At 60.5% G+C, this 133,540-nt stretch overlaps 11 protein-coding genes across 13 annotated transcripts; 7 read left to right on the top strand and 4 right to left on the bottom strand.

Moving 5' to 3' along the window:
- The first annotated feature begins 28,504 nt into the window (after window positions 1–28,504).
- Window positions 28,505–34,344, top strand: LOC311530180 (uncharacterized protein). Its single transcript, XM_084646653.1, has 2 exons — window positions 28,505–28,595; window positions 30,978–34,344. The coding sequence occupies exon 2, from the start codon at window positions 31,217–31,219 to the stop codon at window positions 32,549–32,551; it is 1,335 nt and encodes a 444-aa protein (XP_084502779.1). The 5' UTR covers window positions 28,505–28,595; window positions 30,978–31,216; the 3' UTR covers window positions 32,552–34,344.
- A 5,601-nt stretch (window positions 34,345–39,945) lies between these two features.
- On the bottom strand, window positions 39,946–42,240 carry LOC311530781 (sperm acrosome membrane-associated protein 4-like). Its single transcript, XM_084647676.1, has 3 exons — window positions 42,077–42,240; window positions 40,466–40,579; window positions 39,946–40,362 (listed from the first exon to the last, which is right to left on the bottom strand). Exons 1-3 carry the CDS (start codon window positions 42,126–42,128, stop codon window positions 40,154–40,156), a joined length of 375 nt encoding a protein of 124 aa, XP_084503802.1. The 5' UTR covers window positions 42,129–42,240; the 3' UTR covers window positions 39,946–40,153.
- Window positions 42,241–52,100: 9,860 nt separating this feature from the next.
- LY6G6C (lymphocyte antigen 6 family member G6C) lies at window positions 52,101–56,986 on the top strand. Its single transcript, XM_084646759.1, has 3 exons — window positions 52,101–52,261; window positions 54,402–54,518; window positions 55,568–56,986. The coding sequence occupies exons 1-3, from the start codon at window positions 52,210–52,212 to the stop codon at window positions 55,774–55,776; spliced, it is 378 nt and encodes a 125-aa protein (XP_084502885.1). The 5' UTR covers window positions 52,101–52,209; the 3' UTR covers window positions 55,777–56,986.
- A 17,683-nt stretch (window positions 56,987–74,669) lies between these two features.
- LOC311530963 (sperm acrosome membrane-associated protein 4-like) lies at window positions 74,670–78,299 on the top strand. The gene is made up of 3 exons (XM_084648030.1): window positions 74,670–74,819; window positions 76,823–76,936; window positions 77,040–78,299. Exons 1-3 carry the CDS (start codon window positions 74,768–74,770, stop codon window positions 77,246–77,248), a joined length of 375 nt encoding a protein of 124 aa, XP_084504156.1. The 5' UTR covers window positions 74,670–74,767; the 3' UTR covers window positions 77,249–78,299.
- Window positions 78,300–79,937: 1,638 nt separating this feature from the next.
- Window positions 79,938–85,555, bottom strand: LY6G6F (lymphocyte antigen 6 family member G6F). The gene is made up of 8 exons (XM_084648295.1): window positions 85,503–85,555; window positions 83,631–83,811; window positions 82,374–82,673; window positions 81,944–82,219; window positions 81,502–81,655; window positions 81,244–81,281; window positions 80,986–81,045; window positions 79,938–80,213 (listed from the first exon to the last, which is right to left on the bottom strand). The coding sequence occupies exons 1-8, from the start codon at window positions 85,515–85,517 to the stop codon at window positions 80,185–80,187; spliced, it is 1,053 nt and encodes a 350-aa protein (XP_084504421.1). The 5' UTR covers window positions 85,518–85,555; the 3' UTR covers window positions 79,938–80,184.
- Window positions 85,109–96,584, top strand: ABHD16A (abhydrolase domain containing 16A, phospholipase). Of its 2 annotated transcripts, XM_084648291.1 has the most exons (20): window positions 85,109–85,256; window positions 86,806–86,862; window positions 87,290–87,356; window positions 87,884–87,970; window positions 88,121–88,206; window positions 88,787–88,860; window positions 89,018–89,122; window positions 89,803–89,917; window positions 90,382–90,483; window positions 91,259–91,322; window positions 92,043–92,092; window positions 92,231–92,354; window positions 92,525–92,629; window positions 94,177–94,240; window positions 94,823–94,879; window positions 95,123–95,185; window positions 95,275–95,351; window positions 95,524–95,622; window positions 95,924–95,970; window positions 96,292–96,584. In XM_084648291.1, the coding sequence occupies exons 1-20, from the start codon at window positions 85,134–85,136 to the stop codon at window positions 96,373–96,375; spliced, it is 1,650 nt and encodes a 549-aa protein (XP_084504417.1). In that variant the 5' UTR covers window positions 85,109–85,133; the 3' UTR covers window positions 96,376–96,584. The 2 variants fall into 2 exon arrangements, with proteins under 2 accessions (XP_084504417.1, XP_084504418.1); XM_084648292.1 differs by lacking the exon at window positions 87,290–87,356 and having other exon boundaries at window positions 85,208–85,256.
- Window positions 96,585–96,725: 141 nt separating this feature from the next.
- MPIG6B (megakaryocyte and platelet inhibitory receptor G6b) lies at window positions 96,726–100,852 on the top strand. Of its 2 annotated transcripts, XM_084648294.1 has the most exons (7): window positions 96,726–97,697; window positions 98,294–98,611; window positions 98,751–99,032; window positions 99,111–99,216; window positions 99,460–99,497; window positions 100,249–100,343; window positions 100,572–100,852. In XM_084648294.1, the coding sequence occupies exons 1-7, from the start codon at window positions 97,643–97,645 to the stop codon at window positions 100,671–100,673; spliced, it is 996 nt and encodes a 331-aa protein (XP_084504420.1). In that variant the 5' UTR covers window positions 96,726–97,642; the 3' UTR covers window positions 100,674–100,852. The 2 variants fall into 2 exon arrangements, with proteins under 2 accessions (XP_084504420.1, XP_084504419.1); XM_084648293.1 differs by having other exon boundaries at window positions 98,751–99,216.
- Window positions 100,853–101,549: 697 nt separating this feature from the next.
- LOC311530191 (uncharacterized protein) lies at window positions 101,550–104,208 on the top strand. Its single transcript, XM_084646669.1, has 5 exons — window positions 101,550–101,637; window positions 101,965–102,318; window positions 102,567–102,902; window positions 103,244–103,376; window positions 104,101–104,208. Exons 2-5 carry the CDS (start codon window positions 102,114–102,116, stop codon window positions 104,129–104,131), a joined length of 705 nt encoding a protein of 234 aa, XP_084502795.1. The 5' UTR covers window positions 101,550–101,637; window positions 101,965–102,113; the 3' UTR covers window positions 104,132–104,208.
- A 164-nt stretch (window positions 104,209–104,372) lies between these two features.
- Window positions 104,373–110,615, bottom strand: LOC311530126 (uncharacterized protein). The gene is made up of 8 exons (XM_084646511.1): window positions 110,553–110,615; window positions 109,583–109,727; window positions 108,057–108,410; window positions 107,473–107,808; window positions 106,696–106,816; window positions 106,219–106,265; window positions 105,251–105,291; window positions 104,373–104,804 (listed from the first exon to the last, which is right to left on the bottom strand). The coding sequence occupies exons 2-8, from the start codon at window positions 109,647–109,649 to the stop codon at window positions 104,694–104,696; spliced, it is 1,077 nt and encodes a 358-aa protein (XP_084502637.1). The 5' UTR covers window positions 109,650–109,727; window positions 110,553–110,615; the 3' UTR covers window positions 104,373–104,693.
- Window positions 110,616–110,718: 103 nt separating this feature from the next.
- LOC311530720 (TNF receptor-associated factor 1-like) lies at window positions 110,719–118,420 on the top strand. Its single transcript, XM_084647549.1, has 8 exons — window positions 110,719–110,777; window positions 112,906–113,122; window positions 114,332–114,401; window positions 114,719–114,790; window positions 115,025–115,297; window positions 115,890–116,067; window positions 116,986–117,134; window positions 117,217–118,420. The coding sequence occupies exons 2-8, from the start codon at window positions 112,926–112,928 to the stop codon at window positions 117,433–117,435; spliced, it is 1,158 nt and encodes a 385-aa protein (XP_084503675.1). The 5' UTR covers window positions 110,719–110,777; window positions 112,906–112,925; the 3' UTR covers window positions 117,436–118,420.
- Window positions 118,421–118,562: 142 nt separating this feature from the next.
- Window positions 118,563–129,988, bottom strand: DDAH2 (DDAH family member 2, ADMA-independent). Its single transcript, XM_084647550.1, has 7 exons — window positions 129,754–129,988; window positions 124,534–125,901; window positions 121,805–121,904; window positions 121,343–121,416; window positions 121,064–121,183; window positions 120,612–120,755; window positions 118,563–119,789 (listed from the first exon to the last, which is right to left on the bottom strand). The coding sequence occupies exons 2-7, from the start codon at window positions 124,831–124,833 to the stop codon at window positions 119,673–119,675; spliced, it is 855 nt and encodes a 284-aa protein (XP_084503676.1). The 5' UTR covers window positions 124,834–125,901; window positions 129,754–129,988; the 3' UTR covers window positions 118,563–119,672.
- Between the last annotated feature and the right edge of the window lie 3,552 nt (window positions 129,989–133,540).

Below are 133,540 nucleotides of genomic sequence, written 5' to 3'. Positions count from 1 at the left end.
GGCTAGGCAGTAGCAGGGGGCTGCAGGTTGGGAGGGAGGGGCACTGGCAGAGTTTGGGGGGGAGCCCAAGGTTGGAGGGGGTCGGGGGTCAGACGCGGGGGAGGGACCCTCCCGGACTCATGGCTGCTCCTGTGTCCAGCGGGCTCCAAGCGGGGGGATCGGGGTCTCTGCGAGATGATTCTCCCGGAGCAGGGAGTGAACCCGGCACCCTGAGTCCATCCTGTTTCCTCCTCGCGAGGATACCTGGCACCTAGCCCTGGAACCTGCCCAGCTCTAACCACAGGTATTGGGCTGCCCCGTCCCACCCCGGGGTGTCCAGGCAAAGGCTCCCTTCCCTGGCCACATGCAGGACATTAACCCAGGATGGAAGCTGACCCTCAGCAGAACCCAAGCTCTGGACTCGTGTTACAGTGGGGGGATCTGCGCCCCAGAGGCAGCCGCATTTGCTCAGGGAGCCCCTGGAGAGGGCAGGGAGTGCCCTAGCGCAACCCAACAGGGATGCTGAGCCGGACGGGCCGGGAGCCAGGGCTCAGAGACCTTTCTGGAGAGGCCGTGTGGCTGGGGAGCTCCAGGTGCGCTGAGTCAATGCAACGAACCTGGGGGCCCGAGACAAGGGGAGAGGCTGGAGCCATTGTGATGCTTGTAAAGACTCACGGACTCTTTTTCAGGGGACAAGGCAACACGCCGTGTTTATTTAAAATGCTACACAAGTATTAAAATCAGTGTGTGCGTATATTTTACACACACACACACCAAAAAGGGTCTGCAGCTGGGGTTGTAGGTACCGGTCTGTATCGTTGCTCAAGTCAGCCCAACTTCAATCTAACTGGAGAACACTTCAATCTCTCTGGTCACTCGATTTCTGACCTAAAAGTGGCAAATCTTCAACAAAAAAACTTCAAAAACAGACTCCAACGAGAGACTGCTGAATTGGAATTAATTGGCAAACTGGATGCAATTAACTTAGGCTTGAAAAGAGACTGGGAGTGGATGGGTCATTACACAAAGTAAAACTATTTCCCCATGTTTATTCCCCCCCACTGTTCCTCAGATGTTCTTGTCAACTGCTGGAAATGGCCCATCTTGATTATCACGACAAAAGGTTCCTCCTCTGGCCCCCGCTCTCCTGCTGGTAACAGCTCACCTTAAGTGATCACTCAGGTTACAGTGTGTAAGGCAACACCCATTGTTTCATGTTCTCTGTGTATATAAATCTCCCCACTGTATTTTCCACTGAATGCATCCGACGAAGTGAGCTGTCGCTCACGAAAGCTGATGCTCAAATAAATTGGTTAGTCTCTAAGTGCCACAAGTCCTCCCATTCTTCTACCCAGCAATTAGCGGAAACGGCACAGGGGCTGTTAAACAATTTTCTAACGAACACGCTTGTAACAGAACATCATAGAACCATAGAACCAGAAGGAACCTTGAGAGGTCATCAAGTCCGGTCCCCTGCACTCATGGCAGGACCAAGCACCAGCTAGACCATCCCTGACAGGCGTTTGTCCAACCTGTCCTTAAAGATCTCCTATGATGGGGATTCCACAACCTCCCTAAGCAATTTATTCCAGTGCTTCACCACCCTGACAGTTAGGAAGTTTTTCCTAATGTCCAACCTCAACCTCCCTTGCTGCAGTTTGAGCCCATTGCTTCTTCTCCTATCATCAGAGGTTAAAGAGAACAATGTTTCTCCTTCCTCCTTGTAACAACTTTTCGGGTACTTGAAGACTCTTATCATGTCCCCTCTCCGTCTTCTCTTCTGCAGTTCTTTCAATCTTTCCTCAGACCTCATGTTTTCTAGACCTTTAATCATTTTTCTTGCTCTTCGCTGGACTTTCTCCAATTTGTCCACATCCTTCCTGAAATGTGGCGCCCGGAATGGACACAATACTCCAGCTGAGGCCTAATCAGCGCGGAGTAGAGCGGGAGAATTACCTCTCACATCTTGCTGATAACACTGCTGCTAATACAGCCCAGAATGACCTTTGCTTTTTTTTCAACAGCGTTACACGGTTGACTCATATTTAGTTTGTGGCCCACTATGACCCCCAGATCCCTTTCCTTTTCTGGTGGGACCCAGCTGAGAGGGCCAATTCAGGACAAGTTAAAGCAGGGCAGTTACCGCCCAAGGCTGGGGTTTCTGTGCACACCAAACCAGCCAGACAGAGAGGACTTCTGTCTCACCCCACTGGCTAACCATAAGTCACACGACCAATTCCCTTAGACACCCCAGTTTCCCAGTATCACCACCGTGCCACTTGTTATGGGGATGAACGGTTCTGAAAACCAACACCCCAGTAACAGAAAAAAGGTTCCCTCGATCCCAAAGGACCAAGCCCCAGACCCAGGTCAATATACAGATCAGATCTTACCCACAAATCGCGCTGTGGCCCATCCTTTAGAATCTAAAATCATAAAAGGGAAAAGATACAGGTGGGAGCTAGAATTGGTGAAATGGAATCAATGACACACAGTCATGGCAGAGTTCTTGGTTCAGGCTTGTGGCAGTGATGGAATAAACGGCAGGTTCAAATCAAGTCTCTGGAGAACATCCCCAGCTGGGAGGGGTCATCAGTCCTTGGCTCAGAGCTTCCGCTTGTAGCAAAGTCCCTCCAGAGGTATGAAGCAGGATTGAAGACCAGATGGAGATGAGGCATCAGCCTTTTACAGTCTTTTCCAGGTGTAAGAACCCCTCTTTGTTCTTACTCTGGAAAATTAGAGCAAAATGGAGCTTGGAGTCACATGGGCAAGTTTATAAAACAAATTACTACTAACTGAATAAATCCAAAACCGCTAAATAGATCAAGGCAACTTTGTCCAGGCTTGGGTTCTTTGGCTAACACCCTCTCTGCCCCCTCTGCTGCAGAACAGGATCATGGCCCCCCAGGACACCCCTGGCCCATTGACCATCACTCCAGCTGGCTACAGAACCTCTCCCCTGGCAGCCTTCACCACCGGGGGCCCACGTTCAGGGTGTGGTGGGGCGAGTTGCCATTGAGGAACCGCGCGGTGCGGGCCCACAGCCCCGACGCCTGGATTCGGTAGTGGACACGGCCGTCCCGGTCGTCGTAGACGTTGATCTGGTTCCCCCCAGCTCCTGCGGAGAAGCTCAGCGCCCGCCCGGCGCAGTCCACCACCATCCTGGCATCGTCCTGGACGCAGAGCGGCTCCTCGGTGAATTTCTGCACGGCGAAGTCCAGGCAGCCTCTGAGCTCCTCGGTCAGCACCCCCCAGGCCTGGAGCCGGCGCCGCACCCTCAGCAGCGCGTCCACGCTCAGCGGCTCCGGGCGCACGGCCAGCCTGGCCAGGTACAGCTCAGCCGTCCGCACCTCCACGCTGTACCGGACACGGTGGTGGAGGAGATAGACCGAGATCTTGCAGTCCCCCTGGCCGGAGAGGAACTCCAGCACCCGCCCCGCACACTGGACACTCAGCCAGGCGTTGGCCTGGACCGCCGGCGGCTCCTTGCTGAACTCCTCAACGGCCCGCTCGAGACACTCCCGGAGCTCGTAGCTCGCCTCGTCCAGGCCCTGCAGCCGGTCCCGGTGCCTCAGGAGGTTGGCGATGGTTAGAGGCTCCTGGAAGGACAGCAGGGCGGCAACGTGGAACAAGGCATCCCGGAGGAGGCTGAGGACACCCTGGGGGAGGCTTGGCGGACGGACCATCAGAGCCGTGGGGTCCCCGGCACTCAGGGGGGAAAGGCCCAGCATCTCCTGTTGCAGCCCACGAGCGAGGATACAGAGGATGATGAAGACCAGCATCACGGCCAAGGCCACCCCGAGACACATTCGCAACAGGTGGCCCAGCTGCCTCCTGGCCCAGTCCAGGAGCAACCAGTGGAGCCAGTTAATGGCCCAGCGGTGGCTGATGGTCCTCCAGTGAGCCATGGACTTCCAGTGCCCGAGCACGGCCGGCTGCGGGAGGGGTCAGCGCAACTCAGTGTCTGGGTGACCAGCTCAGTGCAGCCCGGCTGCGGCCTGGTCCCTAAGGAACGGGAAGGAGACTGAATCAGTTTGGGTGCCCCTCACTCCCGACCCACAGCCCCCTGCCAGCCCAGCCCTGGGATCCCCCCCAGCTCTGCCGGTGCCCCTCACTCCCGACCCACAGCCCCCTGCCAGCCCAGCCCTGGGACCCCCCCCAGCTCTGCCGGTGCCCCTCACTCCCGACCCACAGCCCCCTGCCAGCCCAGCCCTGGGCTCCCCATAGCCCTGCCGGTGCCCCTCACTCCCGACCCACAGCCCCCTGCCAGCCCAGCCCTGGGACCCCCACAGCCCTGCCGGTGCCCCTCACTCCCGACCCGCAGCCCCCTGCCAGCCCAGCCCTGGGCTCCCCATAGCCCTGCGTGGGCTGCAGCTCGGGAGTGAGAGGCACCAGCAGATGTGGGTGGGGGGCTGTCAGGGATATTCGTACCCCAGCACTTCCCGTCTCTCCTGTTCTCTCAGCACAGCGTGGTTCTCTGGCTCTGGCTGTGCCACAGAATAAATGAAAATTCCCCCCCCCCCCCCCACCACTTCTCCTCTGAGTTTCGGTTTCCTTTCTTCCCCTGGAGCTGAGGCCGGGGCTGGCAGGAGACAGCTGGTTCCCTGGTCTGTCCATCCTCTCCCCCTCATGATCTGTGTCTCCCCCACCTCGTCCCCTGCCCAGGGGGCCCCTGCCCCCCCCCATTGTTCCCCAGCGGGGGTGGGGGACGTGTCCCAGACTCCCAGCTCCATCTGGCTCTCCTGGGATTTGCCGTTCACAGGAGATTTGGCTTTTCTCCTAATCCGGTTTTGCTCTGATCTGGAAAATTCCCCCTGCTGGCTTTCAGATTCCCCACAAACCGCAGCCCCCCAAAAGTTTGAGAGCCACAGGCCCTGAAATGCAAGGATCAGCGCCCGGCTGATGGGGGTGAAAGCAGGGTCTGCATGAGCTCTCCCCAGGCAGGGAGCTGGGGCGGGGGGAAAGCGTCAGGCCCAGGCAGTGTTTCCTGTAGCTGAACACACCTTCTGTGCCCAGGTATCCAGCAGACGGAGCTGATCCACTTCGGTTGCTGTTGGCTTACAAGCGACACTCACGACTACCGTGGCTCTCCACAAACCGCTCTCAGTATAACTTGGGATAGGTGATGTGCCAAAATATTTGCATGCTAATCTCTTGACTGCACCGTTCAATGTATTAACCTTACTTTGGGATACTGCAGATTATACAGACCACGCGTTTGACGACTTTTATACCAAAATTTTGGATCGTTGTAAGCATTATGCCCCAGATGTAGAAAGACTCTTTCCTTGCCCTGTGTATTAGATCATTTTAATGGTAGCTTACATTGAAAATGTACATTTGAATGCCGGGGCAGGGAAATGATATTGTCCTTTCTGTCCGAGTGTCGGGGAGAAGAGCTGTTCTTGGCCTGAGGGCCTCACCCTAGACTGGCCTGGACTTGCTGGGTGCCAGACACCCCTGGAGCGGAAGAAGGGGTGGGGGCAGGTGTCCCTGCTGGGAGGTGCGGACACGGCCTGAGAGCCCCCGATGTGGTTTAACCTGCCCCCTCCCCACGGGTCAGAGGCCAAGCTCAGGAAGGCTCCATTGGGAGTCTTTTGTTCAGTGCTCCCGGGAGCTGAAATCACGGGCGGCGGGACGGCGTTAGTGCCCCCTGACAGGTTCCCCCACTAACAGCTGAAAGTAACTGAAAGTCGGGTGGACCCTCAAGAGATCGACCTGCAGGGTCACAGTAGAGAAGCAGGCGGCGAGCGGCTGGCGGGATGGACAGTGGGGCGGCGAGCGGCTGGCGGGATGCACAGTGGGGCGGCGAGCGGCTGGCGGGATGGACGGTGGGGCGGCGAGCGGCTGGCAGGATGGACGGTGGGGCAGCGAGGGGCTGGCGGGGTGGCCAGTGGGGCGGCGAGCGGCTGGCAGGATGGACGGTGGGGCGGCGAGGGGCTGGCGGGATGGACAGTGGGGCGGCGAGCGGCTGGCGGGATGGACAGTGGGGCGGCGAGGGGATGGCGGGATGGACGGTGGGGCGACGAGGGCCTGGCGGGATGGACAGTGGGGCGGCGAGGGCCTGGCGGGATGGACGGTGGGGCGACGAGGGGATGGCGGGATGGACGGTGGGGCGACGAGGGGATGGCGGGATGGACGGTGGGGCGGCGAGCGGCTGGCGGGATGGACAGTGGGGCGGCGAGGAGCTGGCGGGGTGGCCAGTGGGGCGGCGAGGGGCTGGCGGGGTGGCCAGTGGGGCGGCGAGCAGCTGGCGGGATGGACAGTGGGGCGGCGAGCAGCTGGCGGTGTGGACAGTGGGGCGGCGAGGAGCTGGCGGGGTGGCCAGTGGGGCGGCGAGGGCCTGGCGGGGTGGCCAGTGGGGCGGTGAGGGCCTGGCAGGATGGACAGTGGGGCGGCGAGGGGCTGGCGGGATGGACGGTGGGGCAGCGAGCGGCTGGCTGGATGGACGGTGGGGCGGCGAGGGGCTGGTGGGGTGGCCAGTGGGGCGGCGAGGGGCTGGTGGGGTGGCCAGTGGGGCGGCGAGGGGCTGGCGGGGTGGACAGTGGGGCGGCGAGCGGCTGGCGGGATGGACAGTGGGGCGGCGAGGAGCTGGCGGGGTGGCCAGTGGGGCGGCGAGGGCCTGGCGGGGTGGCCAGTGGGGCGGCGAGGGCCTGGCGGGATGGACAGTGGGGCGGCGAGGGGCTGGCGGGATGGACGGTGGGGCGGTGAGGGGCTGGCGGGATGGACGGTGGGGCGGCGAGCGGCTGGCTGGATGGACGGTGGGGCGGCGAGGGGCTGGTGGGGTGGCCAGTGGGGCGGCGAGGGGCTGGTGGGGTGGCCAGTGGGGCGGCGAGGGCCTGGCGGGATGGACAGTGGGGCGGTGAGGGGCTGGCGGGATGGACAGTGGGATGAGCAAGGTGCCGTCTCTCCCCGCCCCAGCCTCGTGGGAGGGGAACGTGCCCCGACGCCCCCCTGGACTTCGGGGCCTCGCTGGCTGTGTGTGGGGTGCGGCGGAGGGAGGAGAGCGGGGCGCGGGAAAGGAGCTTTGGGCTGAGCTTGAGGCGAAGACGCTGCCCCACACACGCTGCGGTGGGGTTTGGAGCGACCCAAGGGGGATCTGGGCGACTTCTCTGCTTTCCCTCAAAGTTTCTTTCCTCCTTTCCCAAGCTCCTGCGCTCGGGCTCTGAGAGAGGAAGAGGGGAAGCGGCTGGCAGAGCGGGCGACCCCGCACGGACCCCCGCACATATCCCGCCCGCAGGGAAGGAGCTCGCTCTTTCTGAACCTCTGAGGGCAGAGCTGGGACCTCACCCAGGCCCCTCCCGGAGGCCCCGAAGTCATCGAGACTCCCTGGTTTCTGTCGCCCGCCCGGGGCAGGGGAGGAGAAAAGGGCTTGAAGACCCCTGGAGCGATTCTGGGGTGAGAACGGCCAGGACGGAGCCTGGAAGAGCAACTGCGCTTCACATTGGTACCTGGCCTCAATCCAGATTAGGTGTCAGGTGTAGCCAAGTGCTAATACAATCCAGGAGTCCTGGCTCCCGGCCCCCTACCCCCCCCTGCTCTAACCCACCAGACCTCACTCCCCTTCCAGAGCCAGAATAGAACCCAGGAGTCCTGGCTCCCGGCCCCCTACCCTCCCTGCTCTAACCCACCAGACCCCACTCCCCTTCCAGAGCCAGAATAAAACCCAGGAGTCCTGGCTCCTGGCCCCCTACCCTCCCTGCTCTAACCCACCAGACCCCACTCCCCTTCCAGAGCCAGAATAGAACCCAGGAGTCCTGGCTCCCGGCCCCCTACCCCCCCCCCGCTCTAACCCACCAGACCCCACTCCCCTTCCAGAGCCAGAATAGAACCCAGGAGTCCTGGCTCCCGGCCCCCTACCCCCCCCCCCGCTCTAACCCACCAGACCCCACTCCCCTTCCAGAGCCAGAATAGAACCCAGGAGTCCTGGCTCCCGGTCCTCTACCCGCCCTGCTCTAACCCACCAGACCCCACTCCCCTTCCAGAGCCAGAATAGAACCCAGGAGTCCTGGCTCCCGGTCCTCTACCCGCCCTGCTCTAACCCACCAGACCCCACTACCCTTCCAAAGCTGGGTTAGAATTTAGGCCTCCTAGGGATGGAGATCGGGACCATATTCGGATCTCAGTGACTCTGGTGTAAATCCAGAAGCCGGTGGAATTGCTCCAGTGTAACTCCGGGAGAAATCAGGCCCAGCGTTTCATTTTCCCACCGGCTCCATCCCCGCAGCGAGGCGGAGTCCTGCCCACACTCATCTCCCCTGTGCCTCAAAGGGAGATCTCAGAGCCCCTGACCGGTTTCCGCTCCCCCTTTCAGAGCCAGTGAGTTTGTCACCGTGTCTCCATCCAGCCCCGGCCCCCCTCGGCACCTGGGAGCAGCCCGAGGGACCGACGACGGATTCCCGGGCCTTGATTTCCACCCGCCCGGAGGTGCCGAGTGGGGAGAACGTCGCCAAGGGACGGGAGCGGGTGGCGGCCCTGGGTGGCCTTTTTCGCCCCGTGGAGGAGGGCCTGGACCCCGCGCTGCTGGCGTTCAGGCGGGAGGCTGGCTGCCTGCGGGAGAACGCCCGGCTGGCGATCCGCGGCGAGGAGCAGCAGCTGACGTTCCTCTCGGGCCAGGGTGGGAGCACCCTCCAGGTCCCCTACGTCCGGGGGGCACTCTGCTATTGAGCGCGGCTTCCCCCGCAGAGGGGCCGCTCAGCAGGATGTTGGCGCTGAGCCTGGCGAACCTGGACAAAGTGATGGCTTCGGGCCCTGGCCGCGGGACTTCGGGCTCTGGTCCTGGGTCCCGTCTCCTGGCCGCGGGGCTTCGGGCTCCAGCTCCCTGCTGCCTCTCCCGACTCCCCCACCCCATCACCCCTGGCCCCAACTGCCTCCCGCAGACCTCCATCCACCCCCCTGTCGCCCCGACCCCGCTGCCTCCCCGCCCACCTCCCCATCCAGGGTTTAATTTGTCCCCGGGACTTGCTGGGGCTGAACTGTGAGAAGCATCTTTGTATGTTTGTTAATGTCACTTTTCACAGCAGGGGACTAACTAGCTGGCAATAAATAAATGACAATGATTTGGCCGTGCGTAGGGACACATTTCTTTCTTTGCCCTAAAGCTAATTAAGTATTTTAGGATAAATTGTCCTACTGGCCACCAGCCAGAGTTGGTGGCCGCACTCGGAGGCCACCAAAAAATGTGTCGTGAGAAGCCCTGCTCTGGAGTTACAGCAAGATCACAGAGAGCAGAGTTCATCCCTGACCCCAGGGACATTTCAGGAACTGGCTTTTCTTCTCCTCTCTCCTCTCAGTAAAACCTCAAGATAGAAAATCGTATTTTGTAAGCTGTTTACAAATGTCTGCATCGTTCGGAAACTAAAAGGGCACGTCGTGTGTTTTGGGTGCAGCTGAATCTTTTCCGCCGTCTGTGTGTGCCGAGAAGAGGGGGAAAGCACAGAGCGTGTCTCATCTCTTCGGATCCTCCCCGGCTGGGTGAGTAGGCGAGTTTTCTTGCTTTCTCGGTCTTCCTCTTTCCTTCTCGATTCTGCTTCCAACTGACAGGAAGTGCATTTCCCGGTGGAAGAGGCATATACATCTTGCAAAAATTAGGGTCATTGATGATTCCCTCCTTCAAATGTCAGTGGAATAAGGCTCAAATCAAAGGGCCAAATCCTCAGAGATACCAACTGCTGTCTTGGTCGATGTCAGGGATCCAATCGGTAACCCCCAGAGTGAGGCGGGTGTACCCCGAGAGCTTGAAGGACAGAACCATCTTCTACAGCAGGGAGCTGAAGTTAACTCGTGTTCTCTTGAAAGAGACAAGGTAGGTAAGAGAATATCTTTTATTGGACCCACTGCTGTGTGGGAGAGAGACGAGCACTTTCGAGCCACACAGAGCTCTTCTCCGGGTCTGGAGACGGTAACCAGAGCGTCTGGACTTATTACAAAGCTGGTTAAGCTCCCCTGTTGTTGCCTTTGATCACGGGCGGTGGGTATCACAGGCCAGGGCAGGCGTAAGCCTCCCCTAACCCAGGCCGTCGCCCCACCCACACTCCCCATCTCCCTCGAAGCCTGCGGGGGCTCAGCTTGGGCCAGCAGCCTAGAGCTTGGGGCTCAGATGGTCAGCGACTTAGGCTGGCCAGTGGCCCAGGGTGGCCCCAGGGTCGGGCTGGTGCTTGGGGCCATCCAGTGGCCCCAGGGGTCGGGGCGGTTTGTCCAGGGCTCCTCCGGCCATGAGGGTGGGGCCTTCGGGCTCTGGCAGGTGAGAGGTGGCGGGGGCGGGGGGCGGTGTTACACAGAGATGGATGCCCTTGTACCTGGAGAGCAGACGGGGCGTGAGCCGATTTTCCACACGTAGTTGGCATGCGTGTGACTCTCCTGACCGCCACGAATTCTGTTTTCCCCAGTGGTCTCTTTGGCCTGAAATAAATGTGCGTTGCATTCCAGCGCTTGCGAAAGACCCAGCACCCAACGGCCTCGCTGCTGGGTTCACATCCCCTTCCCTCGGTTGCTGAAGAAGCAAAGAGCACGTCCGCACTGAGCTGGTGTGACGAAGTGGGAATGTTCTTAATGGTTTCTCTGAATGCTGTGTGGGTGCCTCAGTTTCCCCTAGGCATTTCTTAAGCATCTAGGTGCGGAGATCAGGGGATGTGATTGTGCAGAGCCTTAAAGAGGGCCAGTCGATGCTGTCGCTCAGAGACTCGCCTACGCCCTGTCTCCTACCAACTGATGGCCTGGGCCCTTTCCCTGCAAAGATGCCAGCTGAAGGGGTTGGAGAACAAAGAGATCAGGTGGCCTCCTGGCCCGGGAAAGAGACAAAGGCCAGAGGAGGAACCTGGAGAGTCAGTTTGGAGCTGGCTGGGGACGTGGGGGGAGGCGCAGATATAGTCTGGCCTCCCTGCCCCCCGTTTGGAGCTGGTTGGGGACGTGGGGCGGGGGGCCACAGACATAGTCTGGCCTCCCTGCCCCCTGTTTGGAGCTGGCTGGGGATATGGAGGGAGGCCTAGGCCCAGGTGGGGTGCTGGGCTCCCTGCCCCCCAAGTTCGACCTGACTGAGGGGTCCTGTTTCCTGTACCTACAAGCTTGGTTTTCGACCATGTTCCTGTCGTCTAATAAACCTTCTGTTTTACTGGCTGGCTGAGAGTCACGGTGAATCGCAGGACGTGGGGGTGCCGGACTCCGTGACAGCTTGCAATCCCCGAACAACCCCCGCTCAGCTCAACTGGTGGGTTCTTGTGTCATGTAAGCGGCCATGGGATACGCGGGAAGGTCCTCTCCTGGGTCAGTGACTGGTTCAAAGACAAGAATCAAAGGATAGGAATGAATGGTCAGTTCTCAGGATGGAGAGAGATAGACCATATATTCCCGCAGGGCATTCGTAATGATCGTGCTTTACTTGCCCCAGCTGGTGTCCCCCAATTTTGGGTACTTTGTTTCCTACCGCCTTGTGTTCGTGACACTCGCACAAAGCCTGTGCAAATTAGGTATCAGCTCTCAGGAGCAGGTGGAGGATCCTGATCTGGTGAGAACTCATATTTACCCCTGAATAACGATGATGTAAGATGTGAGGCAAGGGGAGACTCAGCCTCCTTAAGGACAAGAGAAATATCATTTCTATTCTTTTTAGTTAAGTTGCAATTACGTATGGTTAAAGATCTTGGTCTGTATCCCCCCTGCGCTATTTGAATCCTCGACTTCCACCCCATAGCGCTGCTGGGGCCCCTCAATCCTGAACTGCAGCCCTCCTGCTATCCCAGCTCTGGGCTCCCCTCCCAGTTCTGCCAGGGCCAACTCCGTTCTTATTAACACCCTCACCCTCTGGCTGCATTTCTGAGCTGTCGTGAGCAGAGACGATTTACCCACCCCCAGAGCACATAATCTAAGTCTGTCTCCTGCAACGCTGGGTTCTTCAGTAAACTCTGAAGTGGCAGGAATTCAAATTCAACCCGTTCTCTTAGAAGTCGCTTTGCAAGTCCTGCAACGTCGCTCGGCTGTAATTAAATTGTTCCATGACGGGTTGATTTTGTTTTTGTTTCCAGGCCCAGCTGCAGCAAGGCGGGATCCCCTCGTTTAGCTAGCCAGAGTCTGAGTCAATTAAGACGGGGCCAACATGGGTTCTCAGTTGGGCAAGACCCATCAGCTGAGCGCCGGTAGCCTGCGGGAGGCGAAAAGGGAAATGGAGTCCAGCGGCATATGAACGAATCGCTGAATGAGATCTTCCAGTGCACGGAGGAGCATTTCGCCAAGGAGCCCGATTGCGTGAAGAACAACGCCAAGATGACGCTCCACTGGAACGGGAAATCGCGGGTGTTCGTGTCCGGCGGAGGGGGTCTGCGAAATTAACGTCTCGTATAAACAGGGCTCTGGGAAACCCAGCTATAGTGTCAGCTCGCATAGCTTGAATATCTTTCTAGGGAGGATATCAGCTGGCCTGAGGGTCCTGAGCCTCGCAAACCTGGAAGGAGCCCGGAGGAGCCTGGACTCCTGGGAGGAGACACCCAAGAGCCTGAAAACCTGTTTTGACTGCACCATCCAGGGCTTCCAGAAGGAGCCCACGTGCGTGCAGGAGAACGCGAAGCTGGTGATCCGGACCAACAGGAGAAATCTGCCGTTCGTCTCCGGGAAGGGCGAATGTGAGATCAACATCTCCTACAGCGACGGGAAACCGGTCTACACCGTCAACGAGCCCACAGGGGAGGTTTATTTGGCGCGGCTCGGCACCCGCCCCGCGCCTCTGAGCGTACCCAGCGTAGTGAGGGCTCGGAATAAGTTGGAGTCCTTTGGGGTGATGACGTAGGAGCTGAGGGGCTGCTTTCAATATGCTCTGGAAGCGTTGGAGTAGACACCTAAGTGTGTTCAGGAGAATGCGCTGATGTTGCTCGACACCACTGGAGGCAGGCTGAAGTTCAAGTCTGGGAAAGGGGAGATTACAATCACCGTCTTCTCCATGGACGGGGAATTCACGCATGACGTCAAAATGCCCAAAACCAACCGCCCGCCAAGAAAGTGAGGAAGAAAAGAAAACAAAATCGGAACTTGCCAAGAGGCTTCGACCTTCAGAATGAGATTCAACTTGAGAGCATCTTAACTGGATCCCAGTGTCACCAACTTTCTCCATTCCATCGCCATATTTAATGTTATGCTCAAAGCCTCCAGCTTCCGGAGTTAAGTGATTTCCTGAGAATCTCAGCTTTCATTTTTTTTAAAAATGGGGGTTGTGTGGAAAAGCCAGAAAAGTGACACCTAACATTGCAAAACCAGGGCAGTAAGTGAACAGGATGAAACGTGTTATTGTTGTTTAAAATCTCACCATTTTTAAGCCAATCTCATGCTTTCGGGGTCCTCATTCATGATTTTTGATCACTTGGGCTTGGCAAGACTGGGACTAAAGGAGAAATCCACACTTTTCCAAGGATTTCTTCACATCCTCCAACTCTATGTGTAGAGATGGTTGAAATTTTTTTAAAGAGAAACTCTTTTTTTTTGACAAAAAATAGCCTATTTCTGCCCTCCAAAAAATATTTTTTTCACAGACTCCAAAAGATTTTTTCCCAAACTTTTAATTTTTTCAGAAATTTTCAAGAAATTAATTGTACATTAATTTAAACACACACACACACACCCACTCTTTCAGTTTTCATTTTCCATTTGTTTTTGGTCACCAGAGTGTGATGCAGTGCAGAACGAAAGTATGATCTCTACATCTAAAATAGGACAGGTCTCAAATTAGATCCATTATTCGGGTTGGGCTAAAATTTTCATTGAAACCTTTTCCCTATAGGAAATTGGATTTTTGTCAAAAAGAAAATTTTGAAAAACATCCACTTTGCTCGAACATTTTCGATTTTTTTCAGAAAACTGAAAGTTTGTGTCGTTTCGGATCACACATTTTTGGCACTTTTTGGCTGGACATTTTTGGCCATTTTCAGTTCAAAAATTTTCAACTGTTTTAAGCAAAATAAACCCCAAACAACCCTCCTCTTCCCCCGCCCCGCCGCCTTCCAAATAATAAAGAACCCAGCTCAGCTAGTAAAGGACCTTTACGTGGTCTAACCACTAGGGGAGGACAGAGAGCCACACTCGAAATGTGTGCTAAAACCGTCTCCTTTTTTTGTGTTCAATCCTCTTTGTTTTCAGTTGTCAAACTGAGGTGGGGGGAGCGAGGCAGGAGGTTTGGTTTTGTTTTTTGATCACCTCTGTCTGAAAACCAAAAATGAATTTTGAGACTGACACATTTTCAGTTGTGATCGTGAGCTAAACATTTTTCAGCTAGGAAAGAGAGGCGTGTTATTCACATATGTCAAACTAACCCAAGTTAATTAACCCATGTTACGAGCCTTCACTATGGAGAAGGGTGTTTTTACACCCGGGTAGCAATCTCGTTGTAAAATCCTAGTGAAGTCGAAGGACGATAGCTTTTACCTCGCTGTAACGAGTTTGGGTCAACCAAACCTCCCCACCTCGTGGATGGAGTTAGTGATGCATAGAAGGGTGGAGCTGGTTGGACAGATGGACAGCGCTGCGACTGGATGTTTTACTAATTGATTACTGAGCATATTCTTCAAGAGCTGCGTTAAGATTATTTTAACATCCCACATTAATTAGTCAAAGACAGCTTTTAGGGTGCTTATTAATGACTCATGTTAAGAAAACACAATTAAGCCATGATAAAATCTTAGAGATAATTGCTTGCAACTAATGGCACGATTACATCTATTTACACCGATTGAGCTTTGAAATGGATTAGCTGCTGACTAGCGTAAAGCCGTGCTTGGTGTTCGCAGAGGGCTGAGAGGAAATGAAAAATATGTGGTTGATTTTGAAAACATGATCTTATCTAGGTGCCTATGCAACCTCACCACTGTTTATCTGGCTTTGAAACAGTAACTGATGGTGGCAGAATTTTCACAATGAAGGTGTCCTACGAATACGATACCGACCTTTTTTCCCATCAGATTGTTACTTTTAAAACTATTCTGCACTTATAACAACTTGCTTAATAAAAACGGCTATAATTCTCTACAGATCAGAGCTTTCGTGACTTTCACTTCTTAAGCGCGTGGGTAGGGAGTGGGTTGCCCTCCTGGTATCCCAGATTTTGAAGATTCATGGTTAAAATTTGGCAATCAAAGAAAGAAAATAAATCAGGGGCAAGCCCTTTCTTGCTTTTTGTTAATGGCAAAAAAATGCAAGGGCTTTGTGACGAGGTGTATTAGGCTCAGAGGTCCTACCGCACCCCATGCCAGGAAAAGAGCAGGAGAATTGAGTCCTCCAGGCCGCCTAGAGCCGCTGCCGGGAAGCAGCCAATCAGAGAGAGGCTGCAGGGAGCAGCCAATCAGAATCCAGCAGGCTTACATAAAAGGAGCTGCTGGCGAGGGCAGTTTCAGTTGCTGGCCGGAGCCAGAGGAGCAAGGAGGGTGCCCCTGGCTGGCTGCAGGACTTCAGCCCCGAGCTAAGGGTGAAGGTGCTGGGGCCACGGGGAAGTGGCCCAGGGAACAGGAGCAGCAGCAGCAAGAGTTAAAAGGGACCCAGCGGGTGGTGGCGGTTTGTAGGGTCCCAAAGTTGGGACCTGGGTCACCCCTGTACCAGCCGCTGGATGAGAAGGGGAGTTTAAATGAGCCCGGAGAGGGAGCCGAAGACCCGGAAGAGGATCAGCTTAGGTTGGACATGGGCACCCCAAAATAGGGCCGAACTGAAGCAGTGGCTCGGTGGGAGAGCTGGGGTCAGCCGAGGTTTGCCAGGGAGGAAGCCCCGGGGGGGCGCTGATCCACCCCAGAGCAGGGATCCTTCAGGAGCCAGCCCCGCCGGGGGCTGAGGACAAAGCTCAGAGGCCGGGCTAGAGATGCTGATGGAGGTTACGGTGGTAGGAGGCGGTCACAAGAAGCGAGTGGCTCCCACCGCGGGCTTCCTGTCTCCTTCCTCTGCTCCGCTCCCTTTTTAATGGGTCCCTGCCCAGGGTCCCCTCAGCTTCTGAGAGGGGATGTGCACGGGCAGGTGTGTGCGTGTGTGTGTGCTAAACACCCCAGTTAACAACTGATCACGGCGCCACGGCGACCGGGCCTCTGAGCGACCCGGCGCCACGGCGACCGGGCCTCTGAGCGACCCGGCGCCACGGCGACCGGGCCGCTGAGCGACCCGGCGCCACGGCGACCTGGCCAAGGAGGAACCGGGTCTGCGAGACCCTAGGAAAGCGAGGGGCAGGGCCGAGCAGCTCGTTATCATTATTGTTTTACAGAAAACGAGGAGCTGAAAATTCTCACCCGGGCCCAGATGGAGACAGCACGAATCTCTCCTATTTGGGGCCTTATTCGGGTCTGGCTGGAAGCTTGGCCAACGTGGGGGACAGAGGAGCCTGGTTGGGGTGGGGAGAGAAGTTTGGCTGGAGTGGGGGTGGGGTAAGAGGTCTGGCTGGGTGGGGGGGCATTGGCCAGAATTGGGGGGAGGGTCTGGGCTGGGGGGGGGGCGGCTGGAGTGGGGGGATGGGAGCTTGTCAGCAGTGGGGGGGGCAAGGGACCCAGATTGTGGGGGGTTTGCCCAGAGTGGGAAAGACCAGGTGACCAGCTTGGGGGAGCTTGGCTGGAGGTGGGTACCTAAGAGGGCGAGATCTGTGGGGCGGGGAGTGGGGGAAGTTATGTCGGGGTCACTGTTGCAAGGCAGATTCACAATTAGCCCCTCCACACCCAGACGTGGCTGGAATCGGGGGCGGTCATTTGGGGTCCTTGTAGCCAGAGTCAGAGTCCACTGAGGGTGAGTCGTAGGGCGGCTGCTTTGCAAAAGGCCACATGCCCTGGGCTGGGTCGGGAGAAACCGAGTCACGGGAGCAGAAAGCAGGCAGGGTTTCCCCCAGGCTCTGTAGCATTTTTGCAGCAGGTTAGTCCGAGCGTTAGCCCTCTGCCAGGAAATCCCTGGCAGTGTTCGTTACAGAAGGGAGAAATTGGGAGGGAAAATTCATTTCTCTTATTTTCATTTTATGCTTTGAATGTTGTGCGATAGCAAACTGTGTTAGTGAAATCGTCTGAACTGGTTTGAGCCACCAACTCGTCCCTTCGTTCGGGGCGATGATGGGGAAAGAGTCGTCAAGGTTTCGCTGGTCTCCGGTTTGTAGTTTTCTTGAAACAAGGCCTTCTGAATCTATCTACTTAAACTGCGCCATGGGTTAATTAATTGGCTGACCAGAGAACTGATTTCAGCAGAGGGTGCGGAAGCATCTGTCTGGATTCCAGGTGGAAATTTCTACAAGCAAGAGGAGGGAAGATCTTGTTTCCTTGCTTTGGACGCAGCCGAGTGTATAGAGTGTAGAGATTCAGGTAAACTCCACCGAAGATTCTGGGAACTCTTGAGTTTCTTCTCGCTGTGTTTCTGTGGGGACTGACCTGTCTAGATTCAATTTGTTTTCTTTATTTATGTTCCTGTCGGACGGTGAAGATAATGTAGATGGCTTATACAGTGTCCATGTTATGTTGTGGAAATGAAGTTATTATGATGTTTCTTCATCATTACGAGACTTTATAAAGTGGGTACTTAAAAGTAAAAAGTTTGATTCCTTCCTTTCTTTCTTTGTCTGGATTTGTGCGATCCTTGCTGAAAACCCTCAGTGACTGAATTCTGGGTTTCCACAGGGGTCTGCACTTCCATTTGGAATTTTTTAGGGGTCTGCAAATGAAAAAAAGCTTGAAACCCCACCGATCTAGCCCACCCAAAGGTCACAAAATCTAGTGAGCGATTTGTGCTGACAGCAGCAGAGGGCGCCAGAGACCTTCCTCCTCCGGCACCAGCAGGGGGGCGCGCCGTGGGCCTTGTTTTAGTGGAAATCCAGGCTTTTCCGGTTCTCCGATTTCCACCAGAATCAACAGGGTTCTGCTCCTCCAGGCCCAGAACGTTCCCTGGGATTTGGGAACGGATCGGAGGCGGTTTTCCAAAGTTATCATGTTGCAGACAGAGAGAGAAAGGCCATCCGGTTGGTCAGGGCTTCCCTTGGCCAGCTGCCCTGTGATAACCACTAGACCCCTCTCCCCTCCCAGAGCTGGGGATAGAACCCAGGAGTCCGGGCTCCCAGCGCCCTGAGATAACAGGGAAGGCTGCCCCATTAAGGCCAGCCAGCCCCGTTCACTAACCAGACACAGCTGAGAAGGGGACAGGCGCTCCCCGTAAAATACCGCCAGAAAGCGGGGGTCTCATTGTTACAGTCGGCTGGTTTCTCTCAGGCTGTGGGGCGGGAGTTTGACTGGGCCCAGAGACATTGCGTCACGCTTATTCCATTAATTGGGGGAGCGGGGTTGGTTCCTTCCTCGCTTGGATTGACAGCTCCTACCAAACTGGGATTCCCAAACCCCACCAGCACTTAGCGAGAACTCGCTGGCTCTGCGTCAGAGACCAGCAACATCCCAGCGAATCAACGGCTGCATTTTTAAGCAGTTTGCCGATCTCCTTTGGCCTCTGCAAACAGTGGAGAAGCGGGATGAATTGCCGAAGAACGTAAGACGGCTCGTGACTCAGTATTCAGGCTATTGGGATCAGTAGGCAAGATTATGTCTTTCGATTCATTAACCCTTTCCCTTTGTAAAGCCTATAATCTCCTCGTTAGTACAATCAGCAATTCATCAGAAGACGAGTAGCAAAAAAATCCACCCCACTTTCCGTTATTGGAGCAGTAGGCATTGTCCTGTCTTTGTCTAAGTTTGTTAACGCTTTATAGAAATCTCTCCATCTCCATGCATGCCTGCCTATCTATCCATCCGCTCCCATCTATACCCATCTATCCATCCCCAAACCTTCGCATCCAATTTGTCTATTCTGGAATCACTTAGAAGGGGGATGCTTTCTGGAATAAGAGTGCCCTGGTCCAGTTTGAAAACTGGAAAAGCTAAACAGAAACAAGACTTACTCCAGAATAAATATCCGCCCTTACAGTGTTATTCTGGAGTAGTCATTCCACTTTAAATTTACACGCTATGTTGGTCTGGAATAATTTTCATGGCGGAAAGAGACAGCCTCAGCTAGTCTCTTGTATCCAGCTATTCCCACGTTCTTCCATTTCTAGGGACCAGAACCCACTTCTACACAGTTTGAGGGAGGTTGATAGTCCCACACTACCACCAGGAGCCCATATGATGGCACAGCTAGAGAGTGATAAGAGTAGGTCCTGCAGGAAGTACCGCCCACAAGGCCCAGAGTGACAGCATCCTGTAGCCCTCTGATTGGCCAAGGGCCCCTACTTAACCGCAGGGGTTAGCCCAGGAAGTTGTTTGAGCAACCACATGGCTCATGGCCTGCTGGACTTTGCCTCATCTCCCAATTTTTGGTCTCTAACTCTAGCCTGACTTGACCCTAATTCTTCCCCCTGGATTCTAACCTGGTAGCCGGCCTCACCCTGACTCTTGTTTCTGGGACCTGGCCTTGCAATTCTTCCAGCTCTGCCCTGGTGACTCCCGTCCCTGGTGGGGAGACTCAGCCCAGCTGTGTCCACTAGGCCAGACCGCCTACGCCCTGGTCACTTACACCATCCTTATATGTTCTCATGTTTCTATGCTCAGCTCTGTCTGTCACTCTCTCTTTGTATCTTTATATATCTAACTTTCTGTATCTCTTAATTTATCCCTCTCTCCGTATGTATCTAATCTTTCACTCTCTTTTCATATCTGTCTATCACAGTGTCTCCACACCAATCTTTCTGATCACTGTTGTTCTCTTCCTGTCTGTCTATATCAGGCTTTTGTTATCTCTCATTTATTGCACCCTCTATATTATTCATTTATGCTTCTTCGTGTCTTCATACCTACATGTCACATTCTCTTCATATCGATCTATATTCTCATCTCTGTAGCATCAGTCCGTCCTTTTCACTTACTCTCTTTCGGGTTTCGCTATTCTGCCCAGTATAAGTTTGTTTTGTTTCTTTTAAGTGAAGTGTTTTTTTCTTTTAATTGTACCTGCAAAGTAGCTGGAACAGCACGAAAAAGCAAATGGAACATGCGTGCGGAGCCGTGGATTGCCCGGAAACGAGGTATGGACCAAAATCACCATATGTCGCTTGGTCAGTACATAGTTACCATGCTCAGAATGGAGGAGTGTGTGTTGGATTTTGATGTACGACTGGCCATTGCTTCTATGGCAATGAATTTTGTCGTGTACCAGCATCAAATGACTAGCTCTTGGGAATAATGTGTATATGGTTTTGTGATATGCATTTGGAGCCTGTTGGAACGCTTCCTGAAATCAAGAGACATCTTGGCATTTGCTTCACTAGGTCAGGTTTTCCAAACCTTCTATCACTTTTATTGCTCTCCTCTGGACTCTGTCCAATTTATCCACACCTTTCTTAAAGTGCGGCGCCCAGACCTGGACACGGGACTCCAGGTGAGACCTCATCAGTGCCAAGCAGGGCAGTTACCTCCCATGTCTTACATTGGACACTCCTGCTAAGACACCCCAAAATATTAGCCTTGTCTTGCACCTACATCACATTATTGGTTCGTATTCAATGTGTGAGCCACTATAACCCCCTTTTCCGAAATACTTTCCCACTAGCCAGTTATTCCCTGTTTTCTGTTTGTGCTGGATTCTGTTCATTCCATTTCTAAGGATTGAGCCGCTAGTGGTCTCGTTCCCATGGCTCTCTCAGCTACTGTAAGAGCTAGAAGCTTACTTTGTACTTTGAAGGGAAGCTGAAATTCTCAGGTAGACAATGAATGGCAGGCGGCCTTAAGGAAAGGTACATACATTGTGAGAGATGCAATTAAATGACAAGAGTTGGCAATAATGAATAGAGGACCCTGTGTTTGTCAGGAGTTTTCTAAAGTTAAGTGGTTTTTAACGACGTTGCCTAGTCTTCTGATAGATTGTCATTGGGCAAATGAAGACCGGGATTGTAACGAGAGCTATGGTCACCATATTCCTGGCTACCCAGGCCCACCATCCCGGCACTTTGACCACGTACTGAATGAGCCCCATGTTGTCGGGATACACATTGATTTCATTCTCCCCGTTTCCAGAGAGAAAGACCGTCCTCTTTCCCACGGTGCTGATCACCAGCCGGGCATTGTTCTGCAGGTACACTGACTCCTTGGGGAATTTCTCCAAGGCGAGTTCAAAGCATCGTCTCAGCACCTCAGTCATCTTCCCTCCGGCCTCCAGCCGATTCTGCACCTTTAGCAGGTTCTCAACGCTCAGCCGTTCCGGGTGGGAGCGCAGCCGGGATAGATACACCTCCATGGTTGGCTCTTTCATGTCATACCGGGGCTCCCCATTGCGGTAATACACGTAGATCTCATGTTTCCCGTCTCCGGATTCAAATTCCAACATTATTCCTCTGCACTGGATCAACATCTTGGCGTTGTCCTGGATGCTTGGGGTTTCCCTCATGAATTCCTGCAGGGCGAGGTCCAGGCAGGCTCTCAGGTCATCAGTCATTTTCCCCCGGGCTTCCAGTCTGCCCTGTACTCTCAGCAGGTCAGCAACACTTAATGGTTCTGGTTCTCCAGCTTCATAATTCACTGTCATGTGGGGAAAGAAAAATACCGCGAGTCCTATCACTACAGGCAGCAGTAACAACACCAGTGTCTGATGTGTTTGGCTCAACAGCAATCTCAAGACCCCCTTGACCACGTCCTTCAAGCCCCTGGTGAAGGACAAGAGTATCGGCCAAATCTGAGTTCGGATGCAGGGCGCCAGGATGCTCCATGTTCCCCACAGGAAGTCAAAGATCAGCCTCACGCAGCTCCTCAGCCCCAAGTTCATTCTGGTTTCCTCTGGTTCCCGGTTCCTGGACCTCGCAGCCAAGCTCATGCTCTGTTGCAATTCCTTAGGTCGGGACCTGAAGACACCGCAAGGGACAATGGTCTCAGTTTGAGGGCCATGAGGTTGGTGAATGTCACGGAAATTGGACCTGGTGAGTTAAGCGTGATTCTTAATCGTGGGTGCTTGCTAGAAGGTGGGGCTCTTCCATATAGGGAATCCCCACAACATATGGGCACAGCTGTGTGTGGGGGGAGCCCAGGGCTGGGCGAGCTGGGGGCTGTGGGTCAGGTGTGAGGGACACAGGCACAGCTGTGTGTGGGACTATCCAGGATTCGAGTCCCTGGCTGGCTGGCTAAGCACGGGATGATCCTTCCTCGTTCGTAACCACAGCCTTCCATGCCTCCTCTGCGCCGACCAAAGTCGCCTCGGTAGCTCATGGCACCCACCAACTTCACCCCAGCGGTTCTCATGGCCACCGCACGTCCCCAGCTGCAGATGTTCCCAGTGCCCAAATCCCCCTCACCTCAGCCCGCCTGAGCCTCCCACCTGTAATTCCAGCTCCTGGAGCCGCCTGCTGGGTGTGCATGAGGGATGGTCTGTCTCCTCGGTCTCAGCTAGACGCAGGGTCCCAGCAAAGGGGCCGTGTCCCTCCATCCCCAGCTGCCCTCCTGTCCTGGGACTGGTGTTTCCAGCTGGATCATAAGGGAAGATGGTTCTGAGAAGGGCCCTGAATTTAGACACCGCCTCCCCGTCCTCCCCAGCTCCCCTGTGCTCTCCCCATCTCATGCCTCCTCTACGGTGACCGACTCGCCACCTAGTCCAAAGTCCTTTGCTTCTCCCACCCCCACGAGTTACTCAACAGGCCTCTCACTTGGACTCTGACTTCTGAGGGCCTTCAAAGAGCTATCCCAGGGCCTGCACTCAACGGGAGGCCGCACCGGGCCCGAGGTCCATGGCCAACGTAGGGTTGTCAACCCTCCAGGATTGTCCTGGAGTCTCCAGGAATTAAAAATATATCTTTTATGAAGGATTGTGTCATGTGATGAACCCTCCAGGAACACGTCCAACCAAAACTGGCCACCTAGACCCAACAGGAAGCTGGAATGGGCCCGGGGCCCAAACCCAACGTAGGGTTGCCAGTTTTGGTTGGACGTATTCCTGGAGGTTTCATCACGTGACACAATCTTTCATTAAAGATTAATTTTCAATTCCTAGAGACTCTAGGACAATCTGGAGGGTTGGCAACCCTTCGGGCATCCAGAACGGGCCTGGGGCCCAACAGGCGGCCGGAACAGGCGTGGGGTCTTAATTTAACTCTTCCTATAGCTGGTACAGCCCTTGAACCAGACTGTTACCACCTGCACAACTCCTGAAACTAAGGGTAAGGTTCACGGAGAAGCGAAGACATTTGCCTGCAGCAGGAACTCCCCGCTCCTGGTCCCTCCCTCCCAGCTGAGGCCTGTTCATGTTGACAATGCGGGAAGAGGGGCAGAAACGTGTTAAACTTTCAGAGCTGTCTTGAGAGGCGACGCTGAACGTGGCTCTTCCCCGAGGCCCCCTGAGCGGTGGGACAGGACGGCGAAGGGACTTTGTATTCCCGGCTCCCCCAGGCTCAGAGTGCAAGGGGTAATTCAGGCCACACAACGAGCTAGCCTGTTCCCGAGGGCACCCGAGGGTGAAGGGACATGGGGACCACGGCAGAGCTGAGCTGGGATGGCAGGGACAGACACAATGAGGAAAGGAAGAGGCATGTGACCTACCTGCCAGGTTTGGGGAAGCGTCCGGGGGAGTTGTCCCAGCTTCCGTCCCCTGCCTCTCAACAACCGATGCTTTCACTTTCTTTCCAAATGTCAAGCTCTCAGACCCTTATTTTTAGCTCTGAATAACACAGGCGCTGACTCCGGTTACTGTAATCGGAGCTGGGGGTTCCCCGAGCCAAACAGGCTGGAAGCCCGGCTCAAAGCTACCGGGGGGAGGGAGGTGGGACATGAGAGGGAGTGTGTGTTGGGTCTTTAACACACACACGGACAGCCAAATACTCAAACACCACACAGACCAACTTGCCTGCAGGCAGCAGACAGATCAACACAGGCCGCTCACTCACAAAACCAACACAAATCAACCCCCCCCCCGCCCCATGCAGCCTACACAAAATGTCAACACAGACACAATGAAAACATATACAAAGTGCACCCAGATGACACATCTATACAACAGAGACACAGATCAACACACACACACGGATCAGCTATGCAACATACACCTAACCATCCGCAGATAACAAAATACACACTGCAGAGACACACTCAGAACGCACGTGACTCAACACACACTCCCACAAACCCACTTCTCTGCTTTCATTTAAAACACTTCATCTCTGGCCTTTGTGGTGACAATGAAAAATTCAAACTTGTATCACTGAGGCTGTGACATCTGTCTGAATCTGCAGGCAGCCTTCAGTAACAGCTCTGAAGGCTGTGAGCTACTCCGACTCACTTCAGGAGGTTGTTAACTCTGGAACCTAATGGTGACTATTTATATGGTTTGATGGTTAACTATTTTGCTGTTGGTCCAAGCAGTCAAGAAGAAAAGGGGATTAGCCTATTCTAAAATCCGCGCAATCTTTTGTGAGAGGGTGGAGCTTGGGTGGTGGGCGGAGTTGAAATTGTGGGCGGAGTTCTGTTATCGTTGGGGACAATTACAGCGATATCCAGTGGCTGGGTGGCTTTCATGAAGCAAAATACTATTTATTCAGGACAAGAGCATTGCAGAGAAAACTGATCTTAAAACAATGAACAGCTTCTTTGGGTGCCTAACTTACCAGGACATAGAATGATAGTTTAGGATTGGAAGAGACCTCGGGTCCTCCCATAACACCTAGTTCTGGGAGTCAATGTCTCACGCCTATCAGTTCTCCATCAGCTCTTTCTCTCCCTGTCATTTTTAGATCAGTTTTCACGTCCTCTGTCATCTTAAACTTTTTAAACCAGGTCACGCCAGCCTGAAATTTTTCCCCCAAAGGGGTGAAACTTCAAAACTCTTGTTCTCTGCGTTGCTTTGGCATTCAGATCCCTCTGCCGAAGCTTGCAGGAAGCCTAGAGCCATGAATACAGCCAGTAACAAACCCGGCAAGATACACCGAACAGTTTATAAAGCTAACACGACAGTCTTTGAATGCTCCCTGATTCCATAGCTTCTGTCACAGCTCCGTAAAATAGCTTCTGAAGATTCAATAGCCCTTCAATGATCCAGCAACTGGAAAACAATTCAACCAGAATTCCTACATTTTACACATTTAATTATCTCTTCATTTATCAGCTCTCCACTTGTGTAGCTGTGTCTTCACACCTGGCTTGGATGTATGCTGACGTCGCACTCCATATGCTTTATGAAAATCTGCTTATGAATACGGATATGACAGAACTGGAATATGCTTTATGTGAAAGGTCTCATGTGAGGTATCATTGGGAAAGTTGTAATCTACTGAATTGTGGTTTTCCCATTTGTACGTGTGTATCATTCCTGTATTAGAAGTTAGGAATAGGAAGGATACATCTCAGGGCCATTAATGGTGCTTTAGGAACTTGATGGCTCCCACTGGGCTGCAAATGGTTTTGTTTACTTGCAAGCCTTCCTGCGTACCTGTGGGTCAGCCCATAAATAATGGAGACTGGGGTCTTACAGAGACATGGGACCATGTCACCTGATCCTGGAATCCATCTTGAAGCTGGTATTTTTCCACAGGGAGGTGGGACATCAAACAAAGGTTTCCCGCCTTAGGGAAATTCTATATAAGGCAGGGGAAGCAAACAAAGAGGGTTTTCAGCTGGCTTAAGAGATGGACTCCCCACCCCAAAAGAGATACCTGAAAGCACCTGGAAACAAAAGGATGGTAACTACAGGGGTGGGAGAGGACAGGCTTGAGCCAGGTCAGAAAATGCAACTGACCTGAGAAAGAGTTTACCTGAAATAACATCGAGGGTGAGAAGTTATCATTTGTAACCAGTTTCTTCGTGTATTAAACTTAGCCTTGTATGTTTGTTTTATTTTGCTGAGTAACTTACTTTGTTCTGTCTGTTATCTCTTATGACCACTTAAATCCTACCTTTTATACCTAATACAATCACTTTTGCTTATTAATAAACCCAGTGTAAGTAACTGTTACTTGGGGAGCAAACAGTTTGTGCATCTCTCTCTTTCTTTGATAAAGAGGGCGACCAACATGAACTTGTACCATACAAAATTTTATACAGTGTAAGGCCGATTTTTCTGGGGTTTAGACCCCCTTGGGGCTGGGTATCTGAGTGCTGGAGATAGGTAACTTGCTAAGCTGTTTTCAATTAAGGTCTGTAGCTTTGGGGGCATGGCCCGGGCCTTCAGTCTGTGTTGTAGCGGGCTAGCGTGTCTGGCTCAGCAAAACAGGGTACTGGGGGCCTAGACTAGCAGGGAAAACAGGATCAGTGGTAATTTCAGCACATCAGGTGACAGTCCCAAGGGGATCTCTGTGACCAAACCCGTCACAGGTATATATCACATTTTCTGGAAGAGCTAAATTATACTGGAATAATTATGCCAGAGCAGCGATGTTGGTTCGTTTCTCCCATAGAGACAAGCCCTACGTCAAGGGAACGGCGGTTTTGGCTTCTGGGTAGCCAGGAAGGTGTTTGTTTTGTTACTGGCTGGGTGACTCTAATTGTTAGAATAAACCAGTTTGGGGGATCCTCTCCCCATTCTTTGCCATTTGCCCTGCTTGCGCACTCTCGGAGTGGCCCCCCGGGACCCCAGTCACAGGGTCACATTTCCAAGGTAAGGCTCAGAAGCCAGAAAGTGAATTAACAAAACCCAACATAGATTTCACTGGGGGTGAAATGGTGATTTTTAAACTGCTCGTTTGTGTGTCTGACAAGAGACACTCTGTATAACCCCCCTGGCTGGTTGTTTCGAATGGTCTCATTACCTGCATGGCTTTTGTTCTCTTAGGGCAGCGGTCTCCATCCTTTTCGCACCCGTTTCAGCAGCTCGGTCGTCTTTTCCCCGGCCTGCAGTCGGTTCTGTACCCTCAGCAGGTTCTCCACCTGGAGCCGTTCCAGGTGGGAGCGCAGCCGGGCCAGATACACCTCCATGGTTGGCTCTTCCATGTTGTACTGCGGCACCCCGTTGCTGTAATACACGTAGATCTCGTTTCCCCATCTCCAGATTTAAATTCCAACATCGTTCCTTTGCACTGGATCAATATCTGGGCGTTGTCCTGTATGCCCGAGGGCTCTTCCTTGAACCCCTGCAGGGCGAGGTCCACGTATGTTCTCAGCTTGTTGGTCATTTCCCCCAGGCTTGCAGTCTGCCCTGAACTCTCAGGAGGTGGGCGACACTCAACAGGTCAGGGAGGTCTGCTTTGCTTTTCGCTATCCTGTTGGGAAAGAAAACTCACGTCCTGCAAAACCCCGGGCAAGGCCGAGAAGTTCTGTTGAAGCCCAGAGTCCTTTTGGAGGCAGAATGCCCGGGCGTTCCAGATTTCCCGGAGCGGGAGGGCAAGGCTGAGCCCTACAAACGGCCAAAGTTCTTCCAACTTTTCTCAGGAGCCCGGATCCCGGGTCCTAGACCTTGGGGCTTAGCTCAGACTCTCTGGCTGTTTGTGTTTCAGCAGCTGAAGAGGACACGAGGTAAAGTGTTCTTAGTTCGGGGGCGTTAAGGCTGTCGACTATCACGGGTGATATCTGCGTTGATCCTAGATTGGGGGGAGACAGGGGGAGGAAAGGAAGAGATCTCACCTTCCTACGAGGGGTCACTGAGATCAGAATCCGGCTCGGATCAGATGCCAGACTAAGAATCTGGCCCTGAGCTCGTCATCAAAGATGGATACAAAAATCCCGTCCCACTGATCCTGCTTTGCTCTCCAATGATCAAATAGTGACAGAAAATCTCCTCACGGATCCGCCCCATTTCCCCTCTCACTAGTGTTTGACCTAAGATCCCCTCCATTTCGGAGGGAAGTCGCTGCCCTGAGTCACAGCCCCAGAGGCTGAGGAAGTTAATCTATCCAGTGATCAACTCTCTCTCCTCCTACTCTATGGCTGGGTCATGGTGGGACATAGCCCAGCCCCTTGTGAAGTGACCCAGCCTCAGTTTACCCTGCCCCAGCTGTCAAACATCAGCCCCGCCCAACACCCATGGAAATTTCTGGCTCCACCCTCTACTCCCTTCCCTATTAAAGGGATACTGTCCCAGCCTCCCTGCTGCCCAGGGGAAAGGCAGGCTGGGAGATGGCCATGGGGGTGGGGGGGTCATCACTTTCTAGTGCACAGACCACTGGACCGAGCCTCCGGTGACCAGGCTTCCCCTTCCTGCCGCCGCCTTGTGGGGTGAGTCACCTCTCCTGCCTCAGTTTCCCCCCTGTAAACTGGAGATAATGGTCCTGACCCTCCTTTGTGATGCGCTCTGAGATCTACAGATGAAAAGTGCTAGCTAAGATTATTAGTCAGCAGGTCCTCCGCTGTGACAGCTGGAGCCCTTCCCCTCCCTTCCCCCCGGCCCTGGGGTGGACAATGGGGAGCGAGTGACCACGCCAGGCTGTCCCCTGTTGTGCACCTGGGAGGTAATTTGACTCATAAAGTGGCGGCCTGGCGAACACCCATCCCCCACGTCCTGGGCGAACACACCTATTGCTCCCCTGCCTTCGGGACCGGCCTGATTCTCGATTCTCAGTGAAGACGTTGTGTGACGTCGCAGCCTTCCGGCCCGAGTGTTTTCACTTTTCTCTGGCTTCTTGGCATGTTTGCTGTGAGCCCAACGGAAAGCGAAAGAGGAAATTGTCCCATCCGGGGTGTGTCTGAATCCTTCAGGCCACTGCACGCGGGAGGAGACAGAAGAAGCAGGGGAGTTTCGCTGCCATCTGCCCCCCAGTAAGTAGCACTGATGTTTCTTGCGTTTTTCTCTCTCCTGGCCTTTGCTCTGATTCCCTGCAAAGCCCCAGGGCTGGCGCAGGTGTCAAACCCACAAAGGGCCCTTCCCATGATCTCGTCTGCACAGCTCAGGGCTGGAAACTCTCCCCCCCCCGTGATCTCTGCCTGCAGCCCGCACATTAGGATGATCTTTTAGACAGGCTGGAGCTTAGTAAACACACTTGTATGTCTGGGAGCAGAGACTGAGCCCGAGCTGGGGCCCGTTTTGCTGCTAGGAGGTGGCAAGTCGCCAAATTTTGCGTCTCAGACGTGGCAACCGCCAGGGTGTGGAGGAAGCAAGCCCTGGCCCTTAAAGACAGGCATGCAACGCTCTGTGTGTGTGTGTAAGTGTAACAGGTCTCGAGTAGCAGCCGTGTTAGTCCGTCTTCGCAACAAGAACAGGAGGACGTGTGGCACCTTAGAGACGAACCAATTTATCTGAGCATCAGCTTTCGTGAGCTGCAGCTCACGTCATGGGATGCAGTCCTGTGAAGTGAGCTGTAGCTCACGAGAGCTGATGCTCAGATAAATTTGTTCGTCTCTAAGCTGCCACAAGTCCTCCTGTTCTTTTTGTAAGTGTAACAGTCACACATCCCCTCTCTAAGCTGTGTCAACCAGCTGTGGCTTCTGTGATTTCCTGGCTGGGGCTCCCCGGCCTGGCCCTCACACACGGCTCTGCGCCGGACGCTCCGTGCCCTGCCTCCCCCAGCCAAAGCCTTGGGCTTGCACCACCCCCGGCAGCTACGTCGCTGAACTTTCCTGGGGTGGACGGGGCAGGGCTGGATTGTTGGTCCCTGGATCCTGCCTCTCCTTCATCCTCTGGGCTGCGAATTGCAACCCCTAATTCCCCCCACAGAGGGTTTGATCGCCCTCTCTCAGGCCCTGATCTGCCCAATGGATCTGTGTCACGTTTGCTGAGTCCGTCGTATTTTCGAGAAGTTTTCTGACCTTTCACAGCTGACATCTATGGCTGTCTGCCGGGCAGTCACCGTGCTTTCACGGACGGGGCGTAGCGCAATTTCTGAAATGCCTAGAACAGAGCCCTGAAGAAATGAGAGGGAAAAGCTCCGAGACGGGAAGTGATGCACGACACTGGGCTAGTTCTGAATTATCCAGAGGGGTTTATCTCCCCCGCTTCTCGTGTCCTCTCCAATGCTTCAACAAAAAGAGTGGGAGCCATCACCACCTTCATTTCCCTGGGCACAAGCATTGGATGAGAATACCGCGGGATGTACGTGTTTAAGGACCTAGCCCCCCAGTTCAATTTTATATCTAGGTACCCCCTTCCCTCACCCCCCCAGGGAAAGGGTTCTGTAGTGGATGATGTCCATACAGATGGACCTTTTCCCATAGTTAATTCATTGCAATCGGTCCTACACAAAGATCTGATGTTACTGGGAGGCCATGTTTGTTCCAATCTTTACTTCAAAGCAGTTTTACAAAGAAACACGAGCTGTAGCTCACGAAAGCTTAGGCTCAAATAAATTGGTTAGTCTCTAAGGTGCCACAAGTCCTCCTGTTCTTTTTGCTAGTAACGAGGTAGACTTTAACACTTACCGTGCGTTGTGCTAAGTGAATTCTTCACTTCGCAAGGGGGTTTAGCGGAGAATCCCTCCCCGTCGCTGTCTCTAGCAATGGCTTCCCCCCGAAATATCAACTAACAAGCAGAAAGGGGCAAACTCTGCTCTCCTTAGCACTGTTGCAAATCTGGAGTAACTGCCTGGGGTTCGACCATGATTCTGAATTTGGAGCTGTCTAAATGAGAACAGACTGTGGCCCCTCTTGTTTCATTTTTAGTTTTGATCTCCGGGCTCCAAGATTTTCAATAACATATTTGAAATTCTCCTAAATTTGGAACGACCGTCAATCAGGTGTGCACGGGAAATGTAAAAATACAGAAACTTCTGCTCAGTTGCGGGGTCCCAGGAACCAGTCTTTCAGTTAGGGTGTAATGAAACATGGATCGTGTGCATCAGCCAAATTGTTGCCAGACCACAAGATTGGAAGCAGTTCCCTGCAGGGTAGTGGTGGGCTTTTGCTGTTTTTCAGGTCGACTCGTGTCTGTAACCTAGCCCCTGGTATCACAGTGAGAGTTGCCCCCCACACACACACACAAAAACAATGTAAACGGTGCTCACCCTCCTACCCCCCACCCCCCCACTCCCAGCAGGACTGTGTAAATTGGAGTCAATGGGTCCCAATCCCAGCTGGGGTCACTTGGCGTCGCTCTGACAGCAGAGCGGTGTTGAGTTCCTCCTGCTGGGGATCTGGCTGTATCGATCTGAGTAGCTCGTTGTCCCTTCCTGTCGAGCCCCCGCTGAGATGATCTCCTTCATCTTCCAGGTCGCAGGAGGAGCGGGCGCTGGGCGAAGCAGGAATTTGCCAGGCACGCGGCTCGTGCATTTCCCCATGCCTTAGATCATCACCGGAGAGCCAGCGTTAGGGACATCGGGTGAAGCCCAGCGGGCAGCTCAGCGTCATTGCGGCTGGAGAACCCGAATCCCTCTGGAACGTGTCCCATGAGCTGAGGCAACGCACTGCCAGGACCCGAGGGGTCTGGAAAGGCCGGGTGTGAGATCACAATGGGCTACACCAACGGGAAACCCCACAACCATGTTCAAGAGTTCACTGGGGACATGGATCTGGCCAGGTTATGCTCCCATCCCCAGCCGCTTAGCATGGAGACCCTGCAGAGTGTGCGGGATACTCTGGAGAGTCAGGGAGTGCTGGACGAGGACCTGAGAGCCGGCTTTGAGCGGGCCTGGAAGCAGTTCCCCCGGGAGCCCCCGTGTGTGCAGAACAACGCCCGGATGGTCATCCAGGGCGACGACACTGAGCTGACGTTCCTCTCTGGGAAGGGCAAGTGTAAGATCAGGATCTCTGACTACGGGGCCTGCTATGAGGTGAAAGAGCCAACGGCCCAGGTGTACCTGGCCAGGTTACGCTCCCGTCCACAGAAGCTGAGCACCAAGTCCCTGCGGGATGTGCGGGATGCGCTGGAGAAGTGGGAGTTGCTGGACGAGGACCTGAGAGCCGGCTTTGAGCGGGCCCTGGAGGAGTTCCCCCGGGAGCCCCGGTGTGTGCAGCACAATGCCCGGATGGTCATCCAGAGCGACGAGACTGAGCTGGTGTTTGTGTCGGGCCAGGGGGAATGTGAGATCGCTGTGTCCGAAGGCGACAGGGAGCCCTGCTACGGGGTGAAGGAGCCCACAGTGGCGGTGTATCGGGAGAGGTTACGCACTCGCCCGCAAAGGCTGAGTGTGGGGAACCTGGAGAGAATCCGGGGCAGGCTGGAGTCCTGGGAGGTGACGACCAAGGAGCTGAGACGCTGCTTCGATCTGGTGCTGCGGGAATTCCCCAAGGAGCCCGAGTGTGTCCGGGACAACCCCAGGATGTGCGTCGCCTGGGAGGAGACAAAGCTGCGGCTGATCTCCGAAGATGGGGACTGCGAGGTCTCCGTGACCTGCTGTGACGGGAAACCCAGCTACAAGGTGAAGGTGAAGAGCTGGGCGATGTATCGGGAGAGGATGCGTCTCTCTGAACAGCCACACAGCACTGAGAACCTGGAGGGTGTGCGGCGGGAGGTGAGGGGTCTGGCGGGGACTCCCGAGAAGGTCAAGGAGGCCTTGAATGTGGCCGTTCGGGATTTCTCTGCTGAGCCGGGCTGCCTGCAGAAGAACGCCCAGCTCGTCATTGAGTGCGATGGGGGCGAGATGGTCTTTGTCTCTGGGAAAGGGGAGAATAAAGTGAACGTGTGCCTCATCGACGGGAAGGTCAGTTACAGCGTCAGCGCCACCATGTGGGTGACTGTCATTAAGAAGTGCCAGAAACTACTCCGCGAGCTCCCTGAAACTTTCCTGAAGTTCATCTTCCAAGTCTTAGGCCAACTCCTACCAAAGCTGGTAGTAGGGTTGTGAGGTGACTGACCTATACCCCACTCCCCTGCCAGAGCCAGGGAGAACCCAGGAGTCCTGGCTTCCAGCCCCCCCTGCTCTAACCCACCAGACCCCACTCCCCTCCTAGAGCTGGGGAGAGAACCCAGGAGTCCTGGCTCCCAGATTCCCTGTGACCAGGGTAGAGGGATCCTGGGACAGCGCACACCAAACATACATAGCATATAGGGTATAGAAACACAGCTCAATTGAAGCTGGAATTTGAATTCCTACAGGAATAGATTTACATATTATAAGGCCAGAATGAACCACCATTATCATCATCTTCTGTCTAATATCGGCCCTAGGACGTCCCTGAATTAATTCCTCTTTGGACTAGGGCAAGATCTCTTCGATCAACTTCCCAGCCCTGATTTTAAAATGGTCAGAGATGGAGGTGGCTAGAAACTGGAATATATAAATGAATTTCCTTTGCCTTAGCTAAGTGTATCCCTGTACCTTTAAACTGCTGTCGGTCAGCTAAGTCAGGAAGCTCTTAGGAAATCCACATATCTGTATATTTCTTTCTCTAACTTCATAAGGTGCTAAAAAACTCACCAAAGATCAGCTGTCTGTGAGTGTGTCGACATGGGGAAATGGACCAGCATCGTTAGAGGGGAATAATTAGCAACGCCAGCATGATTCCCCATGTGGCCACTCTGTACCCCTTGACTGTGTGTAAAGCGGAGAAATTCTATAGAGCTATAATTCTCCTTTCAATTTCCCCCTGTAGAGAAGCTGTTTGACCCTAAATCTAAATACCTATTTTCCTGTGGAGATCGATTTGTTTCTAGCCTGTAGGGCTATTTAACCTTTATTGTATTCAGCTATAACGCAAGGAAACTACAGGCCTGCCTCCTGTAAGACATTAGCTTAAGCAAGTTAGCAGAAGTCTAGTTAAGTAGGGCAGGACTGCGACCTTTCGCATAGAGAGAGGGCCTGATGGTTCCCTCTCAGTTTCAGGAACTAGCTAATGAGTTGGTGACACGGGGCCAGAAAGGGTTAAGTGACTAGCAGGCTAAATGACCCAAATTCTACCTTGAAAGACATATGAGAAAAGTACGTACATGATCATTAGGGCTATTCCTTATAAATAGCTAACGAAGCCAGGTTAGATAGACGAGAGCTTTGAAATGTAGACTTATACTATTAGAGAACTGGAAGAAGATAGTGATTCTATTGGTCTGTGTTTCCCGATATCTTGTTAGAGATTAACAATGTAACCAGACAGTTCCTGTCTTACTATAGTCTGTTGATTCCGGGATCAAAAGGGGATATTAACGTTTAGATGGAACTTGGGTGCAATGTCATTATTGTCTCTATTTCTCTTTGAAGCCTGTAGTAAACTGTGAATGGCTGAATGGAGGATTACCTTACGCTGGTGAATGCAATCACCTTTGTATACGTAGGCAATAGGAGGTTTTCCTGCAAAGCCACACCGTAGATTACCAAGGAATAGCTGCTGTCAGGAGGCTGTCAGAGATCTACAAAAGAACTCTCGGGCCCCCGCCCTGTGATCTCAGATCTGATTAAACTTGGTCAGGGAGAGCTGGAGTCGCAAGGCTGAGGTGTCCAGCCCCAGTCTGGATCACCCTGCTGGTTCTCGTGGAAGAACTTGAACAAACTCTGTATATGGACTGCCTAGTTGGACTATAACCCGATGAGCTGATTCTGGGGAGAACTTTTTTGCAACTCATCAGCCAAAATTCCTACTATGAACCTGCCCTAAGAACGCACCATATATCATACAGTCATATCTATATCTATAATGACCTTTTAACCACAATATGTTCTCTCTTTTCTTTTCTTAATAAACTTTAGTTTGGTTAATAAGAATTGGCTGTAAGCGCATATTTGGGTGAGATCTGAAATATTCATTGACGCGGTGGGTGATGTGTCCGATCCCTTGAGACTGGTAGACCTTCATATATGATGAACAAGATTTTTCAGTAATCCTCACCATATTCGACCTGGCTGTCTGGGTGGGAGCCTGTGATGGGGTGAACTTGCCCCACACTGGCGAGGAAGGGGTTAAGCCAGCACTCTTGGCAGCAGAAGCCACGCCCCCTCGCCCCTGCTGGGCATGCTCCGGCTGCGGCTGCAGTATAAAAGGGAGCAGCCCAGCCTCAGTCTGGGCTGACCGCCGAGGAGGAAGGGTGCGCCGTGACGGCTCCAGCCCGGGAGCAGCCAGACCCCCAGACCGTGGGAGCAGGAGACACCAGGACCCAGACAGGTGCTCAGGTACCTGCGGACGCCCCAGGGAGATTGCAGTGGCTGGGAGCAGCCCCGCCCAAGGGGCCTGGAGGCTCCAAGGATGCCGAGTCTTCAACTGCAGGAGTCACGGTGGGAAGTAGCTGAGGGAGGAACTAGCCAGTGTCCCCGCAACTTCGGTGTGTTTCGGGCGGATTCCCCGTCGATTGGGCGGCAAACCTATTTGCCGCTATGGGGCCCTGGGCTGGGACCCAGTGGTGAGCTTAGCTTGGAAGAGCCCTTCCCACCACTTGACCTTTCAGCTCTACTGTTCGCTGCCGTCAACCCTGGGCATGGGGGAACCTGGCCCGTCGGACTCATTGGGCATGCCAGAGACAGGGCTGGGCCTTCGTCTCTTACCACCAGGGCCTCCAGGAAGGGTGTGAGTACGCAGGTCTAAGAGCTTATGCAAGGAATGGTGCCACATATCCCCGAAGCTGTCCTATTCCTAGCTTCATACGTGGCTTGGCGCTTGTCTGCCTTTATTCCTTGGTTTAATAAAGATCTCTAAGGCTGCACTTTGTCCTCAGTGTGCGAGTCCTTGTCATCCACCCCGAGGGTCCCTGCAAGATACTGAATTCATGGGGTTTAGTTCTGGGTAGTCTGCTTCTGGGACAAGAACCTTCTTATCTTCTGGTCACCTGGCCGTCGGTACAAATACTGTTGACTGTCACAAAGAAGGAGGCAACAGGTTGTATCCTGAGAGTTCATTGCACAGACAAGACTGGACGATTGCCGTGCTAACCCTCTTAGGAATGGCTGCTCTTTGAGCCAGCGAAAACAGGAGGATTCATAAAGAGGATTAACTGAGGCCACCGAAATCCACGCCAAATATTTTCACTCCCAATTGGAAACCCTACTTTTGCCCGTCTTTATGACTCCAGTCCACGTTTTCTACGTGTGTTTAAACTGCCCCGTGCCTTCTGTCTGGTCTTGCTTGGGGGCGATTCGTGGGAGGGGCACAAAGGGTCAAGAGACCCCAGCAGCCAGCCCGGGCGGGGAGAGGAAGGGGCGGGGCCAGAGCCTCTCATCTTCCAGCCACGCTGCCCCATGCTGCTGCCCCCGCCCAGACTCAGCTTCTGGGGACAGGAGCCAACTCTGAGCATGCCGGGGAGGAGTCACATGGGGGGGCATGCGGGGAGGTCATGTGCCCCCCCCTTTAGCTGGTGCCCCCCTTTGTGACTCTCTCATGAGTCACCCCCAACTCCAAAATGAAACCAAAGAAACATTTGTAAAACTGACCCCGTTTAGAGGGACTAGGTTCGGGTTTTCATTTTGAACCTGTGCCTTTGAGTTTGTTTCCCGTGAATTGCGTACTGTGGTCTGACGCCCCCGGGGCTTCGGCTCTGGGGTCTGTAGTTTCAAGCTCAAGCAAGCGAAAGTCACGTCTGCTACTGGCTTCAGAGGTGGAGTCTCTAGGGACGCACAAAGACCAAGGGGAGTGACCACACAGAGAGTCACAAGCGCCACGTCCAGGTTGGGGTACAACTTTTCTGAACGTTAGACTTACAGTTACGCTCACCCAAGCACCCAGAAGCACCCAGAAATCCTAGCGAGACCTATGCCCATGGTACACCTATCCTCCTCCTCCCATCCTTAGCGGCTGATGGCTGCCTTGCCAACGGACCATCAGTAGAGGGATGGTTCCTGCCGGAGTTTTCCCCTAGGGAACCCACTTTCCCAATCTGGGCACCTTATTTTATAATGTAATTCTGACTGCAGTTAGAACGTGGGTTAGAGCAATGTGACTGCCGGGTAGCTTGTAATCAAAATTAATCCTCCAGTTAATTTTTCGGCCATCCTGGGTCAGACCAAAGGTCCATCTAGCCCAGTGTCCGGTCTCCGACAGTGGCCAGTGCCAGGTGCCCCAGAGGGAATGAGCAGAACAGGTCATCGACAAGTGATCCATCCCCTGGCAAACAGAGACTAGGGACACCGTCCCTGCCCATCTTGGCATGTACCCATTGGTCCATCTTTTCCCCGTAATCTTATGGGCATCAGGTTATTCTTCGGTCACTTACTTATGTCAGCATTTCTTAGCTCTAAGCCTAAGGCCTAGAATGGCTAAGCTACAATTGTACAGACCTCAGCCTGTAGGCCTTGTGTTTCAGCCCTAATTACCTAGATACTTAATACATAATTATCCCTTTTGACCACTGATCAATCTTATACTTCTATCATCCTAAACTCAACTCTATTTAGCAAGCAATGAGTATATATGACATAGCATGTTAGTTCATCGTAACATCACACAATAAACGAAGGATAAATTGAATTAATTGGCTCCAGAATGGTGACTGCGCGCTGGCAAGGCGACGAACTGCATGGCACAAGGAGGAAGGAAATATGGAAAGGTGGAAGCACCCGGCTTGGGAGTATTCAAAGGGGCTGCTTAACAGGGCGAATTCTTGTTAGTTGCGCGGGTTGATACAGACACGGGAGGAATGGCAAAGGAGGAAACTGAAACTGAAAAATCCTCCCATGGGAGAATCGCCTCTGAAAAAGAGCTCGGCAAGTTTGTCTCTTTCACCCTGATCCTAGTAGAATAAACTAACTCGCCCACCTTGTCTGGCTGAATCAGACGTATTTCTGGTACGCCACCGCCATCTCCTGGACATTGTCTGGAGCACCAGAGAAGCCAGAGAGCACCTCGTGACAAGTGTCCGATAGAAAGCAGAGGGCAGCGCGGCCCATCGGGGTATGACAAACCTGAAGTCTCCAAGGAGAACCTTCGAAGCTGCTGAGCTCAGAGTTGCGACCAGAACTCAGCTTCTTCTGTCCAGCCGAGGGTTACCAGGAATATGAAGCAGTGAGATTTCTTTTCAGAGGTTGCATTTCTCCTTCTTGTATATCAACTCTTTGAAAACTGCCTTGGCAGAGCTTAGCTTGCGCCACAGTGTGATCCCATGGGATTTCCAGAGCTTCATAGAGTTTCAGGCTGGTAGATCATCTACTCTGACCTCCTGTATAATACGGGCCCCTAAATTTTACCCAGATTCCCCTGTATTGAGCTCAAGAACTTGTGGTTGACAAATGTGTATCCTCCAGAAAGGCAACCGATCTGGATTGGAAGGTATCACTTCCCTTGATGTTAAAAATGTGTGCCTTATTTCTCCTTGGCATTTGTCTGGCTTTAACCTTCCAGCCGCGGGTTCTTAATCGGCCTTTCTTCACTATATTAAAGAAGCTTTTCATACTGGGTATTTTCTCCCTGTGAAGGTTACTGATACGTTAATCAAGTCGCCTCTTGATTTTCCTTTTGTGCTCAATTAAACCATGTGAGCTCCTCTGGTCCCTCATGGCAAGGCATTTTCTCCACCCCTTCTGTAAGCTGGCAGTGGGTAATAGAGATAAGATAGAGGTAGCTATCAGGCCATTATGTAATGTCCTGCAGGCCTAAGGCTTGAATCACAATTCACTTAGCACATCCGAGGCCTCGTTTAACAAGAACTGAACTGAGTAACCGTACACACCAGGTGTTCCAGGAAACCAAGGAGTCCGTGATGGGAGAAGGCGAAGAGAGGAACGAATCTCTTCGGGATTTCAGGGAAAGTTTCCAGGTTGTTGAGCGTAAGTGAAACCTATGTGTGCTAACCACAGCTGCACCATGGCAACTAATTAACCCAAATGCTAATGAGTAGGAGGTAGGTGGTCAATGAGCATATGGAAGTTAGGCTCTTTTAGACGGGCGGGCTACCCAGCCTGGGGGCAGTGGAAGGGAGTGGGGCAGGCTGATTTGGTCACTCATGCTCGGATCAACTTGTCCGCAGTCCCCGTGTGAGCTGGTGTCCCTAACACGAGCGCAGGAGGTTCCCGCGTGGGCTCCGTCTCCTCTGCTGGGCGGGCGTTTGTGGGGTTTGTCTCGCCCATTCAGTGTGGAACGGGGCTAATCCGCGAACGGGGCGGGGCTGGTTTCTCGTGTGTCCTTGGGGTCCTCCATGGGATGGTAAAATCTCCACTGTACCCGACGTGGAAGTGAAGCCCCCTCCGATTACTGCACGGGAAATAAACCCCAGTTCTTCCCGGGAGATCTCGCCTACGCCCCAGATCCGTTTCCTTTCACGAACGCCTGGGAGTTTGACCGCTGTAACTTTCAGGGGGCGGGGGGTTAACCTCTTTCCTTTGATCGCACACCCGGGGGGTTGAGGTGAGGGGCTGTGATCCTCATCCCCACCCTGCTGATTCCCCGCTCCTATATAGAGAAGTATACACTTCTCTTTCCTAATTTAAAACAAAATGATCACAATCATGGCATCGAGACAATTAACGCTGTACTCAACCTGCCTTTTAATTAACTTCAAGTCGTTCTGTGGTTACATTTCAGTTTTAAAACGTGGAATACAGTTACGTTAATTCAACATAGCCCCCGTCTTATCTTAGAATAGCTGTTATATTAGTTTCTTTCTGGGAGGGAGTTTGGGTGCAGGAGGGGGCTGAGGGAGGGGATTGAGGTGGAGGAGGGGCTCCAGGCTGGGGCAGGAGGTTGGGGTGCAGGAGGGGGTGTAAGGTGCAGGCTCCGGCCGCTGGCACGTCTCTGCACGGGATGGGGACAGCGTGTCTCCGCGCACTGCCCGCGCCCGCAAGTGCTTCCCCCACAGCTCCCATTGGCCAGTTCGAGCAGCCGGCCGCTTCCGGGAGCGGCGTGGGGCCACGGCGTGCAGGCAGCCTGCCTGAGCCCTGCTAAGCCCCTGCGTTAACCCAGCCTTGGCTCTCCCTCGGAGCCAGGCCGTTACAACGCTGAGCAAAGTGGATTAAAGCCCGTTCGTTAGAGCTGGGCTGTGAAAGCTAACCGGCACGCTGCCGGATGTATAATTTTCACACACACACACACACACCCCATGCTGGCGGGGAGTTCAGAGACACAACCCCTGGGTATAAAATGAGCAAGGTAGCTATCTCCTTAAGCTGTTAGAAGTCTAGGGTTTATGGTACACAGACCAGCAGGCTTAATTCCAGCCAGCAGGGGGCAGCGGGAAAACACAACGCAGTCAGTGAAGTCAGGGCTGGATTCTGATCTCAGTAACCCCGGTGTCAATCCGGAGTGACTCCAGTTCAGCACTCTTTCTAGTGGAGTGAAAGAAGAAATCCACCCACCCTTCTCCAGACAGACCCCACCCCCTTCCCCACCCTTCAGGGCCTTTCCCTCCCCCACATCCCTGGGTTATAACAATTCCAAAAAAAAGGCAAAGCAATCAGATCTGCACTCTGGTTACCAAGTGCCCCTTTAAGAAGCAAGGGGGAGGAGCTATTTAAAGGCAATGGCTAGTGGATTTAATGGATTTTTTTTGTCCTCCCGCAGCAATTATTTTCTCTCCCTCCCGGCTTCCAGAGCAGGGATTAGAGGCCCCGGGTGAGCCAGGCACCCAGCATGGCCAGCCCTGCGACCAGGGAGAGCTGGGCCCCAGCGCCCGCGGCCGCATTGCACAATTTGCCCTCGCAGCACTCGTAGGAGGTGCTGTAGGCGATGCCCGCCAAGGTCGAGGTGTCGTTGGTGTTGCATTTCCCCTTGTCAACGCAGTCCTTCTGAATGATCAGCTTGCGGCCGGCTGCGGGGAGAGCGCGAGAAAGAGGGAATGAAAAAGAGACAAATGGAGAGGGAGAGAAAATGAGGGCACGAGACAGAGAGAAGTGGGGAGGGCGGGGTGTTACCTGCACGGCCCCGGATGACAGCGCAGAGCTGCCCGTCCTGGCAGGTGACAGTGGTGGTGTGGCAGGGGATGTCAAACATGGTGAAGTCGCATTTCAGGCACTGCAGGGCCGCTCCTGGGAACAGAGAGAGAGAGGGTGAGACTAACCAGACCCACAGACCCTCCCGCAGCCGGGCAATAGAGGGCTGCGCCCCCAGGGGGTCCCTGCGGCCAGCTAGGCCTGCCCCAGCCCCATGACCGTGTCCCCTGGAGGGAGCCCCAGGGAATGAGTCAGGGAGCTGGGAAACAGGCAGGAAGGGTCGGGGGAGAGGAGGAGTTGGGGGGCCTGGGGTTGAGGTGAGAGGAATAAGGGGCTGTGAGTCAGGTTAGGGGTGGGGTGGGGGGTGGGGGGATGGGGTGAGGCTGGGGGGCTGAGAAAAGCGGAATCAGGTCAGGGATGAGGGTGTGGGGAAATGGGGTGGGGTTTAGGGGATGGGGAGAGGCTGGGGGGACGGGGTGTGGGTCAGGGGCTGGGGCTGCAGGGAGGGGCTCAGGCCAGGAGCTGAAGGCATGGTGAGATGGGGATGGGCTGAGGGTGGGGGGAGACGGGGGGCGGGGTGGGGGCTCGGGGCACTAAGTGCGACTCTCCTCTGGGCGGAGAACCGGTGGAGAAAACTGGTGCATAGCTCAAAATATTTCCCCTGGGCTGTGAGCGAACTGGCAGCCGGTCAGGCAGCGTCAGCGCCCCCCCCGTTCCCCCCCCGCCCTCTGCCTTTCCTGACAAGGGATAGCTGGCTGCTGGCTGATAAGCCTTGACAGCGAAAGCCTGGGGCTAATCATCAGAGGGGATCTGTAAACAGGGCACGTATTTAAGGCAGCAAAAATAACCCTGCTATTCCCAGCCTGCTACTCCACCTCCCTGCCCAGTCCCCATTAAAGCGCCGTCCGCCACCCCCCAAAGGCCCCCGTTACACCGCTTCCTTCATCCCCTGATAAAAAAAAACCCCTAGAAAACCCCCAGGAAATTCCAGTCTCAAAAACTTTGTTAAGAACTTCACTTGGTTAGGCAGGATTTCAGGGGGTGGGGGGTGGGGGAGCAGTATCTTGGGCAAGTTCACTGAACAGTGGCGCTTAATCTCCAAAAATTCCCTTACAAACAGGAGAGTTTAACTCCGCAAAGCTCAAGGGTGGGAAAAGCTGGAAAGGGCAGAGTTAAGGGGGCATTTCCCACATAAGTCTGATCCCCCCGGAGAGATGTCAATAGGAAGGGAGAACAACTGAGTATCTTAACCAGCTCACACAAGAATGGTGCTTGCCACAACCTGCACTCACATGACCCACTGGGATCCCTGAATGTGGTCTGTGAGCACCACTGAGCCAAGGGAGGGCAAAGTTAAGGGTATATTGGGAAGAATCACCTTAATTCTGGATGCTTCTTGTCCAATGGTCTGAGTTTGGGGAATTAAACTCTTGCAGTCAGGAAGGAGGATGGAGCTTTTAAATCCTCCTTAGTGAAGTGGCCTGGCGTGGCAGCAAGTTACACTCAAAAGGGGGATCTCTTGAGGAAGGAGGGAAAGGAGAAATACACCACAAGGGGAGACGGGGCAATGATCCCCCAGGTTTCGCAGCTTACCGATCCCGGCACAGGTCAGAGCGGCCAGACACAGGAGGAGAATTTTGCCCATGGTTGTCTCCTGGCGAGGCGGACGGCGGAGTGGGTTAGCGAGGCCGGCGGGAGCGTCCCGGGGCTCGGGGGCTGGCGGCTGAGTCTGCGTCTGGCTGCGTGCAATCTGTCTGCCCCACACAGCTGGGGCGGGCGGGGCTGGGAGCCGTAGAGCAAACGCCGGGGCCCTGACGGGCGCAGCTTACAACACACGGACGTGTGAAGCTGGCCCAGAGCCAGGGGCTGGGTGGAGACGTATTCGCAGAGATAAACGACAGGCGTGCTCACAATCGCACACACTCCCATCCCTTTCACTCGCACACTCACACTCACACCCACACCCCCCTCGACAGACAGACGCAGGGTGTAAAGACAGCCGTAGGTAAAACACCGCCCCCCCCGTAGCTAACACACACACCAAACACACACGCACGGCAGATCTTTGTCCCTCCCGGTCACACCCCCGCCGAGATGATCTCGTTCCTCCCCCAGGTCCCACGAGGAGCAGGCGTTGGGCGAAGCGGGAATTTCCCACCTGCCGCGGCTTGGGCGGGAGACCCCCCCCTTTGGCTCCTCGCCAGAGAGCCAGGGTCGGGGACTTCGGGTGTAACACGGCCGGCGGCTCGGCGTCCCGAGTCCCTCCCCGGGCAGGCCGGGGTCCCTAACACGAGCGCAGGAGGTTCCCGCGTGGGCTCCGTCTCCTCTGCTGGGCGGGCGTTTGTGGGGTTTGTCTCGCCCATTCAGTGTGGAACGGGGCTAATCCGCGAACGGGGCGGGGCTGGTTTCTCGTGTGTCCTTGGGGTCCTCCATGGGATGGTAAAATCTCCACTGTACCCGACGTGGAAGTGAAGCCCCCTCCGATTACTGCACGGGAAATAAACCCCAGTTCTTCCCGGGAGATCTCGCCTACGCCCCAGATCCGTTTCCTTTCACGAACGCCTGGGAGTTTGACCGCTGTAACTTTCAGTCGGGGGGGGGTTAACCTCTTTCCTTTGATCGCACACCCGGGGGGTTGAGGTGAGGGGCTGTGATCCTCATCCCCACCCTGCTGATTCCCCGCTCCTAACGCAGGGAAGGCAGCCGGCCGGCTACTGCTAAGTGCCACCTGGGCGGACAGTCTGCATTTCCGAGGGATGCATTTTGCCCCACTCGGCGTTGGGGCAGGGCCCACGATCCCACCCGGAGCCTTGAGCTCTGCATTCGCCGTGTTTTCCGTCCGTGAATAGTCATACCCGTATAACCCCGAATGTGGGCCACTTCGACCAGTGGAAAGGGGACGCATGCCCTTCGGTACTGATACAGCTGCGGCCAGCGTGGTGATTTGATCGTACCAGGCTCGTTAACGCGATGCGACTTCCTAGGGAACCTCGTGGGCCACTTACTTCTCCGTGGGCCGGGGGCGGTGTAGCCGGGTCGGCCCCAGGATCTCCCAGACACAAGGCGGGCGAGCGAATATCTTTTATGGGACCCACCTTGTCTCTAGCTTCTTCTCTGGGAGCCTGTGAACTTGCCCCGCTCTGGCCAGGAAGGGGTTAAGCCAGCCCGCCTGGCAGCGGAAGCCACGCCCCCCGGCCCCTGCTGGGCATGCTCCAACTGCCAGCCGCCGTATAAAAGGGGGCGGCCCCGCCTCAGTCTGGGCTGAGCGCCGGGGAGGCAGGACCCCCCGCGCCGGCTCCAGCCCGGGAGCAGCCCGGACCCCCGAGCGCGGGAGCCGGCGGCCCCGAGACCCCGAGGCCTCCAGGCGGCAGCCTTGGGGGCTACGGTAGGAAGTCGCCCGGGGGACCGGTTGCCGAACCGGATCTCGGGCTGGCGTGTGTCGGCCGGCTCCCCGCTGACTCCATGCCGCGCGCGCTCACCATTGCCAGGGCCCCGGCTGGGACCCGGTGGAGAGGCAGGGCCCGGGCCCCCCCCGGCCGCCCTTGGCAGCTGGCAGCTCATCCCCGACTCCTCGAGGCAGGCGGACGTAACCGTGGATCCGCGACGCCCTTGCCCCACCCCATGTGGGGGGGACGGGGCGTCCTTGCCCCGCGACATAGAAAACCAACCGGTCGGGCTCAGGTTGGTCCAAGCCAACCTTGAGGAAACACGGGGAAACATCGAAAACCATCGCTTAAACCTGGGCCCGGGTGGAGAAACGCCCCCCCCCACCTGGCCCCCCAGCGGGCGCGAATTCAGAAAAAGGGCAACTTCTAGTCCACTGGGAGCTCGTTCATGTGTCCCAAGCCTCCTGGGGGCCCCGAAGCCAGGGAGCCCAGCCCGAGAGCAGTAGACGTTCTCAGAAACGCAGAGGCTTGACTTGACTCTGGTCCATAAAGGCTCAGGGGCAGAGTTTTAAAGCTATTAAACCCAAGAGATGCCGAGGGGGGGATTTTTCAAAAGCGTCCAGGCGCCCGATCCCCATAGAAATCAGAGTTAGGGGGATCGGGAACCTGGCACCCAACTGCATTTTTAAGCACCCAAATAGCTTTCAATCCGTGGGTGTTTCCTGCCAAATAGCCTGCCGGCCTTAGGCTTCGCCCCCGTCTCACTGGATCCTTTGCACGCCGGCTGCTGTGTTTCTTATATGCCTAGATCGGGGGTCCTCAAGCAGGGGTACGCGCCCCCCGGGGGGGTACGCAGAGTCTTCCAGGGGGCACATCAGCTCCTCTCGCTATTCGCCTAGTTTGACACCTGGCTACCGGGAAAATTCTGGCTCTGTCGCGCGCTCTCGGTCCCTGCCCAAACTCAGAGTCTCTCCCAACTATCGTTCCATGCAGACGACGCCGTGTTCATCCGGCCAGGCGCTGGGAAGGGGCGACGGGGGGCGGGGGTCGCTGGGTGATCCCCTGTTGTGTCCGTTCCCTCTGGGGCACCCGGCTCTGGCCACTGTCGGCCGACGGGACACGGGGCCCGACGGGCCTTTGCTCTGACCCAGTCTGGCCGCGCTTATGGTCTTAGGCTAGACGCGGAAATGTAAGGACCGTGTTTCCAGCCCCATGAATTTATTCCATGATTACAGGGTCAAACTGCGAAACTGTTCACTCCAAGCGGGGCTGGGATGCTTCTGTGTATTGATGTCAGCCGGTTGTTTTTACGGGAGGTGAAATTCGGGGGCATGCAAGGCAAAGCCGGCTCCAGAAAGGGGGGACAGTCAGAGGCGCCGGCTCCGGGGGGGCTCCGGGGCCCCGGCCTAATGGCAGGAGTCGCCCTGGCAGCAGGGGTAGGCGGTGGCGTAGGGGACCCCGGCCCAGGTCGCCGTGTCCTGGGTGCTGCGTGTCACCTGGTCCGCCCGGCTCTTCCGCACAATCGTCTTGTGGCCAGCTGGGGGGGGAGAGAGGGAATGGGGGGAGGAAAGGAGAGCAAAGGACGGCGGGAGGAAACCAGGGAAAGAGTGTGAGAGAGAAGGAAAAAGGGAACGCGAGCGAGAAAACGAGGGAATAAGAAAAGGAACGAGAGAGAGTGACGGAGCTGGAGAACCGGGGACGGGGGACGGGGATGGAGCTGGAGAACCGGGGACGGGGGACGGGGATGGAGCTGGAGAACCGGGGACGGGGGACGGGGACGGAGCTGGAGAACTGGGGACGGGAGAACGGGACGGGGACGGAGAACCCGGGGACGGGGAACGGAGGACGGGGACGGAGCTGGAGAACCGGGGACTGGGGACGGGGGAACGGGACGGGGACGGAGAACCCGGGGACGAGGGACGGGGACGGAGCCGGAGAACCGGGAATGGGGGACGGGGGAACGGGACGGGGACGGAGAACCCGGGGACGAGGGACGGGGGAACGGGACGGAGCCGGAGAACCGGGAATGGGGGACGGGGGAACGGGACGGGGACGGAGAACCCGGGGACTGCGGATGGGGGACGGGGACGGAGCCGGAGAACCGGGGACGGGGGAACGGGACGGGGACGGAGACGGGGGAACGGGAATGGGGGACGGGGGAACGGGACGGGGACGGAGAACCCGGGGACTGCGGATGGGGGACGGGGACGGAGCCGGAGAACCGGGAATGGGGGACGGGGGAACGGGACGGAGACGGGGGAACGGGATGGGGACGGAGAACCTGGGGACGGCGAACGGGGGACGGAGAGGGAGGGCGCCCCAGGGCGAGGGCAGGCGGCAGGCAGGGGGAAGCAGCCCGAAGCCGGGGGCAGGGGGCCGTTACCGGCGTGGCCCCGGCTGGTGGCACAGAGCTGCCCGGCCTGGCAGGGGACCGGGCTGAGCTGACGGGGGGCGTCGAACGCGGTGAAGCCGCATTTCAGGCACTGCAGGGCCGCACCTGGGAGGTGAGACTGGGCCCCCCCCCACCGACCCCCCCAGCCGGGCAATAGGGGGCTGCTCCCCCGGGGGGTCCATATGGGCAGCTAGGCCTGCCCTAGCCCCACGACAGCGCCCCCTGGAGGGAGCCCCAGGGAATGAGGCGGGGAGCTGGGACAGGGAGGGGGGCCTGGGGGGGCAGGAACCGTTGCGGGGGCTAGCGTTGAGGTGGGGGGACTAAGGGGCCAGGATTCAGGTCGGGGTGGGTCAGGGGTTAAGGGGATGGGGTAAGGCTGGGGGACTGCTGGGCTGGGGAGATGAGGGGGGCAGATTGGGGGCTGGCCGGGGCTCAGGTTAGGATGGGGGGGCAGGGAAAGGGTCAGCCCTCCTTTGGCCAGTGGGGGTTTAACATCGTTTGAAGCGGGAGGGTCCATTCCCCCGCCCTCCCATTCCCACAAGCCCCCGCTGGGGGATGGAGCTGGGGGATCCCACAGACCCCCCTCCCCGCCCCCAGGGACGCCCCCTTTCCCTCCACGCCCCAGGGACGCCCCAGGGACGCCCCCTTTCCCTCCCCGCCCCCAGGGACGCCAGGCTGGGGGTGGAGGCAGCGAGGAGCCTGCTGAGTTAACAGGGGTGGGGAGGGAGGTGTTGGAAATAGGACTGAGCCCCCCCCCCCCCCAGTGCCCCTCACTCCCAACCCGCAGCCCCCTGCCAGCCCAGCCCTGGGCCCCCCCAGCCCTGCCGGTGCCCCTCACTCCCGACCCGCAGCCCCCTGCCAGCCCAGCCCTGGCCCCCCCAGCCCTGCCGGTGCCCCTCACTCCCGACCCGCAGCCCCCTGCCAGCCCAGCCCTGGGCTTTCCCACCCCTTCCCCCAGCTCACAGAACCAGGGATAGAACCCAGGAGTCCTGGCACCCAGCCCCAGGCTCCGTTTGCCTTTCAAAGCACCAGACACGTCAGCTCATTCAATTGTTTACTTAGGTCAGGCTCCTCCCAAGGCCGCAGAGCCGGTTTGTTACTGGGGGGGTCTCTCGGGACCATCGACATTCCGGTTTGTTATTGTAGGGTCTTCTGAGCACGGGGCCAGCTTGTTATGGGAGAGTCCGTGAGCACAGGCCTGGCCTGGTTCGTTATTGTAGGGTCCCACGTAAGCCGTGGGGCTCTAGGACTGTTTTGTTGTTCTAGGGTCTCTCTGGGTCTTCACAGGTTGGTTTGTTATCGTAGGGTCTTTCTTGAGTGCTAGGCTTGCACAGGGGCCAGGGTTTTTTTGTAGGCTCTCTTGGGGGTGTTGGAGACTCAGTGGGCCAATGTGTTGTTGTAGGGTCTCTCGGGGTCCGGTTTGTTGTTGTAGGGTCTCTCGGGGGCCGGTTTGTCGTTGTCGGGTCATTCAGGGGCTTCAGAGGCCGGTTTGTTATTGTAGGGTCTCTCGGGGTCTGGTTTGTTGTTGTAGGGTCTCTCGGGGGCCGGTTTGTCGTTGTCGGGTCATTCAGGGGCTTCAGAGGCCGGTTTGTTATTGTAGGGTCTCTCGGGGGCCGGTTTGTCGTTGTCGGGTCATTCAGGGGCTTCAGAGGCCGGTTTGTTATTGTAGGGTCTCTCGGGGGCCGGTTTGTCGTTGTCGGGTCATTCAGGGGCTTCAGAGGCCGGTTTGTTATTGTAGGGTCTCTCGGGGGCCGGTTTGTCGATGCCAGGTCCCTGGGGAGCCTGGGAAGGCAGGGTGCTGGGGGAGTCGTGGGGGGCGGGGGGGGGCCTCTGGCTCAGTGCAGGGCCCAGAGCACCAGCGTCCCCAGCAGGGCGGCGTGGGGGGCGTGGGGGGCGCGGGGGGCCCGGCTCCAGGGCCAGCGGGGGGGCAGGGCAGGGGGCGCGTTGCAGAGGTCGGTCTCGTTGCAGCAGGTGCGGTTGTAGGTGAAGCCGAAGAAGGGGTCGAGGAGCCCGGCCGCGTCACAGGGGGCCCCGGGGGGGTCGCAGCCCAGGGTGGACAGCGAGAAGAGGGGGCCTGGGGGGAGACAAGCCTGTGTCGGGGGGGGTGGACTCAGAACGATGCCAGCCCCCTCTGCCCCCCCACCTCTGGCCCCCTGCCCCCCAGCTCCCTGCCCTCCAGCCCCACACCTCCAACCCCCTGCCCCCGAAAACCTCCAGCCCCCCACTTCTGACCCCCTGGTCCCAGCTCCCCCTGCCCCACACCTCCAGGCCTCTGCCCCCCAGGCCTCACATCGCCAGCCCCCATCCCCCTGCCCCCCGGCAATGAGCCCCAGCCTTCCTGCCCCCCAGCCCTGGCTACCTCAACACCTCCAGCCACGGGGCAAGGCGGAAAGCGGGGGGCGGGGGGGGGCAGGGGAAGGAGGGGAGGGAGCAGAGAGGAAGGAGGGGGGCAGAGTGGGGCAGGGCCCCTGCATCGTCCGGGGGGCCTGGCCCCCTCCCCCCCCACCCCCCGAGGCCCAGCCCAGCGCCCCCCAGTGGGGACTTACCGAAGGCGGCGACGTGGCTCCAGCAGACGCCCCCGGGGGGGGCCGTGCACGTCCCCTGGCCCCACACGCAGCCCTCGTAGGGGTTCCCCACCTCACACACACGGCACTGCAGCGCCCCCCCTGCCCGGAGAGATGGACACCCCGTCAGACCCCCCGACACCCGCCCTGCCCCCCTGAGCCCCTCAGCCCCCCGCCCTGGGGCCGGGGGGAGCCGGCGCCCCCCAGAGGGGACAGGCCCCTGCCCCATTTCCCCCCCCTGAGCCCCTCAGCCCCCGCCCTGGGGTCTGGTGGGAGCAGGCGTCCCCCAGAGGGGACAGGCCCCTGCCCCGTTCCCGCCCCCCGGCCCCAGCCCGGCCCCGCACCGGTGGCCCAGCAGAGCAGGCAGGTGCCCGCGAGGAGCAGGGTCCGGCCCATGGCGCCGGGGGGCGGGCGGTTGAGGGCGCCGGACGCCTGCAGCCCCCTGAGCAGTGGGGGGCGGGGAGGGGGGGTCGGTCGCTGGGTCCCCGGCGAAGCAGGAGCCTGAAGTGGCCTCAGTCCCGCGCCGGGTGCTGCACGTCTGGAACCGGGTTCGCCCTGAACACGCCCAAGTTTACTCTGCTCTTATCGGCCCCACGCAGTGGGTGAGGCGCGAAGGGGTAGGAACGGGGCACGGGGCGGGGAATGGGGCAGGGGCCTGTCCCCGCCGGGGGGCGCCGGCTCCCATCTGCCCCCATGGCAGGGACTGGCTGGCTCAGCGGGGCGGGAAATGGGGCAGGGGCCTGTCCCCGCCGGGGGGCGCCGGCTCCCATCTGCCCCCATGGCAGGGACCGGCTGGCTCAGGGGGGCAGGGAATGGGGCACGGGGCCTGTCCCCTCTAGGGGGTGCCGGCTCCCATCTGCCCCCATGGCAGGGACTGGCTGGCTCAGCGGGGCGGGAAATGGGGCAGGGGCCTGTCCCCGCCGGGGGGCGCCGGCTCCCATCTGCCCCCATGGCAGGGACCGGCTGGCTCAGGGGGGCAGGGAATGGGGCACGGGGCCTGTCCCCTCTAGGGGGTGCCGGCTCCCATCTGCCCCCATGGCAGGGACCGGCTGGCTCAGGGGGGCGGGGAATGGGGCCCGCCACATCTCACTGATAGTCAGACCCACAGCTTCCAGGCGGGGGCGGGTCCGAACGAAACGGGGCGACTCCCCACCGCGGGGGTGTTGCCTTCTGCCACCAGGGCCGGCTCGGAGCTGGCGTTACGGGGCCTGTCCATGCCCCAGCCTGACCCCCTCTCTCCGGGGTCCCCCCTTTCCCCTGGCCCGGGCTCCTCAGCCCCCCGGCAAATCCCCTTTGTCCCGCGCCCCGATCCCTTGTGACCTCCCAGGTCCCTGGCCAGGTTTCCTGCTGATTGGCCGATCCTGGGGCGTCTCCTTGTCTGATTTGAGCCGGGTTCGGCCCCTCACCCCGGACAGTCAGGGGGGCACACGCCCCGCCGGCCTCTGGCCCTGGTCCCGGAGCAGCCGCAACCCTCTCGCCCCCACGGGGCAGCAGTGCCACGGAGAGAGGGAAACCGAGGCACGCATCGGCTCCATACAAAGAGGACAGAACGTTGCAAAGTCTGGGTCCAGTTCCCTGCCCCCCTGAGCCAACCAGTCCCTGCCCTGGGGCCGGATGGGAGCCGGTGCCCCCCAGAGGGGACAGGCCCTGTGCCCCATTTCCCTCCCCCCCCAGCCCCGGAGGCCACTTCTCCACCCTCCCTGACTGAGCCACCCCCTCCCTGCCCCTTGTCTCCAGGCCCCTTGGTTTGTGATTTCCCTCCCCGCCCCCGCAGGGCCGAGGCCTCCTCCTACCAGCCCCGGGAAATTTCACAAACCGCCCCGGCCCGCGTGAGCCGTAATGAGTGTCGTGGGACGGGAGAGCGTTGATGTGACTCAGCGACCCGTGGGCCGAGCGGGGAGCCGGACGCCTGGGTTCTCTCCCCCGCTCTGGGAGGGGAGTGGGGTCTAGTGGTTAGAGCGGGGTGGGTCTGGGAGCCCGGACTCCTGGGTTCTCTCCCCAGCTCTGGGAGGGGAGTGGGGTCTAGTGGTTAGAGCGCGGGGGAGGGGTCTGGGAGCCAGGACTCCGGGGTTCTCTCCCCAGCTCTGGGAGGGGAGTGGGGTCCAGTGTTTAGAGCGGGGGGGGTCTGGGAGCCAGGACTCCTGGGTTCTCTCCCCAGCTCTGGGAGGGGAGTGGGGTCTAGTGGTTAGAGCGCGGGGGAGGGGTCTGGGAGCCAGGACTCCGGGGTTCTCTCCCCAGCTCTGGGAGGGGAGTGGGGTCCAGTGTTTAGAGCAGGGGGGGCACGGAGCCTGGACTCCTGGGTTCCCTCCCTGGGTTTTCTGAGTCAGATGTTGCAGTTCTCGAAGGTCACTGCTCTGCAACCCCCTTCTGGCGACATGAGTCACTGCCCAGCCCCGGGGTGGGCGCGGAGCCGGAGCCCGAATTCAGCCCTGTGAGCTGCGAGCGAGCCACCGGCCACGCGTGTTTGCAGCCGCCGGCAACAGACAAAATCCTTACGCAGCATTTCCCACTCCTCAAGCAGAGCCCAGGGCCCGGCTGGCAGGGGCTGCGGGTCGGGAGTGAGGGGCACCGGCGGGGCTGGGGGGAGCCCAGGGGCTGTGGGTCGGGAGTGAGGGGCACCGGCGGGGCTGCGGGTCGGGAATGGGGGGCACCGGCGGGGCTGGGGGGGAGCCCAGGGGGCTGCGGGTCGGGAGTGAGGGACACCGGCGGGGCTGGGGGGAGCCCAGGGGGCTGCAGGTTGGGAGTGAGGGGCACCGGTGGGGCTGGGGGGGAGCCCAGGGGCTGCGGGTCGGGAGTGAGGGGCACCGGTGGGGCTGGGGGGGAGCCCAGGGGGCTGCGGGTCGGGAGTGAGGGACACCGGCGGGGCTGGGGGGAGCCCAGGGGGCTGCGGGTCGGGAGTGAGGGGCACTGGCGGGGCTGGGGGGGAGCCCAGGGGTTGCGGGTCGGGAGTGAGGGGCACCGGCGGGGCTGGGGGGGAGCCCAGGGGTTGCGGGTCGGGAGTGAGGGGCACCGGCGGGGCTGGGGGGGAGCCCAAGGGCTGCGGGTCGGGAGTGAGGGGCACCAGCGGGGCTGCGGGTCGGGAATGGGGGGCACCGGCGGGGCTGGCCGGGACCTCGAGCAGCCTGTCACCTCCTTTTCTCTGGGTCTTAGTTTTCAATTCCCAGCATCTGGGCGTCTCCCTCTCCCGGGCCCTGCCCCCTGATTGGCTGCTGCCAGCCCCGCCGAGGGATAAATACCCAGGATGGGCCCCGCCTGCCTTAGTTTCCCCAGGGAAACACTTGGGCGGTGGCACTTTCCACCTGCTGGGGCCTCGCCTGCCTGGTTCATTCCCCTCCTCGCTTGGTCACTTTCAGCCTCCCCTGAGCCGCCCTGAACCGAGCCGGGATGAGCAAAGTTCTGCTCCTGGGTTTGTCCCTGCTGCTGTGCGGTGCCCTGGGTGAGTATCGGGGGGTCCTGGGGGGCCAGCGGCCCCAAAGATCTGCTGTGAGGGTGGAGGCTCGGGCTGGGGCCGGGGCTGGGTTCTGAGCTCCGTGACCCAGCTGCGAATCCGGAGCGACTCCGCTTTTGCTAGCGGCCGGGAGAGCGGGAGCCCCACCCTGGCGGAAGATCCTCGGGGGTGTTTGGCTTGCCGTGAAACCCCCGGGGGCTTCGGGGTGGGTGGGTGTGTCCCCCCCGAGTACGGGAGGAGGGAATGTCTCCGGGTCTGTCAAGGGCGTTTTTGTCTGAGTAAATCCTGAGTTAGAGCCGCAGGAGTCGCAGGGTGGAAATTGCGGTGGGGCTGGGAGCCAGGACTCCTGGGTTCTCTTCCTAGCTCTGGGAAGGGAGCAGGGTGTGGTGGGTTAGAGCAGGGGGGACTGGGAGCCAGGACTCCTGGGTTCCATTCCCGGCTCGCTGGGTGTCTTGAGCCAAATGGGTCCCTGGCCTGTCTCCCTGCCCAGCGCAGAACTTGGGATTTGCTTGGGTGCTTCCAGCTCTTTGGGGCGAGGCTGCCCCCAACCTGGCTTCTCCCTGTGAATCCCAGCTCACCCAGGGGCAGGGCGGGTCTCGAAACTGTCATTAATAAAACGCAGTTTCAAGAGGGGACCTTGAAGTTGCTTTTCTTGTTTTTTTTTTGTTCTGAGGGCAGACTGGGGACTTCTGTCTCCTCTAGGAGAGGGGAAATTACGAGGAGAATTTTCTTTAAGCTCCCTTCCCAGATGGAGAACCTTGAAACTGCTTTTTCCCCCCTCCAAGTTTAAAGAGGGGGAGAGAAAATCGTTTCACTGCTGTGTGTATTTGCACGTTGTGTATGAAATGCTTTCCCTTTGAGGGGGGCGGGAGACTCCTTTCAATTAACTTTTAATAACCAGAGACTCTGAAATTGGTGTCAGTCCCTTGTGTAAGGTGGAAAGCGGACTGGTCCCACAAGGGTGGGGTGACCGCCTTGCTCATCCGCCCCGGGCCGCACACTGGGGAGAGCCGCGACTGCTCTGTTTTGTGGATGTGGGGCGGGAGGGGCCCTGTGGAGCTGCGCGACTGGTTTCAGGGCCGTGGGGGCATTGAGTGGGCTCTTGGAATGACTCAAAACCCTCTTGACTCGCTCGAGTGTCCCTGTGGGTGGAGATTGCGCCCTTTCTTGTGGCTGGCGCGCTCGAAACACCCCGCTTGAACGCTAAACTTGGATAACCTCGGAGTTCTTCACCCACTTAAGGGACTCTTAACATTCTTGTATGTTCCCTGGCATGCACAGGGCTGCACTGAAAGCTTAAATTCCTGGGGATGGAACCCAGGAGTCCTGGCTCCCAACCCCCTCTGCTCTACCCACTAGTCGCCCACTCCCCTCCCAGGGATGGGGATAGAACCCAGGAGTCCTGACTTCCTCCCCAGCTGCATGCTGTCCTGCTCGGCGATCCTGCTTTCCCCTGATGGGATAATGCTCAGGCTCAGGTGTTTCATCCACGCCCTGCGTGTGATCACATGTGAAACCTCAGGTAGCAGGATTTGGGGCACGTGCCCCAGTCCCTGGCTGGCTCCCAGCCTGGCTAACCCCATTCTGCCTGGGACAAAGAGCCCTTTGAGGATCCGGACCTGCCCCGGCCATGGAGCGGGAAATATTGCAGCCGTGCTCAGAGGAGGCTGTGTCTGCGCACCGGGATTGCAGGTAGCTTTCCGCCCTCCACCCCAGAAGCAGCCGCATGGCCGCGTGAGGAGCTCTTGGCTGTTGGGTAGCTTCCTACATGTCCCAATCGCCAGGGCTGGGTAAGTCACTCGAGTGAGTCAGGGCCTCTCTGAGGCTGGTTCTCCGCCTGCCCTGCCCCCCCCCCCCAGTCTCTCACACACACCCTCTGGGGGGTGTGCCCACGTGCAGGGTTTCGATGCCAGAGTGCATCCCACCCCCTCGCACCTTGCCAATCCAGCAAAGAAAACAACAGCAACGGCAAATAGCACCCAGACAGCTCACTCCAGTGCCTTGGCTTAGTTCTCTCTTGGCACGGGGACGGTGAACACGGCTCAAAGTGAGGGGTGAAGAACCCAGGAGTCCTGGCTCCCAGCCCCCCGTGACTCTCCGCTGACTTACCGCCTGTCTTTCCATGCAGCTCAAGGCCTCATTTGCAGGGTCTGCAAGTTCCAGGTGGGCGCTCTCTGCTTCCACTCCCGCAGCCCCTGCACGCCAGAGAAAGACCAAGTCTGTGAGACCACCAAGGCCTACATTGGTAAGTCCAAGGGACCCCTCCAATCTCCGTGTTAGACTCACCCCCAGCCTGGAGCTGGGACTGCTCTGAATCTAGGGGGAGGAGCAGAGGGAGTTTATTCTGCAGCGTCTGGTTGCTGTTGGAGATGAGGAACCAATCTGGATGGGTCGACGTAGCCTCAGTCACAGCTCAGATCCTGGGGGAGGTCCATCCCTCCAAAGCAAAGGGCCCTTTTTTGCACTAGCCTTGGTTGCCTCCCAGGGCGGCTGGGTCTCCAAGGGACCTCACATGGGGGGTCAGGGGTCTCCAGAGAGCTGCATCCAAACTGCCAGATGAGAGGAACTCAAGGTGAAGGACTAGAGAGGGAGGTCCTGAGACTGGAGAGAGAAGGGGGGTGTCTCTCTTGAAATGGGGGCGCCCTCCAGATGGACGCCCTCCTTTGCTCTTGAGAAGTTGGCTAACAAATCCGGGGCGGGGTGTGTGTGTGTTCTGGAACGTCCTGGAGTCCAGGGTTTGGCGCTGGAGGGAACAGATAAAGGACAGCTCCTCCGGACAGGTGCTTGGAAAGGTCCCGTGGGGTTTGCTCCCATCTCTAAGCAGCGCAGGGGGGTGGGAGAAGGGAGTTAGAGGTCGGTTCTGGAGGTGTCTACCTCAGACACCCACCTGCCCCATCTCACATGGTCCCCTGCCACTGGGACCTGCTGGTGGAGATGTTTGGATTCTGTGTCAGTGGTGGGTAAAGCTCCTATAACTCAAGGGCAAAACACACCCGGACTGCTTCCCCTGCCCCTCCTATGACTTGTCCCCTAGAGAATAACAGCCTACTACTGCTAGTTACTGATATGTCTCTCCTGTAGCTCAAGGGGTGGAGGGCAGGCCCAGGGTTCAAATCCTGCTGATGATCCACCTTATGGGTGGTTGGATCACTTTCCCAGAGCTACTGCAAGATCCTCCCCCTTCCACTTCCCCTGCTCAGAGCTGGGGATAAAACAGGAGCCCCTCCGCAAGCCAGGAATTGAACCCAGGAATCCTGTACCCCTGCTCACGGCTACCCCATTCTCTCCCTGCAGGCAAGGTCCTGCTGTTCTCCAAGTATGGCTGCAGCCGGACCCGTGAGATCTGCAACATGACGGAGCAGAAGGACACCATCTTCGAGGTCAGCTACAACCGGACCTGCTGTGAGACGAACCTATGCAATGCTGCTGGCCCCACCCGGGCAGCCGGGCTTCCCCTGCTCTCTGGGCTGGGAGCCCTGCTGGGGTGGTGGCTGCTGAAATAACCCCTGGCTCTCCTCTTCCCAGCCCTAGCCTCCACTCCCTCTCTGCTACATACTTTTCCCTCCCGGGTCCTCCTCGCCACACTCTTCATTAGCAGGCTCCACTCCACCCCCTCAAGTTGCCTTTTCCTGTGGTCTTCCATCAAGCCTTATTGCCTTCTCCCTGGTCTTCTCCATCCCATAAGTAGCTGCCTCCTCTCCCCTCCCGTGTCCTCTGTAGGTCCACCACAGCCTAGGAAGGGGACCAGGGAAAGCCAGCTACTACAGACAGGATGGGGAGGGGTACCTCAGCACCCCCTGAATCTGCCACCTGCCTTCTGAAGGGTTTCAAGACCCTCCCTGACCCCCCTAGAATCTAGTCTCCTCTTCTGGCCTGTGTCTCGAAGGGGTGAAGTGATGACCGACCCTGAGCTAAAGCAGAGAGACGCTTGCTATTTTAGACACAATGCTGGAGGGGAGTCTTCTCCCTGGAAGCCTCTGCAAACCCTAGCTCAGGACGGCAGGTCTGAATACCCCATCATCCCATGGGCAGGAGACCGTCCTCAGCTTTACCACCGAGGCTGGTGGGACAAAACCAGCCCCCGTGGCCCTGAGGTTGAGTTGGAAGCAGCTGTACCCCCAAATCTCCCTTGCTCACCCACAGTTCTCCTGAAGGCATGCCCCCCAAGCTAAGAAGCATAGGCAGCTCCTCCGCCACCCCCCACCCCCAGTGGAGAACAAAGGTCCCGGATCTTTGTCCCAGACACTAGACAGTGAGTTGGTTTGGGGTCTTCTGTAGTATCTCAAGACCTGTGGGAAGCTGATGGATAACTGAGTCCTTTAGGCCTGAACAGAGGTTGAAACTGTGGACCCTAGGAGATCCACACAGCTTGTTCCCATTGGGAATAGCCGCCCTAAATCTCCAGTGGAGACCAGGTGGCCTTCGCATCATCGCCTTAGATGCGGATGGCTTGTGAGCCCTCCCGGGGCATGCCGGTGAGATGGCAAAGCTGGAGAAGGATAAAGGTTGGGTACAGAGGCATAAACCCACTGGGTCCTTTCTGGTGTGTCCATTATAACCATCCTGGCGTCTCCGGGACCGAACCAGCTCGCTGTGGCATCTGTTCAGAAAGCGTCGCTTCCCTCGAGAAGTCTGGGTGGTTTTTTAACACTTTGTATGTACAGTGACTGGATTAATAATAATAATAATAATAAATGGCTTCCTGGTCTCGGAGTTGTCTTCTCTGTGGTTGTGGTCACTCACCCGGAGACATCAGAGCTCTTGGAAGAGCCCCAAGAATGGTTCATGACCTGGAGAACTTCTTAGGGTAATACAAATAATTAACAAGGCCTCCGTCATGGACCATGCTGTACAAACACGCAACAAAAAGATGGACTCTTTCCCCAAGAAGCTCACAAGTGAGATATAAGACATGGGACAGCAGCCAAATACAGGCAGGGGAGCACGGAGGCCATGTTGGTCAGTGTTACAGACCGTGGTATCAGCATAGTCCAGTGGTTGTGTGTTTTTTTTGTAGACCCCATGGCAAAGGAGAGGGGAGAAGGATAAGTGAATTACTTTTGTGTATCTTTACAGGTAGGTTTTCCCAGGCATGAGGGCCAGCAGGGAGAAAGCTCAAAGGGGCTTGTCTGAAAATGTTTCAGTGGGGCAATGGGAGCACGGGCTCCTCCAAGGTGAGGGACGACAGGTCAGCTGGGAATCGTCAGTGACGGGCGTTGCACGTGAAGACAAGTAGCTTGTGTTGGATACGATGGAGAAGGGGGAGCCAGAGGAGGCTGACGTGGTCTCAGCTGTGCAGTGGCTTTGTGGACAGATCTGAGCCGGACAAGATTGCGTTTGTGAGGGCCAGGGGAAAGGATGGTCCAGAAACCAAGATGCACATCTGGACCAGAGGCTTAGCCGGGTGGAGGGATAGGAACGGCTGCATCTTGGAGATGCTACGCAATGAACATCTTGTGTCCAGACCAGTCTGGGGGTGGGGTGGCCAGAAGTACTTTTGCAAGGCAGAGGCGGGCAGGGATTATCTTTGCAGGAAACATTGGTTTCATTGGCAGATATGTTCCCGCCAGACACTGTGATTTGATGAAACCTTTGCATCAGGTCCAGGATACAATTTCTGGTCCAAAAAAAAAAAGTGTTCTCCCCCCCCCCCCGACTCCCCTTGGAGGAATCACAGGGCGAAAGCACTTGCTTGGGGAGGGACCAAGGTTCAAATTCCGGCTTTCCCGATGCCGACATGGGATGGGGGAGACGTGGATTCAGTGGGTCTCCCCCTCTCCAGGCGCGCTGAACATCCACCCGGTTTGGAGTGGGTCTCTATTCTTCACACTGTTCCACTTGGTACAAACAATTAAATATTCCCTGATGCCGGGATTTCAACCTGACTGTCAGAACCGCCAGGATCTAAGGTCCGTCTCTTTCTCTCTCAATCTCTGGCGTTTATTGGGAGGGGGCAAAAAATTTCCAAAGACCTCAATTTCCTCCCACTGCAGAACTGGGAACTCTTTTCCCCACACCCCCTTCCATCTCAAACTTCTGAGGATGGACCCTTCTGCCGTTAGCTACCTCCACGTGTGCCCCAGGCCAGGATCCCACCCAGCGGCTGCTCCAGACGGCCAGTCAACTTCTGGATGAGCTAACGTGGCTGTTCTCGGAAGACCAACCCCACCTTGCGCTCAAAATGTCAAGAGACGGAACGTCTCCCAAATCCCTAGGCAAGCTGTTCCCATGGCTCAGGACCCCCCGGTTTAAAAAATTGTACTGGATTAGTCTAGCTACATTATCTTCTAGCCATTGGGTTCCCCTTCTGCCATTGTCCAAAGATTTTTTTTTTTTTAAAGGCCGGAGGAGACTCTCACCAATCGAGTCTGACGTCCTGCCTGTCTCGGGCTGGCAAATCTCCCCCCCGATCCCCCTCAAGCGAGCCCCGTCACTTCGTGTTTGACCAAAGCAGCTGTTCTGGGTTGGAAGCCATCAGGAGCTGGCCAATCCCCCGCTTCCCTGGGAAGTTTGTGTCGGTGATAACCAGCTGCTGGTTCTCCACTAGATGAACGAGCTCTGTGGTACCAGGTTGTTTCCTCCCTGGGAAGTTACTTCTACACTAAGTCACCGGCCAATTTTTGGGGTGAGTTAAGCATGGGCCTTGTTAGGCATTTTCTCCAGCCCTTGAGTAATTCTGGTGGCTCTCTGCTGCTTCCGCTCTGATTTTCCTTTTGGCTAGGCAGGACCCAGAACGCCGTGGTGTCCTGGTGTCCGTCTCCCCGGTGGTCAAACCATCTCCGCGCTCGGCATAGCCACCGGCCAGCATGGCAGCCGACGGTGCGGGGGCCACGGCCATTGGGTCGGCGCACACCGTGCAGCACGAGGGGCCGCACAAGTCCAGTTCTCGCGCGACCGTCCTTGCCCCAGGTAACGCAGGAGCAGGGGGGGAAGCAGAAGCCGGCCCATTATTACAGCACGAGGCTTTGACACCCTGGGGCCGCGCCGCCCTCCATTGTGGCCTTGTGGCAGCCGTGGCTTTCCTGGCTGGCCGACGGGGAAAGCTTTTCCAGTCCCTCGAGCAAGGGCGGCATTTGCCTACTCTGGGCTTTGGTCAGGTTACCAGCTAGGGCCGTATAGGCTGCGCACACAAACGGTGATTCCTCTGGGAATGCCTTGATCTTACCAGATCTCCCCCGAGTGGGGCCACACTTCGCTAGGACCCTTTTCCCAGATACTTTCTGAGGAGCTGCTGGCCATCAACCAGCCCTTTTCTAGCCCTGTGTCCGCTGTGCTGTCGGTCCTTCTCTTCCAACTGGGAAGTCACCTTAGCGCCCGTTGGTGCGCTCCTCAATATTTCTGGGGGTGCCAGAGTCTCACAAACTTGAGGACCGTCTGTGAATGTCATGGACGTGCTGCTTGGTCTCTCAAATCCTTCCAACATCATCCTTTGGATTTAGCATCGCTAGTTGCTCACGTAAACCCGAGCCAATCTGAACACTTTGTAAGATTTGGTTACCAAAATATATTATAGTCTAGATCCATGCTGCTAACATCCGTCGTTTAATTCTACAGTGACTTGTTAAGAGTTTTGGGTTTTTTTTTGTTAAAGTTTGGTACCTCGGCTACTTTTGAGCCATCGTTAATTTCATCCACCCTTCATTTGTTAATTAATGCGCATACTTTCTGTCGAATGCTGCTTTCCCCCGTGACAAACTTTTAAATGTTCATCTTACCCCTGTAGTTTAGCATCAGCTCATTTATGTTCATGGTGAAAGACCGAGGTACAACACATCATCTGACAATGGCTTTCATCATGAATTAGAAAGAGCTCCAAAAATATCACGCCCAAGAATGATCTAGAGATCCTGCAGCCACGGTGCTGGCCCAGTATATGATGAAAACCACTTCAAGCCAGGGGGTGCTGCACTGCCAGCCCCCTAGTTCCAATACGTTTCAGGTTTGTTTTTTTTAAAGGCTACGTAGCCGACCAAACGTAGTTCTTAGCCCAAGATTCCTGGGCCGTGTTTGAAACCCGGACGTTGGAGCACCAGGACATTGAACGTGAAATGAATTAAAAGTGGTGGAACAGATTTTCCCCCAGGATCTGCGCTTAGCTGAATTGACAAAGTAAAGCACAGCCAGGCTGCAGAATTGAAAAGCTGTGATCTCCCCCCCCCACCCCCCTCCAGAAATCAGTCTCTAAAACAAAGCGTCTATTTAAACTCTCTCTGGCTTTGAGCGAAGAAAGCTTGGGCCAGCAGGGGGCGCTGCAGGAGAGCACTTAGGGGCTTCAGTCTGGCTGTGCAGGACAGAGATCCCAGGGCTGGGCTGGCAGGGCCTGTGGGTCGGGAGCCGGGGTGCACGTAGGGTGGTACCCTCCAGTACGCGGTACCGGCAAGAGATGTCTAGGGGGTACGGGGTCCCGGAAAGACTTGGGGCCAGCCCCTCCTCCGGGGGCGGGGGGGCTGCGCTCTGCTCCTTAAAGGAGCAGAACACAGCGGGGGAGGACATTCATTCTTTGGCTTTAACAGCAAGGAACATGTGCTAACAAACTGAAAGGCTTTGTTTAAGTTTGTTAACATATGTAGTGTGCTGTTAAATTGGTCAGGAGTGCTCAAGAGGGGAGCGGTGGGGGGGGGGGGGGGGAGGCCGGGGCGGAAGGTGTTTGTTAGGGGGTTTATTCCTTCACCCACTTACTTCCCTGGTCCTTCTCGCATGAACAGTGAGCAACAATACCCGAAGTCCAAAGGTGCAAACAATTCGATGGGTGAACTTCCAGCAAGCATGATTCCAGTTTCCTTCCTTAGTGTCCCCCCTTCACAGCTCGGCGTTAATCAGTGTGAACCTGAACAAATGACCAGCCTTCGCAGTCCCCACTTACTGAAACAGAAATGCCTTCCGGCTGGTGTTTGGAAGAGCACGACAAGACACGCACGTAACCGCGTGAGCAGAGGGCGGAGAGGACACCCTCCCACATTATGACCAGCAAAATAAATCGTCATAAAATCTCAAAGAGGCCGAGGGTCACAGATTTGCAAACCTAAAAACCTGTGTTCTGCTTTGAACCGCCTCAGCACCTACCCTGGAGCTTGGGGCGGGGACTTTGGGGAAGGGGTTGGGATGGGGCGGCAGGGGGGTGGAGTTGGGGCGGGGACTTTGGGGAAGGGGTTGGGATGGGAGCAGGAGGGGGGTGGAGTTGGGGCGGGGACTTTGGGGAAGGGGTTGGGATGGGGCGGGAGGGGGCAGAGTTGGGGCGGGGACTTTGGGGAAGGGGTTGGGATGGGGCGGGAGGGGGGTGGAGTTGGGGCGGGGACTTTGGGGAAGGGGTTGGGATCGGGGCGGGAGGGGGCGAAGTTGGGGCGGGGACTTTGGGGAAGGGGTTGGGATGGGGCGGGAGGGGGCAGAGTTGGGGCGGGGACTTTGGGGAAGGGGTTGGGATGGGGCGGGAGGGGGGTGGAGTTGGGGCGGGGACTTTGGGGAAGGGGTTGGGATCGGGGCGGGAGGGGGCGAAGTTGGGGCGGGGACTTTGGGGAAGGGGTTGGGATGGGGCGGGAGGGGGCAGAGTTGGGGCGGGGACTTTGGGGAAGGGGTTGGGATGGGAGCAGGAGGGGGGTGGAGTTGGGGCGGGGACTTTGGGGAAGGGGTTGGGATGGGGCAGGAGGGGGCAGAGTTGGGGCGGGGACTTTGGGGAAGGGGTTGGGATGGGAGCAGGAGGGGGGTGGAGTTGGGGCGGGGACTTTGGGGAAGGGGTTGGGATGGGGCTGGAGGGGGCAGAGTTGGGGCGGGGACTTTGGGGAAGGGGTTGGGATGGGGCGGGAGGGGGGTGGAGTTGGGGCGGGGACTTTGGGGCAGGGGTTGGGATGGGGGCGGGAGGGGGCGGAGTTGGGGCGGGGACTTTGGGGAAGGGGTTGGGATGGGGGCGGGAGGGGGTGGAGTTGGGGCGGGGACTTTGGGGCGGGGCCAGGGGCAGAGGTGGGTCGAGCACCCACGGGTGCCAGTAGAAGTCGGCGCCTACGGTCTCAGGTCCGGGGTGTGATTTCTTCAGAATCTCTTTGGGGAACAGTCGTGCAGGCGAACTAGCTGGTACTTATGAGTCTGCGATCTCTATGCGTGTCTCATCTTGGTTTCTGAAGTTCTGAATATTCGCTCTTGTCATAAATATAAAGGGAAGAGTAACCACTTTTCGGTCCACAGGGCTATAAAAACCCCCCGGGCCAGAGGCAACATCCTGTTACCTGTGAAGGGTTAAGAAGCTAAGGTAACCTCGCTGGCTCCTGACCCAAATGACCAGTGAGGAGACAAGTTACTTTCAAATCGGGAGTGGGTGGGAAACAAAGGGTCTGTCTGTCTGTGGGATGCTTTTGCCGGGAACAGGTCAGGAATGCAGACTCAGAACTTCTGTTAAGTTAGTGAGTAATCTAGCTAGAAATGCGTTAGATTTCCTTTTGTTTAATGGCTGGTAAATAAGCTGTGTTGGAGGGAACGTAGGTTCCTGTTTTTTGTCTTTTTGTAACTTAAGGTTTTGCCTAGAGGGATTCTCTGTGTTTTGAATCTGGTTTCCCTGTAAGGTATTTACCATCCTGGTTTTACAGAGGCGATTCTTTTATCTTTTCTTTAATTAAAATTCTTCTTTTAAGAACCGGATTGATTTTTCATTGTTCTTAAGATCCAAGGGCTTGGGCCTGTGTTCACCTGTACCAACTGGTGAGGATTTTTACCAAGCCTTCCCCAGGAAAGGAGGTGTGTAGGGCTTGGGGGGATATTTGGGGGGGAAGAGGTCTCCAAGTGGGCTCTTTCCCTGTTCTTTGTTTAACACGCTTGGTGGTGTCAGCATAGGGTTCAAAGACAGGGTAAAGTTTGTACCTTGGGGAAGTTTTAACCTAAGCTGGTAAGAATAAGCTTAGGGGGTCTTTCTTGCAAGTCCCCACATCTGTACCCTAGAGTTCAGAGTGGGGAAGGAACCTTGACAGCTCTGTTTGCTACACGTTTGCTCCTGGGGGAACGCCCACAAGGTATTTAGCCCGCACGTGAAGGGACGAGTCACGGTGAATGGCCCGTTCGGGACCGCTCGGCTCACAGTGGGAAACGCCTGTCTACACCGAATGGACGGCTTGTGAACGTTCTAACTAGAAGGTGGGTGGGGGCCATGGACGTGTAACTTGCCCATGTGACTCTTTCACAGTGAGAACAGATTTCCCTTTACTTGGCAGGAGCTAAAAGGCCCTGGCCTGGAAATAGCTCCATTTTACCTCTTTCCTGCTCCAGCCTCTGGACTATGAACATCTACTGATGGGAGCATTGTAACCAAGGGACTGAGGACTTTAAGGAAATCTGGAGCCTTCATATTTCCTTGATCCTTTGCAGATGGACTTACGAGTTGGATCTGGTACAGAGGCTGTTCTAGCCTCACTGATTGTTGATTTCTCCCTTGCAAGGGACAAAGATCAGATATCTACTCACTTTCTCACATGAGTAAGCAGCCTCTGATACCTGTGGGATAAGCAACCTAGCCCTTGCTTGTGTGGTTTTGTTCTTTCCTCTCCAGATGTCAAAGCCTGTTCCCATTGAACTCAATAGCAAAACTCCTTGTGATCTCAATGGGAACAGGATTTGGCCCCAAGAGATCCGAGAATGTGATTTTGATCAAGTGCTTCTCTGTCCAGAGACAGTTCTCAGGCGCGTTCTGCCAGGTGGATTTTGGCTGCCCCTCCTGTAGGTCATGCTGAGGAAAATAATGAAACAATCTGGGCTGTAGTTCTATCAAGATGTACGTGGCACACACGGTTCTACGCCTCTTTCCCATCAAACCCAGCTGGTGCCTCCTCTCTGCTTCCCTAGTGCCTGGCAGGGAGCGATACTTAGAGAAAGGCAAGCCGGCAGAAGCCCAGGGCATGGCTCCGCTTGCAGATGCAGAGCACTGTGAGTTAAACCGGCCCTCGGAGAGCGCCGTAGGGACAGCCCTGCCGTGTGTTCACACTGTCGGCTGCCAGCGCACTGGTGTGGCCACATTTGCGGCATTGGGAGCGGTGCATTGTGGGCAGCTATCCCACCGAGCCCCTCTTCCCATTCTGGCTCTGTGGCTTGTGGGAAGGGGGCAGGAGGTGTGGGGCATTCTGGGTCCCGTCCCAAACGCCCTGTGATGCATCGCTTCGCATCCCAGCAAACCCTGTGCTTCCATCCACATTTGGCGCCATCTTTCAACAGTTTTTGCACTGCGCGCTCTGTCTTCCCTTTTGGTCTGCGGGAAAGGAGCCCGAAGTGCTGAGGAATATGCCGATGGGTCTCGCCAACGCGTCACGTTTGGCCGTCGAGTTACTCCTTTAGCTACAGACTGCGGAGTCCGACGATGACGTCGACTCGCATAACGCATACGACACGAGATTCCTTGTGGCATCCACGGACATGCTCACCGCCGTGGAATGCCGCTTTGGGGCTCGGGAAACAAGCCCTGAGCGGTGGGATCACGTCGTCAGGCAAGTCTGGGATGACGATCAGTGGCTGCAGAACTTTCGGATGAGAAAAGCCACTTTCATGGGACTGCGTGAGGAGCTCGCCCCCACCCTGTGGGGCAAGGACACGAGATTGAGAGCTGTACTGATGGTGGAGAAGCGGGTGGCAATTGCAGCCTGGAAGCTGGCAACTGGAAAGTCAACAGTTGGAATTGTGTTGATGCAAGTTTGCAGGGCCATTAATCATGTCCTGCTCAGAAGAACCGTGACTCTGGGCAATGTGCATGACATTGTGGCTGGCTTTGCACAAATGGGTTTCCCTAACTGCGGAGGGGCGATAGACGGGACGCATATTCCAGTTCTGGCACCAGCCCATCTAGCCTCTGAATATGTTAATCGGAAGGGGTATTTCTCTATGGTTCTCCAGGTGCTTGTGGATCATCGTGGGCATTTCACAGACATTAACGCAGGCTGGCCTGGAAAGGTGCATGTCGCACGCATCTTTCAGAACACAGGCCTGTTCAGGAAGCTGCAAGAAAGGACTTTCTTCACAGACTAGAAGATCACTGTAGGGGAAGTCGAAATGTCCATTTTGATCCTTGGAGACCCCGCTCACCCTTTGATGCCGTGGCTCATGAAACCCTGCACAGGGAGCCTTGACAGCAGCAAGGAGCAGTTCAACAACAGGCTGAGCTGGTGCCGAATGACTGTGGAGTGTGCTTTTGGCCGTTTAAAGGGTCGCTGGCGCTGTCTGTATGGGAAGCTGGACCTGGCCGATGACAATATCTCAGGGGTAATATCCGCATGCTGTACCCTCCATAACATTTGTGAAGGGAAGGGTGAAAGATTCACTCAGGCATGAACCTTGGAGGTTCAACACCTGGAGGCTGAATTTGAACAGAGAGCAGGGCTATTAGAGGGGCCACCAGTAATGTCAGGTGCCCTGCACAGGAGTGAAGTGAAGTGATTCCAATGCTACACTGACATGCAGTGCCTGTTTCTTTCCTGGGCTAAGGTATCTTTTACTTAATGCAATAATAAAGAATGTTTTCAAAGGCAAAACATTCATTTATTGAAAAGAAACACAACTGCTTGGGAAAAAGAAAGGGCATGACACATCTGTGCTGTGTGGAAGTAGGGAAGGGGGCGGGGTGGGGAACGGGACAATCATAGGTTTGCATCTGTCCTGTTCTCATACTCAGCCTTCCTGTCTGGAGTGCTGCGCAATGAGTGCTGCACTTCTGGCTGGCTAAAATGCCTGGTGATGGGGGCTGAGTGCTGTGGGTCGGGGTCGTAGTTTGCAGGGCTGGGTGGTGAAGCTTCAGGTGTCGGAGGCAGCTGGTGGTGATAAGAACCCGGCTGTTGGAGAAAGTGGGTTGGAGGTGACATGGGGGCCCAAGGGAAAGAGTTTTGGGACAAGGGCTGCGGTGGGAGGGCAGGTGCGGATCTGCTCTGCCTGCATGGCTACGAGCGCCTGGATCGAGTCCGCTTGGCGCTCCATGATGCTTAGCAGCCACTGCATGCTTTGGTGCCAGCAATCCATATTTTGCTGGCGGACGCTCTTTTCACTCTCCCACCACTTCTGCGCTTTTTGATTTTCATTAAGGGACGGCTGCATGACTTCATGCAGCAGGTCCTCTTTGCTTTCTCGCATACGCTTCCTGATTCTTTGGAGTCTTTCAGCCGTTGATAACAAGGACGGCTGGGAACTCAAGGTTGCATCTGTAAAGCCAAAATGCAACACTTAACAGAGGCAGCATTGTTCACGCCAGACAGAGCAATGATTCCCCCGCACTGAAAGTAGACACGCACAGTCTACACAATGGCAGAATTTGCCCATCCCAAAGCTTGCGCACGTAACCCACAGGAGCCCCAAAATGGTGAGCAAGCACAGGGGCAAGGGGGACTGATTGATTCACGGCCGCACTGTCCTCTGGGTTTCTGTGCCTCGGGGAGAGCCAACAGCGGCAGGGGGCCCCTATACTGAACACTGTCCCCACATTTTCCACAGGATGAGTTTGTCCTGGAAGAAATCTCGCTGCTGAGGGTGACCTGGGAAGCAAGGGAGGGTCTTCTGCGGCAAGGCGGCTTCCGCCCCGGCCCGTCTGCAGCTTGCCTGTGTGCAGCAATGGTCCCCCCGCCCCTCGCGGCACAGTGGTGGGGACATGTTAGCCTGACTGGGACAAGGGCCACAGGGGCTCTCCCAAGGAACCTGCGCAAGCCCATTGCCCAGCTTCTGCATGAGACCTTTGAAGAGATCGCTGAGGCCGATTGCCGCGATGTGAGAGAGCTCATCAACGCCCTATTCCGCATCTAGGCACGCGGCCCTAACCCTCCTCGCCCCAAGAGCCCACCCCCAACAACTTCCTTCCCAAAATAAAAGCCGCTTGCTGGGAACCTCCTCTGGAGTTTGTCCTTCCCCGAGCACCGGCCGCTGCGACTGGCTACCTTCCTCCTGGCTTGAGAACAGCTCCTGGCCGCATCCTGGCTGTCCCCCTCCTCCTCAGCACCCTCGCTGGCAGGGGGCTGCGGGTTGGGAGTGAGGGACACCGGCAGGGCTGGGGGGGCAGGGCTGGGCTAGCAGGGGGCTGCGGGTCAGGAGTGAGGGGCACCGGCAGGGCTGGGGGGAGCCCAGGGCTGGGCTGGCAGGGGCTGCAGGTCAGGAGTGAGGGGCACCGGCAGGGCTGGGGGGGCAGGACTGGGCTAGCAGGGGCTGCGGATCGGGAGTGAGGGGCACCAGCAGGGCTGGGAGTGGAGGGGATGGAGGAGCCATTCTCTGGGGGTAGCTGACATGGGGCAGGGGTGCGCAGTGGTTCCCAGAGCGGCAAGGACCAAACCGAATCTGAGGTCTTCATAGGTTTAGAGTTCCAAGTGTCTGAATTCCACAGCCAGGACTCCTGGGTTCTGTCCCAGCCCTGGGAGGGAGGTGGGGGCTAGTGGTTAGAGCGGGGGGGGGGCTGGGCACCAGGACTCCTGGGTCCTCTTTTTACCTATGCTGCTGACTTACCTAGTGTCTTTAGTTAGTCCCCAGCCCCTCCCTACCCCCCCCAGGGGGGTTATGAATGGCCACCCCATCCAATTTGCTCAGAACTTTCCCTCCAGAGCGTCTCTCTCCCCCAGCCGCCCACACGGGTTCGTCAGGCTGGATCAGTGCCAAGGGCGTTGCCTTGCCCGGAGGGAAGTAGCATGTTTGGGCCACATCTGTGGGGCTTTTGTTCTCTGAGTGGGAGGGGTTTCCTCTTATCCTTGTCAAAACTTTCCTCTCTCTGCGGCAGGATGGGGGCTGCTGGGAAGCTGCCAAGGCTGGGATCCCTCTCGCCTGGGTTTCTTGGCCTGCTGAAGAGAGCCTGGAGCCCTCTCGTCTCTGCCCGTTCTGGAAGCCGGGAAATCTGAGAAGCCACAACACCTCGGTTGTAGCTGAGCCACCCCCCACCCCGCGAGACCCCCCCGAGACAGCTGTTCTAGGTGGCTCTTCATTCTGGAATCCCAGAACGAAGACAACTCTGGCTGCTAACTGAATTGGATTAGAATTAGAATTGAATTTGTTCTAGAATGAGACACCTAGAACCCCGTCTCTCTGGCATCCCGAATGAAGCCAGTCCCATCTGCTAACCGAGTGGGTGATTCACGTGCTCTCGAACGAGGGGACTCCTGGAACCTGCTACATCTGGATTCCAGAATCGAAGCCAGCTCCAGGCGGTCCCATCATTTGAAGTTCCGGAATGAGGAGAAGCCTCGAACCTGGTCTTTCTGGAGTACAGCAAGAAGCCAACCCCAAGTCTGAACAGAATTTTGTAACGGGGTGCAGCACCTAGAACCCAGACGTTCTAGAAGTCAGAAAGAAGGCAACCTTGAGCCACAGGGGACAATAAAAGATCACACCATTGGGTGGTCTGGGTGCTTGTAGGGAGGCAGAGTGGCCTCCGTTTGAACTGGAGAGCGAGGGACCACTACATTCCCTCTGGCAGGCAGAGCCGAATCCGACCCGGCACTGGAAGTCCCAGGGTGGGACAGGAAGTATAAAACCAGAGCCCCAGAGCTCGGTTGGGGCTGGACCACCGGAGGGAGCAGACATCTCTTCCAAGGAGCGGAGATCTTTGCAGGGTCCTGGACGGACACCCGAGTGGAGCTGTGCCCTGCGGTCGGAGGAGATGGATGAGTAGCCCAAGGAGCGGCCAGGACCGCCATCCAAGGAATGCCCCAAGGAGCTGTGGGGACTGCCGGCGGCCGAGAACCCCGAGGAGACAGAGGACCTTTGGACAACAGAGCCCTACGCCCAGACTGTGGTAGGAAGCAGCCCACGGGAACCAGACTTCAAGCCGGTTCTGCGGCCGGAGAGCAAGTTGGTGTGTTTCGGGAGGATCCCCAGTGGTGAACCCATCCGCCATTATTAGGGCCCCGGACTGGGACCCAGTGGAGTAGGGCGGGCCCGGGTCCCTCTACCCCCACCACCATCACTGACCTCAACCCTGGGGTGGCAGCTAAACCCCCTCTTTTTGTCCAGAAGGCCTGGACTGTTTTGTGGGCTCACCCCCAGCCAGGTGGCTGTGTAGCCATAGGCTGTTTGTGCTCCGACTGTTACTTGCTGTCTGCCTGGAGTGAGGCGAAGCGGCCGCCCTCCCTCGAGAGCGAGGGACCACGACAGTGCTCTAGGAGCACCAGGAAACGGGTCTTTCTGGGACGCAGGAGGATGCAGAACACTTACGTTCTGCAGCCCAGAGCCCTTGGTGACTCTGGGCAGCTGGCAGAGTTTCTGAGTGGTCCGACTGTGGCTGGGGTGGACCTGCCATGTTGCCGTTACAGCATTACGTTTCCTAGAATGCAGGGAAACCAAAACGGGCTCTGGGGTTCATGGGGCATTTCTGGACTGGCACAGTCTAGAGCTCTGACTCCTCTGGGAAATCTAGGGTTCTGGAGTCCAGAACCGTCATCTCTCCCGCGGCCTCGGTTTGGAGGCAGCAGGGATCTTTGGGTTCTGGAATTCAGTGCTTCTCAGTGGATCCCCGCCCTTCATGACATTCAAGAATTCAGAAAGTATTTTTTCCAGAAAACGTGGCACCCTAGAACTCTGACTCTCCAAGCCGCACCCTCTAGAACCCAGCGTTTTCTGAATTCCCCATTCAGGACTCTGGGGTTCGATCCTGGCTCTGGGAGGGGAGTGGGATCTAGAGGGTAGTCGCTCTAGAACCCAGAATGTGCGGCCTAGAGCTCTAGAAGCCATGCACCTTGGGGCGATGAGTTCTGGAGCCAAAAATTCCACATACACCAGCTCTAGACATGCTAGAACCCCAGCCCTTTGGTCATATGTGCTCTAGAACACAGAATGATTAGCCCCGTCACTCAACAAATGGGAATGTTCTGTTCCCGGAGGTCTAGAACCCATGGCGTTCATCTCCCCCGGGAACTCTAGGACAGTGTTTTGCACTGACCAGTCCGTGGGCCGGTGCCACTCCCTGAGATCTCCCTGACACCGTTTAGGACGGCAGCAAGCAGGTCCCTGATATTAAAAACGTTGAGAAATATTGCTCTAGAACTCAGAACCTTCAGACATCCAATGTTCTAGAATGTGGGAGCCTTGCCCCCCCTCACCCCCACCCCGGGCCTCATCGTGCATCTGGGAAATCCCGTTAATTCTCCTCACCCCTACCCATTCCTGGGGTTTAGGGGAGAGCACGCATGCTCTAGAACAGTGGGCGCTCTAGAGCGCCACATTCCAGAACCCGGAACACATCACCGCTTCATGCGGACGAGGCAGGAGGGAGCTGGCTCTACACATAGTCAGTGCGGAGTGGGGCTGTTCGAGGCCGGATGCCAACCTTCTACTGCTGCTGCTTAACGGCGTTATTCCGCTCACTCTTGGTTTAGAGGGCTGGGCTCTTGGTGGAGACGGCTGAAAGGTCAGTAGATGCTGCGGGGGGGGGGGGGGAGGGAGGGTGGGGAGGGGACTGCTCAGAGTAGGGTAATTGCCTTCTACTGCTGCCAGCTAATGGAGTCGCTCCTCCAGCTCCAAGATCAGGGAGTGGGGCTGCTGGGGAAGAGAGACCAGCTCGCTGCCGCGGATTTCATCCCAGGAAGCGGCCAATCAGCCGTGGCCACATCGTTCCCCACGCTGTCCTACAGTCCCAAGGAACGGGTGCGGGGGGGTCTGCTGGAGAAGAAACGGCGCTCGTCCCACACTGCGTCTGTCGGCCGAGGGCAGGGCCGCGGGGAGCTGTGCGTGTCCGGCGGAGTTACGGTGAGCTGAGGGTGAGTGTCCAAGGCCGGGCTGGCCCAGGGGGGATGGAAAATGAGGTCCTGTCTGTCCATGCAACGGGATGGGGGGGCGGATTCTAGAGATCCTTCACCCATAGGTATAGGGCAGGGAATGGGGCACGGGGCCTGTCCCCTCCAGGGGGCGCCGGCTCCCATCCGGCCCCAGGGCGGGGACTGGCTGGCTCAGGGGGGCAGGGAATGGGGCACGGGGCCTGTCCCCTCTAGGGGCACAAGACCCTAACATACCTTGTATAGCAACTCCTGGGTTCTACTTCTAATTTGGGACAGGAGTGGGATCCAGTGGCTTAGAGCAGAGGGGGTTGGGAGCCCGGACTCCTGGGTTCTGTTGCAGCACTGGCAGGAGAGGGGGGAGCCGTCTGCCACAGATCCGATGCCGGTCCTCGCTGGGTGTGCCTGGGGTTGAAGCTGGGCTGCGGGGGGGATGACACAAGGGGTGCGGCTGTGACTGATCGTCAGCCAGCTTCGCCTGGCCGGGGGCTGTGGGGTAATCGCAGCTGGGTCATCCCAGCCTGGGGTACCCGGCCCGGCAGGCCTGTCACACGCTCGTCACAGGCCCGTGGGAGAGACGCCCCAGCTCTGCCGGGGCCCCTCACCCCCGCCCCGCAGCCCCCGGCATCCCCCCAGCTCTGCCGGCGCCCCTCACCCCCGCCCCGCAGCCCCCGGTGCCCCCCCAGCTCTGCCGGGGCCCCTCACCCCCGCCCCGCAGCCCCCGGCGTCCCCCCAGCTCTGCCGGCGCCCCTCACCCCCGCCCCGCAGCCCCCGGCGCCCCCCCAGCTCTGCCGGCGCCCCTCACCCCCGCCCCGCAGCCCCCGGTGCCCCCCCAGCTCTGCCGGGGCCCCTCTCCCCCGCCCCGCAGCCCCCGGGGTCCCCCCAGCTCTGCCGGGGCCCCTCACCCCCGCCCCGCAGCCCCCGGGGTCCCCCCAGCTCTGCCGGGGCCCCTCACCCCCGCCCCGCAGCCCCCGGGGTCCCCCCAGCTCTGCCGGGGCCCCTCACCCCCGCCCCGCAGCCCCCGGGGTCCCCCCAGCTCTGCCGGGGCCCCTCTCCCCCGCCCCGCAGCCCCCGGGGTCCCCCCAGCTCTGCCGGGGCCCCTCACCCCCGCCCCGCAGCCCCCGGTGTCCCCCCAGCTCTGCCGGCGCCCCTCACCCCCGCCCCGCAGCCCCCGGTGTCCCCCCAGCTCTGCCGGCGCCCCTCACCCCCGCCCCGCAGCCCCCGGGGTCCCCCCAGCTCTGCCGGGGCCCCTCACCCCCGCCCCGCAGCCCCCGGGGTCCCCCCAGCTCTGCCGGGGCCCCTCACCCCCGCCCCGCAGCCCCCGGGGTCCCCCCAGCTCTGCCGGGGCCCCTCACCCCCGCCCCGCAGCCCCCGGGGTCCCCCCAGCTCTGCCGGCGCCCCTCACCCCCGCCCCGCAGCCCCCGGGGTCCCCCCAGCTCTGCCGGGGCCCCTCACCCCCGCCCCGCAGCCCCCGGTGTCCCCCCAGCTCTGCCGGCGCCCCTCTCCCCCGCCCCGCAGCCCCCGGGGTCCCCCCAGCTCTGCCGGCGCCCCTCACCCCCGCCCCGCAGCCCCCGGGGTCCCCCCAGCTCTGCCGGGACCCCTCACCCCCGCCCCGCAGCCCCCGGGGTCCCCCCAGCTCTGCCGGGGCCCCTCACCCCCGCCCCGCAGCCCCCGGGGTCCCCCCAGCTCTGCCGGGGCCCCTCACTCCCGACCCGCAGCCCCCTGTGCAATGGGGGGCCCCCAGGTTCCCAGCCTTGATCTGCCTCACTGGGGCCCTGGCGTCACCGGCAGCCTTGAGCCCCCGGCCCCAAGCCTGGATCCCCCCCAAGCCCTGACCTCAGATCCAGCCCCCCCCGCCCCCCGCCCCGCCCCAGCCCAGCTCCTCTCCCCGAGCCAGGCTCCCCCCCAGCCCCTTCAGACCCCCGGCCTCAGAGACTGGGGGGAAGGCGTCTCCAGGGCCCCCCCGCCACATTGTCATGGCGATGATGGCCCCGGTGTTGCCATGGAGATGACCCGCCATCCAGGTGCCTTATGACCCGTGTGGGGTTCCATGACCTCTGACCTCTCTGGCGTTGCCACGGTGGGGACCTGCGACCTCTTGAGTGTCGCCATGGCATTAACCTGGCTATGACGAGCACCATGTGGTTGCCACAGTGATGACCTCATGCGACCCATGACCTCCTTGACCTTACCCAACCTCATGAGCGCCCTGCTGTTGCCATAGCAACGACCTCATGTATCCTGTGACCCCACTTGGCCTTTGAACTCTTTGGCTGGGTGACCTCTGACCCCCTGGGGGTTGCCATGGCTGTGACCTCATGTGGCTAATCACCCCCTTGAGGCGGACCTCCCATGACCTATGACCTCCTTGGCGTTGCCATGGCGCTGACACCATGTGACCTCTCACACAGTGCCCACGATGATGTCATCATGGCTGTGACCTCACGGGTCCCCCCACATGTGACATCATGGCTTTGCCTCGCCCACTGCCCACCACCCCCACCCCCATGCTTCAGCCACGGGTCCCCACACCCCGCCCAGAGCCGCGGAGAGAACCCAGGCGTCCTGGCTCCCACCCCCACCCCCGCTGTAACCTCTAGTCCTCCCCTCCTGAGTCTCTGGTGTCATGTCTGTTCTCAGTGTGGGTGTGTTTGTCTATTTGTTTACCTATTTATCCCTGTTTGTGTCTTTGTACCTGTTACTGTGTGTGCGTGCGTGTGTGTGTAGCTGGGGTGTAGCTAAGGCGTGTGTGTGTGTGTACCTGGGGCGGGTGTCTAGCTGGGTGTGTGTGGGTGTGTAGCTGGGGTGTAGCTAAGGCGTGTGTGTGTGTGTACCTGGGGCGGGTGTCTAGCTGGGTGTGTGTGGGTGTGTAGCTGGGGTGTAGCTAAGGTGTGTGTGTGTGTGTGTGTGTGTGTGTGTGTGTGTGTGTGTGTGTACCTGGGGGGGTGTCTAGCTGGGTGTGTGTGGGTGTGTAGCTGGGGTGTAGCTAAGACGCGTGTGTGTGTGTGTACCTGGGGGGGGTGTCTAGCTGGGTGTGTGTGGGTGTGTAGCTGGGGTGTAGCTAAGGCGTGTGTGTGTGTGTGTGTGTGTGTGTGTGTGTGTGTACCTGGGGGGGGTGTCTAGCTGGGTGTGTGTGGGTGTGTAGCTAGGGTGTAGCTAAGGCGTGTGTGTGTGTGTGTGTACCTGGGGCAGGTGTCTAGCTGGGTGTGTGTGGGTGTGTAGCTGGGGTGTAGCTAAGGCGTGTGTGTGTGTGTGTGTGTACCTGGGGGGGGTGTCTAGCTGGGTGTGTGTGGGTGTGTAGCTGGGGTGTAGCTAAGGCGTGTGTGTGTGTGTGTGTACCTGGGGGGGGTGTCTAGCTGGGTGTGTGTGTGTGGCTGGGGGGGGTGTGAATGTGTAGCTGGGTTGTAGCTGGTGTGTGCGTGTGTCTGTGTGTAGCTGGGGTGGTTTTCTGTGTGTAGCTGGGTGTGTGTAGTTGGCATGTAGCTGGGGCGTGTGTGTGTCTGTCTGTCTGTCTGTAACTGGTCTGTGTGTAGCTGTGTTGTGTTTGTGTGTGTTTACACCGAGTCTCCCGGCATTCCCGACTCTCTCTGAGTCACTAGGCGTCTGCCTATATTTATACCCCTCTGCGATCATGTGTCCTGCCCCCCTTTCCAGCTCTCCCTGGCACCATGCCCCTGTCACACCCACTCCATGTGTGTGTGTGTGCCAATGTATATATATAACGGCACAGCTCACAACCGGAGTGCCTCCCCTCCAACTGCCCAGCCCGAGGACTGTCCGATCTTCCACCCCCACGACGACCATGGGCAAACTCCTTGTTCTGTGCCTGGCCGCCCTGAGCTTTGTCGGGATCGGTAAGCCCCCAGCCCTGCCCCACACGAATCCCCCCCAATTCCCTCTCCTCCCCTCGGAAAATCTCCCCGTTCCCTGAGTCTTTGCCAGGTTCCCTTCGGAGCCCGGGGGGGAAAATGTGCCACTCAACAAACCAAACTGGGGGGGTGGGGGAAGAGCGGCTCTGAACAGTGCTGTTCAGAAGTGGGGAAGGCGCCCTTTCCCCCCCCCTTTAGGCCTGGGGTTCAACGGCCTAAGTGCCCCACCAGCCATGGGGTTCAGAGGGGCTCGTGGGTTTTAGGGATTACACCCCTCCTCTCTCTGGCTGCAAATTGGCGAAGATTCACCCCACCGCTGACAACAATCTGGAGCTGGCAATAGCCCAGCCCCACAACCTTTCTGCTAGCCCCCAAGTCTGCCTACTTCCCAGCCCCCCGAGTCGGCAGATGGTCCCCCAAACTCGTGGATTTAATTGAGGTCCCAGGATGTAGCCAGAACCCCCCCCAACACACACACACTCACATTTTCTGTGGGAAACTGCACCCCCTTATTTTTGATTACCCCCTAATTTCCCCCCAGGTCGTGCCCCGCCCAACAGACTCACCCGCGACCCTGATTTAACCTGCCTTTAAAAATTGTCTCCCTCGCCCGGATCTTGCACCCCAGTTTCTTCTTGGGGAGCTGGCCCTGAGAGAAGAGGGAGTTTAGTAGGATGGAGGGGGGCAGGCTGGGAGCCAGGACTCCTGGGTTCTCTCCCTGGCTCTGGCAGTGGGGTGAGGTGTAGTGGTTAGACCAGGGAGAGGGGGCTGGGAGCCAGGACTCCTGGGTTCTTTTCCAGCAGACAACTCCCTTTCTTCAACCTACAGTTTGGAAATAGGTCGGGGCGAGATTGTTTTCTTGCTTCCTCACCAGTCCAGGCGACGCACCAAGCTCGGCTCCTCGGACCAGCGCCAGCCCCAGCCCGGGTCGCCCATCCCTGCCATTTCCCATCCAAGTGGGCATCTGGGAGATTTCTTGCCCTCGGTCCAGGCTCAGGCAGGGCGCTGGCCAGAGGTGGGGGGGACCCAGAGCCCAGGGAGCAAGGGAATTTCTGTGCAGCGGATACACACCAGGGACACACACACACACACACGCCTGACACACGGGGAAGGAATCTGGATTTGGTTTGGACTTGAGTCCAATTTTCCAGGCTGGGCTGTTTTTCCCGTGATTTGAAATCTCGCTTGCCAAAATACACCCAGCTTTTCATGGGTGTGTTTTGTGTCCTTGTGTGTGTGCCTGGCTTTGTGTCGTGTGTTCTGCACTGGTTCTCTGTGGCGTGTCTCCATGGCTTTGTGGACGTGTTGTCGTGTTTGGCATGCCTGTGTTTGTGCCTCGTTTGTAGTTGTGTGCCTTTGTGTTTTGTTTTTCCTTGTGGGGTTTTGTATGCCCATGTTTGTGTTGGGTGGGTGTGTCCTTCTTGGCGTGTTTTTGCGGGTGCCTTTATGGTTGGTTTACAGCTGTGTATTTTGTGTGTTTGTGTCATGTTTCGGATGGCTGTTGTGTGTACCTGTGTCGCTTCCAATGGTGTGTGTGTGTACACACACATCTCTTTGTAAGGCTATCCCTGTGTTTGTGTGGTGTGCAGCATTGTGCTTGGGTGTTGTCTGTGTCTATACAACTGTGTTATTGTGCATCTCAGTGTTTTTAAATAACTCCTGTGTGTTGAGTGAAAATCATTGGGGTACCAAGGTCAGGATGCATGTGAATTCCAGAATCAAGCTGTTTTTAAAGGGGCAGGGCTAAATATAAAACTGTCATTAGCTATCCCACTTCTGGCACCAATGCTAGTAAATCTGATCCCACTGCTTCCACCAATGCTACAGACACTGAGCCCATCTCTGCCACCAATGCTATGGGATCCAATCCCGTTTCTGGCACTGATGCTACAGAATCCAATCCCATCCCGGCCACCAGTGCAGCCAGCTCTGCACCCTCCCCCGAAAGGAGATAGACTTGGTCTCACCCTCTCTCTCTCTGTTCCCAGGAGCGGCCCTGCAGTGCCTGAAATGCGACTTCACCATGTTTGACATCCCCTGCCACACCACCACTGTCACCTGCCAGGACGGGCAGCTCTGCGCTGTCATCCGGGGCCGTGCAGGTAACACCCCGCCCTCCCCACTTCTCTCTGTCTCGTGCCCTCATTTTCTCTCCCTCTCCATTTGTCTCTTTTTAATTTCCTCTTTCTCGCGCTCTCCCCACAGCCGGCCGCAAGCTGATCATGAAGAAGAACTGCGTTGACAAAGTGAAATGCAACACCAACGACTCCTCGACCTGGGCAGGCATCACCTACAGCACCTCCTACGAGTGCTGCGAGGGCGAATTCTGCAACTCGGCCGCGGGCGCCGGGGCCCAGCTCTCCCTGGTCGCAGGGCTGGCCATGCTGGGTGCCTGGCTCACCCGGGCCCTCTAATCCCTGCTCTGGAAGCCGGGAGGGAAGAGGAAATAATTTCTGTTGTGGGGCAAAAAAAATCCAGCCTGACATTGCCTTTAAATAGCCCCGCCCCTTTTCTTCTTAAAGGGGCACTTGTTAGCCAGAGGTGAGACCCGATCTTTGGCCTTTTCTTGGTTGTCTTAAATCATTATAACCTGGGGAGGAGGGGGACAGACCCTCGGGGGTCTGTCCGGAGAAGGAAAATTTAGCCCCCTTTCTTTCGTGGTGGCCCCTGGAACTTTTTCACTCGTTCATTCTATTTCTTTTCTGTCAAGTCTCACTCTTGGTCTGAGCTCCCCGTTGCTGCAGCCTCCAGCCCCGAAACCGGCCCCAGCTGGCGCACTGCCATTTTTGTGTAACCCACCCCAACAACAACAACAACAAATACCAGGCGAGCAGCTGAATTTCCCACCTGTCCCTGCCGGCTCCCGATGACACGGGACTGTCAATGAGGGAGCCGCGGCCTGCGGACAAATGCACTTTTCAGAATGGGGTGCTGCGGCCCCGGCCCCTGCTTTGAGCCCCCTCGCTGCAGCTGACAATGCCCCATTGGTGGGAGAGGTGGGATCTGCAGGGGCTGCAGCCGGGGCCAGACGCCCTGGCTCCGGCTGTCCAGGCCCCTATATTCCTCCCTCTGCCTCCCCCCCTTCCCCAAACATCTGGCCCCCATTGTTGCAATTGGCCGCACCCCTAGTGCTCACTGGCACGACAGATATCTGATGTCCACTGCCTTCCGCACTGGCCCCGCCCACGCCTGGCCCCACGTCTTCGCCCGGCTGCGGGGCTGGCGTCGGGGTAGTGAACACCCGGAAGGAGCCTGGGGGGAGCGGGACGGGGAGGGGCTCTGCTCTTCGTCCCGACGCCCACGGAGCTTGGGCAGGGGCTAGAGGGGGCCGGGAGTGTTGACCCCACACAATGGCACGGCAGCTCGGTGCTGCCCCCTGCTGGCGCGGGCAGGATCAGCGCCTCGGCTTTCTCTGCTCATGTTCTCCTGAAACGCGTCCAGAATAAATCCTGTCTCGGCTCCGAACGCCCGGCGGTTGTGACTTTGTTCCTCCTTCACTCCCAACCCGCAGCCCCTGCTAGCCTGGCCCTGGGCTCCCCCGCCCAGCCCTGCCGGTGCCCCTCACTCCCGACCCACAGCCCCTGCTAGCCCAGCCCTGCCGGTGCCCCTCACTCCCGACCCACAGCCCCTGCTAGCCCAGCCCTGCCGGTGCCCCTCACTCCCGACCCACAGCCCCTGCTAGCCCAGCCCTGCCGGTGCCCCTCACTCCCGACCCACAGCCCCTGCTAGCCCAGCCCTGCCGGTGCCCCTCACTCCCGACCCACAGCCCCTGCTAGCCCAGCCCTGCCGGTGCCCCTCACTCCCGACCCACAGCCCCTGCTAGCCCAGCCCTGCCGGTGCCCCTCACTCCCGACCCACAGCCCCTGCTAGCCCAGCCTTGGGGTCCCCCCGCCCCCATCCTCAGCTCTCTGAAATGCCCCGTGGGTCGGAGCTGGCTCGGGCCGTGACTCAGAGCTGTGCTGTTGTGTTGTTCACACTGGGCGCGTGAGTGAGGGGAGCAGAAATTCCCCATGCCCGCCCAGCCCTGCCGGTGCCCCTCACTCCCGACCCACAGCCCCTGCTAGCCCAGCCCTGCCGGTGCCCCTCACTCCCGACCCACAGCCCCTGCTAGCCCAGCCCTGCCGGTGCCCCTCACTCCCGACCCACAGCCCCTGCTAGCCCAGCCCTGCCGGTGCCCCTCACTCCCGACCCACAGCCCCTGCTAGCCCAGCCCTGCCGGTGCCCCTCACTCCCGACCCACAGCCCCTGCTAGCCCAGCCCTGCCGGTGCCCCTCACTCCCGACCCACAGCCCCTGCTAGCCCAGCCCTGCCGGTGCCCCTCACTCCCGACCCACAGCCCCTGCTAGCTGGGCTAGCTCCATGCCACACACGGAGTTAGCGCCCGGAGCCGGGCGTGAGCGGACAGGCTGGGAGCTGGGTTGCGGGGGGTGAGATTGTGGAGACGGGCGCGGAGATGCTGGGTGCGTCTGTACTGGTGAATCTGTGCGGCGTGTGCCTGTGAAATTGTGGCCCCGGGCACGGTGAGGTTGTGTTGTGTGCGCCCGGCGGTTGTGACTTTGTTCCTCCCTCCCTCCCGACCCTCTGCCTCCTTGGGGAGCGTGTGGGGCAGGGTGCAGTGCAGTGGTGTGTGTGTGCGTGTGCACAGGGTGTGCGTGCGGGGCAGGGCACGGTGTGGTTGTGTTGTGTTGCCGCACCATGTTGTGTTGTGTGTGTGTGTGACTGGGCGTAGCTGTGTAAGTGTGCGTGTGATTGTGTTGTGTAGAGCTGGGTTTCTGTGTGGGTTTCGCTGCGCAGTTATAGGTGAGTGGGGCGTTGTTTTATTGTGTCTATCTGCATTTCTGTGTGTGATCGATTGTGTTACTGTGTCTGGTTTTCTGTGTGTGTGCATGGTTGTGTGAGTCTGTGATTGTGTCTGAGTCTGTGCGTGCGGTTGTGGCTGGGGGGGGTGCATGTGGTTTTGGTAGGGAGTGTGCGTGGGTGGGTGTGCATTTGCGGTTGTGTCTGGTTCGGGGTGTGCGGTTGTGTGTTCTCTCTCTCAGTGTCCCCACTCTCAGCCCCACACTCCCGTCACAAACTCTGCTCTGTTCTCCTTTATTCCCAGCTCCAAACACCCCCCTACCCTCCCCCAGGCCCGATCTGTCACCGCAGCCCCCATGGGCGGAGAAGGCGGGGGGCCGGACGCCTGGGTTCCTCTTCCAGCTCTTCCCCTTGGAAAGCCCCTCGTGGCCTCAGGGAGCCCCCGACCCTGCCCTGCGGGGGGCACTGGGTATTGACACGCAGCTTGGCCCCGCCCGGACCCCGACACAGGGCTCGAGGGGCGGCGGTCGCTCCACCGGGGCCGACGGAGCCATCACAGCTGGGCAGGATCAGCACCCCCTGCTGGGATGACAGGAGCCCACAGTCACCCCTGAAACGGGGCTGGCGGGGGGGCCGGGAACGGGGCAGGGGCCTGTCCCCTCTAGGGGGCGCCGGTTCCCCTCCGGCCGCAGGGGGGGACTGGCTGGCTCAGGGGGGCGGGGAACAGGGCAGGGGCCTGTCCCCTCTAGGGGGCGCTGGTTCCCCTCCGGCCGCAGGGGGGGACTGGCTGGCTCAGGGGGGCGGGGAATGGGGCAGGGGCCTGTCCCCTCTAGGGGGCGCCGGCTCCCATCCAGCCCCAGGGCAGGGACTGGCTGGCTCAGGGGGGCGGGGAATGGGGCGGGGCCTGTCCCCTCTAGGGGGCGCTGGTTCCCCTCCGGCCGCAGGGGGGGTCTGGCTGGCTCAGGGGGGCGGGGAATGGGGCGGGGCCTGTCCCCTCTAGGGGGCACCAGCTCCCATCCAGCCCCAGGGCGGGGACTGGCTGGCTCAGGGGGGCGGGGAATGGGGCGGGGCCTGTCTCCTCTAGGGGGCGCTGGTTCCCCTCCGGCCGCAGGGGGGGACTGGCTGGCTCAGGGGGGCGGGGAATGGGGCAGGGGCCTGTCCCCTCTAGGGGGCGCCGGCTCCCATCTGGCCCCAGGGCGGGGACTGGCTGGCTCAGGGGGGCGGGGAATGGGGCGGGGCCTGTCTCCTCTAGGGGGCGCCGGTTCCCCTCCGGCCGCAGGGGGGGACTGGCTGGCTCAGGGGGGCGGGGAATGGGGCAGGGGCCTGTCCCCTCTAGGGGGCGCCGGCTCCCCACCTGCGCATCCCAGCCCCACGTTCTCATACAGCTGCGTTGGAGATTTGGTACCGGGAGGATCTGGAATAAGAGACAGGAAAGAAACCGCATGAGAACCGATGGGAGCTCCCGAGGGGGGGAGAAATCCCTGCCCTCCCAGGTCCCTGAGTGAAGGCACCGGACACAGCCCTGCTCCCCACCCCACAATAGGGCAGGTGTGAAGGCTGGCTGCTGCCCCTAACCCTAGCGGGCCCCCCAGATCTGCAGCGGGGCACCTACCTGGCTGGGTGTGAGTGGGAAGGTCGCCCAGGTGTGACCTGCAGAGAGAGAATTGGGGTACGAGTGAGCAGGGGGCGTCCCTTCTGAGCCTCAGCGATTGGACCCAGGTGTCCTGGCTCCCAGCCCGCCCCCCCCCCCGCTCTAACCACTGGACCCCACTCCTCTCCCAGAGCCCAGGAGAGAACCCAGGAGTCCTGGCTCCCAGCCCCCCTGCTCTAACCCACCAGACCCCACCCCCGTCCCCCCACCAGTTCTTACCTCCGGTCCGGCCGCCCCCGCCTCCACAGCGCCGCCCCCAAGGCGAGGAGGAGGAGGAACTCCAGCGCTGCGCACCCGGCCAGGGGGATCAAGGCAGAGCTACAGGTGGGCGCCCTCACATTGGGGGCGGGGGGCTCCTTCACTGCTCCCATCGCTCGGGGAAAACACAAGGGGTGAGTGAGGAACAGAACCCAGTGGCCCTGGCTCCCAGGCCCCGCGCTCTAACCACTAGCCCTCACTCCCCTCCCAGAGCTGGGGAGAGAACCCAGGAGTCCTGGCTCCCAGCACCCCCCCCCGCGCTCTAACCACTAGCCCTCACTCCCCTCCCAGAGCTGGGGAGAGAACCCAGGAGTCCTGGCTCCCAGCACCCCTGCTCTAACCACTAGACCCCCTCTTCTACACTCCTTGCCCAGAGAACCCCGGCATCCTGGCCCGTCCGTACCGGTGAGGTTGAAGTTGACCCACGTGCCCTTCAGCTCACACCTGACCCGGCTTTTCTGCCTCCTGGCCCCCTTGTCGCTCCTCTTCCAGCAGGCCTGGAGCAGCGACGCCCGCGAGCCCGAGAAGACGCGGTGCCGGTCCTGCCCGTCGGCATCCTGCACCCGCTGCCCGTCGACCCTCCATGTCACCGCCGGCAGCGCCTGCCGGTCCGCGATCGCGCAGGAGAACTGGTGGCAAGTCATGTTGGCATGGCCGGTCGGCAGCACCGTGTGGGTCCCTGCAGGGGACAGGTGGGCAATGGGGCACGGGCCCTGCCCCCTCTAGGGGGCGCCAACCCCAATCCGGCCCCAGGGCGGGGACTGGCTGGCTCAGGGGGGCGGGGAATGGGGCACGGGGCCTGTCCCCTCTAGGGGGCGCCGGCCGCGACCCACCTGTGACAACATTCAAGTGGTAGGTGCCGCGGGTGGCTCTTTGCACCGAACACCAGTAGGTCCCCGTGTCCCCGTCCTCGGCCCCCCGCAGGTACAGGGAGTGGTTGGGGAGCACGGAGAGCCGCTCCCAGGCCCCCGCCTCCTTCTTCAGGGCCTGAGTCGCCACGCCCCGGAATAACGGCACCGCCGGGGTACCAGCAACACGGGCGTTGTAGGACCAGGTCAACTCTTCCACGCCCGAGAAAGAGTCGCCCCGGCTGCAAGGGAGCTCCCGGTCCTGCCCCTTCTGGACGTAGGCATCTGCGGGACAGGGGGACTCACAGGGGTTAGATTACCTGTCACTGAGATGCAGTCACCTCTGGGGTGGGGCGGCTGTGTATACAGGGACCCCTCACCCGGCACTAACATGCAGCCACCGCTGGGGTGGGGGGGCTGTGTATACAGGGACCCCTCACCCGGCACTAACATGCAGTCACCTCTGGGGTGGGGCGGCTGTTTATACAGGGACCCCTCACCCGGCACTAACATGCAGCCACCGCTGGGGTGGGACGGCTGTTTATACAGGGACCCCTCACCCGGCACTAACATGCAGCCTCCTCTGGGGTGGGGCGGCTGTTTATACAGGGACCCTTCACCCGGCACTAACATGCAGCCGCCTCTGGGGTGGGGCGGCTGTTTATACAGGGACCCCTCACCCGGCACTAACATGCAGCCGCCTCTGGGGTGGGGCGGCTGTTTATACAGGGACCCTTCACCCGGCACTAACATGCAGCCACCTCTGGGGTGGGGCGGCTGTTTATACAGGGACCCTTCACCCGGCACTAACATGCAGCCGCCTCTGGGGTGGGGGGGCTGTGTATACAGGGACACATGCAGCCGCCTCTGGGGTGGGGCGGCTGTTTATACAGGGACCCCTCACCCGGCACTAACATGCAGCCGCCTCTGGGGTGGGGCGGCTGTTTATACAGGGACCCTTCACCCGGCACTAACATGCAGCCGCCTCTGGGGTGGGGGGGCTGTGTATACAGGGACACATGCAGCCGCCTCTGGGGTGGGGCGGCTGTTTATACAGGGACCCCTCACCCGGCACTAACATGCAGCTGCCTCTGGGGTGGGGCGGCTGTTTATACAGGGACCCCTCGCCCGGCACTAACATGCAGCCGCCTCTGGGGTGGGGCGGCTGTTTATACAGGGACCCCTCACCCGGCACTAACATGCAGCCACCTCTGGGGTGGACAATAAAAAGCAGGTTTTTACCTTCCTCTCTGGTGAATCGCAGCTGGAGGACGAGTAAGATCCAGGTGGGGGTCATGATGCCTCGAACGCCAAGGTCCTTCTGTGGGGCACCACCTGGGGGCTCTGTCTCCAAGCCCAAGGAGGAAGGGACCGAAATAGAGCCGGACGTAGCTGTCTCCGGAGTGACTTGGGGGTTTGGTGGCTGGCTTATCAGGGAGGCACAGCAGCAGCGGAGGAGAGGGAAGGGGGTGAGAGAGGCAGAGGAAGAGCACTGGTGTGATCCACCCCAGAGGTGGCTGCATCTCAGCACCGGGGGAGGGAATCCCTGTATAAACAGCTGCCCCACCCCAGAGACGGTCGCACGTCAGCACGGCAAAATGTCCACCGTGATCCTTCTTTGGAGCTAGAAAATTGGTGTGACTTCAACGTGGTGCCACCGAAATGGCTGCCACGTTCCGGAGATTTCCGCCTGGCGGCACCAAGATGATCACCACATCCTGAACCCGAAGCTCTCGAGTGGGCATGAGCCCAACAGGGCATCATCAACATGGCCGCTGCATCCCAGAGAGGCCAACCTGGCTTAACTCCGATATGGTGACACCAACATGGCCACCCACATCCCCACCGAAGAGATGCCGAGTTGGCAGGAGCCCTGTAGTGGCCGACGCATCCCAGAAAAACTAACTTGGCGGAACCCCAAGATGGTGATACCAAGATGGCCGCCACATCCCAGAGACGCCATCTTGGCATAGCTCCAGTGTGGCGATACCAAGATGGCCGCCACATCCCAGAGACGCCATCTTGGCATAGCTCCAGTGTGGCGATACCAAGATGGCCGCCACATCCCAGAGACGCCAAGTTGGCGTAGCTCCAAGATGGCGATACCAAGATGGCCGCCACATCCCAGAGACGCCAAGTTGGCGTAGCTCCAAGATGGCGATACCAAGATGGCCGCCACATCCCAGAGACGCCAAGTTGGCGTAGCTCCAAGATGGCGATACCAACATGGCCACCGCATCCCCCTACTCAGAGCCGCCAAGTTGGCCTGAGACCGATACAGCCGCTCTAGAATGGCCTCCGTGTCCCCACCCCAGCGGCCAGTTGATGCCACCTCCAAAATGGCTGCCAGGCCCCCACCCAGTTGGCGTGACCCCCGCCCCACTATGCTGGCACCCAATGGCTGCCCAGTTGGCATTACTCCCAACATGGCCACCGCATCCCCACCCTGGAGGTGCCAGGCTGGTGCGACCCAGGCCGTAGTCGTGGCAACACCCCCTTTCGTCCCCCACCACAGGACTAAATTTGAGGGGGGGGAGGGGAGGGGGGAAAATGGACGCCTGGCCCTTTAAGAGCAGGGTGTGGGGACGAAAAAACGGCGGCTTGGCCCTTTAAGAGCCGTCTCCCAGAGGGAAGCGTTCTGAAATCCGCTGGTTAAGTCTGTCCACCCCGGGCTCCTGTAGGGAACCCGGAAGTAGGCGCTCCTTTTCCCCTCCCACCCGGCCCCCGGCTTTGGTCCGGGCCAAGATGGCGAAGCTGCTGAGCTGTGTGTTGGGGCCGCGGCTCTACCGGGTCTATCGGGACCGGGGGCCGGCCAGGCCCTCTGGGGACGGGGACGAGGCAGCCGAGGGGGCCCAGGATGGTTCTTGGGTGAGTCCGCCTCCTCCCCCGCGGGAGGCAATGGTATCGCCCGGGCTCCCGTTATCCCTATGGGGACTTGGGCAAGACTATGGCAGGGAAGAGGGGCAGCTCCCCATTGCCCATCATGTAATCTTCTGAGCCCCAGGACCTTGATACCCCTCTGGTCGATACCATAATGGAACATGAGAGGGGGTTGGTCTTCTGGGCTGCTCCCCGTTATCCGGTATGGGATCCCCAGGGGAATGATACCCCTACCTTGGGAGAGACCATTGTAGCAAATGGAGGGGGGTGAGCTGAACCCCTTTCCTTTTCCATGATCCAATATGGTATTGATCGGCACCACCTTTTGGGGGAGACCATTGTAGGAAATTGGGGGGGTCACAAAGAGTTGGACCTCCCCCCCCCGTTATCCAATGGTATCGTCCAAGCCCCATGGCTATTGGTACTGCCTTGGAGAAACCATTGTAGGACGGGGGTGCGACTCTCTTGCACCTGATATATGGTAGCTCCTAGCCTTTGAGATAACGATGCTCTCACTCGCTCAGGAGACACCACTCAGTAGGAAGGTGGCAGGGGACATGGGTGTACATGGTCTCTCGTAGGCTCTAGTGCATTGATATCCCAATGGGTCAGTCCACTGTGTGCGGTCCTTGAAGAAATCCAGTTCCCCCCATTATCCAGCATGATCTCTTCCATGCCTTAGGGTATGAATATCCACCTGGGTCAGACTATTGTAGGAAATGGGGGGAGGAGAGGACCAAGGGGGCATCTTACCATATCAGATAGCGGAAAGCGGGATCTCCCAGACCCCCAGACATTAATATTCCCCAAACCTTGGTTCCCAGTCCCACCCTGTTGCCATGACGCCATCCCCCAGAGGCGCCAGGTTGGCGTGACTCCTGTGTGTGGCACGGCCAAAATGGCCGCCATGACGCCATCCCCCAGAGGTGCCGTTTTGGTGTGACTCCGGTGCGATGTAAACAAAATGGCTGCCATGGCCCCATCCCTGAGGTGCCAAGTTGGCCTGACTGCAAAATGGCGTCACCAAAATGGCTGCTTCATGTCCACCGCAGAGGCACGAGGTTGGCCCAGTTCCAGGGTGGCGTCACCAAAATGGCTGACACCCGCCTCCCTCCAACCTCCGCAGCGCCAGGTTGGCGTTACTCTAAAACGGCAGCTGCTTTCCCCTCCGGGAGCCGTCATGTTGGCATGTCTCCAGTATGGCCGCCGTCTTGTCACACAGGAGGTATTGGGTTGGCATGACCCCCCCCATGTGACCTCAGCAAAATGGCCGCCTGGTCCTTCGATGAGTGGTCCAGGTTGGCATGGTATCGCTGTCTCTCTCGCCGCCATGGGCCCCACGTTGATTCCAGCTCTATGATGCATGCCCCCTCTCCCTCCCAACTCATAACACCCTGTTGGCTCCTTGGTGGCAGGATGGGGATCTGTCTGGGTTTGCCCCCATCTAACTTGGAGGCTTAACTCCCAGAGTTTCCCACACCCTGCTGGTCACGTGAACCCCCAGGGGCTCAAAATGACGTGGGGTCTCTCCCGCCAGGAGTCGTACTACCAGCCGCGGACGCTGGAGAAACATGCTGACAGCATCCTGGCCTTGGTGAGTCCCCCTGCACCTTCGGGGCTGGGTCATTCAGTGGAACAAAGGCGTCCTGGCTCCCAGCCCCTGCTGTAACCACTAGACCCCACTGCCCAGCTCCTCTCACCCCTCCATAACCTGTCCCAGAGGGAAGCAATGACTCACTCCGTGCAGTGAAAACATGTTTGTCTCTAATCCTGTCCCAGGGGCCCTGGTTCGGTTAGATACTCCAGCCCTGTGGCAGCCTGCAATCCCCGCCTTGCAGTGAACCCCAGACCCCGCTCCCTACAACAACTGGGATAGAACCCAGGAGTCCTGGCTCCCAACCCGCCCTGCTCTAATCACTACACCCCACACACCTTCCAGAGCCAGGATAGAACCCAGGCCTCCTGGGGGTGGGTTTTGTTGGCTGTATCATCCTACTGACCCTCTCTTCTGTTCCTTGCAGGCGTCGGTTCTCTGGTCTATTTCCTATTACACTTCTCCCCTGGCTATGTTCTATTTGTACCGAAAAGGTAGGGGGTGCTGCGTTGCCCTGTCAGCAGGGGGCGCTCTCCCCGGTGGTCAGGGCTGGCCCCAGGGCAGTGCTAGGGGGAGCTGCGCTGCCGGGAGCGGGACTGGGGGGGTCAGCAAAGGGCGCTCTCCTCTGGCCCTTGCTCAATTCCCAATTCTGCCTGCCTTAAATGTCCCGCCCTGCAGCTATCTTCATAGCTGCGATTTCCCCTTCACTTCCTGTCCCAAAATGTAATGGTGTCGTTGGGCTACTGCCAGACCCCGCCCCATAGCTGGCTGCATCTCATGCCAAGTGAGCCATCTCAGTGCAGCGTTACATGCGGCTGTTCCCCAGCTGCCCCCCCCCCCAGAGGTGGTTGCATCTCAGTGCTGGGCGAGCCGTCCCTGTGCAGCATTATGTGCAGCTGTTCCCCAGCTGCCCCACCCCAGAGGTGGCTGCATCACTCCAGGTTGACCCCTTCCGGGGGGGCGCAGCTTGGGTGCCTGCTGAACCCTGGCTAATGGACACCTGCCTCTCAACCCCCCGCAGGATACCTGACCATGTCGAAGGTGGTTCCTTTCTCGCACTACGCTGGGACCATGCTGCTCCTTTTGGCTGGGGTTGCCTGCCTGAGAGGTGAGGAGTAGGGGTGGGGGTTAGAGTGGGGGAGCTGGGAGCCAGGACTCCTGGGTTCTCTCCCTGCTCTGAGAGGGGAGTGGGGGCTAGTGGTTAGGGCTGGGGGAGGGAGCCAGGACTCCTGGGTTTAACTCCGAGTCTCTGTCGCAGGCATTGGGCGCTGGACCAACCCCCAGTACATCCAGTTCATCACCATCCTGGAAGATAGCCACCGCATCGGCACCCCAGAAATCAAGGTGAAGGGGGTGGGGGGGGACCCCGACCACTCCCTACGACAGGGGGGCAACAATGCAGCCCTCCTCCGAGGGGGATGTCTCCCATGATCCTCCGTGGCTCAATCCCACCCAGCTTCCAGGATGCCCTGCAGTCCCCTCCTGGCAACCCTTCCCCCATGATGCTTTTCTGCCTCCGCTTCCCCCCATGGTCTCCCAGAATGCTCAGGGGCCAGCCCTGCCTGTATCTCCCATGATGGCCGTCCCACCCCCCACCCCACCCCCGTGCCATTTCCAGTCTGTGGCCTGTGGCTTCCCCTGGTGCCACCCCATTTCCCAGGATCCCTGACGGGCCCAGCCCCTCCGTGCTGCACCTCCCATGGGGCTCGGTTCCCCGCGTGGCCTCCCTCTCCACGCTGGGGTTGAGCTCACCTGCCATAGCAGCCCCCGGCCAGCAGGGGGTGCCGACGTGCTGCTCACTCTGCCTTGGGGAGTGGGGGGCTAGATGGAATGACCCATTCCAGCCGGGGACAGGGGGGAGCCTCGGCACACCCCTCGGTCACTGTGACCCTCCTTCCTTTCTCTCTCTCTCTCCCTGCTGCAGAAGAAACTCGCCAGCTACAACTTCGACTTCAGGAGCTGGCCCGTGGACTTCCGCTGGGACGAGGCCTCTAGCCGGTGGGTGAGGGGGGAGAACCCAAGAGTCCCGGCTCCCATTCCCCTCCCCCCCCCTCTAACCACGAGCCCCCACTCCCCTCCCCGAGCCAGGTAGAGAACCCAGGAGTCCTGGCTCCCAGCCCCCGCAGCTGTAAGCCCCTTGTTTGCTGCCCCGCAGGTCGGACTCCCGGGGCATCTCGCTGCTGCGGCCGGAGCCCAAACACCGGAGCGTGGCCAACGGCTTCCTCCATGCCATCAAGAAGCTGCCCTGCCAGATAGCCAGGTAGGCTCCGCCCCCTGGCACCCGGGGGAGGGGCTTAGCAGGATCCTGGGTTCCCGTTGGCTGGAAGGAGGGGAGCAGAGTGCTTGGAGGGGTTCCTGGAAGCTGGGGAGACCCAAGGCATTTATGGGAGTCATGGGGTCAACACGGGAGATGCTGAGGGGGGAGAGGACTCCTGGATGCTGATTGGTCAGTCGGTGGAGGGGGAGCTGGCTTTGGAATGTTGATTGGCCTTGGGGCTGAGCGGGCCCCGGTGGTTCTGGAATGCTGAGCGGGAAGGATGCTGATTGGCTGAGGGCTGGTGAGCGGGACTTGGAATTCTGGGAGGGGATCCTGGCTGCCGATTGGCTGGCAGTGCAGCTCAGTGGCTTCTGGTTGCCCCCCCTTCAACTGGCTTTGGGATGTTGAGGGAGGGGGCGGAATTCTGCCTTCTGATTGGCTGGAGTGCCCCTTGCTGCTTATTGGCTGTGGGTAAGTGGGACACAGGACTTTCAGGCCATTGGATCTGTGGATCCCGGATGCTGATTGGCTGGGGAGGGAGTGTGAGATTCATCCCTGACCATAAATGGATCTCCTTGGGGGGCGGGGAAGGCAGATCTCACGGGGGGAGGGGGGATTCCCTTCTGAGGGAGGGGCTGGGGCATGGCTTCGCCCCCACCTCCCGCCTCCCTCTGCCCCCCCAGCTACATGGTGGCGCACACGTTCGGGCGGAGGATGCTGTATCCCGGCTCCGTCTACCTGCTGCAGAAAGCCGTCATGCCCATGCTCCTGCAGGGCCAGGCCCGCCTGGTGGAGGAGGTGAGTCCAGGAGGCACGGGGTGCAGCCAGGGAGAGAACCCAGGAGTCCTGACTCCCAGCCCTGCCCCCACTCCCCTCCCAGAGCCAGGGAGAGAACCCAGGAATCCTGGCTCCCAGCCCTGCCCCCGCTCCCCTCCCAGAGCCAGGGAGAGAACCCAGGAATCCTGGCTCCCAGCCCCTCCCCCGCTCCCCTCCCAGAGCCAGGGAGAGAACCCAGGAGTCCTGACTCCCAGCCCCTCCCCCGCTCCCCTCCCAGAGCCCGAGAGAGAACCCAGGAATCCTGGCTCCCAGCCCTGCCCCCGCTCTAACCCACTAGCCCCTGCTCCCCTCCCAGAGCCAGGGAGAGAACCCGGGAATCCTGGCTCCCAGCCCTCCCCCTGCTCCCCTCCCAGAGCCAGGGAGAGAACCCAGGAGTCCTGACTTTCTGGTTTAACCCCGCTCCACTCTCTCCCCCGGCGGCCCAGTACAACGGGAAACGAGCCAAGCTGTTAGCCTGCGATGGCAACGAGATTGACACGATGTTCATGGACCGTCGGGAAAGCTCCGAGCCCCACGGCAAGAAACTGGTGAGCGTTTCTCTGCTCGGCGGAGGGGGCTCGGTGCAGCCGGGATCCCGCACCCACGAGCCTGGCATGTGGGTCGCGCCTACGGGGTGGGGGATCTGGATCCGGAAAGCAGGGACTCGGGCGGGGGGGGCAATCCCCGGTGAAGGGGCGAACCCCGTCCTGGGAGCAGGGCGGATCGAGCAGGAGGTGGGGTAGCACCGGGGAGACGGCTGGTGGGAGAAAGTGCCAGTAACTCCTAGCAAAAAGAGCCCTGGCCAGGGCGGTTGGGGGCCTCTCTCTCGGTGTAACGCTTTCCTGTCTCCCAGTCGACCGTCTCCATAGCAGCTCCGTTCCCAGTGCGTAAGGGGCACGCGGAGCCCAGCTGGGGTCCAAATTTGGCCAGGCTGAGCCAACTCACCCGCCCCAAGGGAGGGGCCCGTCTTCACGCTGCACTCGTAATTCCCCCTGCTGGGGGGGCTCCGCCAACCAGCCGGCGGGGGGGGGACAACTTGAGAACAGTCGCCCAGCCAGTGACCGGACTCCCTGCACTGGCCTGAAATGGACCTGCAGCTGTGGGGGAGTTTAATACCTAGGGACGACTTCCTCACCACCCCAGTGCAGCTGCCTCTGGGGCGGGGCGGCTGGGAGCAGCCGCCCCGTGATGCTGCAGCAATTCAGAGTGGGTCCTGGGGCGGGGCGATCCTGGATCTGATTTTAGGGAGGCCGCATGGACGTGCCCAAGTTGGGGTTCAGGCAGGACCCTCATTGTCCCCTCTGTCCCCCCCATCCCCCACAGGTGATCTGCTGCGAAGGCAACGCTGGATTCTATGAGGTCGGCTGCCTGCCCACCCCTCTGGATGGTACGATCCGGCATCACTGGTGATTCCCCCCCCCCCCCGCTTTCCACTTTGGTAGAATCCGATCCCTTTGGCAGGAGTGGGGCACAGCTCTGCTTGGACCAGTTCACTGCTATGCATGGGGCGGGGGGGGGGGTCATTGCTTTTGGACCAATCTACCTGCTCTGGATGGGGGTGGAGGTGGGGGGGGGAAGGGAGTCTCCCTTTGGATTAGTCCATTCCTCTGCTTTGGGATAGGGGGTTGGGGTGGAGGGCCTTTAGACCTATCCAGTTTTTTGGATGTGGGGGGACAGGTTAGGTCAGCCCCATTTGGGCCAATCCACTTTCCCTTGGCATGGTCCTGGTTAGACTAATCCATATCACTGTGCAGAATGGGGGTGCAGGAATCGGGTAACCTTTCTTTGGACCAGTCCATTTCTCTGCATGGGATGGGGTTGATTGGGAAGGATCCATTTCTATTCAGGGAGGGGGGTTGGGGCCGCCACCCTTCCATCTGCCCAAGGGCACTCCAGTTTGGGGGGGGCAGTTTGGGGGGGCAAAGGTTTTCCTAAACTCCAGGATATCAGGGGGTGAGTTGTGCCCCCCCCATACTCAGCAGTGGAACTACCCATCAGCTCCCCACACATTGTTGCAACTGATGATCTCTCTGGCATCCATCCGGTTGGTTCTGTTCATGCTGCGCTTGGCCCCATGTTAACCCCCCTCCCTGCTTCTCCCTCCCAGCCGGCTACTCGGTGCTCGGATGGAACCACCCCGGCTTCGCTGGCAGCACGGTGAGTCCAAGGGTCCCCGGGGTGGGATAGAATCTAGGAGTCCTGGCTCCCAGCCTCACCCTAGGCCCCACTCCCCTCCCACAGCTGGGGAGAGAACCCAGGCGTCTGGGCTCCCAACCCCGCCGCTCTCCCCCGCAGGGCGTCCCCCTGCCGCAGAACGAGGCCAACGCCATGGACGTGGTGATGCAATACGCCATCCACCGGCTGGGCTTCCTGCCCGAGGACATCGTGGTGTACGCCTGGTCCATCGGGGGCTTCACAGGTACTGGGGGGAGTCGGGGAGGGGGGGGGAGGGACCATATATGTGGGGAGGGTTGGAAGGGGGAGACAGATCCAAGCCCTGCCCCAGGCAGGTGTCTATGGTTGAGCGTATGGGGGGCAGGGGGGCTGATCTACCCCCCCGCTGCTGACACGCTGCCCTCTCTCCTGCAGCCACGTGGGCGGCCATGTCGTACCCAGACATCAGCGCCCTGGTGCTGGACGCCTCCTTCGACGACCTGATCCCCCTGGCGCTCAAGGTCATGCCGGAGAGCTGCAGTAAGCGACACCCCCCCCCTTCCCTTCTGCTCCCATGGTTCAGCCCTTTTTCCCCTCCCACCCCCTTCCCTTCTGCCCCCCAGTGGTTCAGCTCTTCCCGCATGCTTCAGCCCATTCCCCTCCATGCCGCCCACATGGTTTGGCCCTTTTCCCTCACCCACCCCTTTCCCCTCTGCCCGTGTGGTTTGGCCCCTTGCCTCAGACACATGGACTAGCCTGAGAACCCACCGGCCTATCCCATCTCACAGCTCCCCCACTTTCCACCCCCCTAGCAGGTCATGTGACCCCCACCCAGCCACTCAGAATTCCCCCCTGAGCCCTTCTATTCTGGAGCATCCCATGTGGTGCGGCCGTCGGGGTGGACAAACCCAGTTGGCTGCGGAAGAGGAGGAAGCTTCCATTATCAGGTGGTAGGCGGGGGTTAGCTGCTTCTCCCCGGTGAGAGGTTCCATTAGCCATTTGTGCGGGGGATTAATATCCTCCCTTTGCGGAAAATGGGTCATTCCACTGTTAACACAACTGTCCCTGTTACAACCAATGTTGTATCCTGCACCTGCAGCGATGCATGGACCTGGCTGTGTTGCCAGAGATCAGATCAGCAGCTCCCAGCGTCTGGCTACAGTTATCGCTCATTAGTGACGAGCCGCTTTCAACTTAACGATCGTTGTTCAGTCTAGATGCAATATACAGTCACTGTTGCAAGTGATGTTCTGTATTGCACCTGCTTGGTGGCACAGCAGCCGCAATGTGGGGCTAGATTACTCTGATATCCAGGTAGCGTGGCCTAGTGGAAAGAGTGTTGCACTCTGGGACCTGAGTTTTATTTCCAGCTCTCCCTGGCCTGCTTGGTGACGTCACCATTCTGTGACTCAGTCTCCCTATCTGTAAAATGGAGATGATGGGACTGACCTCCTTCACAAAGCTCTTCGAGATCCTGGAAATGCGCAGTGTAAGACCTCCTGGTCTGTATCGCACTGCAGCGAGTTAACGAGCGTTGGTACAGTATCACTGTTGCAACTGATGTTCTATATGGCACCTGTTTGGAGGCAGATCAGTGCCGCAGATGGCTATATTGATCTGATCTCTTACTCCTTGGAACCTGTTTATTGCTGTTGCAGCTCACATTTGGTACCCCACCACAGCTCCTTAGGTCCCTCTGAGCTCTCTCTTCACACCTTGGAAACTGAGGCAGAAGAGACTATTGTGGTTATCTGGTCTGGTCTCCTGCGTAATCCAGCCTGGAGAACACTGCTGAATTAATTCCTGGTTGAAATTTTAGGGGGAAAGGTCTTGGCTGAATCTAGCTTTAAAAAAATAAATAAATAAAAATAAAACCACTGTTGCAACTAATGTTCTACATGGCACCTGTTTGGAAGCAGAGCCTGGGCATCACTGGCTAGGTAGCTTCAATGCTGCTTGTTCCTTAGAAACCTATTTATTAAGCATTGTGTTGATGAAACACCCCTGGGTGTTTGTGGCTAGGGAATACTCGATTCTCAACGATTTTGTTTTTGAGTTCTAATTCCTCTGAAACCTGCATGTCCTAGGAGGGCTGGTCACCAGGACGGTGAGGCAATATCTGAACTTAAACAACGGCGAGCAGCTTTGCAGGTAAAGAGGGGAACTGAGGCGCGGACGGCTGGGGGAAGTTGAGACCTGACAAGTGTCTGCTTCACAGGGTGGCGCTCTGCAGGTGTTTGGCTCATAAGAACCCAGCCCCGGGCAATGGGGTGTGGTTTTGAACATCCAAATGAAGCCCGATCTCTGTGCCCAGCCCTGCTAAACTCTGGGCATTACTGATAACCTGTGGAACTGCCTGCCACGTTATTTCATGCATATTAGTGGCTAAATTCTTTCTTCCCCTAATCCCGCCAAACTCGTATCCTGTGGCAGCTGGCTCCATAGCCCAGTGAAAACCAATAGTGAAGCCTCTTCCTGAATCCTGGCCTGTGGTATCAAGTGGCAGGTTGATCAGGACTATATCATGGGGCGGGGAGTTCTGCAGGTTAACGGTATCCCTTGAACCCATCCACGATCTTGGCCCTCTGGACTATCCCTTGGGACTGCTTGCCACTGGTGAAGTCTCTCACCTTGGATGCGTGATAATTGTTAATTCACCATCTCCCCCGCACCCACGCCACCCGGACATGTGGCCTTGCTTAGCAGTTTATTTCTCTTCCTTTGGCTCCCAAGATACCAGGGGCCCGTGTTGCTGGTCAGAAGAACAAAGGATGAAATTATCACAACCACGTGAGTAAAAGTCAGGAAGGGACGTGGGGTCTAGTGGTTAGAGCGGGAGGAGAAGGAGGCGGGAGCCAGGACTCCTGGGTTCCATCCCTGGCTGAGGGAGGGAAGTGGGGTCTAATGGGTTTCTGGGAGTGGATTCTGGAGTTCTAGTGTGCCATATAAAGAATGCAGAGAACTGTCAAACTCATGTCAGTGAAGAGTCTGGAAAATACCCTTAACTCTGCCCCCTGTTTGGTGTGCCTTTAGGGTCCCGGAAGATATCATGTCGAACAGGGGGAATGACCTGCTGCTGAAACTCCTCCAGCACCGGTGAGTTGGGGGAGCCCAGGGAGCTGGGGGTTGGGAGTGAGGGGCACCAGCAGAACGCTGCATGTCTAACCCTCCTCCCCCCGTTCCAGGTACCCCAAGGTGATGGCTGAGGAGGGGGCGCGAGTCGTTCGGGAATGGCTAGAAGCTTCCAGCGCTGTGGAGGAAGGTAAATGCTCTAACCACTAGACCCCACTCCCCCCCCAGAGCCAGAGAGAACCCAGGAGTCCTGGCTCCCAGACCCCCTGCTGTAACCACTAGCCCCCACTCCTCTCCCAGAGCCAGAGAGAGAGAACCCAGGCATCCTGGCCCCCCCACTCTAACCAGCCCCCTCTCCGCAGCCTCGGTGTACAGCTCCTACGAGGTGGACGAGGACTGGTGCCTGTCGGTGCTGAGCTCCTACCAGGCCGAGCACGGAGGCCACTTCCCCTGGAGCGTGGGTGAGTGGGGGAGCGGCCAATGGGATTCCGGGGCCGCAGCTCCAGCCAATCAGCTTGGCATAGGGGGGAGGATCGTTGGGCTCAGAACCAGCCAGTGCGGGTGCTGGGGATCGGCCCATGGGGGGGGGGCGGGGTTCGTTGGAAGAGGGGGGGCAGGATCTCCACCCAGGGGGTGGCTGGGGCGGATAATTGGAATGGTAGCGGCCAATGGGGCTGTTGGGGGGGGGAGGGGTTAGAGGGGAATCAGCCCCAGCGGGGGGTCCAGTCTCTGCCTGACCTTTGACCTTTTGCCTTCCCCCAGGGGACGACATGACGCCTGAGGGGCGACGGCAGCTGGCCCTGTTCCTGGTGAGTGGACCCCGATAGCCCCCCTCCCAGTGCCAGGGGTCCGGGGGGGGGGGCCAGCAGCCAGGACGCCTGGATTCTCTCCCTGCCTCTGGGAGGGGAGTGGGGGTTAGTGGTTAGAGCGGGGGGGGCGGGGCTGGGAGCTAGGACACCTGGGTTCTCTCCCCGGCTCTGGGAGGGGAGTGGGGGCTGGTGGGTTGGAGCAGGCGGGGCTGGCAGCCCGGACACCAGGGTTCTCTCCCCGGCTAGTGGCTGCAGCAGGGGACTGGCAGCGTCCCCTCCTGCCCCCCCTCACTGATTCCCTCCCTCTTCTCTGCCCCCCAGGCCCGGAAACACCTGCGGAACTTCGAGGCGACACACTGTACCCCACTGCCCCCCCACGCCTTCCGCTTGCCCTGGCACTTGTAGCCGGGGGGCCACCCCCCCACACACACACCCGTGGATTGCACTGACATCCCACCCCACCGTCGGTCTGTTTTATATGGAGCGGGTCCCTCCATCCCTGCTGTGTGTAGACCCCACCCCTGCCCTCCGCACGCTGTAAATCCGCCCCCACCCCCAAACCTGGGGGGCCCCCCGAGCTGGAGAAATTAACAGTAAAGAAGGTATTTTTTGTACTTTGGGTCTGTCTGTCTGCGGCGATGCAGCCAGCTCGGGGGGGGCAGCCCCCCATGCCTCGATCCACAGCCCGGCCACCAGGGGCCCCGACGCACAGTCGATCCACTTTCCTCCAGCAGGGGGCAGCACCTCGCTCACAGGCCTGCTGGGGTGGAGGCTCTCGCGCCCCGGGGTGGGCGGAGTAGGGGCGAGGTGGGTGTCGAATGTTCATCCTGGCAGCTGCTTCAAATCAGACCTGCGGGGGCCTGGGCAACTCCCAGCTGCTGGATGTGGGGCCAAATTATCTCCCAGGGCGGCTGGCCGCAGCGTGTCACGTGGGACCTCTTCTCCACTATAGGTTCTGAGCCCCGTTCGCCTGGGGGTCACCCACTTACGCCCTTCAGCACCTCGTTAGCCTGCAAACTCTCTCCCACAAGCCAAGGCATTAATTAACCTGTAAGCCTCTGATCAAAACAGGACGGGGGATGCTCTCTTGTGACCGGTTGTTAACCTGGAGAACTCGCTGCCACTAGCCCCAGCCTGTAATTAGCCTGCGGGCCTCCCAGAACCCCACTGATGTCTCTGTGCTGGTCTCCTGAGACGTGCGTCGCCTCGTTCACCTGGGGAACTCGTTGCCACACAATAAAGGGACTGGTTCGCAGGGGCAGCTGTCAGACACACTAGATTTCACCTGGAGAACTCTCTGCCCCATGATGCCCTGCCATTTGTCAACAGGGCAGGAGCGGATGGGGCAGTGGGGGGCATTTCAGCCCCCAGGAGGGCAGTTCAGTAAGAGGCAAGCGGTGGCCGCTGGAGGGGGCGTTCACAGGCACGAACAGCAGTGGTGATGCCCATCATTAGGGTTCAGAGTCAACGCCATAGCGACCAGCTGGTTCAGGCTCAGGGCAGACTCCGGCGCGGCTGGGCCGGGGGAAGTCTGGGCTGCTGTGATAAGGGCACCGGTCCCTGACTCAGCTGCGGGGACAGGAACCATGATGGCTCCCCCCATCCGCCCCCCCCACCTCGGTTCCTGCCCGGGAGCAAGACGTGGGCCCCGGCGGGGAGACGCCCAGAACCGATGGGCTCGGCCGTCTGGGTCCTGCTGGCCCTGCTGGCGCCCGGCCCGCTGCGGGGTGAGGGGCATGGCAGAGCTGGGGGGGTGCAGGGGGAGCCCAGGGCTGGGCTGGCAGGGGGCTGCGGGTTGGGAGGGAGGGGCAGGGCTGGGCTGGCAGGGGGCTGTGGGTCGGGAGGGAGGGGCACCGGCAGAGCTGGGGGGGCCCAGGGCTGGGCTGGCAGGGGGCTGTGGGTCGGGAGGGAGGGGCACCGGCAGAGCTGGGGGGGCCCAGGGCTGGGCTGGCAGGGGGCTGCGGGTCGGGAGGGAGGGGCAGGGCTGGGCTGGCAGGGGGCTGCGGGTCGGGAGGGAGGGGCACCGGCAGAGCTGGGGGGGCCCAGGGCTGGGCTGGCAGGGGGCTGCGGGTCGGGAGGGAGGGGCAGGGCTGGGCTGGCAGGGGGCTGCGGGTCGGGAGGGAGGGGCACCGGCAGAGCTGGGGGGGGCCAGGGCTGGGCTGGCAGGGGGCTGCAGGTTGGGAGGGAGGGGCAGGGCTGGGCTGGCAGGGGGCTGTGGGTCGGGAGGGAGGGGCACCGGCAGAGCTGGGGGGGCCCAGGGCTGGCCTGGCAGGGGGCTGCGGGTCGGGAGGGAGGGGCACCGCTAACCCTCTCCCCCCTCCAGGTTCCCCCCCACAGCTGGAGGTGCGGGGGGCCGGGGGTCAGATCCTGCTGCCCTGTGGGGCCTCGGGCTCCCGGCTGCGCTGGGTCTGGTCCCCCCGATACCCCAAATGCGCCGGCGTTCCCGGAGACCTGCTCGAAATCGCCCGGCTGCCCCCCGGGCCGGAGCCCCCCCTGGCGCAGTTCAGGGGGCGGCTGGACCCCCACCCCTCCGCCCTGGGGTCCCTGCTGCTCCGCGACCTGGGCATGAGCGACTCGGGGACCTTCCTCTGCCTCGGGGAGTCTGGGGCCCAGCCCCCCATCCGGCTGGAGGTGACAGGAGGTGAGGCCAGACCCCCGTGCTTTGGTCACCAGGGGCTCCCCACAGCCCCCCCCCCCCCCGCCAGCACTGGGGGCTCCCAAGCCAGGGCCCCGCCCTGCACCCCACAGCGTCCCCTGCTGACCCCCATCTGCCCCCACAGGCTGTCGGAACAACCTCACCGTCTCCTCCAACCAGACGTCCCCCTCGGCCCTGACCCTCCGATGCCAGCGCTGCCCCCCGCTGGCTGCTCCGGCCTCCTTCCGCTGGTTCCTCGACTCCCGGCCCCTGGGCAACCGGCGCTGGGCTACCAAGAGGGAGCAGGGGGCTACTGTGCGGCTGGACCCGTCCCGGCGGGCGGCCGTGGGGCGCTGGGAATGCCGTCTGCTCCACGCCTCCTCCGGGGGCTTTGAGTTCTGCGTGGTGCCCCCCCTTGGGGCCACAGGTAGCCCCCCACCCCACACACACGCCCCTGCCTGCCCCACGGCGCCGCCTGCCGGCTCTGACCCTGCCTCTGTTACAGGCCCCGGCTCTGAGTGGGGGATCTGGGTCGCGGTGCCGGCGGCGGTTCTGGTTCTCATCGGGGCAGGGCTGGGTGCTTGGCGTCTGTGGAGACGGAGGTGGGGCAGGTGAGTTCGGGACCCAGGCGTCCGGGGAACGGCGCCCCCAGCAGGGGATGGAGAGGGAAGAGAGAGAGGGACCCAGGAGTCTGGGGAGCAGAGCCCCAGCTTGGGGTGGAGAGGAAGAGGGAGCGACTCAGGAGTCTGGGGAGTGGTAGCCCCATAGGGTGGGGGAAGGGACCCAGGAGTCCGGGGATCGGGGTGGGGGGAACCGTGTTTTCATCTTGTCTCTTTCCCGTTTTCTTTTTTCAGGAACCGACGGAATCGAAACAAACGAGAGAACGAAACAGGTGAGAGAGAGAAATAAACCCAAGCCCCACCCGCAGGCCCGTTACCCCGGTATCCCACCGCTCCCACCAGAGGCCGGGAGCCCTGGGCCCAGCTACCCCGGTGTCCCACCGCTCCCACCACAGGCCGGGAGCCCTGGGCCCAGCTACCCCGGTGTCCCACCGCTCCCACCACAGGCCGGGAGCCCTGGGCCCAGCTACCCCGGTGTCCCACCGCTCCCACCAGAGGCCGGGAGCCCTGGGCCCAGCTACCCCGGTGTCCCACCGCTCCCACCACAGGCCGGGAGCCCTGGGCCCAGCTACCCCGGTATCCCACCGCTCCCACCAGAGGCCGGGAGCCCTGGGCCCAGCTACCCCGGTGTCCCACCGCTCCCACCAGAGGCCGGGAGCCCTGGGCCCAGCTACCCCGGTGTCCCACCGCTCCCACCAGAGGCCGGGAGCCCTGGGCCCAGCTACCCCGGTGTCCCACCAGAGGCCGGGAGCCCTGGGCCCAGCTACCCCGGTGTCCCACCGCTCCCACCAGAGGCCGGGAGCCCTGGGCCCAGCTACCCCGGTGTCCCGCCTCCCCCTCTGAGTGCAGAAGGCATCCCAGGTCCCCTGCCCAAGCCGCTGGGTCCGTAACCTTCCCAGCCATGTTCAGGCTGTAAGAATCCAGGGGTGGGTAGTTCCCCAGGTCAACCGGCTCCTTGGTTCGATCCCCCCTCCCCCATCCCTGCTTCTCTCCATTTCCTCCTTCTCTCCATCCTGTGCCAAGGAGCCGCCGGGCCCAATTTATCCCCCTTGGAAGAGCCCCGGCTCGGAGCCAAATCGACCGAAAGACGCCTCGTGCCGCAGAGAGGGGAAAGCAAAGTGAGAGAGAGAGAGGGGCGCGGGCAGGGCTGGGGGGGGCAGGGGGCTGCAGGTCGGGAGTGAGGGGCACTGGCAGAGCTGGGTGGGGGCAGGGCTGGGCTGGCAGGGGCCTGTGGGTCGGGAGGGAGGGGCACCGGCAGAGCTGGGGGGTCAGGGGGCTGTGGGTCAGGAGTGAGGGGCAGGGCAGGGGGAGATCTCTGTAACTTTCATTAACCCTTCTCTCCCCAGGTCCCAGGCACCCTGCTTTACGCTGAAGTCCAGCACCCCCTGGTGGCTTGTGCCCCACCCCCTCCCCCTCACGGTGCCACTGTTTATGCCACTATTTTCTGACCCCCACCAAAGCCGGCTCCGCTCCTCTCTTCTCTCCACCCCCTTCATTAGTTCAATTCACACCTCGGCTCCCAGGTAATGGGAAATTCAGCTGAAAGATGCTGTAAATCTCTGTTAGAATCTTGTGGTGGGGAGTTCCGCAGGTTAACTGATTGTGACATTAAAATCTGCCCTTGAAACCCTCTTGTCTGTGATGTCGTTTTTGTCCTCGACAAACCCACCCTTTGGGCCTGGCCCCAAGCTTGCAGGGGAGGAGGGGGTCCAGGCAGACACAGATCCCCTTCATTTCCTGCCCCATACTTCTGTGCAGTGCCACCCAGCTGCCCCGCCCCAGAGTTAGCTGCATCTCAGCACTGGCTGAGAAATCCCTGTATAACCAGCCCCCCGCGCCCCACCCCAGAGGCGGCTGCATCTCTGTTCCAACTGAGGGACAATTGACGAGGAGGAGAGTTTACACTGAGCCCACCCGCCTCCGTGGGCAGGATTTGAACCCACGACCCCCGGCTTTGCACCCTGCCCGTTCACAATTATCCTGCGGCTGCAGCAACAGGACAAACCACTAGGTGGGGGAAACTGAGCAAGTGGGTAAAACCAGGAGCTAATTGGGTGTTGGGGTGAGGGGCTGGGAGCCAGGACTCCTGGGTTCTCACCCCAGCTCTGAGAGGGACGAGGGGCCCAGGGGCTAGAGCGTGGGGGATGGGAGCCAGGACTCCTGGGTTCTAGTCCCAGCAGGGGACGGCTACTGAACAAGAACCCGTCATATCCTGTGGTTTGCTGGCTGCAGCTTCCTCTTCCCTGTAGCCGTGGGAACAAAGCCCCTGCCCAGAGGCAGATGCATCCTGTGCCCAGAGACCCCTCTCCGTGCCCCACGGCTCACACCCCTCCCCGGTTCCACCATGCCCCCCCCCCCTCCTGCCTCTGGCCCTCGCCCTCCTGGCAGCGGTGCCACCGGGGGCTCAGCAAGGTAAGGAGCCAACCAGGCCGTGGGGCTGGGATCCCCCACTGGGTGGGTGGAGGGGCAGTGGGGGGCTCAGCAGCGGATGCTCTCCCGTGGCCATCAGCGCTGGCCCCAGTGCGCCCAATAAGGAGCCCAACTCCCAGGGTCCCAGCAAAATCCCAGAGCTGGTGAGCCCATTCCTCTCACCCTACAAATCTCCCCCTGCGGCGTCAGCTGGATGCACCCTTCCCCTACACTTCCTGTCCCAAACTTCTGTTCAACTCGTACCCACCCCAGAGGTGGCTGCATCTCAGCACCAGGCGAGGGGTCCCCATCACTCTTGCCCTCTCGTAGGCAGAAGCCACCCGGCTCTGGTGTTCGCAGGCCCAGAGGTGACGAAAGAAGCCGGCTCCACTGTCAGTCTGCCCTGCAACCTGACGGGGCCGCGGCTGACCTGGCAGTGGATCCCCCGCTACCCGGTCTGCGCTGGTGTGAGCGGTGGGATGAAGACGATCTACACAGTGACGGCGGCTGGGGCACACGACGCTCTGCAGGGGAGATTTCAGACGCGGCTGCGGCTCCTAACGAGTCAGGGATCCCCGAGCTCCGTCCTCCAACTCCAAACCCTCCACATGAACGACTCGGGGGTCTTCTTCTGTGCCAGCCCCAGCCAGAGCGCCCCGCCCACCTCTGTGACCATCACGCCCGGTAACAGCCCGGCCGGGGGGCTGGGAGCCAGGACTCCTGGGCTCTCTCCCTGGGTCTGGGAGGGGAGTGGGGGCCTAGTGGTTAGAGCAGGGGGGCTGGGAGCCAGGACTCCTGGGTTCTCCCCATCTCTGGAAGAGGGGGAGGGGGTTGAGGATTTTGATGGGGTCCTACAGCCCAGCCCAGGGGGAGCAGCCAGCCGGGGGGGTGGGTCATTAACTGGATCATCTTTTTTGGCTCGGCCCCCACAGGCTGCCAGGCCGGGGTGTCCATCGAAGGGGTCCCCAAGGAGCCGATCGCGGCGGGAGCGTCTGTGTCCCTCTCCTGTGCCCCCTGTGGGGAGCGGGGACCCACGTCACCCCCAGCAGGGGGCGCCACATGGCAGCTCAATGGGAAGCCGCCCCCAAACTCCACTGGCCTTCGGCTCCTGAGGTCGAACAAGGTGGCGATAGGGGATTTCTCCAGCCGGCTCGAGGGTCTGTGGAGCTGCCATCTGCCTGGGGATCCCCCCCGGTCTGGGGGCTACTGCCTGGAGCTTGACCCGGGGGCACACGGGACCCAGGAGAGCCCCAGCCCCCCCAGTCCAGGTGTGTGGATCTCCCCGTGCCCTGCGCCCCCCTCGCTTCTCCGCCCGATTCCAGCTCAGCTGGGGGTCAAGGCGACCGGCCAAGGGGGGCGGAAATTAACGGGCACCTGCCCTGGGCAAAGGTGTTCTCTGCGGCTGTTACCCAGCTCCCACCTAGAGGTGGCCGCATCTCAGCGCCGGGCGAGGGATCGCTGCGTAACCAGCCCCCGCACCCCAGACCTGGCCACATCTCGGCGCCGGGAGCGGGATCGCTGCGTAACCAGCCCCCGCGCCCCACCCCAGAGGTGGCCGCATCTCAGCGGTGGCTTCGTGGCTGCTACAAGCTTCTTTCTCACGTGGCAGGCTCCGGGCCCGGCAGCGGCTGCGGGATGACGGGGCTGGCCGTGCGCTGCGGCCTCGCCTTCCTCCTCCTCAGCGCCAGCCTCGGGGCCATCGGCTACGTGCACTGGAAATCCCGGGACCGGCCGGCCGGCAGGTACTTGCCCCTTTAACGCCAGCGCCCCCTGCAGGCCCCGCCCCCTGCAGCCCAGCGCCCCCTGCTGTCCCCGCCCCGCTGTTTCTCTGCCTCCCTCCTCTCCTGTCTTTCAGGCCCCAGCGGGACTGAGGCCTCTGCTTCCCAGGGGCTGCGTCCACACGGCACTGACCCACTTTGTTTTCAGCTTGGCTTGTTTACCATACATAACGTAGGCCCTACAGGAAGGATCTGACGCCCCTTTCCCCTCCCCTTTGGCGAAGCCTTAAGGTGCTTTGCACGGCCTACTCCTGTCGTCGTTTACAGGTTGGTTTGTTTGGGATACATAAGGTAGGACCTACCCGATTTTTCCCCCCCCCCCGTCTGTCTGATGATGCAGTCAATGAAAAATATCCCCTTTCGGTGACGTTTGGGTTTGTTTACAATAAAAAAGTGTAGGACCTACCCTCTTGTAGCCAGGGTGCCACAATATAAGAGAGCCCCCCCTCCCCCACACCGGCTGCCACTGGGAGAGGCAGAAAACGCCCCTTGGGGTGGTGTTTACAGGCGGGGTTCTGTACAGCACACAGTGGGGGACCGACGCCCTTCTTCTCTGCAGTCCCGCGGAGCAGGCCGCTGGCTGCCCTGAGCAGGAGCCCCACGCCTCTGCCTGGTAGTCCACCTTTGGGACCAGCGAAGACTAGGTTCCCTCTGTTTACAGTGTCTCTTTTTCCGATACATCCCGTAGGACCTACAATATTGTTCTCCGTGGACTGTAATGGAGGGCGACTGGTTCCTCATGGGAAACGCCCCTGATCTTCTTCTACCAATGGGAGACGTGAATCATTCCCCCCCCCCCCGCAACTCGTGCACGTTTTGTTTATGCTTTGATTTGTTTACAGTACATAATGTAGGACCTACCATAACGTTTGTGGATCGTGTCTGATTCTCCTCAGCAACAGTTTCCTCGGCCCTATACCCTCCTGTTGTTTCAAGCCATAGAAAATTTCATTTGCCGTCAACGCCCACTTTATTTACACCTTGCTTTGTTTATGACACATAATGTAGGACCTATGCCATGAGTCTGAGGGGACCCCTCCTCCTGGCTGCGGCCATTTGAAGCAGCGGAAAACTTCATAGCGGGCCCAGCCCCACTTGTGGGGGGGCTTGTTTACAATACATAATGTAGGACCTACAATATTGTCAACCCAGTTCTCCCCGACTCCCACCAGGACCAGCGAATTAACTGCAGGGAGGGACGGCTGTCAAAGGGAGTCTCCAGGAAAGGGGGCGTCTTTGCCCAAGGCGGGGGGCCTGGCCGTGCCCCAGAGGCACCCGTGCTCAGCCGTGGCCGGTGGCCAGTTTGGAGTAGATGGTGGCCGGGCTGGTTTCTGGCCTGGCCCCGGCGGGCGCCGGGAAGCGCAAGGTGGAGTATTGGATCCCCTCAGGGCCCTGCGGAGAGCGGGCGTTAGAGGCGTGTTACGGCCCCGGGGGGCGAGCGACCCCCTGAGCCAGCTGGCGGCAGAGCGCCCCCTAGTGAGCGCCCCGTGGCACAGCGCCCCCTGGGGGTCGCATTGCAACCAGCCCTGAGTGCCCGGGGAGAGCCCCCTGCTGAGACCCCAGCCTGCTCCTCCCAGCCCAGCGCCCCCTGCTGCCCCCGCCCTGCTCCCAGCGCCCCCTGCTGAGCCCCCCACCCTGACTGCCAGGGGAGAGCCCCCTGCTGAGACCCCACCCAGCACCCCCTGCTCAGCCCCCGTCCCAGCCCAGCGCCCCCTGCCCCACTCCCTGCAGCCCCCTGCTACCCCCCGCCCAGCGCCCCCTGTTGCCCCTGGCCAAGCCCCCGTCCCGCTCCCAGCACCCCCTGCTGAGCCCCCCACCCTGACGGCCAGGGGAGTTACCTCATCAACAGGGTGGGGGTCAGAGGACGGCGGATGCTCAACTGGGAAGGGAGAGAGAAAGCGAAAGGTGACGGAGCCCAGGGTTTGGGTCATTCAGCCCCCCGCCCTGCGGCTGGATGGGAGCCAGTGCCCCCTAGAGGGGCCAGGCCCCCGGCCCCATTCCCTGCCCTGATGCCAGATGGGAGTGTGACGAAGGGGGGGGTTATTCAGCTCGTTATTTTGCATGCGAGTCTCCCTGTCCTAGACTAATCCGGTGTGTGCCTCAGTTTCCCTGTGTGCTGCACCGATACTTTGGGGGTGGGAATTGGGGGGGTGAGTTTTGCGGGGGCCCGGGGGCAGGAGAGGCTGCCCAGCTGTCTGCACCTGTGTGACCTGGGACCCAGGAGGGGGGCGCGACCGGGTGACAGCTTTCGCCCGGGAAGCGAGACAAAGGGAAGGAGGAGCAAAGGGGGTGTCGGAGGTGGGGTGGCTGGAGGCTGGGGATCTGCGTGGGGGGGCTGGACAGGGGGGTCCCGAGCGTCTGGCCCAGGACTCCCCAAGACAGACGTGGCTGAAAGTCCCCGATTTCTGTGCTAACCAGCTCTGCCCTGCGCCGTGTTCCTGTCGCCGACGAAACCTTCGGTGCTCCCGGGGGGCTGAGAGTCCCGTCTGTCTGCGGGGTTGGAGGGCAGGGCCCCCTGGCCCCCCCAGGACCCCGCCCGGGCAGACGCGCTGCGGGAAGCGCCCGGTGGGGCAGGGGAGGCTGAACGCTGGGGAGAGGAGGCTCCCCCAGATCCTGCCCGGCTTCGTGGGGAGCAGTTCCCGAGCATCGCCCGGGGACTCCGTGACTGGGAGCCGGCGCCCCCCAGAGGGGACAGGCCCCTGCCCCATTCCCTGCCCCCCTGAGCCAGCCAGTCCCCGCCGTGGGGCCGGGTGGGAGCCGGCACCCCCTAGAAGCCCCTGCCCCATTCCCCAGCCCCCCATCTCACCTGCTTGTTCTGATTTCCCGTCCATTTCTGTCACCATGGGGGTCACCCTGGGGGGTGACAGGGATCGTTAGATAATTTCCATACAGCAGAGAAACCCCTGGGCTTGGCTCGGCCCCATGGAATAACCCCCTATAGCGGCCGGCCTTCCTCGCCCCCTTCTGCTTTCTCCCCCTAGAGAATGCCCTGCCCTATAGACTCCAGGCTGGACCCACGGCCTCAGGCACATCACTGCCCCTATAGACGAACTCTCCCCCATACCTTGCCCATCACCCCATGGGACGTAGCCCAACCCGGGGTACAGAGCTCCATCGTTATCTGACTCCTCCCGGTCCCTATAGCCCCCATCCTGGACCCTTCCCCTACAGACTAGGATGCCCTATATGTACCTGCCCCCATCGGACACCCCACCCTTCATCCCCCAGTCGCTCCCCTGTCCCCTATAGAAACACCGCCCCACTCCCCACTGCCAAACCGTACCTGGCGTCCCTGGGCCGGCACCTCCTCTGGCAAATAACCACAACAACGCCCACAAGGACCAGGCCCAGAGCGGCCCCCACGCAGCCCCCGACCAGAGGCAGGAGCAGGGTGGGACTGGGGCCTAGGGAAAGAATTGGAGCTGGGATCACTCGCCCGGTGCCGAGATGCGGCCAGGTCTGGGGCGGGGCGCGGGGGCTGGTTACGCAGCGATCCCTTGCCCGGCGCTGAGATGCGGCCAGGTCTGGGGCGCGGGGGCTGGTTACGCAGCGATCCCTCGCCCGGCGCTGAGATGCGGCCAGGTCTGGGGCGGGGCGCGGGGGCTGGTTACGCAGCGATCCCTTGCCCGGCGCTGAGATGCGGCCAGGTCTGGGGCGGGGCGCGGGGGCTGGTTACGCAGCGATCCCTCGCCCGGCGCTGAGATGCGGCCAGGTCTGGGGCGCGGGGGCTGGTTACGCAGCGATCCCTCGCCCGGCGCTGAGATGCGGCCAGGTCTGGGGCGGGGCGCGGGGGCTGGTTACGCAGCGATCCCTTGCCCGGCGCTGAGATGCGGCCAGGTCTGGGGCGGGGCGCGGGGGCTGGTTACGCAGCGATCCCTCGCCCGGCGCTGAGATGCGGCCACCTCTAGGTGGGAGCTGGGTAACAGTGGCAGAGAACGCCTTCGCCCAGGGCAGGTGCCCATTAATTTCCGCCCCCCTTGGCCGGTCGCCTTGACCCCCAGCTGAGCTGGAATCGGGCGGAGAAGCGAGGGGGGCGCAGGGCACGGGGAGATCCACACACCTGGACTGGGGGGGCTGGGGCTCTCCTGGGTCCCGTGTGCCCCCGGGTCAAGCTCCAGGCAGTAGCCCCCAGACCGGGGGGGATCCCCAGGCAGATGGCAGCTCCACAGACCCTCGAGCCGGCTGGAGAAATCCCCTATCGTCACCTTGTTGGACCTCAGGAGCCGAAGGCCAGTGGAGTTTGGGGGCGGCTTCCCATTGAGCCGCCATGTGGCGCCCCCTCCTGGGGGTGATGTGGGTCCCCGCTCCCCACAGGGGGCACAGGAGAGGGACACAGATGCTCCCTTCACGACCAGCTCCTTGGGGACCCCTTCGATGGACACCCCGACCTGGCAGCCTGTGGGGACAGAGCCAAAAAAGATGATCCAGTTAATGACCCACCCCCCCGGCTGGCTGCTCCCCCTGAACTGGGCTGTAGGACCCCATCAAAATCCTCAACCCCCTCCCCCTCTTCCAGAGATGGGGAGAACCCAGGAGTCCTGGCTCCCAGCCCCCCTGCTCTAACCACTAGGCCCCCACTCCCCTCCCAGACCCAGGGAGAGAGCCCAGGAGTCCTGGCTCCCAGCCCCCCGGCCGGGCTGTTACCGGGCGTGATGGTCACAGAGGTGGGCGGGGCGCTCTGGCTGGGGCTGGCACAGAAGAAGACCCCCGAGTCGTTCATGTGGAGGGTTTGGAGTTGGAGGACGGAGCTCGGGGATCCCTGACTCGTTAGGAGCCGCAGCCGCGTCTGAAATCTCCCCTGCAGAGCGTCGTGTGCCCCAGCCGCCGTCACTGTGTAGATCGTCTTCATCCCACCGCTCACACCAGCGCAGACCGGGTAGCGGGGGATCCACTGCCAGGTCAGCCGCGGCCCCGTCAGGTTGCAGGGCAGACTGACAGTGGAGCCGGCTTCTGTCGTCACCTCTGGGCCTGCGAACACCAGAGCCGGGTGGCTTCTGCCTACGAGAGGGCAAGAGTGATGGGGACCCCTCGCCTGGCGCTGAGATGCAGCCACCTCTGGGGTGGGTGGCTGATTATACAGGGATCCCCTTGCCCAGTGTTGCGTTGGGGTGGGGCACATTCATAGAGAGGTCCCCCGTGACCGTTCGGCACCGGTAACCCGACAAAGCCCCCCGCAGGCAGCCCCTCGCCCTGGCAGTATTTACCCACAGCGGGCCGGGCGAGGCAGCTAATATCGGCTCCCGGCTCCGGCCCTGCGTCCGTCCCTGAGGATGCCGAGGGGAGCGCGCCAGGCTGCACGCAGGGCAAGCCAGCCGCGGCCATCACGGCACATGGCCCCCAGCAGCCGGCTCCCTTCGCTCGGACGGTCTCGTGCCGGGGCCCGGCCTGCAGGAGAACCGGCCGTGCCGCCGAGGGTCCGTCTACACCCGAATCGCGCGACGCCAGAGTCCTGGGGACGGAGGGGCCGAGCTGGAGTCAAGCCAGGATCCGGGGCCTGTTGCTTTGCAGTGTGGACGCAGCCCCGCTGGGCTCGTGATGCGGGGGGCCGCCAGTCGCCTTACCCCGCACCGCCCCCACGCCCGCCCCCGGTGAGAGCGGCTGGGGTGTCTGGGACACGGGCGGCCAGACATCGCAGAGACACCGGAGCCCGGGTCCGGGTCACGAACCAGTGTGGACACCCCATCCCCAGGCGAACGCAGCCCCCAGCTTCCGCTGCAGCGGGGCCGTGGCCCGAGTCTGGGGCCCCCTTTGCGCCCGGGTTTGAGCCCGCCCCGGCTCAGCCGCTCCGAGACGTGTTACGCCCTGTGGGTCGTGGGCACCTGCCGTTCACTCCCCCCGCCCAGCCCCTCATGCAAGACTGGCCATGCCCCGAGGAGGTCCCCCGGGTGGTGTCAGGGAATTAGCACTGGCAAGTCTGGGGGACCCAGAGAAACCTCCCCCGGGGGCTGAGATGCAGCCAGCTCTGGGGTGGGGCAGCCGGTGCTCCAGAGATCCCTCCCCCGGGGCTGAGATGCAGCCAGCTCTGGGGTGGGGCGGCTGGTTATACGGGGACCCCTAGGCACTGGGACAAGGCCTGAGCCTCCTGCCCAGTTCGCTGCCAACCAAGCCCAGCCCCGGCCCCACCCCGCTTGGCGAGAGAGGCCAGGCCCACGGCCGGGTTTGCTCCTTACCTTCCTGAGCCCCCGAGGGCACCGCTACCAGGAGGGCGAGGGCCAGGGGCAAGAGCTGGGGGCGCATGGTGGAGCCCGGGGGGTGATCCGGGGAGAGGGGCCTCTGGGGGCATCTGTCTCTGGGGAGGGGCCTTGCTCCCAAGGGCTGAGGGGAAGAGGAAGGAGGTTGTGAAGAAATCAGGAAACCCACAGAGCTCAGGCAGCTGTAACCCTTTCGCTCCAGGGCCGTGGGGGCTCGGCAGGGGGCGCTGGGCTGCGGGGGGCAGCAGGGGGCGCTGGGCTGCGGGGGGCAGCAGGGGGCGCTGGGCTGCGGGGGGCGGCAGGGGGATCTCCCTGGGTGGTCAGGCCTGCCCCATTGCCCCAGGGCGGCCCTAGGGCCTGGGCTGTTTATCCCTTCCCCACACCGATCCCAGAGACCGGGCAATGTGGGGCTGCTTGTGAGAAATTAACCCTCCCCGCACACACGCACACACACCCCCGGCAGGGACACACACATTTACACACACAGACCCCCGGCAGGGAGACACATACAGTTACACACTCACACACAGAGCCAGCAGGGACACACGCACACACACCCCCAGCAGGGAGACACACACATTTACACACACACACACACACCCAGCAGGGACATACTCAGTTACACACTCACACACACACCCAGCAGGGACACACAGTTACACACACACACCCAGCAGGGAGACACACACATTTACACACACACACACACCCAGCAGGGACATACTCAGTTACACACTCACACACATTTACACACTCACTCACACACACCCCCGGCAGGGAGAGACACATTTACACACTCAAACACACCCAGCAGGGTCACACACACATTTACACACACACACACACACACCCAGCAGGGACATACTCAGTTACACACCCCCAGCAGGGAGACACACATTTACACACACACACCCCCGGCAGGGACACACACACACATTTACACACTCACACACGCCCCCCCCAGCTCCTTTCCGCTGGGGGAGGGGGCATGTCCCGGGGGGGTCCCCGTGTCCAAGAGGCTCCTGGTGACGTCACTGGAGATTCCCTGCGGCGGGGGAGGGGGAGGAAATTTCCGCGGCGGGGCCGGCACGTCACGGGGGGCGGGGCCCGCGGGGGGGTCCCCGGCCGGCGCGGGGCGCAGCCAGCCAGACACACGGACGGGCTGGATCGGGCGGTGAGCGACCCCCGGCGCGGGGCACGGGCGGGCGGAGGGTGCAGGGGGTCGGGGGGCTTCTGTGGGGCGGGAGGGGGACGGATGGCGGGGGTCTGTGGGGCTGGCTGGGTGGGGGATGGGGATGGATGGGGGGCCTGTGGGGCTGGTCGGGGGGACAGATGGGGGTTCTATATGGGGCTGGTTGGGGGGAGGGGGACGGATGGGGGGGTCTGTGGAGTGGGGGTGAGGGTGGGGCGATGGGGAGTCTGTAGGGGGGTCTGTGGGACTGGTTGGGGGGATGGGAGACGGAAGGGAGGTCTGTAGGGAATCTGTGGGGCTGATTGGGGGGATGGGAGACGGATGGAGGGGTCTGTGGGGCTGGTTCGGGGATGGGGCGGATGGGGGGGTCTGTGGGGCGGGGGCTGAGGGTGGGGGGATCTGTGGGCTGGTTGGGGGAGGGGGGCGGGGGATCTGTGGGGCTGGTTGGGGGGATGGGAGACGGATGGGGGTCTGTGGGGCTGGTTGGGGGAGGGGGGACAGATGGGGGATCTGTGGGGCTGGTTGGGGGGATGGGGACAGATGGGGGGGTCTGTAGGGCTGGTGGGGGGGCGCAGGGGGGGTCTGTGGGGCCGGGGCAGGGCGGGGGATGGGGGGTCTGTAGGGGTATCTGTGGGGCTGGAGGGGGCGCAGGGGGCTCTGTGGGGCGGGGCTGGTGGGGATCTGTAGGGGGGTCTGTGGGGCTGGTGGGGTGTGTGGGACTGGTGGGGGGCGCAGGGGGCTCTGTGGGGCGGGGGGTCAGGGTGGGGGCTGGTGGGGTATGTGGGGCGGGGCTGGTGGGGTGCGCGGGGCGGGGGATGGGGGGGTCTGTAGGGGGGTCTGTGGGGCAGGGGGTCAGGGTGGGGGCTGTAGGGGGCTCTGTGGGGCTGGGGGGGCGCAGGGGGGGCCTGTGGGGCCGGGCCCGGGGCGGGGGATGGGGGGGTCTGTAGGGGGATCAGTGGGGCTGGGGGGGGCGCAGAGGGGTCTGTGGGGCGGGTGACGGATGGGGGCTGTAGGGGGGTCTGTGGGGCTGGTGGGGGGCGCAGGGGGCTCGGTGGGGCTATAGGGGGCTGGGGGGGCGCAGGGGGCTCTGTGGGGAGGCGGGGGCTATAGGGGGCTGTGGGGGGCGCAGAGGGCTCTGTGGGGCTGGCCGGGGGGTCTAGGGGATCTGTGGGGCTGGCTGGGGGGGTGCCGGACCCGGGGCGGGGGATGGGGGGCTCTGTGGGGCGGGGGGTCGGGGTGGGGGCGGGGGGGCTATAGGGGGCTGTGGGGCTGTGGGGGGCGCAGAGGGCTCTGTGGGGCTGGGGGGCTATAGGGGGCTGGGGGGGCTGTAGGGGGCTCTGTGGGGCGGGGGGGTCTGTAGGGGGCTCTGTGGGGCTGGGGGGGCGGGGGGGCTATAGGGGGCTGGGGGGGGGCGCAGAGGGCTCTGTGGGGCGGGGGGTCTGTAGGGGGCTCTGTGGGGCTGGGGGGCTATAGGGGGCTGTGGGGGGCGCAGAGGGCTCTGTGGGGCGGGGGGTCTGTAGGGGGCTCTGTGGGGCTGGGGGGGGCGGGGGGGCTCGGCGGGGCGGGGGCGGGGGGGCTATAGGGGGCTGTGGGGCGGGGGGGTCTGTAGGGGGCGCTGGGGGGGCGGGGGGGCTATAGGGGGCTGTGGGGGGCGCAGAGGGCTCTGTGGGGCGGGGGGTCTGTAGGGGGCTCTGTGGGGCTGGGGGGGGCGGGGGGGCTCGGCGGGGCGGGGCGGGGGATCCCCGCGGGTCTCTCCGGGAACGGCCGCGGGCGCTGGGGAATCCCCCGGGGGACTCGGGCCTCGTGGGCCGAAGGAGCGGCCGGGAAAAGGCCCCGCCAATCAGAGCGCGGAGGCGGGTCTAAGTGAAATGGGAAACGCCGTCGTCTCTGAGCCAATCAGAGCCTGGGGAATGGGGACCGCCACCGCTCCCGGCCAGTCAGCTCCGGGAGTGGGATAAACCTCCGCCCCCGGCCAATCAGCGCGCAGGGAATGGGATAGACCACCGCCTCTCAGCCAATCGCTCTGAACGGGGGGCGGAGGGCGGGAGCCCCGGCTCTCAGCCAATCAGCGCCGGTTAACCCCTTCCCCTCCGGCTCTTTCTCCCCGCAGGCATCCCCTCCCCCGCTGAGATGAGTTTCCTAGTCGTCAGCCCCTGGGGCAGCACCAAGCCCATCCTGGCCCCCAGCCCCGCCCAGCAGGGGCAGCCGGAGGGGCCCCCCGGGGGGGCGCCCGGACCCTGCGAGGGGGGATCCCGCTGCGACGGGTGTCAGCTGCAGCTCGCGGAGCAGGGGCGCAGGATGGACTGCGGGCACCACCGCTGCAAAGAGTGCGAGCAGGGCGCCGGGGGGCAGGGGGCGCGGGGGGCAGGGACGGAGTGGGGGCAGCAGGGGGCACCGGGGGCAGGGACGGAGTGGGGGCAGCAGGGGGCGCCGGGGGCAGGGACGGAGTGGGGGCGGCAGGGGGCGCCGGGGGGCAGGGACGGAGTGGGGGCAGCAGGGGGCAGGGACGGAGTGGGGGCGGCAGGGGGCGCCGGGGGGCAGGGACGGAGTGGGGGCGGCAGGGGGCAGGGACAGAGTGGGGGCGGCAGGGGGCGCCGGGGGGCAGGGACGGAGTGGGGGCAGCAGGGGGCGCGGGGGGCAGGGACGGAGTGGGGGCGGCAGGGGGTGCGGGGGCAGGAGGCACAAGAAGGCATGTGGCTGCAGGGGGAGCGGGGCAGGAGGCACCAGGGGGCACAGGGCTGCAGGGGGGCAGCAGGGGCAGCGGGGGGCTGGGGGGAGCGGGACAGGAGGCACCAGGGGGCATTGGGTTGCAGGGGGGCAGCGGGGGGAGCGGGGGGCTGTGGGGAGCAGGACAGGAGGCACCAGAGGGCACGGGGCTGCAGGGGGGCAGCAGGGGGAGCGGGGCAGGAGACCACCAGGGGGCGTGGGGCTGCAGGGGGGCTGGGGGGAGCGGGGCAGGAGGCACCAGGGGGCACAGGGCTGCAGGGGGCGCGGGGGCAGGGACGGAGTGGGGGCAGCAGGGGGAGCGGGGCAGGAGACCACCGGGGGCACAGGGCTGCAGGGGGGCAGCAGGGGGAGCAGGGAGCTGGGGGGAGCGGGGCAGGAGGCACCAGGGGGCACAGGGCTGCAGGGGGCGCGGGGGCAGGGACGGAGTGGGGGCAGCAGGGGGAGCGGGGCAGGAGACCACCAGGGGGCGCAGGGCTGCAGGGGGGCAGCAGGGGCAGCGGGGGGCTGGGGGGAGCGGGACAGGAGGCACCAGGGGGCGCGGGGCTGCAGGGGGGCAGCGGGGGGCTGTGGGGAGCGGGGCAGGAGGCACCAGGGGGCATGGGGCTGCAGGGGGGCTGGGGGGAGCGGGACAGGAGGCACCAGGGGGCATGGGGCAGCGGGGGGAGCGGGGGGCTGTGGGGAGCGGGGCAGGAGCCACCAGGGGGCACAGGGCTGCAGGGGGGCAGCAGGGGGTACTGCACTGCGGGGGGCAGCAGGGGGCGCTCTGCCCTGCTAATACCCTGGCACCTTTTCCCTCCTGGGCTTTGCAGGGCCGGGGAACGGGCCTGTCTCCAGTGTCTGGAGGACCAGGGAAAGCAGCTGCTCAACGACCTGGACCGGGTACGTGCATCTGGGGGGCGGGGGACGATTCCAAATTCAACCCCAGCCGCGCCGCGCCCCGCCTCCCCAGCCTGGCTCGGGGGGCGGGGAATGGGGCACAGGGCCTGTCCCCTCTAGGGGGCGCCGGCTCCCACCCAGCCCCAGGGTGGGGACTGGCTGGCTGAGGGGGCGGGGAATGGGGCACGGGGTCTGTCCCCCTCCAGGGGGCGCCGGCTCCCACCCGGCCCCAGGGCGGGGACTGGCTGGCTCAGGGGGGCGGGGAATGGGGCAGGGGCCCTTCTAACCATTTGCGCCCCCCGGGGCTTGGCCTCCCCTAGGACACCCACCGCCCCCTGTCCCCGGAGGAGCTGGTTTCTTGGCCGTACGGTGCCCTGAGCTGCCACGTGCGGGTAAGTCCGCGGGCAGGCGGAAGGACACCTGGCGCTCGTGCTTGGGCAAGATCTAGTCCCCCCATCAAAGCACCAGGCGGATGGAGGCTTGGGGACTAGTATTTCCAGGGGCGCTGTGGGGCAGGGAGCCAGCAGGAGGCTCAGCAGGGGGCGTTCTCCCTGGGCGGGCGGGGCTGGCCCCACAGCGGTACTGGGGGGCCCATGGGCTCAGCTCTCTCCTCTCGCTCCTAGCAGGTGCACCATGGGAAGGTGGAGGAGGCCGAGTCCCTGCCGGCCCCGTCCCACCAGCGCCTCCTGCTGGAGGCAGTGCAGGGGGCGGAGGCGGCCCGGGGGCGGCTGGACCAGCGGCTGAGCGAGGTGGAAGCCCAGCAGAAGACCTTGCAGAACATCGTGACGGTGCTGAGCCGGGAGATGGGCCGGCGCGACGGGGCCAGGGGCTCGGCCGACAGGGGCTCGGCCAGCGTCCTGGGGGAAGCCATGGCCCGCATCCTGTACCTGGAGGAAAAGGTCGGCGCTCGCCCCACAACTGAGGGGGAGCAGAACCCCCCTCGCCCGCTCACGGTTGACCTCTGACTTTTCCCATTTGGCCCCTGCTCCCAGAGTTGACCTATGACCCCGGCTTGGCCCAAGGATTTGACTTTTGAGTCGTGAGCCCTCAGCCTCCGGCCCCATGGTTTAGCCAAGAACTTTCACGGTTGGTCCCTGACCTCTCACGTTGGTCCCATGGCTGCCCTAAGAGCTTTCAGAGTTGACCTGTGACTTCATGGTGATCTGTGAGTTCTCACATTTCACCCCTCGCATTGTACCCATGGTTGGCCCACATGCTCTCACCTTTGACCTCTGACCCCTCCCATTCGATCCAGGGTCCAAAAGTCGACCAAAGACCTTTCAGAGTTGACCTACAACGCCCCCTATTGGCTTCCACCGGCTCCCCCATGGTTCAGCATGGGCCCATGAAGCCTGAACCTTGACCCATGACCTTAGCCTCGTTGTCCCATCTCCTCCCTTGTGGTCTATCGCGCCCTCCCATGAACGTCCCAGGCACCGACTTGACCCCATACCTCAACTCCCGCCAACTTCTCCGTCTCCTTCCCTCCAGGTGGCCCAGCAGGACTCGCTCCTGGCCATCAAGGACGTGATGATCAGTAGCCTGGGGGCCCAGGTCCAGGCCCTGGAGCAGACCTCCTATGATGGACACTTTCTCTGGAGGGTCCCTGACGTGGGGCGAAAGTTGCAGCAAGCCCTGTCCAGACAGATACCTGCAGTCTACTCCCCCCGTGAGTGCCATCGCCAGGGAGCAGAGGAAAATCCCCCAGCATTCACCACACCTTGGCCACAGCAATACCATGTGGCAGAGAGTTCCCCAGCCCAACACCAGGTGTGGGTCGGTGCAAGAGGCAGCAAATCCCCCATAATGCACCTCAACAGGGATGCATCACCCTGGAGGATATCCTGGCTGTGCTAATATCCAGCAGCAGGGAGTTCCGCAGTTTAACACTAGCCTACATCAAGGAAAACAGCGGAGGATGTTCAGAAATCCCCCTCAATGCTCTCCACGGAGGCAACATGCCTTCTGGGGATATTTTAGATACGTAAATATCCAGTAGCAGACAGTCCTGCAGGCAAAACACTAAGACCAGATGGCGATGTTGAGGTCTGTGACCCTATAATGCTCCTCACCAGACAGCAAAGCCCCACAACTGGACTGTCCTCAGCACAATGATATCCTGTTGTGGGGAGTTCCAGAGGTTAACAGCGGGCAGAGTATAGCCCCCAGAGTGCACCTCAACAGGCATTATCCCCCAGAACACTTTGGGCATGGTGAAATCTAGTGGCAGGTAGTTCCACAGATAAACGCTATTGAAAGTAATTAGCTCTACAGCAGACAACCAGGCAACAGTGGTGGGAAGTAATAAATCCCCCATGATGTGTCAGTCTGCCTGGAGTAGCCCTCAGCACAGCAGCGTCATGGGTCCTGGAGTCCCACAGGTTAACAGTGGCCCCAGGTCAGTGCGCTTAGTGGAACACGGGGGAGGGAAGCAGAAATTCCCCCACCACGCACTTCATCAGGCAATCGTCTCCTGTGAAATAGCTTGGTATGGTAATATCATGGGGCAGGGAGTTCCACAAGCAAACGTGTTTGTAGGCGGGAGTGGCAGATATCCGTCATCTCTCTCTTTCTCTGCCTCCATCAGCCTTCTACACCAGCCGCTACGGCTACAAACTCTGCCTCAAGGTTTACCTCAATGGGGACGGCACCGGGGCCGGGACGCACATCTCCCTCTTCTTGGTGCTGATGAGGGGAGAATACGATTTCCGGCTCAAATGGCCTTTCCGTCACAAGGTGAGAGGGGCACGGGGCCTGTCCCCTCTAGGGGCCCGGCTGGACCTCTAGCGACCGTTAACCCTTTCAATCTGCTCCCCAGGTCACCTTCACGCTCCTGGATCAAGCCGGCGAGCGGCACATCTCGAGCTCTTTCCAGACGGCGGATGGCTCCTCTTCCTTCCAGCGGCCCGTGAGCAAGTGCAACATAGCCAGCGGCCTCCCCGAATTCTTCCCCCTCTGCCGGCTCCACGCCCCGGAAGCCACCTACATCCAGGAGGACACCTTAGCCTTCGAGGCCCTGATCAACGCCAGCCTCTAGGGCGGGGCAGTTCGCCCTGCGGCCCCCGGGCCCGGGCCTCGCTCAGGCCTCGAGACATTGCCGGCAGCTTAAACTCCGGGGTTGGCATCTTCCAAGCTGTCCGCCCGCACCGCCTCTCCCCCCGCCACGCCTTCGCCCAAAAGGGCCCCGCAAACACCACGCTTCCCCTCTGATGGCTTCACCTCAGAAGCTGGCCACCAAAAATGGAGGTTGACCCCACATGGTAACCACTGCGGAGGAGGGTTTCAAGACCAGACGACCCTGACGTCTCTCCCGCGATGGCCCCCCATGACCGGGTTCTGCCTCTTCTGAAAGCTTAGTCCGGGACGGTGGCCACCAATGATGGAGGGTGAGCCCTCGGGGCAGCCATCGTGGAAGAGACGAAGGTGGAGGGAGACCCTTAAGCGTCATCCAAGATGGCTGACCATGAAAGATGGAGGGGGGCTGTTGTGGCAGCCATCTTGGCAGCTGTTCTGACAGCAGAGGGAGATGGCGGATGAGCCGGTGGCCCCCACTTAAGGTCTCCCTCACACAGAGAGGGTCAGCTATGGGGTGATCCCCCCCCCCACAGACCCCCATAAACACAAAGCCCCCCAACAGTATGGAGCTCACCTCCCGTGCCCACAATTCCCCCCACACCTCAGAGACCAGCTGCACAGCTGTCCCTGGGGAGCTTGTTCACCAGCTCTTATTTTTGTAGACCCTACAAAAAGTCACACTGAACGCGACTGCCGCAGCAACATGCCACGCAGCTCTGGGCTTTTCGGGCGTCCGATTGTCCCGCTGGGAGCGGGGACAGAATGACCAGAAATGGGGCGTTTTTGTATTCAATACGCCAAAGCGGACTGGAATATTTAAGAAGGAAAATATTTTTAACTGAATTAAACTCTTATTTATTTGGGTGACACTAAATCTATTTATGGATCGCAGCGGCTGCTCTTGGAGGGGGTGACGTTTAGTGCATCCCCCTGCCCCCCAAACTGAAACTGGGTCCCGTGGAGAGAACTGAAATTGAAGTGAGAGGTTTCCCCTCTAGGGGATGTTGGCTGCGTGGGGGGGGGGGACTGGGTGGCTCAGGGGCAGTGGGGTACGGGTCCCCCCCAATTGAGACACCACTCTGAGGGGGCTAAATTGGTTCAATTCTTTATTGTGTCATGGATCTCAGAGGCAGTGAGAAGCTCTGCCCTAGGGGGCGCTCCTACTCCACATCACAGGGGGCTCCTAGGAGCCCCCCTAACTACTCTAACACACACACAAGGCACCCCTGTCTTGGGGAGGGGCAGTCACCCGTACATAGCTAAAGGTCTGGGATCCCCACCGGCCCCACAGCAGACTTATCCAGCCTGGTATCCCAGCGCTCCCACCAAGGATCAGTCTCACAGACCCACAGTCACGACAGCTAACGGGGGAAGGGGTTGTACTATAGGGGTGTGGCAGTGGGGAGCGAGTTGTGTTTCAGGGGGTAAGAGGGCTAACCCCCAAAAACACCAGCACCATAGATTAGTGGATGAATGGCTGGGGGGGAAGGCAGCAGTGGGGCTGGAAGATCCTAACCACAGTGAAAGGTCTCCCCTAATTCAGGGATCTCAGGTACCCGAGGTCCTCCAGTGCCATGGCTTCAATATTGGGGTCCCCATTGTGTGGTATAACATACTGGTGTCCCTCAAACCCCCTCCCCATGGTGGCATGATAAATCAGGGTCCCCCAAACCTTCCACTATCCCAGCAGGACATAGCTGGGTTCCCCCAAGCCCCATATGAGGGTGGGCTCTAACCCCTCCCTCCCCAGGCCACCCACTAAGTATAGATGGGTCCCACCCACTGTTTCCCCTCCCCGCAAAGGAACAAAGGGTTTCCCAACACTTTGGGGGGCCCCACCTAATAGGCCTTCCACCCTCTCCTGCTAATGGGGTACCCAGCCCCCCTGCTCCCCACTTCCCAAGAAGGCAGGACCCCATTATTTTCAGGGTCCACAACACATGTTGTGGGAGGTTCCAAATATTCCCCAGGCTGTGTCTGAGGCTAGGCTTTTGGGGGATCAGGGGAACCCCACTTTCCAGGCAGGTGAGGGGGCAATGCTGGGAAAGGGTGAATGCCACTTCCCAGATAGAGGACAGCGAGTTGAGGGGCACCCTGAGGTTGGGGGTGCAGGGCGTGGGCTGGGTAAGATGTGGGGCATACAGGGAGGATGGGGGGGACAGGGGGCTCCCCCATGTAGCTGGTGGGGGGCTGGAGGCACTAGCGGTCGAGCTTCTTGTTGATGAGAAGGGAGCAGGAGCTGAGGGCCCCCCCCAGCTTGGCCACCTCGCTGCAGGCGGCGGGGATCAGGGTGAGGTCGGACAGCTTCTGGAAGGGCTGTGGGGAGAGACAAGGGTCAATTTGGGGGGTGCAAAGCATTGTGGGTAAGGAGAAGCCATTTCTATGCCCCGTCCTTTCCATCGACAGCCCCACCCACTCCTAGCCCCGCCCTCCTATCCTAAACCCCGCCTCCAGATCGCCAAGCCCTGCCCCCATTCACTCCACTTCACTGATCCCCTATGCCCCACCCCCAGTTGCACATGCCCCGCCCTCCTATCCCAAACTCCGCCCCCAGGTCTCCAGATCCCCCATGCCCTGCCTCAGCCACTCCTAGCCCCACCCCTAGATTCCCAAGCCACGCCCCCACCCACTCCGAACCTTGTCCCCAGGACCCAGTCACAAATTCCCCTGCCCACTCCTACCCCAAACCCCCATGCCCTGCCCCCACTCACTCCTAGCCCCGCCCCTAAAGCCACATGCCACTCCCCCACCCACCTCAAGTCTTGCCCCAGACCCATCTCCCCTCCCCCCATGAACCCCACCCACTCCAACCCTGAGCCCCGCCCAAGAAAGCCCCTGTTCTCAAAGCCCCACCCCCTGTCCCGCCCCCTCCCAGCCTGCAGCTGCAAACTCCACCCCTGACCCCCCCCTCCACAAGCAACACCCCCTGGCACTCTGCCCCCACCCTCACTAGAGGCCTAAGCCCAACCCCAACCCCATCCAACCCCCACTGATCCTTAAGTCCTGCCCAGGGACCCCAAACCACCCCCATCCACCCCCAGCAGGGCCTTAAGGCGTGCCCATGAACCCTCCAGTCAACAAAGCCTTTAGCCCCGCCCCCAGCAGCCATACAGCTCCGCCCCCACCCCGCCCCCTCACCTGCAGGCTGTTGGGGAACTCCTCGGGGCTGCGGTGTAGCAGGGCGCTGCCCTTGGGCCCCAGCCGCACGTAGACGCAGTTCCCGGCGGGGTCGTCCGGCACCGTCAGTGTGTCGTAGTGGTGATCGGTCAGCTGCTCCATGGTCTGGGGGTGGGGCCAATGGGGGTGAGAGCAGGGCCTGGTGTCCCCGTCCTCCACACAGTCCTTAGATCAGTGCCCTGGGCCCACCCGGCCCGGTATCCTACTGCTGACACCACAGCTCAGCCCCCTGAGCCCACCCAGCTCAGTATCCCACCGCAGCCACCACAGCTCAACCCCTTGAGCCCACCCAGCCTGGTGCCCACCTCTACTACCACAACTCAGCCTCCGGGGCCCACCCAGCCCAGTATCCCACCGCTCCCACCACACCTCAGCTCCCCTGGGCTCAGCCAGCTCAGGATAGGCCCTGTTACCCTCATGGCTTTCCTGGCAGCCTCACTGCTTCCGATGGCCACTGTGTCCGGCCCAGCCATGCTACAGAAACTCTTCAGATGGGAGGAGCCCGCCACGGGGACAGTAGAGACAGCAAAATCCTGGCACACGGGGAAGGGGGAGAAAAAAAACCATGCATGGATCCCAGCTCTGCCAGCGTCCCTCAGTCCCGCCCCGCAGCCCTGGGAAAAGGGAGAGTTGCGGGGTGGGAGCCAGGACTCCTGAGTTCTCTCCCTGACCCTGCCAAAATTCCAGCTCACCCGAAAAGTATCCGCCACCATCTCCGCCCCTCTGTGATTGGTCCATTTGGAGATGCCCACAAAGAACTCTCGACCTGTAAGGAGACAGGAACAGGCGGGACAAGACTCACTAACCCTCAAGATGCCATGGCCAAATTAGCTCCCATTGCTTTGGCGTCACTCAGATACTCCCAAGCTGGAGCTGGCCCCTTGGATGACCCATTTGCTACCCCACCAGCCCCACCTCCCCATGCACCATCAGTCCCCCTCCCCCCAAAACCGACCTCCCAGTGCAGTCAGGAATTGATCAATGCCCTTCGAATGAAGCGGGGGGGGGGGGAGAGAAGGGAGTTAGGACTCCTGGGTTCTATCCCCTGCTCTGGGAATATTAGGCAGTTTGCTCCACATCGCCCCCTGCTGGTTCACACCCAGGGTACAAGCCATGGCTACTTGCCCTCCCGTTGCCAGGGGTCGGGCGCTCACCTGTGAAGAGCACATCGCTGCCATCCAAGGTGGCCCCGTCATCCGTCACCTCCACCACCCGCATCTTCAGCTCCTCCAGGACCTTCTTAATGCTGATGATCTGGATCGAGCCCCCCACCCCCAACAACAGAGATTAACTCTTTCAGGGGATTCCCCTACACTTCCCCATCCCACTGGCCCATCCCTTAGCAACCCCATGAGACTAACTACCAGGCAGGCTTCAGGGCCTACACCCAAGGAGAGAGAGATTGTGAGGGTTCCAAAATGGCCACCAACACCCCCTTGCTGGCACCCCCAGTTGGAACCCTTGTCCTCCCCAACCAACCCTGCCAACATGTGCTCTTTGACCCCATCCAATGGCTCCCAATCCAGGCCTCTGGCACTGCTACTACGAGGCAGGCTTCAGCGGCCTACACCCAACATCAAGAAGAGATTGTGAGGGTCCAGAAATCGCTGCCAACACCCCCTCCCCGGTGACCCCTGTGGACATGCTCGCCCTACCCAACCAGCCCCAATGATGCAGGCCCTTTGACCCGGCCCCACGGCTCCCAACCTAGGCCTCAAACTTCACTACTTCTAGGCAGGCTTCAGCGGCCTACACCCAACTCCAGGAAGAGATTGTGGGGCTTCAGAAACGAGTGCCAACGTCCCCTCTTCCACTTCCCCAGCCTACCCCGCCCATGTGTGTCCTCATCCCGTGGCATTCAGCTCACAAGCTCCCGAGTTGCTACTACCCAGCAAGGTTCAGCAACACGGGCTGGCTCAGGAGGGTGGGAAAGGGGACATGGGTTTTTTCCCCCCCTTTAGGGGGCACCGGCCCCTATCCAGTCCCAGGGCAGGGACAGGCTGGCTCAGGGGGGTCAGGAATGGGGCACAGGGCCCTTAATCTCTAGGGGGCGCCAGTTCAGATCTGGCCCCAAAGCAGGGGACTGCTTGGCTCGGAGGGCAGGGAATGGGGCACGGGGCCTATCCCCTCTAGATGACTTCCAAGGGCCCCAGGGAAAATGAGCCCCAGCTGTCCCACGGACTAGGAGCCGCTCCAGCCAACGCCGGGATATTTCGCCAGCTCGCTGCCTCGTCCGCTGGGAGGAGCTAAAGGGAAACATTGGCCCTCGAGTCTTCGGCCGCCCGCCCAGGTGCGTTGCACGTTATTGCCACCGGGGGGCGCAACCGCATCACATTCCAGGGCACCCCTCAAACTCAGGGAAGCCGGGTTAGCAGAGATCGCGGGGCCGGCCCGATTCAAAGCGTCCCGTCCCATCTCCCCCCTCAGCTCGGAAGCGACTCACTCAGCCAGGGCCGGAGTGGGGGGCTGGCCAGCTGTGCCCCAGAGCTGGGGGGGGGGTGGGAGGGAACCCAAGAGACGGGGCCTCAAAGCGTTGGGGGGAAACGTGCCGGGAAAGCCCTGGGTCTGGACCAAGGCATCAGCAGCTGCTTGGAGAAACCTCCCTGGGGCGTCTCCTAAAATAGCCAGAGCTGAGCCGAGGTTTATCCGGCCGGGAATTCAGGGAACAGAGCCCAGGGCTGGAGTAGCCAGGAGCCAGCCCCCCCCCCCCCCCGCACGGGCCGCCCCGCTCCCCACAGCGCCCCCTGCTGGGAGAGGCCAGGACTGGACTAGCCAGGAGCTCCCCCTGCCCCACCCCACACCCTGTGTTTCTGGTAAGGGGTCGTTAGTCTGCAGCCAACAAGGTCCATCCAGATCCCAGCATAAGAGCAGCTCATCAGGATCGACATGTAGGGGGCGCCGGCTCCCCCCTGCCCCAGGGCGGGGACTGGCTGGCTCAGGGGGGCGGGGAATGGGGCAGGGGCCTGTCCCCTCCAGGGGGCGCCGGCTCCCCCCTGCCCCAGGGCGGGGACTGGCTGGCTCAGGGGGGCGGGGAATGGGGCAGGGGCCTGTCCCCTCCAGGGGGCGCCGGCTCCCCCCTGCCCCAGGGCGGGGACTGGCTGGCTCAGGGGGGCGGGGAATGGGGCAGGGGCCTGTCCCCTCCAGGGGGCGCCGGCTCCCCCCTGCCCCAGGGCGGGGACTGGCTGGCTCAGGGGGGCGGGGAATGGGGCAGGGGCCTGTCCCCTCCAGGGGGCGCCGGCTCCCCCCTGCCCCAGGGCGGGGCTGGCTGGCTCAGGGGGGTCGGGGGGGTGTGTGTTGGGGGTGGTTTCCCAAAGGCCTCCAGAGGCTATGGGAGGTTTTGCATCACCGATGAGGTCATGCTGGGATGAGCAGTTGCCACGGCAACTAGGGTCAGGCGACAAACTCTCCTGGGGGGGCGGGGAGGGGGCTTGGCCTAGGGCCACCCTGGAGGAAGCAGATGGTGAATTAGCCTCCGCCCCCCCCCCCCGCTACAATAATTGATGGCTTAAGGAAGGGAGCACCAGCACCGCTAGACCCTGCTCCCCTCCCAGGGCCAGGTAAGGAACCCAGGAGTCCTGGCTCCCAGCCCCCTGCTCTAACCACTAGCCCCTCCACTCCCCTCCCAGGGCCAGGAAAGGAACCCAGGAGTCCTGGCTCCCAGCCCCCTGCTCTAACCACTAGCCCCTCCACTCCCCTCCCAGGGCCAGGAAAGGAACCCAGGAGTCCTGGCTCCCAGCCCCCTGCTCTAACCACTAGCCCCTCCACTCCCCTCCCAGGGCCAGGAAAGGAACCCAGGAGTCCTGGCTCCCAGCCCCCTGCTCTAACCACTAGACCCTCCACTCCCCTCCCAGAGCCGGGGAAGGACCCCAGGCGCCCTGGTTACCTCTCCCCGCCGCGCCGGCTCCCAGGGCCGGGTGACGAGCGCCGTGTCGCCCTGGATCACGGCCGCGTCCTCCACCAGCACGGAGAGGGGCAGCCCTTCGTCCGCCGCCAGCTCGATCACCTGCAGCCCCAGCTTCTGCCGCAGGATCCCGGTGTAGACCCCGTACTGCCGGTGGGCCTTGGCCAGGTCCACCGGCTCTGCCGGGCCCGCCCCGTCCCCGGCGGGCCGGGCGCCCAGCGAGTCCGGGACGCTGCGGACGATGGCGTGGGTGTATCTGCCGAAGGAGGAGGGACCAGCCATGGCTGGGAGCCCTGCGGTCGGTATCGCCCCTGCCCCAATCGGGGCAATTTCCGCACCAGGCGCAGAGACCGCTCGCCCTCCGCAGAGGGTAAGAGAAACTCGGCTCAATCGCCTCCCGGCTCGGGTCCCCGGTCGGCTGGCGGATTTCCCCTCTCACCGGCCAACCAACGAGTCCCGATCAGCCACCAAAGTCAGTTTCCCTTGGAGCAGCGTTTCTGATCCATTTCAAGGGATCCCCGGGCAAATCACCCAACTGGCCAAGCCTCCCCGGAGCACCCCTTCTCCCTGGCACTGGTCAGTTTCCCAGTCAATGACTCAGTTTCCTCTGATCAATTTCACGCCCTGGGCACCAACTCCCCCCTCAGCTGATCAATTCCATTCATCTTCCGGTCAATATCGCCCGGGGGGCATCCCTCCGCCAAGGGGTTCTGCTTCCCAGCAAGCCCCAGTTATCTGATCGAGAGAGTCTCCAGCCCCAGATTTCCCTGAGCCGTGGCCACCGGCCAATCAATTTCCCCTGGGGGCTGCTTCTCCCAGCAGCTGGGCCATTACTCCGGGGCAGTGGGCCGATCGATCTCTCGTTAGCATTAACGACCCAAGCAAGCAATCGCCCTTCAATCAGCCTCAGCACCCAAGCCTCGGATCAGCGCCCGCACTCGGTGCCACGTTGATCCATTTCTTCCTAGAGCCAGTCACCCCGTTAACCTCCTTCCGGGCTCCACATGGGTCTGTCAGCTTCCCTTTGGAACCGATTCGCTTCCTCCAACACCAGATCGATGCAGTTTCTTCCTCGGTTAAATTCTGCCTTGTCCGACTGCCAATCTGCTGATCAAATCCCGAGCTGGGGGAGGGGAGGGGGGCTGGGAGTCAGGACACCTGGGTTCTATCAAGTCCTCTGCTCAAGCAACCTTCATCCCAGAGTCCCCGAATCCAGGGGAAATTCTTTGCCTCTCCTTCCTTAGATCTCGCTCGCTCCAGGCGGTATAAAAATAAAAATTCCCTCCCCCCTTCCAGGAATTTGGGGAGGGAAAAAAACCCCTATTTATTGCGTCCACACAAGCGAGACTTCTGAGAAGAAAGCGAGAGATGCACGCAGTTAGGGTCAGTTCTGTTTTCTCGGCTTCATCCATCCGCTCGAAAACCACCCGGGGGTTTGTCTCCCCGAAACCCGGCCCCTCCAAAGTCAGTCTGAATTCGGTCCCTTGAGAATGCAGGCTACACACATCTGTTTTCTTCAGTCACCTCGTGTTCCCTGCCTTGCACACGGGCCCCCAAATCTGTCCCAATGAATGTCACCCCAGAGATCCACCGAGTCCTGTCCCCCACTAAGGCCACCCCCAAATCTGCTGCTTTAACATTCACCCTGAGTTCTGTCCCCCAGATCTGTCCCCATTAAACTCAGATATACACTTCCTCCACCAAGTCATACCCCAAAGATCTGCTCTGAGTTCTGTCCCCCATGAATGGGACCCCCCCAAATGGTGCTCAAAATCACCCTAAAACTCTGTCTCCCCAAACTGTCCATGACAAAGAGCCATACAAATCAACCTGAATTCTGCGCAACCCAACAATCTGCCCCCAGAGTCAGTCCCATACTAACAGGGACCCCCAAAACTCATCCCCTTGGAAGCCACACAAACTATCTGCCCCGTGCCCCAAAATCTCTATGCTCTTCCTCCCCCCCTCCCACCCCGGTAACTCACACCCCAAATGCCCTGCGGGACTCTCGCCCCATGAGAGCTTTGAGCCCAGAGCAAGGATCTCAGTAGTATCCTGGGTTCTCTCCCCGGCCCTGGGACGGGAGTGGGGGTCTAGTGGTTAGAGCAGGGGGGTGATGGGAGCCAGAACTCCTGGGTTCTCTGCCCGGCTCTGGGAGGGGAGTGGGAGGATCTAGTGATTAGAGCAGGGGGGTGATGGGAGCCAGGACTCCTGGGTTCTCTCCCCGGTTCTGGGAGGGGATGGGGAGGGTCTAGTGGTTAGAGCAGGGGGGTGATGGGAGCCAGGACTCCTGGGTTCTCTGCCCGGCCCTGGGAAGGGAGTGGGGGCTGGTGGGTTAGAGCAGGGGGGGCTGGGAGCCTGGACTCCTGGGTTCTCTCCACAGCTTGGGGAGGGAAGGCCTAGTGGTTAGAGCGGGGGGGGGGGCTGGGAGCCAGGACTCCTGGGTTCTATTCCAGGCCCTTCTGCAAATCACTCCTGTCCCTGAGTCTCTGTTTGTCCCCCCACCCTCGGTCTGTCTTATCTTCAGGACAGGGACTGGCTGTGACTTGTTTGTGCGGCCAACACACAATGGGGCCCGTGTCCAGCTGGAAAGAGAACTCAGGAGTCCGGAGGTGGGGGTGGGGAGGAAAAGGAAGGGGAAGGGAGCCTGGACTCCTGGGTTCTCTCCCTGGCTCTGGGAGGGGAGTGGGAGCTAGTGGTTGAGTGGGGGGGGGGGAGGCTGGGAGCCAGGACTCCTGGGTTCTAATGCAAATTGTGGTCTCAGTGGGGGCAGGAATTGCCCCTCCTTGTGTGTCTGTGCAGCGCCCATGTGACGGGTGAGGGGAGCCCGGGGGGGGGGGGGCACAGCATGATGCCCGATGTGGGAGGGCGGGTCTGGGTGGTGTCCGGCACAACAGGGACCTCAATGTCCCGGGGGGGGGTCTGTGCAGCACCTGGCACAATGGGGGGCCCCCCCGTCTCGACTGGGGTGTCAGATGCTCCTGTGAGACCAGCCTTAATTAATAATCAGTAGTCAGGACACTAATTGTCTAGTGGCCCTGTGTATAGCCCGGGACTCAGAGGGGGCGGGACCCTGTCAATGGCCCCGTTCCCCCCTCGCCCCCCCTCGATCGCCCCGGCCGCCTCTCGGGTGCCCCCGGCCCGATCCCCCCCTCACCCCACTCGATCGCCCCCGCCGCCTCTCGGGTGCCCCCGGCCCATTCCCCCCCTCACCCCACTCGATCGCCCCCGCCGCCTCTCGGGTGCCCCCGGCCCGATCCCCCCCCGCCCCCCTCGATCGCCCCCGCCGCCTCTCGGGTGCCCCCGGCCCGATCCCCCCCCGCCCCCCTCGATCGCCCCCACCGCCTCTCGGGTGCCCCCGGCCCGTTCCCCCCTCACCCCACTCGATCGCCCCCACCGCCTCTTGGGTGCCCCCGGCCCGATCCCCCCCCCGCCCCACTCGATCGCCCCCGCCGCCTCTCGGGTGCCCCCGGGCCGTTCCCCCCTCGCCCCCACCCAGGGTCTGGGGAGCCAGGCAGGGGCCGCGCCCAGATTCGCTCAGGCCGAAAATATGCAACAGCTGGTTCCTGTTACCTGTTACACCCCGAGAGACACAACCCCTCACACACACACACAGAAACAAACAACCGGAGACAATCTTAGACAGAGACACCCCCCCCAGACACACACACCCCCCCGGAGAGAGACGCACCACTTGAGACAGCCGAACCCACAGCCCGACTGCACCCCCAGAGAGACACACGCACCCTGCCAGCCACACACACACCCCGGCAACTCACAAGGCCTCCACGCCCACAACCCAGGGAAGAGAGAGACGGGTACACACCACACCCAGAAGCCCACACCCCGGGGCCACCACGGCTCCCCCCCCAACCCCAATCTGCTTTCACCCAGCCGCAACCTGAGACAACAAAACCTTCCAGGCCCCCCCCGCCCCCAAGTCAGACCGAGGGACACCCCCGACCCAGGGCAGATGACCCCCCCCCAGCAGAGAAAACAGGCTTGGAACAGCCCAGGGAGCGAAAGAATAACACACACACACCCCCCGGCAGATTTTCACACCAGGGAAATTCGGGGGGGGTTCCCCCCTTTTCTCCCCAGACTGTCCCAGCCCAGCTCCGAGGCCTTGGGATCCCTCCTCCGGGCAGCTGCTCCAGGTCCCACCCCACCAAAGCAGCCACCAGGTTGGGTTTTTTGGGCGGATTTGTCCCCTAGGACCATAAATAATCAATCTGGCTCCTTCCACTGGGGGCGGGGGGGGGGCGCTTCTCCTTCCTCAACTTCCCTGCTCCGACCCGCCACGCCCAGGGAGAGAACCCAGGAGTCCGGGGCCGCCCTGCTCCCACCCAGCACAGCCCAGCCCAGCCCCCACCCAGAGCCAGAGAGAGAACCCAGGAGTCCGGGCTCCCAGCCCCCACCCAGAGCCGGGGAGAGAACCCCGGAGTCCGAGCTCCCAGCCCCCCTGCTCTAAGCACTAGACCCTCTGTGCCCCACCCAGTACCCTCCCTCGGTCTCCAAACAACCCAGCTACCGCCTCTGGATCACCCCCAAATACTGCAACACCCCCACAGCCGTTCCCAGCTCCGCCAGCTGCCTGAGGGTCACCCCACAATCTCAGCCCCCCAGTATCCCCGCTCATCTCAGCCCTCCCTAAACAGCACCCCATAACGGCTGTTCCCCGGTAGGGAGCCCCAGCTTTCACAACACCCCAAAATCTTCAGCACCCCCCACACCCAGTCACCCCACAACCCCCTGAAAGGTCTCCCCCAAACCGCAGACGATGCCCCAGCCCCCCTTCGTTGGGCCAGAGCACCCCAGTAACTCTGCCCCCCGAATCCACCCCCTAACCCCGCCCCTCTGTCCGCCAACCCACCCTCCCTCAGCGCCCCTGAAACCACCCCAGCCCGCCCCATAGATCGGCCGCCTCTCAACTCCCCCCGCCCCGCCAGGTCCTCCCTACAGCCCCCCCGCCTCCTCCACCACACAGACACCCCCCCATACCGACCCCCAGGGCTCCACCCTTAACCCAGACCCCCCCGGGCCCCGCCCAGCGCCCTTCTCCTCCCCCCCCCGGCACCTCCCAAAGACTCAATCCTCTCCCCCCAAATCACCCAACCCCGCTCCAAGGTCCCCTCCGCCCGTCGCTCCAGCCCCGTCTCCAAACCTCCCCCCAAAAATCCAGCCCCCCCCATGCGCTCTTACTTCCCTGCGCCCCGCCCAGCGCAATCCGGGGGGCCGCTGGGTTGGGGGGTCTCTCTCCCCGGGGGGCGCCCCAAAAGGCCCCGGAGCTGCCGCGCCACGGGCTAGGGGCGGTTTCCTGCCAGCGACCCCCCGAGATCCGGCTGCGCGGGGCGGGGGGGCCCCGGGACACGTCGGCCTCGCCAGCCACCGAGCCCAGAAGCGGCCGCCCCGCCAGCCCCAGCCCCACCGCATTGTCTGCCCGGGAGGCGGGGCTAGGCAGGCCCCGCCCCCGGCCCCGCCCCTCGCTCACAGGCCCCGCCCCTCGCTCACAGGCCCCGCCCACTCGGCCCCCAGGGCCTTAAAAAGGGCATAACTGGCCCCGGGCTGGGATTGACGGACCGGGGGCTTTCCTGGGGACCCCGGAGCCGGCCTGGGGGGCAGACCCACGGGCAGCAGCCGGCCAGGGGAGCTCTGGGGCCGGGAGTCGCGGGGCCGAGGACGCGGGCAAGCCGGTGTCGGGCCCCATCCTGCCCCTCCTGGGGCCGCCGGGCGCCATGGGGCTGGGGGGGCTGCTCCTGGCCCTGCCCCTCCCCCTCCTCCTGCCCCCGGCGCTGGGGCTGCTGGGCCTGGGGCTGCTGCTGGCCGGGGGCGCCCGGGCTTGGCCCGGCTGCTCCTGCCCCGGCACCGCCCCCGGCTGGGGCTGGGCCTGGCGCTGGGGGGGCGCTGGGCAGCAAGGGCAGGGGCTGCAGGTTGGGAGTGAGGGGCACCCTGCCAGCCCAGCCCTGGGCTCCCCCCAGCTCTGCCGGTGCCCCTCACTCCCGACCCGCAGCCCCCGCCAGCCCAGCCCTGGGCCCCCCCCAGCCCTGCCGGTGCCCCTCACTCCCGACCCGCAGCCCCCCACTAGCCCGGCCCTGGGCTCCCCCCACCTCTGCCAGTGCCCCTCACTCCCGACCCGCAGCCCCCCACTAGCCCGGCCCTGGGCTCCCCCCACCTCTGCCAGTGCCCCTCACTCCCGACCCGCAGCCCCCCACCAGCCCAGCCCTGGGCTCCCCCCAGCTCTGCCGGTGCCCCTCACTCCCGAGCCGCAGCCCCTCTTAGCCCGGCCCTGTGATTCCATTGTTATGAACACAAGGAAAGGTCTGAGATTAACGGGGGAGGGCAGTGGCGGGGGGACACAAAGAGCCGGACAGATGGACACACGGACTTTCTCTCAAATTTCTCTCCCAGGTCTGAGGCTCCTCCCGTCCGACAAAACCAAGTGCCTTTATCTTAGCTACCTGGAAATCTGCTATGGGCCAGGGCTAGCCATTCTAGGCCAGTAGTAGCCAAATCCCCTAGGCCCCCGATGGTTTCCTTAGACATAACTAACGTTCACTGGCCAAAATAGTGTGTCCCTCCCACGGGCCCTTCTGTGCTGTCGCCCAGCCCCCGGGGGAGTTGAGAGCTCCTTGGGTCACGGTGCCGCGGCGTTACCACTGGAACCTACTGACAGCAAGGGCAGCTGGATAGGTCGGCACAAACATCTGGGGAGAAGCTTGGGCAGGGGGGTGTGTGTGCTGCCCCCTAGTGGCTGGTGTATGTGTGTGTGGGGGGGCGGTCCTTGCTCCCCTGACGGCTGGCTCTGTCTGTTTCTGAGCTTGTTTGCCTCGAGGCCTGTTGGGTGTCTGTTGTGGTTTGGCTCGCCTGCCATCTGGGGCTCCTCTCCCGGGGGCGGTGGGTGTCTGTGCGTCCCTCCTGGCTGGGATTCGCCGTCTGCCTGTCTGAGACGTCTGTTGTCTCCTCCTCGCACGCGCCATCTGTGTTTGGCCCCCGCCACGTCTGCCATGTTCCCCCTCAGGCGGGGAGCAGCCGGAAGCCGCTCCGGGCATGCGGCTGTCTCTGTGGGGGTGTCGCTGGTGGGGCCGGGCATGCGGCTGTCTCTGGGGGGGTGTCGCTGGTGGGGGCCGGGTGTGTGTGTGGGGGGGGTGTCTGTTCATCTCCTGGCTATGCTGGGGGGGGGGGCTCCGGGGCACAGTGCTGGGCCTCGTGTGTCGAGGGGGAGTCTCCAGCCGGGGGGGAAGCGGGAGACTGCGGGATGGTCCCAGCGGCAAGGGGCCCGTGGGAGCCCCATCCCGTCTGTTGGTGTCACGCTGCGGGGGGCAGAGTGAGATACACGGACCTGGGGGGCCCTGGGTTGTGGGTGTGAGGCAGGTTGGGGGCCGAGGCCCCACCCCCCACGCTGCAGGTCTCATCCCCGCCAGCAGGGGGCAGAAGGGACCCTTACACCCCGCCCCCGCCCCCAGGGTCATTTAGACCCAGCTCAGCGCCAGGGCTTAGCAGAGGTATTAACGCTCTGCCCCCGGGGGGCGTGGCTGGTCATCACACCAGCTTGGGGGGTGGGATCACACCCCCCATGTAACCCCACGCACCCACCCACCGGGCCCTGCTGCCCGAGCCGAAACACACAGGAGAAAATCACCAAACATGGCCCCTGGCTCTGCCGGTGCCCCTCACTCCCGACCCACGGCCCCCTGCCAGCCCAGCTCTGCCCCCCCACTCCTGCCGGTGCCCCTCACTCCCGACCCACAGCTCCTGCCAGCCCAGCCCTGCCCCCCCCCGGTCCGCCGGTGCCCCTTGCTCCCGACCCCCAGCCCCCTGCCAGCCCAGCTCTGCCCCCCACTCCTGCCGGTGCCCCTCACTCCTGACCCACAGCTCCTGCCAGCCCAGCCCTGCCCCCCCCAGCTCCGCCGGTGCCCCTTGCTCCCGACCCCCAGCCCCCTGCCAGCCCAGCTCTGCCCCCCCACCCCTGCCGGTGCCCCTCACTCCTGACCCACAGCCCCTGGTAGCCCAGCCCTGCCCCCCGAAACTCCGCCGGTGCCCCTCACTCCCGACCCGCAGCTCCTGCCAGCCCATCCCTGCCCCCCCCAGCTCCACCGGTGCCCCTCGCTCCCGACCCCCAGCCCCCTGCCAGCCCAGCTGTTCTGAGACAACAGGCTCTGTGCCCCCAGGCTGTGCAAAGGGCAGCGCTAGGGGTCGCTGGCCTGCAGGGAGTGGGGGTGGGGGGCGCTCTCCTGGCCGTCAGTGCTGATGCCCATGCCCCAGGGTGGCACTAGGGGGCGCTGTGCTGCAGCGAGGGCTCATTCAGAGAGACCCCCCCCCCAAGGGCAGGGCCCGCCCCCGTCTGCCCCCTTGCCCGAGGCAGGGCCGCCCTGGCCTCTCGGGGTTACACAGGAAGCGCACCCGGGTCCAGACAGCCACACTCAGGGCCAGCTGGGATGGAAAATCCCCCCCCACCCCCCCGGGCTATGTCTGAGCAAACCACGGCGGGATCCCCCCCACCTCCTCCCATGTCCTTGGGCACCTACATGTGGCAGGGGAGAGACAGATTGTATCTCTTCTGGGGAGGGGGGCCACTGGAACCAGGAGGGGACACCCACAGCCCTAAACGTCAGGGGGACCCCAGGGCTGGGCTAGCAGGGGGTTGCGGGTTGGGAGTGAGGGGCACTGGGGGCGGGGAGGGGAACAGGAGTTTCAGTGGGGGAGGGGCAATATCTTTGGGGATGGGGGTTCCCCTGGCAAGAAATCCCCATGGGGCCCCTTTTCCTGTAGGGTGATAAATGGATGAACAGCCCCTCCCCCGCTTCATGCTTCCTTCAACCTGCCCCCGCCCCCCCAAGGGGAAATAGCTCATCTCTGACTCGCCTTCCTCTGCTAATTTCCGGCTCAGCAGATGGGACCCCCCCGGCCCCCGCCCCCGTGACTGTCAGGAGGGAAAAGGAAAAAGAATTAAAACAGACACAGCTCTGCCGATGCCCCTCACTCCCGACCC

The sequence above is a fragment of the Lepidochelys olivacea genome (genome assembly GCF_965140295.1).
Source record: "Lepidochelys olivacea isolate rLepOli2 genome assembly, chromosome: 14".
NCBI lineage: Eukaryota > Metazoa > Chordata > Testudines > Cheloniidae > Lepidochelys > Lepidochelys olivacea.
Note: the sequence above shows the minus strand (reverse complement) of the source record. Positions and strands in the feature narration are given on the sequence as shown.

Bases quoted from the DNA above. Each gene is read 5' to 3' on its own strand.
- LOC311530180 (XM_084646653.1), top strand. From the start codon at position 31,217: ATGGGCTACACCAACGGGAAACCCCACAACCATGTTCAAGAGTTCACT.
- LOC311530781 (XM_084647676.1), bottom strand. From the start codon at position 42,128: ATGGGCAAAATTCTCCTCCTGTGTCTGGCCGCTCTGACCTGTGCCGGG. The intron at 40,580-42,076 runs GTAAGCTGCGAA...CTCTGTTCCCAG, and splicing joins TCTGACCTGTGCCGGGATCG to GAGCGGCCCTGCAGTGCCTG. The intron at 40,363-40,465 runs GTAACACCCCGC...CTCTCCCCGCAG, and splicing joins TGTCATCCGGGGCCGTGCAG to CCGGCCGCAAGCTGATCATT.
- LY6G6C (XM_084646759.1), top strand. From the start codon at position 52,210: ATGAGCAAAGTTCTGCTCCTGGGTTTGTCCCTGCTGCTGTGCGGTGCC. The intron at 52,262-54,401 runs GTGAGTATCGGG...CTTTCCATGCAG, and splicing joins GCTGCTGTGCGGTGCCCTGG to CTCAAGGCCTCATTTGCAGG. The intron at 54,519-55,567 runs GTAAGTCCAAGG...CTCTCCCTGCAG, and splicing joins GACCACCAAGGCCTACATTG to GCAAGGTCCTGCTGTTCTCC.
- LOC311530963 (XM_084648030.1), top strand. From the start codon at position 74,768: ATGGGCAAACTCCTTGTTCTGTGCCTGGCCGCCCTGAGCTTTGTCGGG. The intron at 74,820-76,822 runs GTAAGCCCCCAG...CTCTGTTCCCAG, and splicing joins CCTGAGCTTTGTCGGGATCG to GAGCGGCCCTGCAGTGCCTG. The intron at 76,937-77,039 runs GTAACACCCCGC...CTCTCCCCACAG, and splicing joins TGTCATCCGGGGCCGTGCAG to CCGGCCGCAAGCTGATCATG.
- ABHD16A (XM_084648291.1), top strand. From the start codon at position 85,134: ATGGCGAAGCTGCTGAGCTGTGTGTTGGGGCCGCGGCTCTACCGGGTC. The intron at 87,971-88,120 runs GTGAGGAGTAGG...TCTCTGTCGCAG, and splicing joins TGGGGTTGCCTGCCTGAGAG to GCATTGGGCGCTGGACCAAC. The intron at 95,623-95,923 runs GTGAGTGGGGGA...GCCTTCCCCCAG, and splicing joins CCACTTCCCCTGGAGCGTGG to GGGACGACATGACGCCTGAG.
- LY6G6F (XM_084648295.1), bottom strand. The intron at 82,220-82,373 runs GTGGGTCGCGGC...TGTCCCCTGCAG, and splicing joins CCACTTGAATGTTGTCACAG to GGACCCACACGGTGCTGCCG. The intron at 81,046-81,243 runs GTAGGTGCCCCG...CTCTTATTCCAG, and splicing joins TCCCACTCACACCCAGCCAG to ATCCTCCCGGTACCAAATCT.
- MPIG6B (XM_084648293.1), top strand. From the start codon at position 97,643: ATGGGCTCGGCCGTCTGGGTCCTGCTGGCCCTGCTGGCGCCCGGCCCG. The intron at 97,698-98,293 runs GTGAGGGGCATG...TCCCCCCTCCAG, and splicing joins GGCGCCCGGCCCGCTGCGGG to GTTCCCCCCCACAGCTGGAG. The intron at 99,217-99,459 runs GTGAGTTCGGGA...TTCTTTTTTCAG, and splicing joins TGGAGACGGAGGTGGGGCAG to GAACCGACGGAATCGAAACA.
- LOC311530191 (XM_084646669.1), top strand. From the start codon at position 102,114: ATGAAGACGATCTACACAGTGACGGCGGCTGGGGCACACGACGCTCTG. The intron at 102,319-102,566 runs GTAACAGCCCGG...CGGCCCCCACAG, and splicing joins CTCTGTGACCATCACGCCCG to GCTGCCAGGCCGGGGTGTCC. The intron at 103,377-104,100 runs GTACTTGCCCCT...TACATCCCGTAG, and splicing joins CGGGACCGGCCGGCCGGCAG to GACCTACAATATTGTTCTCC.
- LOC311530126 (XM_084646511.1), bottom strand. From the start codon at position 109,649: ATGCGCCCCCAGCTCTTGCCCCTGGCCCTCGCCCTCCTGGTAGCGGTG. The intron at 107,809-108,056 runs GTAACAGCCCGG...CTGTCCCCACAG, and splicing joins CTCTGTGACCATCACGCCCG to GCTGCCAGGTCGGGGTGTCC. The intron at 104,805-105,250 runs GTAACTCCCCTG...CGCTCTCCGCAG, and splicing joins ACCCCCACCCTGTTGATGAG to GGCCCTGAGGGGATCCAATA.
- LOC311530720 (XM_084647549.1), top strand. From the start codon at position 112,926: ATGAGTTTCCTAGTCGTCAGCCCCTGGGGCAGCACCAAGCCCATCCTG. The intron at 114,791-115,024 runs GTAAGTCCGCGG...CGCTCCTAGCAG, and splicing joins CCCTGAGCTGCCACGTGCGG to GTGCACCATGGGAAGGTGGA. The intron at 117,135-117,216 runs GTGAGAGGGGCA...TCTGCTCCCCAG, and splicing joins AATGGCCTTTCCGTCACAAG to GTCACCTTCACGCTCCTGGA.
- DDAH2 (XM_084647550.1), bottom strand. From the start codon at position 124,833: ATGGCTGGTCCCTCCTCCTTCGGCAGATACACCCACGCCATCGTCCGC. The intron at 121,417-121,804 runs GTGAGCGCCCGA...GTCTCCTTACAG, and splicing joins CAGCGATGTGCTCTTCACAG to GTCGAGAGTTCTTTGTGGGC. The intron at 121,184-121,342 runs GTGAGCTGGAAT...CCCGTGTGCCAG, and splicing joins TGGTGGCGGATACTTTTCGG to GATTTTGCTGTCTCTACTGT.